General features: G+C 41.8%; 4 protein-coding genes across 5 annotated transcripts; 1 reads left to right on the forward strand and 3 right to left on the reverse strand.

The window, feature by feature from the left end:
• Nucleotides 1-17631: 17631 nt before the first annotated feature.
• Nucleotides 17632-18932, forward strand: LOC105915596 (sialidase-4-like). The gene is made up of 2 exons (XM_036140727.1): nucleotides 17632-17850; nucleotides 17933-18932. The coding sequence occupies exons 1-2, from the start codon at nucleotides 17632-17634 to the stop codon at nucleotides 18875-18877; spliced, it is 1164 nt and encodes a 387-aa protein (XP_035996620.1). The 3' UTR covers nucleotides 18878-18932.
• Nucleotides 18933-35089: 16157 nt separating this feature from the next.
• LOC105915611 (metal transporter CNNM4) lies at nucleotides 35090-77338 on the reverse strand. Of its 2 annotated transcripts, XM_021309101.2 has the most exons (8): nucleotides 75651-77338; nucleotides 61865-62008; nucleotides 60470-60604; nucleotides 58826-58995; nucleotides 53301-53397; nucleotides 42816-42905; nucleotides 38401-38576; nucleotides 35090-36434 (listed from the first exon to the last, which is right to left on the reverse strand). In XM_021309101.2, the coding sequence occupies exons 1-8, from the start codon at nucleotides 77164-77166 to the stop codon at nucleotides 35898-35900; spliced, it is 2865 nt and encodes a 954-aa protein (XP_021164776.2). In that variant the 5' UTR covers nucleotides 77167-77338; the 3' UTR covers nucleotides 35090-35897. The 2 variants fall into 2 exon arrangements, with proteins under 2 accessions (XP_021164776.2, XP_021164777.2); XM_021309102.2 differs by lacking the exon at nucleotides 42816-42905.
• A 5691-nt stretch (nucleotides 77339-83029) lies between these two features.
• sec14l7 (SEC14-like lipid binding 7) lies at nucleotides 83030-102363 on the reverse strand. Its single transcript, XM_012849771.3, has 12 exons — nucleotides 102260-102363; nucleotides 99796-99871; nucleotides 93930-93973; nucleotides 93255-93317; nucleotides 92920-93108; nucleotides 91756-91851; nucleotides 91613-91673; nucleotides 91445-91528; nucleotides 88960-89066; nucleotides 88734-88873; nucleotides 85103-85272; nucleotides 83030-83593 (listed from the first exon to the last, which is right to left on the reverse strand). The coding sequence occupies exons 1-12, from the start codon at nucleotides 102311-102313 to the stop codon at nucleotides 83484-83486; spliced, it is 1194 nt and encodes a 397-aa protein (XP_012705225.2). The 5' UTR covers nucleotides 102314-102363; the 3' UTR covers nucleotides 83030-83483.
• A 4777-nt stretch (nucleotides 102364-107140) lies between these two features.
• On the reverse strand, nucleotides 107141-139601 carry zfyve16 (zinc finger, FYVE domain containing 16). Its single transcript, XM_012849770.3, has 18 exons — nucleotides 139242-139601; nucleotides 132407-132514; nucleotides 128084-130095; nucleotides 124879-124975; nucleotides 118275-118451; nucleotides 118013-118143; nucleotides 117171-117387; nucleotides 114840-114962; nucleotides 114579-114734; nucleotides 114259-114483; nucleotides 113965-114047; nucleotides 111742-111846; nucleotides 110555-110705; nucleotides 110365-110445; nucleotides 110119-110281; nucleotides 108442-108547; nucleotides 108179-108355; nucleotides 107141-107673 (listed from the first exon to the last, which is right to left on the reverse strand). The coding sequence occupies exons 2-18, from the start codon at nucleotides 132474-132476 to the stop codon at nucleotides 107512-107514; spliced, it is 4236 nt and encodes a 1411-aa protein (XP_012705224.2). The 5' UTR covers nucleotides 132477-132514; nucleotides 139242-139601; the 3' UTR covers nucleotides 107141-107511.
• Between the last annotated feature and the right edge of the window lie 4578 nt (nucleotides 139602-144179).

The raw sequence follows: 144179 nt of genomic DNA on the forward strand, positions 1-144179 counted from the left end.
AAAACCTCAGGACGAACAGATCGGGGAACATACTTTAATCCCGGTGGGCCCGTACCAGGATCCGGATCTAATAACAGGGCCTGATTAATCCTGTCCTCTAGGTCCCAATGCAAAGCTCCAACTGTGCATGATGGAGGAAGAATTAAATCCGGTTGTTTCTCTTGTTCCACTTGAGCAAACTGACGAGAAAGCGCATCGGGTTTAACGTTTCGAGAGCCTGGTCTGTAGGTTATGGTGAGGTTGAATCGTGAGAAGAATAATGACCAACGGGCTTGCCTAGAGTTGAGTCTGCGGGCTGTCTGCAGATAGGAGAGGTTTTTGTGATCTGTCCAAATTATGATGGGCTGCTCGGATCCCTCTAGCCAGTGCCGCCACTCCTCCAAGGCTAACTTAATAGCTAATAATTCCCGATCGCCTACATCATAATTCTGTTCAGCAGGGGACAAACGACGGGAGAAAAATGCACAAGGGTGAAGTTTATTATCTGTCTCAGATTGTTGGGAGAGGACCGCTCCTACACCGGTGTTGGAAGCATCTATTTCAAGTGTGAATTGTCTGGAAGGATCAGGGTGAACTAGTATAGGAGCCTGGGAAAAACGGGATTTAAGGGTCTTAAACGCCTCATCGGCTTCAGGACTCCAGAAAAAAGGAACCTTGGTGGAGGTAAGAGCATGTAACGGGGAAGCTACTTGACTATAGTTCCTGATAAATCGCCTATAGAAATTAGCGAACCCTAGGAACCGTTGAAGCTGTTTACGTGACTCAGGAACTGGCCACTCTGTTACCGCTCTAATCTTTTCTGGGTCTGATCTTACTTGCCCCCCCTCCAAAATAAGACCGAGAAAAGAAACTGAAGTCTGGTGAAAATCGCATTTTTCGGCTTTTACAAACAGGCGATTCTCTAGCAACCGCTGGAGAACAAGCCTAACATGTTGTTTGTGTTGATCTAGGTCACGAGAGTAAATCAGGATATCGTCTAAATAGACGAACACAAAAACATTCAAAAAATCCCGCAGGACATCGTTCACTAATGCCTGAAACACTGCTGGGGCATTACACAAGCCAAAAGGCATTACTAGGTACTCAAAGTGACCTAACGGAGTCTTAAAAGCTGTCTTCCACTCATCCCCCTGTCTCACCCGAACCAAATGATAAGCGTTGCGCAAATCGAGCTTAGTGAAAACTTTGGCATTCTGGACTGGCTCAAGGGCTGATGATAATAGAGGAAGTGGGTATTTATTCTTGACCGTTATCTGGTTAAGCCCTCGATAATCAATACAGGGTCGAAGGGTTCCGTCCTTCTTTCCCACAAAAAAGAACCCAGCCCCTAATGGGGAAGAAGAAGGACGAATTAACCCCGTAGCCAAAGACTCACCAATGTACTTCTCCAACGATTGACGTTCTGACCTGGAGATGTTATAGAGTCGACTCGCCGGTAAAGGGGCCCCAGGTAACAGGTCAATCGCACAATCGTATGGGCGATGTGGGGGCAGAGAACACGCCTGAGTCTTACTAAAGACCTGCTGCAAGTCGTGGTAATCCTCAGGAACGCGAGACAGATCAATAACGTCTCCGGAATTAGTTAGGGAAGAGGAGACCACTACGGGTCGAGCAGACTGCAAGCAACGGGAATGACAAGAAGGTGACCATGACTCTAATCGGGACTCAGCCCAATTGAACTGCGGATTATGGACCCTTAACCAAGCTATACCCAAAACCACAGGTGAACGCTTAACCGGGAAGACAAAAAAAGAAAGTTGTTCTCGATGGTTGCCGGAAACTATCACCTCCAAAGGTCGTGTGCGATGAGTAATAAGGGTCAAATTTTGCCCATCCAATGACGAGACCTGGAGTGGTTCGGGTAAATGATCCACAGGTACACGAAGCTGGTCCACAACCGCTTGATCAATAAGATTAAAATCAGAACCTGAATCTACTAGAGCCGAAACATCAAAACTCTCCTGGTCAAATATCAAAGTAAGAGGTAGACAACAACGAGAACCAGATGAAACCTTAACAGTCTCCCGGGGAATAGATCCCAACTTGTCCACCGATCCCCCCGTTAAGAGCGGCGGACTCGATCTTTTGGCCGAACAGGACAATCTCTGAGGAAATGACCATCACCTCCACAATAAAGACATAAGTTCTCTGAGAATCGCTGCTGACGTTCCTTCTTGGAGAGACCCACCTGCCCCAACTGCATGGGTTCGGGAGGAGGTGTAAAGGAACGGGGTTCCCTCCTGATAGGAAAAGAAGCTGTGGAGGTGGATGGTTGCAAGGCAAGGTTGGACCTAACCCGATTTCGGCTGCGTAACCGAGAGTCCAAGCGAATAGCTAGCGCGACAAACTCCTCAAAGTCCTCTGGTTCCTCTACCTGAGCTAATTCGTCCTTTAATGACTCGTCTAGAGCCTGAAAGAAAGCTGCCTTTAACGGTCTCGGCTGCCAACCTGCAACCGCAGCAAATGTACGAAACTCCACAGAAAAATCCGAAACTCGACGACCGCGCTGTTTCAAGGTGAGGAGATGTCGAGACTGTTGTGCCGAATCCAACTCCGGTGCAAAAATTGTCTTAAATTCAGTAATGAAATCCTGAAAAGTTGTCCCAAATGACTGACAATCAGGGAATCTAGCCTCAGCCCACCTAAGAGCCCTACCCGTTAACAGGCGTAAAACGTAAGATATCCTTACCTCATCAGAGGCGAAAGTCTGGGGTGAACGGTTGAACACCAGGTTGCACTGGAAAAGAAAACCTCCGCAACTTCCGTCGTCACCGGAGAATTTGTCCGGAGAAGGTGACGCGCCCTCAAGTGATGGAGTCCAAGCCTGATTCTCCATGCTCGGAGCGTCAGAAGGCGGGGTTGCGAGACCTTGAGTGACAAGTGACGTCTTCGCGGAAGTAACTGTGTCCACTAGTAGGCTAACCTGCGCGGCTAACCTCTGAAGTTGTTCCTGAGTGGAATTCACAGCAAAACCTAACGTCTGCATCTGTTCTTGATGTGCGGCTAACTGCCGCCCGAACGTATCCGCTGGACTTTGGTGGCCGGAGCCTTCTTCTGTCATGGTTTTCAGATGACGAGCCCACATGCAGATACGAACGGGAGGCAAAACGCAGTTTTAAGTTCTTTTATTAAAGGAAAAATAAGCAGGTTTATGGACGGACTACTGGTACACGGCTGGGTCAGAACGTCAAGGCTGGAGAGACTGTAAGAGAGAGAGCACGTGAGTTCTTCATAATGAAAGCCAGAAAAACCAACTAAGAGTTGCGCTGCTTACCATTAGGCAGGGCGGACCTAACCGGGAAGAAGTAGCGTCAGGAGATCTCTATGTGACTACTCTGATGGAGATAGGTGGCTAGTGGCTGAGGGCGGCAGATGTAGCTGGTGAGGAATCCGAGATGACCTCATCGGCAGCGGTTGACAGATGGATTGACCAGAGTGAGCACAGAACCGACAGAACCCGGGAAAGGGGGATCTCAGCCCTCGCTGGGTAATTTCCAGGAAGTATGAGGGGAGCGCCAGAGCAAAATCTGAGCCGACAGGTCTGCTGGTCTGTTTCTTCGGACGAGGCGTCAAGACAGGTGAGTGCATCCAAGCACCAAAATCTGGAGCACAGAGAGGTACAAAAATTACTCAAAAAGATGAGCAACAAAAAACTCACAAGCTGGTTTCCGAGAGTTGGGACAGAGGCCACGTCGTACCACGACTGGTTAAGGCTCCGGCGTCTTCCATCTGCCAGTGCTCTGCTTAAGAAGCCAGAGGAAGCCGCCTGCAACGAGCTGCAGGTGTGGACCACGCCTCCTCAGCCAACTAGGCACACCTGCGGAGTAGAGTTAGCAGCCAACACAGAGAATCCTGACACTTTTATTTTCCATTCAAAAAAAAAGTCCAAAAAAAAGTGCCAGTGCATTCAAAAAAGTGCAAGTGCAGTCCATATATGCATGGAGGTTAAGCAGTTTAGTGTTTTACCTAGTAGCAGCAGGTGGCATTCAGGACACTCCAACAATCCAACTCCAATCCAACTCCAATCCAACTCCAATCCAACTCCAATCCAACTCATGACTGAATGAACAAGATGGCTTTTTAAAGGGGCCCCGCCCAACTAGGTAAAAACCACTTAAAACAACTAGGGGTGTACAAACATTAGTTACTTTAAAACTAATGTAAAATTCCTCCAATAAAAACCCACCAATAATTATGTAGAAATAAAACCCACTAATTAAATAGACAAAATCCTAAATTAAACACAATTGCAATAAATAATTCTCCAGCAGTTCTAAAACCAATAAACCACTCCCCCCTGCCTTCTTTGTTCTTGGTCTGGCCCGGAAGGTTTCAAATAGGTGTCTGGTCTCTGGGGAATCTTTTTGCCAGACACCTGGACACAAAAAGAAGAAGGTTAGAAAAAAAAATACATTATACCACTCTAAAACCCTTTAAAACATACCACATACACTACACACTGACACTTAAAAGATATCACCAAAATTACATTCATCATTCTTATTTCTACAGGCTGGAGCCTGGGAATGTGCAAATTAGTAAAACTTTAAAGTGCAGTGTGCCATCCAAAGTGCTATGTGCATGTTCAAGTGTTTCAGGTAAGAGCTCTCTTTTTACTTCACAGTAACGAACCGGGTCTTCGTTACATTTCCCCCTCCCTCTCCTTGAGGCGGAGCCTCAGTCCTCAGCCATCCTCGAAAGACTGTCCGCCACCACGTTAGTCTTGCCTGGCCGATACTGGACTGAAAACTCATAGGGTTGTAGAGAGAGGTACCAGCCAGAGATTCGGTTGTTGGAATCCCTCATCCGATGTAGCCACTGGAGCGCACGATGGTCTGTCTCCAGCGTGAAGTGACGTCCCAGCAGGTAGTATCTGAGCGAATCTACAGCCCACTTGACTGCCAGACACTCCTTCTCCACTGTAGGATACCTCGTCTCACGGTCCAACAGCCTCCGACTGAGAAACACAACAGGTCTCCTTTCACCCTCCTTCTCCTGGATCAGGACTGCGCCGAGTCCCACCGCAGAAGCATCCGTCTGAAGGATGAAAGGCTGACTGAAGTCTGGGCTGTGGAGAACAGGCTCTTTACATATGGCCTCCTTCAAATCCTTGAAAGCCTTCTCACACTCCTCAGTCCAGCACACTTTGTTGGAAGCTGCCTTTTTAGTCAGACTTGTGAGAACAGCACATCGGTCAGAAAATTTAGGCACAAATTTTCTGTACCACCCCACCAGACCTAAAAAGCTTCTCACCTTCCTTTTCGTAGTGGGGATTGGGAAGGCTCGAATAGCGTCCATCTTATCAACTTGTGGCTTTATCTTGCCATAGCCGATGGTGAAACCCAGGTACTGCACCTCCTGATGTGCCACTGCACATTTCCGGGGGTTGATAGTCAGCCCAGCAGCCTTAATCCTTTGCAGCACCTCTTGGAGATGGTGTAGATGCTCCTCCCACGAGTGGCTGTAAATAACAACATCATCCAGGTAGGCAGCTGAAAAGTTAGTGACGTCTCTCAGAATGTAGTCCATCAGGCGTTGAAAGGTTGCTGGGGCCCCCTGCAGACCAAATGGCATTACTCTAAACTGGTACATACCAAATGGCGTCCGGAAGGCTGTCAATTCCTTTGCTTCATGGGCCAGTGCAAGCTGCCAATAACCCTTGCTGAGGTCCAATGTCGTGATGAACGTGGCTCCTCCTACTCGCTCCAGCAAGTCATCTATGCGAGGCATTGGGTATGGATCAAAACTGGAAACACTGTTCAGGTATCTAAAGTCAATGCAAAATCGCAAAGAACCATCCTTCTTGGGCACCAACACAATTGGGCTGCACCATTCGCTACTTGAGTGTTCAATGATTCCAAGTTCAAGCATCAACAAAATCTCTTTCTTTAATACTGGGACCAACCGCTCTGGGATCCTGTAGCTCTTTTGCCGGACTGGGGCCTCCTTTTTCAGACGGATTTTATGCTGGACCAAAGAGGTAAAACCTGGGGTTTCCTGGAAAAGAGTTGGGTCAATAAGAGGCAAGATGACTTCCTGCTTAGAGGGAGAGAGATGGGAGAGGTCAATTGTAGCAGGCTCCTCCACACAAGTGGGAAAATATTTTTCTGGCACCTCTTCGTCCTTCACAGCTCGGACCAGCAGCTGCTGTTGAGGCTCATGGAACTCTTTTAAAAGATTCACATGGAAAACCTGGTGCTTCTTCACTCTCTCAGGCATGTAAAGCTCATATGTAACTTTACCCACTCGTTTGGCTACTTCATAGGGTCCATGCCATTTAGCCAACAACTTGTTATCACTAGTCGGTAACAACAATAGTACCTTTTGGCCCGGTGTGAAGACTCGGTCTCTGGCCTTCCGATCAAACCAGGTTTTCTGTTGCTGCTGCGATTCCTTCAGGTGCTCCTGCGCCAAAGCCGCCATTGCCTCCAGTCTCTCTCTCATTGTGATGACATATGAGACTATGTTGTCGTCGTCACTCTCCGTCTGCTCCCAATAGTCTTTCAACAGGTCCAGCGGTCCTCTCACTTGCCGTCCATATAGTAGTTCGAATGGAGAGAAGCCCGTCGAAGCTTGAGGGACCTCTCGGTAGGCAAACAGTACATAAGGAAGCCACTGGTCCCAGTCAGTGCCTGTAGTTGAAACAAACTTGCGCAGCATGTTTTTCAACGTCTGGTTATAGCGTTCTACCAGCCCGTCCGTTTGGGGGTGGTAAGGTGTGGTCCTGATCCCCTTCACCCCCAACAGCTGGTAGACCTGCTTAAGCATTTTGGACATGAAATTAGTACCGCAGTCTGTCAAGATTTCTTTGGCTACCCCCACTCTGGAAAAGAGCTGCAATAAACAATTAGCTACTTGTTTAGCTTTAATTGAACGCAGTGGGAAAGCTTCAGGATATCTGGTAGCATAATCACACATGACTAATATATATCTGTTCCCTGCTTTGCTTCTCTCAAGTGGACCCACTATGTCCATGCCTATTCTCTCGAATGGCGTACCAATTATTGGGAGAGGTTGCAAATGGGCTGGCTGAACTCCTTTATTTGAGGTCAACTGGCATGTTTTACATGATTTACAAAATTTTGAAACCTGCGTGTACATTCCCGGCCACACAAAACGACTGCCAATTCTGCGCAGGGTTTTCTGAAAAGCCATGTGACCTGCCCATGGGATAGAATGACCCAGTTCCATAACCTGCTGTCTAAATTGACAAGGCAAAGCCAAAGCTTCAATTTTATCATGGATTTGGTATAAAATACCATTCTTAATTATGTAGCTCATTTCATCAAGACAGTGTGGTTCACCCTTTTTAATTCCTTCCTGCTCTGTCACCTTTTTAAACCACGGTGCAAGAGACTGGTCTTGTTTTTGCAGTGCACCAATGTCTTTGGGAATATCAAAAACAAGTGGACCAAGGGGTTTTTGTAGACTGGACTCATTCTTCAGAGAACCCATGAATTTCTCCTTTCTTCTCTGACCCTTTGTCTTCCTAGCCTTTCCTGCTTGGACATCAAACTCTTCCCCCCAAAATGGAAGCTCCTCCAACATTCCCCTAGCACTCTGTGCTCTAGTGAGGACCTGCACAGATAAAGATTGAGGGTCTACAGGACAAACAGTATCTGCAGGCTGAGTACTGTATGAATCTGTCATTAATTCTAGAAGGGTAGGAACATCATTACCGAGGATCACATCAAAAGGTAAGTTTTTAGCTAGGGCTACATTCAGCAGGTAAGTCTGACCACCCACTGTCAGATAAACATCAGCTGTTGGGTAAATATGCTCATCCCCATGTATGCAAACAAGTGGTGTTTTTTCCCCAGACCACTTCTCTTTTGGGACCAAACTAGACCGGACTACAGACTGGAAACAACCGGAGTCACAAAGTGCCTCTGTTTTTCGGCCATTTACTAGCACTGGTGTGGTGCATCCTCTCCTGTCTTGTGTCAGTACCGCAACTGGCCTTGGTACTGAGAACATGGCAGAGGATTTTGACTTAAGTGCTGGACAAAACTGCTGTGTATGGCCTAAACTATCACAGTTATAGCACCTAACATCCTGCCTCTGTGTCTTATTTAAGTGTCTTTTAGCTGGTTGTGTCTGATACGGAGAAGGCTTACTATTACCCCCTAGACCAGGACCACCACCTTGATCACCCCCAAAGGACTTACTTGGCTGCCTGTTGAAGCGGGACTCCCGGCCGAAGTAAGCAGTTCTGGTTCCCTTCCGTGCCGAACAAACACATCTGCAAGACGGGCTGCTTCTTCTGCTGAGGAAGGATCGTGCTCACGAATCCAGACTTCCAGCTCCGGGTTGACCATACGGAGAAACTGCTCCAGGATAATTTTCTCACAAATTTGCTTCTTCGTAGATTTCTCTGGCTGAACCCAGCGAAAAAACAAGTCTCTGAGGCGCACATAAAGTTCTCGTGGCGTCTCATCAGGTTCATGCTTCAGAGCTCGGAAACGTCTTCGGTAAGTCTCATCATTGATCTCATACTTTTCCAGAATTGCTTCTTTCACCTTATCGTAATCATCTGAATCACGAATGTCCATCAAGATGAAAGCACTGCGTGCTTTGCCGGTCAGGAGGGGAACTAACCGGACCGCCCACTCTTCTGCTGGCCACCGACAAACTTGGGCCATGCGCTCGAATGTGGTGAGGAAATGTTCAATATCGTCTTCAGGTGACAAGGGGTGTAGCCTGGGCTCCATCTGTGGTTTGTAGCCACTGCTGTAGGCTCTGCTTGGCCCTTCCATGTCACCGTCATTTTCACCATCTGTCTCACTGTCATTTACACATGATGGCAGCACTCTTCTTTGCCTGGGCTCATCAATCTCATCAGGCCCGGTCTGAATCAATTGTACCTGCTGCTGGATGTCTTTAAACTGCTGCTGGACCATTTTCCATCGCTGCTCTTGGATCACCCCAACTTTCTCCATTTTCTTGTCACGAGCTTCTTGCTGACTCAGCATCAACTTCACAAGCTGCGTCAGCTCCTCCATCTTGTCTTTAGGAGAGCTGTTCGACGCTGCCCCCTGATGTTGAGGTGAAGGTACGGTTCCTTCATCTGGCTCTTCTCGCTTTCCTCTCGTCATCATTTTCTTTGTAGGTACTCACTGAGGCAGGATACTCCTGACACCAAATGTCGCCACTATCCCACCGTGTGGATCAGTGCAGCCAGGTTGGCACGAGCGGTGGAACAAACAAGGTTGGTACCAATGAAAAAAATTGAGAGGTCAAGCAGTTTTAATGTCCTCAGTTTCCATGTCCTTTTATTTTCCATTCAAAAAAAAAGTCCAAAAAAAAGTGCCAGTGCATTCAAAAAAGTGCAAGTGCAGTCCATATATGCATGGAGGTTAAGCAGTTTAGTGTTTTACCTAGTAGCAGCAGGTGGCATTCAGGACACTCCAACAATCCAACTCCAATCCAACTCCAATCCAACTCATGACTGAATGAACAAGATGGCTTTTTAAAGGGGCCCCGCCCAACTAGGTAAAAACCACTTAAAACAACTAGGGGTGTACAAACATTAGTTACTTTAAAACTAATGTAAAATTCCTCCAATAAAAACCCACCAATAATTATGTAGAAATAAAACCCACTAATTAAATAGACAAAATCCTAAATTAAACACAATTGCAATAAATAATTCTCCAGCAGTTCTAAAACCAATAAACCACTCCCCCCTGCCTTCTTTGTTCTTGGTCTGGCCCGGAAGGTTTCAAATAGGTGTCTGGTCTCTGGGGAATCTTTTTGCCAGACACCTGGACACAAGAAGAAGAAGGTTAGAAAAAAAAAATACATTATACCACTCTAAAACCCTTTAAAACATACCACATACACTACACACTGACACTTAAAAGATATCACCAAAATTACATTCATCATTCTTATTTCTACAGGCTGGAGCCTGGGAATGTGCAAATTAGTAAAACTTTAAAGTGCAGTGTGCCATCCAAAGTGCTATGTGCATGTTCAAGTGTTTCAGGTAAGAGCTCTCTTTTTACTTCACAGTAACGAACCGGGTCTTCGCTGAGCCATGTACGAGAGGGGAGGGGGAGTAGCAGAGTGCCGTGACGACTGGGAGACTGGTGAAGCTGCTGCAGTGGCGCGCGCACTGACTGACACTGACCATTTGTCAGTGTCAGTTTTGGGTCCCCCCTCTGTCCTGGGTCCGGGACAACTGACCCGTTTGTCCCCCCTATCGGCGGGCGTGGTTCCACATGCCATCATTCTGACAACCTCATGTAACACCAGGGTCCGTGCTCTTTCCTTCTGAGTTTCCGCTTGCTGGCTGCTCATGCACACTTCTAGTGTTTATGTATCCAGTTAGCTTAGCGGCTAGGTTAGCGGTTAGCCGTTTATTGTAGCTCTGCTGCTCTCACTGTATACTTTGAATATTGCTAAGAGTTGCAAGAAACGAACCGTGTTCATGTTTATGAGGGAAAGAGGAAGGCTTCAGTAGCCTCGTGAGACCATCCTGATCTCGCCAGCTTTCAAGGTTTCACTCGCAGATCAGTCTGGCTACTTTCTGTTAAAGAAAATTTGGAGCAGTTCACCAAACGAACGTCCAATCAGTGTTGGCTTTGAGGCGGGTTGAGGTGTGACGCAACGAGAAGCATAACAGGTAAGTCTAAAGAACATGGCGGCTTCAGCCGATGAAACTAGCGTTAGCGTGGCTATCGAGCAAGTTTTATCGGAATTACAGAGTATTTCTTCACTGAAAGTTCTCCCGACTGGTTTCGGCAAGAGCTTGTGGTTGTGTTTTCGTCGTTGCTGTTAGTACATCATATGCTTTGTTGATCTGATTGGTTTATTTGGCCCGTCAATCACCAACATAGGCAGACCTCTCAACTTTTATCAAAAGTTAAGAGTGAGATTATGCTAATTTTGGGGGCGGGGCTTGTTTGGGCGGGGCTAACAGGACCCTGGAAGAGCCGGTGGAGTCTCAACTCCATCTCATTTTTATCCCACCAGACATTGAAGTAGACAAGTATTACTTTTGTTAAAAAGAGAAAGAGACGTATTAATACCTTATTGTTCAATTAATGGATTAAAACATAAAAAACACACAATTGTTCAAATAATACTGAATAAAATTAAGTAGTTTTAAGTTATTCACCGAATTATTACACTGTTACACATTAATCTATGGGTTTGTTTATCATTGTAGATCTATAACCTGATTGGTGAATCAGGCTGAGTTTCATCAAGTCTTTATGGTCAACATTTTCCCCTCAGCAGCAACACTAAAGCACACATAGGTTCATGCTGCGTCTTTATGCACGATCCAGCTGCTGATGTCTCCCTCTTTTCAGCTCAATGCACTTCTAGACTGTTACAGTTTATAACCAGCCCGTTGCCAAAAAACGCATCCCCTGCTGTTTCATAGAAATATACACTTGTAGTTGATGTAACATTTTCTATGTGTTTACACATGTGTTCTGAACTACTAGTGTGAATTTCATGTGTGTGGGACAATTTTTAGATTAAAACATAGGGGGATGCGTTTTTTGGCAGCCCCATTGCCAAAAAACGCATCCCCTGCTATCTCAGAGGAGTTGACACTTGTATGACTGTATTCCTGTATATCCATCTGTAATTAAAGGATAAGGGTCAGCAAATGCAAATTCTGCCCTGTAAAACAATGACAGCGCAATTGTCGCTCTATGATCTGAAGCCCCATTTGGAGCTTATAAACAGGCTTTTGAAAAACTTTGATAATTTGCTGCTGTAATATTATAGATTTTTCAGAATAAAAAGCTAGCAGATGTGCAGAATCAAAACATAACAGAAATACAATTATAGAGCATTCAGTATTGTAAGAAACCCCACACTGTCTCTGGATAAATAGATTATTGTATGAGTTAAGTTGTATTCTGTTTTATGCCTCTTTCCTTGTAAGTATGAAATGTCCCATGCTCCTGAATGCACCATAGCTTTCTGATGCTCACAAATGCATCCCACTGGTATATGAACGCTGTGTCTGCACGTTTGATCTTCCGCTTAAGAAAAAGCTTTTCAGTTTCAAAACTCACGTCGGCTCTCATGGTTTATTGTTGTGTGTGAATAACAAGAGACCACAACAAATAAATCAGCCGTACCTCGGATAAAAACGTTGGATTTAATGTTGTTCATAACACCCGGACTTTTGTAAACGAATCTGCCAAATACACAGTTTTTTTCACACTAGAAGTACATTTAAACGTTTTTATATAATTAATATAAGAACAAGTCGCTCCGTTGGTCGTATTTTAATTCGTTTTCCGTCGATATTCATTTGTACAGAGCGAGGCGCGCTCCCGCGACGGGGGATGCATATCTCGGCAGGCATGCACTTTTGAGCATAACACCGGCTCACTTTCACCACTGGTTAAGACTAAAATTATTCATAACTCTGATCACGCTTCCTGCTGCTCTGTTAACACGAACTGCAGCAGGAATTACTGATGGCCACAAGTTGTGAAAGAAGCCCAAACGGCTCAGCAGAAGGCGGAGTTTTGTCGTCCACAGCCCAGATGGGCTTTGTGATTTTTATGCGTGAGAAATGCCATGTTTGCGTGTGAAATGCCATGTGTTGCGTGTGAGCGTGTGAAGTTAGTGAAATGCGTGTGTCACACGGTCAATGCGTGAGAGTTGAGAGCTATGGGAATTACTGATGGCCACAAGTTGTGAAAGAAGCCGAAACAGCTCAGCAGAAGGCGGAGTTTTGTCGTCCGCAGCCCAGATGGGCTTTGTGATATTTCTTCTACACTTAAAGACCGTGTCTATTTTGAGTTTGGGGGTTTCTGGCCACAGACATTAGAGATATAGACATTATATACTTGTAAAATCTCTATGCTTGCTGCCAACTGCTAAGCATACTTTTTCTACTGATAATTGAATTTTCCGTATGTAGTTCAGGGACTTTGCTGCCCCCAGAGGTTAGTTGTAGGAACTGAATACTGTTTTCCAGAGGTGTCAAGTAACGAAGTACAAATACTTCGTTACTGTACTTAAGTACACTTTTTAGGTATCTATACTTTACTCCATTACTTATTTATTTACTTACTTCTGACTTCTACTCATTACATTTTCACACAAGTATCTGTGCTTTCTATTCCTTACATTTTTAAAACAAACGTTACTTGTTACTCTTGGCTTCAGTTTAATATTTATAAATAGTTATTTCACATAATGTGCGCCATCCAATGCAGATCATTTGCGCCATCCACACCTAGTGAGAACTAGTGTTCTCCAGTGGAAACAAGGACTTGTGTCTGCAGACCATCTTCACAAAGTGTTTTATTAGAGAGAAATGCAAAATAAAATGCTCAGTGCCCATCCAGAACTGAACGCTTATTACCATCCAGCTCAATCATCCAGCCTACGAGGAGGAACCAAGAAGAGGACTGGGGATGAAGAAGCCAGAGAACTCTGATTCCTTATTCTTCAACGGGAGGAGTTGCCTGAAGAGACCCTAAGCGCGATTAGATTATTTTCTGCCTTGTGCCTGAATGGCCTGAAGGCTTTCTTAACTTTGCGTTCTTGATGTTTAGGACTCTTCTCATATATTGTGTTGCTGTTTGTTTAACTGCTCTGTTCCGCTGACTCACATGTTTGATTTTTTTTTTTTGTGTTATGAGATCTACACTTTAATGTTACATCATGTTGATCAATATGGTTTTATGGTAAAAAATGGAAACTGTTTGCTTCAGACACACAAGGATCTATGGTTTATGCACCTTTTGATTTGATATAGGAAGAACCAGAATCGGATCGGCTCTAAAGATCCTTTAATATTAGCTGGTAATGTTAACATTTAGATTCAATACAGGGTTTTCAGGCTCAGATTGGCCGAGATCAGATCTCCCTGGGAGGGGGGCCTTGCAGTTTTTACTACCCCTTGGGGGTAGCTTTTTCTGGTGTTCCCCTGCCCGCACTGAACCTCTCCTGCCTTTGCTCCTGGAGTTGTAAGTTTGGAGTGGTGGATTATTGTCCATCGTAGGGGTGAGTGGAGAAAGGAGTTGGAGGGTATTCAGGGTGGGGAAGAGTAGACGGATTCGACCTTGGTTACTGAACAGGTTTTAGCTTATCTAGTCTAATGTAATTTCAAAATAATGTGCGCATAGGTACATAAAACAGGCCTTACCTAATTAGATGAATCCTAAATTGTAGATAAAAGCTAAACCTTTGATCTTGTGTGTTAAAGCTCTATGAAGCATTCATGTTGATCTGTACTAAAAGTTCCAGCACTGCCCGGTTCCAACACGGGAACCCTTTGGGTCCCACTTTACGAGTTTACAGAAATGGTTCCTCTGTGCTTTGTTCACATTTCAAGTGATGGGTCATCTTGTTTTGTCTTGATGCTGATGACGCCATCATCATGAAAAAAAAAAGAGAGGAATGTTATAAGAATTATTATTCTGAAGTCACTATGGCCTCACACCACTCGGACATAGGAGGCCTGGAGACCTGATGTCTGTGTATAAGATCCACTGTTTTCTGATTGCAAGGCCAAATGTTGCAGCTGCTGAGGGATACTGATTGTTTACGATAGACTGTCTTTGTTATGTCTCAAACCAAGGCCACGGTGCAGTATTAGGGGAAGCCCGAAAAGCGAGGCAGGCAGAGACAGGGCAGACAGAGACTGCAGCGGAACCGTGGGGTGCGATTACTTTCCATCTATGTGAATCTCTGCTCTGTTTCTCAATAAAGGTGCTGGAACGTCATTACCACCGTCTTGTCATTTAGTAAAGATGGGAACTCAGTTACTATTGTTTAGAATTCCACCCAAAACTCCCATAACAGTACCCCTTATTAAAATCCAGTGCAACTATTTGCCGTTTGAAGTTACCAAACGTGTAAACAGAGCCCACCTGCACAAACCCAAGCATAAATGCAAAAATTCTATGAAGACCCATTTTCACTTCGTCACAGCACTGGAAATATGTTGAGGAAGGTGCTCTTGTCTAGTAGCAGAGAACCCAGAACACTTAATCCCTACAGTGATACATGATTGTGGTGGTATTATGCTGTGGGGATAATTTTATTTGATGGGGAAGCTGTTCAAAGCTGAAGATAGTTGAATCTAAATACAGGGCAGAAATATGAGATATGGATGTTGGCTTGGCATTTATATAAAATCCAGTATGACATTTTCTATGGGTAAAAAGAATGATTCCACAAGAGCAAACAGAAATCATGTGGAGGGGTCAGTTCCTGAACCCTTTTAAGGCTCTCAATAGGTGTCACACTGAACAAACTGGTGACAATGCAGAAAGGGACACCACATAACTTTTTCTTGCCTCCAAATGACAATCATTAACCTTCCTTTTTATCTTAATTAGAAATGGAGTGGTGGAAAAAATGATAACACAACCCCGGAGCAATAAAAACAGCAGACTATTAATAAAGAGCCCACCCTTTGAGATCTACTGTATCCCTCATGCTTTCACTGCAGTGCTGTCATATCCTGAGTTGGTGAGTTCATTTGTATTATAGTTTGCTCTGATTTTGCCAGTGTAGGATAAATTTTGTAATACGTAGCAAAGATAATTCAAATATTCAGAGTTAAAACCTTTTTTGTTGTCCACTCTGCTTCATTGTTTTCTTGCATATTGGATTTTTACCTCCATGCATTTAAAAATGATTTAGAAAAGGTTTTTATATATGGCATCATCATCAACCCTAAATGTGAGTCATTTTGGTGCCCAACAATTATGGGAGAGTATAAATAAATAAAAAACATTTTCATGTCATGTAACTTGTGAGAGGAGGATTTTTCAATTTCCTTGTTTTAGTTGCTCAGATTTTAGTTCAGGGCCGCTGATATTTTGCAGCCTCTAGTTGTTTTTGCCGATTTAAAGACATGTTTCCCCCCACACATTTCATAGCATCTTGTTCCTCAAGGTTTTATTAGAAAAAAATAAAAAAATATGATACATTGATCAGCACGTCCTTTGAAACACCAAACAGAGTGCGAATAAGCATGCAATTTGAACCTGATTCTCAGTCATGTTTGAACAGGATACCCCTAAAATCTGGTGCCAGTATTTTCTGCTATTTATTGTAATTATGATTAAAGTGCCAACAAACAATGCCATAATTCATCAGTGTTTCTATGCTATGCTATGCTATGCTATATATATATATATATATATATATATATATATATATATATATATATATATATATATATATATATATATATATATATATATATATATATATATATATAGCTCTCCAAAATGACCTTCATTTATTTATTTATGCTGAAAAATAGCGTACACTGCAATGGTTAGAACTTCAATTACACAATCAATTTTGGAGGTTTGCGAACGTGATCAATATTTGATCACAGGTATATTTGTAATGAGACGAATTTCCATATCTGGAATTCTTCCCACGGTACATTGTAAATAATGGTGTCTTTCCCTAATAGTAGCACTGTACAGACATTCCTTTCAGGAAAAAAAACATACAGAGGCTACCTCACCTCGTGACTCTCTTACCTCTGTTTTAATTTGTTATGCAACTAACAAAATAGTTCCTTTTAATCATCTATATCTATATCTCCATTTTATTACAGTGCCTTGCAAAACGACTATCACCCTTGGACTTGAAGTGCCACAAACCTTGATTAATATTTTGGGATAATTTTTTATGGACCAACAGTAGGGTGTAATTCTGAAGTGGGAAGAAAACCATACACCATTTTCAAAATTTTTTACAATCTGCTCTCAGGTCTGATGACACATGTAAAATGCTATGTGTAAAAATAGATTAACACTGCACATCACATTGAAAACTCCATTCCATCTACAAAGTGTGGTGGTCGCAGCATTCTGCACTGGCAATGCTTTTCTTTCCAGGGACAAGAAAGCTTGTCAGAGTTGATGGGAAGATGCTCACCTTCTATCAGGACAATGACCTTAAACATAAAAACAGAGATATTTTGAAGTGATGTAGCTCAAAGTATATGCAGGTGTTAGAATGGTCCAGTCAAAGTTCAGACCTGAAATCTATTTAGAAATCGACTTGAAAAAAAATGTTTACGCTCTGCATCTTCTAAATCATTCTTGCCTGTTGTCATCAATCTCTACAATGCCTCCTGCTGAGATTCAGACCCCCCCCCCCCCTTTGTAATTCTGACTCAAAATCATTGACATTTATTCATTCTTGAAGCTGGATGCAAATTGTTTAGCTTTTCATACTAAAATGTTTTACCATTACAGGAGATGAGTCCTGTCCTGTTTACCCTTATTTACTCAATTTTATGTACAAACCAAAGAAAACATTAATCCTGAGTAGGTACATGTACCATGAATACAAAGCACACAACTGACATCCACAGTGTATCGTTTTGTTTTGCTTGGTGTCTGTTTTAGCCATTTATTATATGGGTGGGTATATTTTCTTCAAATATGTGATAAGCTTCACACTTATCACCATGTCAACCTCATGCATGCCCTTTATTCCAAATAATCCCAGATAAAACTCTCTTATGGCACTGAACCGTTCTTTACCTATAATAAATACATTATCACACTTTGATATGGCCCCACTGCAATTGCAATAACGTCTCCTCCCTATAAGCTGCAGAACCATGCCTGATAAAACATTGTTTGTTTTGTCCACAGAAGAGAAATCATGGACGCTTCAAGTACTTCTGAACAGCAGGGAACAGTCTTTCTTTCCAACAAGGAGGAGGTGTACAGGATTCCTGCTCTGTGTTATGACCAAGAAAAAAGCGTTCTGCTGGCCTTTGCAGAGAAGCGGAAAACCTCAAATGATGCCAGTGCGGAGGTGCTGGTTATGAAAACAGGAACTCTGATTAAAGACGAAACCACTCATGAAATAAGTGTTAAGGTAATCGCCTGAACCTGCTGTTTTCTCACTGTATATCATCCATTTCAGCTTGGCATTTACTCTGAATAACATCCCTTTGCAGTGGTCAATGTCCAGAAACGTGGTGGAGAAGGTCCATCTTGGTGGATATCGTCCCATGAATCCATGCCCAGTCTATGAAAGAACAACCAAAACACTCTTTCTGTTTTTCATCTGTGTTGAAGGCAATGTTTCAGAACCATGGCAAAGGTTCTGGGGCATCAACAAGGCCCGTCTCTGCTACATCACAACCAGGGATGCTGGTGAGACCTGGAGCTCAGTCACCGATTTGACAATAAATTTTCCTCAAATGAAAAAGTGGGCAACGTTCGCAGTCGGACCGGGCCACGGCATCCAAACAGAGAGCGGCAGATTGATCGTTCCAGCCTATGCTTATGGGTCTCGCTCCCCCTCATGCTTCTGTATATCGTGTTTTTTTGCGGTTTCACGTGCGCTCTGCTTTTACAGCGACGATAACGGTATGACGTGGCAGTCTGGCAACATGCTGGACGACAAATCGGTTGAATGTGAAATGGCTGAGGTTTTGGATGGCAAAGGCTCCTGGTACATTTATTGCAACGCCCGGAATGAGAGAGGTTATAGAGTGGAGGCCGTCAGTGACAACAGAGGAGAAGATTTCCTCACCCTTCCATCCGCTGGGAAGCTTGTGGAAACAGGTGGAGGCTGTCAGGGGAGTGTGGTTTCCTTTCCAGATCAATCTGGCATGGCAGGTTCAAACCAGGCGCCTAGTTGGCTCCTGTACTCCCATCCCACCAGTCAGTCCAAAAGGGTGGATTTAGGGGTGTATCTGAACAAATCCCCACTGGATCCAAATGCATGGAGCCAGCCTTGGATCATTAATGAGGGTCCCAGTGGTTACTCTGACCTGGCATACCTTGATGATGGTTGGTTTGCATGCCTGATGGAGCGTGGTGAAGCGTCTGAAATTGAACAAATAGCATGCCAAGTCTTTAGCTACTATCAAGTAAGCAAATTCATTAGAAACTGACTCTCAGTTATTTTTAATTTTATGGTGACAGCATTTTAATGGGCTCCTAGAACTGCTTCATATTAAAAATTAAGAAACAAAACAACATCCATCCATTTTCTTACTCACTTTAACCCTCATGGGGTCGTGAAGGGCAGTGCCTATCTCCAGGAGTTCAATGGGCGAGAGGCGGGGTACACCCTGGACAGGTCACAAAACAACAGGTTTTGGTTAATTAAAGGAATATTGCTGAACTGCGTAAGGGAGGTTCTGTTAAAGGACTACCCCCTTAATCCTATGTCACAAGATGCTCTGTGTGAATTGTGACCAAACTTCTAGACCAGCATTCTTACATGCTAACAGAGCAAATGTTGATAGGAACATTTCCAATTATCAACTTTTACACCTGAAAGGAAACAATATAATCAAAACTATACCCGCATCTTTAAAAAGTTGGATGATAACCTGAAAAAATTGCCTCTGATTATATATATTTGCATGTTTAAGTGCTTCAACAATGGCTTTGCTTCAGAAAAGGAATGGAGGTAAAAATATTATTTAATTTAATATTAATCGAATAATTTGTTTAAAGCTCATTAATTATAGGTTAATCATGAGGATATACCGGGGCGTCTTTGACTAATGGATTGATATTGATCATAACAAGACAGAACTATGTTACTAGTTATGTCTTTAACCTACTTAACTTACCTGATCTGTTCTCGTCACTGCTGATACACCTTTTCAGCAGTCGACCTGTTTCTCAGGTAGATGCTCATAACCAATGCTTACCCTATTGGGTAAGCATTTTCCTCCATGGGCTTTTTGTTCACAAAGTGAGAGGAGCAAATGTATAGTGTTTTCAGTGGTTTTCTCAAATTTAGAAGCCTTTCATCTTGATTCCTTGTCTGTTGATGAAAAAGGATACGCTGATAGCAGCAGTAATCCTGTTTCACTATGAGTGCATGTTGAACATGCAAATGTTCAAGCCACATGTTAACCTTACCTGATTATAGGTGCACTTGCGGACAGTGCAACATAATGGGACATGCCCAAACCTGGTTGGACCGCATTCATTTGCCTCAAAAACACAGCTCATTGCACACAATATGACATTCCTCTACTACAGGCAACCATAACTGATGATAACTTCACAACTCCACACTGAGTTTTAACGAACATTATTTGACATGTATTGATCAAAAACTGTTTCTTGTCACTTTATGTTCTGAAACTGTTTTCTGAAACTCCTAAAAAAGGCATTTTAAACTCTCTTATTTAAAAGAGGAAAAGAAAGCTCTGATTTCTGAGGGTTTCCAATGCTGCTCATCTTTATGCCATCTATCAAAGTTCTTCTTGTTTTAAAAATGTGATGTAAAAGTACAATTTTCCAAGCATGATGTAAAATTCTTCAAGTCATTTTCACATCACCCTAACAGTGAAGAATAGAGTATAATAAATACATTAAAGTCAAACATATTCTGTCACATTATTCATCTATTTGTCTTTTTAATCAGTTTTCAGTTTTGTGTGGCATTGGGTCCCCTATGTATCGAAGGTTATGGACATCAATGCAACTGTCTGGGGTTCAAATCCCAATCTCAGGAACCTTCATTCATGTCTTCCTTTCTCATCCGGTCTCTTTTGGTCTGAAAACTTTGAAACTAGAACTGGCTCCTCTATATATTTCTCCACCTTGGTCCAGCTCGGAGTCAAGAATACATAAGTTATATTGTCATTGTGTGTTACCATAATGACATTTTTAGTGAGGCAGACACAACAAAACTTAATCGTCATCTTATTTTTTAATATATATATATATATATATATATATATATATATATATATATATATATATATACACATATCGTGTGAAATGTTTTGTCTGCACTGTTGCCAAGTCCACTGTTTCTGAAGTCGCTTGTAAATTGTGAGTCACGTTTTTTTTGGGATAATTTTTGAACGTGCAGTTGCTTATTTGGGCTCTAATATAAGCAACTATAAATACATGTAAAGAGACCAGGTCCCACTGCACACTACAGACAGTGAACGGGCCAGCTGATATCCATTACTCTGTGGAAAAATAAATGCCACAAAAAAAGGTGAGAGGACAAAAAACATAACTCATACTTTATCCTATAACAAGATACAGTTTGAGATATCAAAAACCTCTTGCACAAAAAGCACAAATAAGACGAGACACATATAGCAGAAGGTAAACATTTGAGACCAGTCGCGTGTAAGTTCATCAGTTTTATGAGCATCAGTTATGTGTGTCTGTTTGGATATTTCCGTGAACACTCTCCAGAGGCCATTGTCCTTGATGTTATCAGCCGGCTAACAGTTCAGAAAGAATCCACAGATGTCAGCAGGGAAGGGGGGTAGCAGGGTAGAGTTCTGAGCTCAGAGTAGTTGCTGGACTACATTTCCCTAGAAACAGGGCACTGTAGTCCTGTTTCTTTTTCTGCTTCCTCATGGTAATAGTAGCTGCGCTTTATAAACTCTTATTTTGTCTCAGTTATTACTTCTTTTTCTTGGTCACTTTCTGTTCCCTCTCACTGGGCATAGAGTATGGATGTTCCTCCATTTCAACAGAAAATGGCAAATAGACTGGCGACCTGTCCAGGGTGTACCCCACCTCTTGCCTATTGACAGCTAGGCATGAGCACCCCTCGCGACCCCACAAGGGATAGACATGTTAGAAAATGGATGAATGGATGGCAAATAAAATGATCTACGGTCATCTTTGCTTGTTTTCAACTCCTCCTGTACTAAACGCAAGTCTTCATATTGAGTCTTTGCACGTGACGTCCCACTCTTCAAAAACTTTGCCCACTCCGCCATGACGGACATCAAAACTATGGGTATCCGTGCCTGTTACTACTGTAAAGCCTGTCCAGAAACAAACAAACAAACCAGCCTAATATCACTTTTATACATTAGTTTTCGCAGTACAATGGTTATAGTGTGCTGCACGATCTGAGGCACAAACAAACAAAGATGCAAGCCAAACTTGTCATTTTATCGTTTTTGTTCAGACGTAATGCATTTCTCATCCTTCCGCTTTTAACTGTATGGTTTCCTTGAAGCAGCATAGATCCTTGCAGTAATTATGTAAATCCAATGTAGGCCTACATGACAAAAGAATAAAATTGCATTAATTAACAAGCAACTCTTACCTTCGCCATTATGAGGTATCTTGTCTGTTATGGTTAGTTTTGTACAGAACTGAAATGCAGACTCAGACTCGAGATGTAAAAATAAATAATCTTTTATTTTAACAAAAGGCACTTCCAAAAGGGAAGGAAAACAAAGGGGTGCAAGACTCTCCAGTTAACCTCCGTAGGGTTGATCACAAGGCAAGACTTTCCTGTTAACTTGCAAACTTGGACTTGGAACAGATGCAAAACTCTCCAATTAACTTGCGTGTTTAGTAGGTTGGTCACAAGGCAAGACTCTCCAGTTAACTTGTGCGTATCTTCGGCTGTGGCTTTGGCAGGCAGACAGGCAGGCAGGCAGGCAGGAAGGCAGGCAGGCAGGAAGGCAGGCAGGCAGGCAGTCTGAGTGGTCTGAGCGCCGTCCAACTTCTCCAAAACGAGGTCAAAGAGAGAGAACAAACTGGCGCCTGCTGTCTGGTTCCAGGGGTTTATATACTGCCAGGTTGATTTCAGGATTGCTAGCAGTTGCGCCACAAAACCAGGAAGGAGCCACCACTCAGCCACGCCCACTAGCACTGCTTTAGATCACAACATTGTCCCTTCTATGTGGGAGTAGCAGCTTGTCCCATTGACCCAACCAGCGACAAAAAACTGGTAAGCATCTAGACTTTTGTATGTTTTTAAGTCTGCTCCAGTGTAAGGGGAATGCTGTTCATGATATAGTGTTATAAATCATTCAGGTAAAGTCAGCAATCTGATCAAACCAACCAACATGTCCGGAGGGAGAAGGTTGGTTTCTAAGCTATTTCTAAGTTTTGTAAATATTTCTCTCTATGAGACCCAACTAGGTGTGCTACTTCCACAGACAAAGTAGCTCGACTTGAAGTAGCAGCCATGGCTACACTGGCAAAAACAACTCAAAAATAACTCAGGAAAACAATTGCAGTCGCTCTGTTCAATACTTACCCTCACTTCCGATGTCCGTCATGGTGCGCTCACATAATTAAGTGGCATAGTTGCAAAGGGTCAATAGAAGACAGACAGGGAAAAAGGGGGGATGGCTGACAAGTTTGTCCCCTTTCAGCTACTGAAATCACAAATAGTGACGTAACATGGCTTCTCCCAGTGGGTGCACCGGTATGGAGAAAGACTTGATTAAAAGACTGAAACCTAGTCAGTGAGGTTACCAAGAGTACAAAGGCAATTCCGCAGAAGCAACAGAAATTCTGCAGAAGCAGCCAAACACTGGTTGTCTTGTACACGTGATAACAATCTGATGGCAGTTCTAGACCAAAGGGGGCCAGGTGGGGCCGGTGTTTTTTCATGGGGGCACAGAACAGAGGATTGAAACAATAAAACAGGGGAATATTTAATTGATCAATATACTGAATGAGCCACAGAGCCACTTTTGGCCCTGGAACTGCAGGTTGCAGACCCCTTATCTAGCAGATGAAAAAGGAGATCCCATCTCAATACAGCTGGGGTTAAAAGTGCAACACCTTCATTTTGGAAATCATTGTTAAAGTAAAACTGTAAAGGTAAAAGTTATGGTTTCTGTGCCAGTCCATATCATCATGAGAAATTGATTTAGTATTATGTCTTTTACTCTTTAGTAGAAGAGCCATTACAGGGGCCAGGTCCAATTCTACAGGGGCACTGGCCACTGGCAAACTAACAACAAAGAACGGCAGTGGGAGAACCATGATCTGGGCTTCAATTTCTTTCGATGAAACTAGACCTTTTGCCAAGATGGATGAGGATATGAACAATTCCAACTACCTGTCATTATTCGCGCAAACCCTTTAGGCGTCTATTAGAAAACTGAAGATAAGTAGGGTTTGAGTTTTTTGTTAGAGTAGAAGGAAATTTAAGTTTTTGACGGCTTAATCAGAGTTTAGTACATTTGGCGGAGGATCTGTGTGGGCTGTGGACATGAGATGTCCTCGCAATGTAAGAGATGTGAAGAACTTTGCTGTGTAGAGTGAGCAGATATTGTCAAGTCGAAGTGTTGGATGCTGATAGACTCCTATTGAAGAAGACTAAACACTGAAATGTTATCAAAAAAGACCTGCAACAAAGGCTGTGCACTCTTAATGAGCTGGACTATACCAGCTTTTAGATATTGTTTTTTGTTCCTTCCCTCTTTTTGTTTGTTTTCAGCTGAATTGTCTAAATATCACATTGTGTGAGGAAATTGAGCTAAAGCAGAAATTCAGTCTGAAGAAACTCATTGCTTACCTCCATCAATCAGGGACTCATTCGCCTCCGACGCAAGCCAATCAGCTTTGAACTGCTCCTCCTCGAAGCCAATCAGCGTCCTTGACCTGTCTTAAAAGAACTTCAAATCCAGCTCAACTTCTACCCAGCAAGCAAGCAGTCACTGTGCGATGTCTGATCTGGACTCTGATGACTGGATTCAACCCACCTCCATCCCCTTCTCCACCATCATAGCAGCTCCATCTGGCTTTCCTATGTGCTCCTACAACCTTGTTCCTATCAGAGTGTAATTCCTCCTGGACTATTCAGAATTCGCTGTCATTTCTAAATCGGTCCGGCAGAAGACCGCCATGTTGAGCCTGGTTCTGCTAGAGGTTTCTTCCCAAAGGGGAGTTTTTCCTCTCCACAGGCGCTTCAAGCTTACTCATCATGGACAATCATGCAAACCTGTGTTTATCAAATTGGACATCTAGCTCAAACAGATCATCATATGGACTGAACAAACTTTTTCTATCTCCACTCCACCACCAGTTTCAGGCCTGGGGGATCATTCCTATTCTCATACACCTGCTTATGCATATTGAAGTATAATTCAGCGTGAATGTTTCCTGCTGAGGTCTGAGCGCCAAAGTCTTAAAATATTGTATCAATAAATTCTTCTAATTGTCTCTTCTTTCCGTGTGAGTTTTTCAGATTGAAATACCCTTGCATAGTTTATCCATAATACATTTTCACACCACAAAACCCTGGAGTTTTAACAGAGGCGTGTGAACTCCTGAGAGACACTGCATTAAGAATGCTATCTATATTAGTCTGCCATTTGCTCCTGTCAATATTGCATCCATTGGATGAAAGTTCAAACGGCTTAATGTGTGAATGAGACAATGTGGAAAAAGTCCCTCTGAACTGGAAAATATTTAATCTTCATGAGAAAGTCTAATCATCACACCGCTGCGAAAGCAAAAACAACACTGCAGGGGTTGCTGATAAGCTCGGCTCTGAAGGCGGGTCAGATCAGACCGGGAGCCCAGGCCAGAGGAATTTCAATACTTCTACCCGGCGGGTGAAGGGTGAAGAAGTGGATGGAGAAGTGTATGTGGAAACACAAGGATAAAAGAAGAAAAGTCAGCTTTGGTATGATGGTAAAGAAAAAAGGGAATTAAGAACCAGAAGATAAGGTCAACTCTGTGCAATGTTTATTGCTATGCAATGCCTTCCAACATTGGAAATAAAACTTCATCTCAGAATAAATAGATCTATGTTTTTTTTCTACATGTCTCTCAGCATGTTTTCATATACATAGTATTTACATGAATATAACCCAAACATAAATAAGGGAACTGAACACAGTGTTTCTGGGCAAAGTAACCCAATAAAAGCTGTGGTTACAGCTGGAAGCCCGTTTCACAGATCCATTGCCACAAAAAATAAATAAATATTATATTTATAATAAATACATCCTTGCTAAGGAATTTTTCACACTTCCCAGCAAACAAACTTCTGCAGCCAACCAGTGACTTCACCAGAAATCAGTGATAACTACAGCTACGTGGGACCTATGAACCATCAGGAATGTTTACCTAAAACACAGAGTAAGGCTAACGTAGTTGCATTTATTGTGCAGGTTTTACACTTCTGGTCAGAAGGATGCTAAAGAATAAAAATCGAAGGTGTTTTTCATTCAGTGGAGATCTTTCCCAGCACCAGCTTTTAAATTTAGAGGAGATTGCTGGGCAGAAATTAGTCCCCATCCACCCTCTCTGTGTTTGAAATCATGGGAATATTTTCTGGCTACAGATTTACTGGGTGGCTACAGACGCTTTTTGAAAGATACATTAGGTGAGAACAAGATTAAAACAGCGTAAGAAGGGGTGTAACAGTACACACTGTTCTGATGAGGATTAGACCAACTGAAGTTGCTGTCTCACTGTTTTTTTATTCTTGGTCTGTCTGTTGAGATTTTTAAAAGCTCTGCTATTGAGGGTCTAAATGTACGGACATTAAACACATTTAGGGAAACCTCAAGATCTATACTGCCTATGAAGTCTTTATGATACACCAATGTTATATACAGTGTGAGATACTTTTTAACTGTCACTTATTTCATACTTGATGATCACCTGACCATCTTGGGCTGACAGTTTTAGTACTTAAACTGAAACTGAGTGAATCTTCATCAACGCAGACAAAGGCTCTGTATAAAGCAGCGTCAGTTTAAGTAACGGTATTATCGGGTCATTGCTAGGACATTTGAGTAGCACTTGGTACCAGAGTTCCTGTTAAAACAAAGTGGCAGCTTGGCTTAGCAGTAGATCAGATATTCTACAATATCAGTGGCACACCATGCCATGCTGGAGCGTTATTTAGGCAACTAAAAGCTGCACATTTTACATGCCAAAGGAACATAAGACAGATATGCCATTGTGTGATGGGGTATTACTTTGGTATTGCTTCTGATGTTTTCCACTCAAATCACAGGTGTCAGAGCCAGCTTTATAGTGCTTTAGTTCTGGAAAAGGGTCTTCTGGTGCTGTTTTTAAGTACAGAGTGTTAATTGGATTACACAAAATCATTTAAACAGTCTTGGACAATGCTACAACCAGGATGTGAGCACATAGTGTTAAAAGGTTAAAATGCACGTCTCTGTAGACATTCACAGCAAAACGAGGTACACCTGCTTTACTAAGAATGCAGACTATTTGTCATAATGAAGGGGTTTCTGGAAACACCACCATAAAGACCATCTGTGGGGAAGATTACTCTACAGCTGATTGTCTGATGTTTCTTTGTATTATTGTCACAAGCATAACTGAACAAAGAAATTATGGAGCTATTGGGGGGGGGGGGGGTATCATCAAACAGGGCACCTTTGTTAACTGTTAGGTCACAAAAGTCAACCAAAGAGCATAATTTATTTTCTTGCTCTAATTCTATTAATAAAAACAAAAAAAAAAGAAGAATAGTACTTTAAACAGCCATCAGTTGAGTTAGACCTATTTCACTGCAGATAAATACGCCTTTAAGCTGTTATGACTGTGAAGGGGATCAGAAGCCTCTGAAATGGGATCAGATTTTGGTTATTGGGCCAGACAAGTACCACCTTCTTTACTTAAACTGCTGTCACCCTGTCCATCATACCGCACATGTAGGTGTTAAAAAAACACATTATTTGAGTTTAAATGCATGAAAATAAAGTTTCTTTTGTAGAACATCGTGTCCGGTCCCTTTTATTAAGTATCTTGAGTCATTCTTAAAGTACTGTGGTTGTGGAATCTACAGTATTCTACTGTCAGGATGGGGTCACCTTTTTGTTTTTTTATATCGAAGGGTTCAACTGACCATCTGGAAGTTGAAGTTCAACAAGTCCTCAATTCCCCCAATAATTATTAGAGAAATTGATCAAAAGGTAGGTCCAGCATGTGGAGTGAGGGAATCTTTATCAGTACTGACAGGGCGTCTGCATAGCATAGCATGATATTGACACTATTATCAATACCTTGGAACAAATTAGAGCAGCACTTGTGCAGAACAAATATAATCTTAGAAATGTGAGACTCGTGCTGCAGAAACTTTAAGTATGTTTAAAAAATCTGTGGCCAGACTGAAGGGTTATTTACCTAAGGCCGAGGAGAGGCACAATACTGTGATGGGCATATTGGTGAATTTAAAGAGCAAAAAAAACAAAACCAATGAGGGTAAAGCTTCTTGTGAGCATTTTAAAATTGCTCCAAGATAATGATCTTTTATGTGGAGCCTTAAATAGTGTGTTTGCTAACTGAAGCATGTACTGTTACACTCCTAAACAAAAGTCTTTAAAGTCTTCCCATTTAACTCTTTATCATATGATCAATTTGAAACCATATGTCCCCTATTATCAGGAACGTGGCCAAATAAAACAAAAAAAAGATGCCACATTTTTTCACAATATTTTCTATTACCAAAAGAATATACAAAATGTTGAAAACTTGTCAGACAGGGACGTTTTTTTCAAATTTGTATGTGAATCTAGTGTGGAATGGGAACCGGTTCCTGTTCAGGTAAGTAGGCCCAAGCAACCACAGCAGCAATTTTAAGGAACCTTGCTGTGAACATCTGCATTTGTTAAGAAACAAATATCAGAAAACTAATTTCTGCTTTCTGTTAAAACAGCCACAGTGAACCTGGAGCCTTTCAGGTACCACATATTACCAATTTGCCTGGTTAGCAATCTGGATTCTTTTCCGCGTATAGAAAAATGCTTTGGAATATTCACCGTTTCTGCAAAAAAAACTCTAAACTGTATATTTTAAAATCAATGCTAGCTTATAAAACTGTGTTTTAACAAATACACCTTTTTGTCTCTTTTCAAATAAATGTGTGTCATCAGCAAATAGTTTACCTTTGCAGTTGAATAACAGCTTTACACATTTGAAATTTAAATAAGTAGATTACAGCTCGCCGTCAAATTTCTCCTTTGACAGTCTGTACTCATGTCTTACATTTCTACTTCCGCCACATACCAGTAAACTAACCATTTTGTACCCATTTATTCATTATGTCAGTTTGTCTCTTTTGATAGTTCAGAATTTTGGAGATAAATCACTATAAAAAGCTCACATCTATTATATAATTTCATTTAATTGTATTTATTTTTTTCTTGAGGAAAAGAATTACACTCCACCATATCACTATTGATTATGGTTCTTTTCTCCTGTTGGGCCAGATAATTCCTATGAAGCATAATCAATTTTTCTCGTTCTTCAAACTCAAAATAAAATCCAAATCAGCTGCTGTAAGGGTATATAAATTATTGCACTCTAAGTGCTCTCTGAGAAAATACGTTTAAATCACCAGTTACCACAACGTCCCAAAGGCAGGTACAAACTGAGACGTTTTTGGTGCCACACGTCCTGTGGCTGACCGCTACTTTTCTTAGCCAACCAGGTAGCGTAAAAAACAACCAAAATTGCTAAAGGACACAGTGGTAAAGAGACAAAATTACCTAAACCTGTTGAATACAGGCCAGCAGCTTTAGAAACACAATCAGTGCAACACCAACACATAGTGAGGACTAAGTGGCTTCATTTTTTTCACTCCATTTGATTACAGCTAAATATTGTCCCCATACTTGTCCTCCAAGATAATGGTTGAACATTGTTTACAGACATGTTAACATGTACTTCCCACTGTTCAAAAAGAATGAGGTAAACCCTGTTCTGAAAGGTCCTGAGGCCAGGGGAGGCTTTTTTAAGGGGAGAGTTCCCACTGCGTCAAATGAATGTGAGGTAAAAGATTTGTCAACTTTTCAACCCCAGTTAGTAACTGTGCCACCGTGGCCTGCTGTTCAGGTCCAAGTCTTACTGTTTGCTCGATGGTTAACAGAGCTATGAGGTGGAGGCAGGTCTGGATCCAGCCAGCATCAGCTCCTTGCTTCCACATGCATCTATGTCATGTGTCTGAGACTAAACCAAATGTGCAAGACAGAAATTCTTGTCTGCTTGTTTTAATTTTTTAACTATTTTTTAACATTAAATCCACCTTATTAATTTGAGAAGTCTGGGAACTTGAAAATACACTAGTAATTAGTTACATTAAAGCCAATCTTGGGGTTAAAAAAAGCATCCAAAACCTGCTTATAAATAGTGTATATAATGTATTTAAAGTGATTTGGAGACCAGAGCAAACAAAAGACAAATATTGTTATATTATCTGAGATGAATAAGAGTCCTAAATGTTGTGTTGAAATGAGGCTTTAACTGTGCTTTCACATCACAACTGCTTTAATAATCTTTCCACCCCAACTCCCCCACTGACCTCTGCACCTTTAGGCTCATTTAAAACAGCAAAAATGTTCACAGATCATACCTCTTTCATGCAGTAATCAATGTATGTTCCAGTAAACCTCAGGTTCTACCTATATTGTTTTATATAATACCTTTTCAAGTACTGATTTTAAATGGAACCAAATATTTGCTGAATTTAGTTTAAATGTTTACATTTATCCAGATTCTACAACAGAATTTCTTATCTGGACCAGGTTCTGCCAAGAAGCAAGCAGAGATTGTCCGGTTGGATAAGATACTAGATTGAGCCAAAACATACTTTAGACTAAGTTTAGAAATAATCCACTCATTAAAGTCTAAAGACTTGTCCTGTATTGTCTTTGTATTCAGAGGATAGAGTTTCTGAGTTGCAAGCCAGGAAAATACACCAGAACATCGCCTAAGGTCCAAACTCTCACTCTTAAAGTAACCAAACCCAATCTTAGAATCCGCTATGGCTGCCAGGTGTATAAAATGTAGTAAGAGCTGTTAAGAAAAGCTGTTTATTAGCACTCCGGTCAGTCTAAATTAGGGGTGTCCCATTACCAGTTTTTTAGTGCTTGTGTGCACTGCCTGGTAAAGATCACTCCCGAATTCTTCATGCTTCGCTATGCATCACTGGGAACTAATCTGCTGCTTCTGGTCAAGTCTGCATCAGCATACAGCTTCTGGTGAGTCTGGCTCTGCCTGCAACTCATGGTCAAGTCTGGTTCTGTCAACATAACTTGGTTAGCCAGACTCTGTTGCTTCTGGGCCTAGTCAGCCATTCCTGCCTGTTTTCATCACCTTCTTCCTGTTAAAAAATTAACGTTTTAAAACGCAATCACTGTGTCCGGTTTGAATATCGGGTTCCCAGCGTACAGATTCATAACAATGCGGTTGCATTGCTAACAGTAGGTTGCCTAGTTACCAAACACAACAGTTAGCATATCTCCCTGGTTTTCCAAATTGCAACGGGAACACTGTTAAGTTCGAATGCAAAATCCAAGTTCTGACTTCCACGGCAATGCAGCACTTGCTTTTGGCTCCAATAAGAAACATTTAAGCGGCCTAAAGGCTCACACCAGACAAGAAGCAACCAGGCATTGGTTTGGCCAGTCGGTTTCGTCTTGTTTGGTCACCTCATGAGCACACACTCAGATGTGATTGGCCAACACTAGAAAGCTGTAACTCAGACCTAGGAGTGCTGTTGCACGATCCAACTTAGCCATGTTTCAGTTGCACGTTAGAAAACAAGCAGGCAAGCTCGAGACAGGTTTTGGTGAGAAAAACGGAGACTTTTAAAAACTCTGTTCCTTCTGGACAGGATATCCGGAGATTACTAAAACTAGTAGAAGCTCTAGACCGTCTTCTGTTGTGTTTTGATACCGATGATATCACCATCTATTGGTGCCGCATAAATATTACAGCGTTAAAGATTGTGCACATACTTTGGGAAGTGTAAATAAACAGCTCAGTTACACATTTATAACAATGTTTCTCTAAGCAAGGCAGCCATATTCAATCTTGGGGTTGGTTAGAGAAATACCATCTAAAGTGCTTATTTCAGGTGACATTGCAGTAGTTTTTTTGTTTTCTTGCTTGAAACTTAGAAACCGCAAGCCATACTAGAAACAGGTGACACCATAATATCATATTAAAAAGGTACTTTCACAACATGAACCACAAACATCACCCCCCCCCCCCCCCCTTCAAACAACAACCAGAAATTTAAATATTTGGTTTAACAAATGCATAAAAACATGACAAACCTTCACAGTTATTCTGAGGAATATTCATGAGCTGCAAAAGAACAGGGTACCATCTTTCAAGACAAAATATTGTAACAGCCGTATGACAGTATGTTCACATTAGGAGAAAAAGGAAGCAGCATTATTCAACTCCTATTGAGGAAGGGGTAGGTCCCAAAATGCCAAACTGTCACAGAAATGTTTATTTGGTGAGGAGCTTTTCGTAGGACACTGGTGAAGCAGGACACCAAACAAGTCTAGCTTATTCTGGCAAAGGTTTGGATAAATCTGTTTCTGCAGAGCAGCTAACTAAGCTATGAATGTACAGTACTCTGCACCGAAACCTGGGAGCCCAGCTAGCTTCTCCCTTATTTGGTCTTCAGGTGAGCTGTTGATCATCAACCCGCCACAACCTAGCCTAACCCAGTGGAAATTAATTTTTAAAAAAGCTCAGTGTAATTTATAACCCGGCAAATCGGTATACTGCAACAGGCCAGCGTCAGGTTTAGCCAACTCTTTGAGTTTGGACGCAGCTGAGCTCCGAGAGGGAACTAAATCTCCACCAAACTCTTCACAGTGATGGATTTTCAGTGGAGATGCTGAGTGGAAGACGTACAATAACACATCAGCTGTGTGTAAAAGCAAACAATAAACCACTTTCAAATATATAAAAAATAAAGGTTAAATCCATGAAGTAATGTTAATTTACACAAATAAATATTTGCATATAAGGAAATAATTGAAAACGTATTGCCTTCAGGGCGTAGGCCTACTGATACTGCACCACACACCACTGTTCCTGCAGGTTTCAACCCCTTTCATATCATCTCCTTTGTATTTTTTATTGCATGCTGCAGATTTCAGGGAGCCACTGTTTGCCACTTCCTGTGTGATTAAAGGAATCTAAAATACTTTTATAGTATAGATTTTGGAAACAGTCAAACATTTCCTTTTTCCAGGTTGGTACCACACCAGCCACATTTACTGCCAGTTATAACCTCTGGTAAATAACTGCAAATCCTTCAAATAAATCCATCATTAATTCAATAGCATACTGTATAACTGTTTTTTTTTTGTTTGTTTGTTTTAGAAAATGCCAGCCTTTAATTTGCTGACATTTATTCAGTGGAGAAACAAAATCAAATCCCAAACTAAGAAATAATTATTTTTAACAAAATCCTCTGTGGCTTAATTATAGGTTCCCATGCTGTCAATGCTTTGCAAATCACTCATTTCCTAAAAGAACAGTTTATTTCTGTATGAATTCACAAGCTCCTCCTTCAGAGAGGAGGATATTTCTATTCTTACTTCTAATATCTCTCTAAATCTTTCACAGGCCTGTTTTTTCTGTAGTAGTTATGGGTCCAAGATGAAAAATGGATGAAGGTGATTTCTGGTGGACCATTACTGCGATAATTTAGCCATACATTTTTTGGATCATTATCCTGCATTTTCACATTAACCTTTAGAGATTACGGGATTTTAATCAAAATCATCCTGGTATTATAAAGAGTCCATGCAGCCATACCCTCTAAAAGGTTCCCAGGGGGAAAATGGTTCCAGTTAAAGTCCCAGAAGAGTTTAGTAAATTCTGTCTGCATGGGGAGAATCATGCAGAAAAGGCCCAGCTAGAATTTTGACCCGGGGAATTTATGGCTGCAGGACAACGATGCTAACAACTGCACTCCTGTGCAATTTCCAGATGGATTAACGGCTGTATTTTTCTGGGTGAGATCACACTCCAGTAGTGGAAGGTTTTTACACATCTTTACCGGGGTTAACAATGAATGTGGCTGGCATTGTATATATTTTTACTACTGAGATGGATTTTAATAATCCCCTTGACCATGAAATATAGATTTTAATGCTGCATATTTTTTACACAAATGCATAATTTTTAAAACATTGTATTAATATATATAATTCATATGTTCAGTAAAGCTCAAAAAATAGAGTCAAAATGTGAATTTGTTTGCTATTATATAGTCTTTTTCAAGTTAAAAGCCTCTTGCTGAATGTTTTAGTTTATCTGGATGCTTTAACAGATTTAATAAAAGCAATAGTTTGAATGTTCAGGAGGTGTGTCATTTATCTGACTTTCTATGGGTTCAAACATGCAGCCTTGGTGGTGTGTTGCCCCCCCCAAAAAAAAACCCAATGTGCAGGAGCCGACAGGTACAGTGTATCTGGTCACTTTGCTGGTAGTTGAGCTGACACAGACGTTTGTTTTTGCAACTCCTTTTGAGACTTAAAACAAAATATCAGATTCAAACCACAAAATCCAGTCAAAACAGACAAGCTATGAGACGAGACCTACCTGGAATCATGCATATTGTAAAGTAAACCACCACTGTTAACCCTTTAACCTTGGAAGCTTCAATCTTTGGAACAAAGGAAAAAATTATCTAAATAGGTGCAATCTAACGGAAAAGGACTCCAACAGGGACACAGCAGCCAAGGATTCTCCCTGTGGACAGCTAAAAGGCCAGTCTGCACGGATGAAAAAAGATAAAACAAACGTCTCATGTGCAAAGGGGATTAAAGACACACACACACATATATATATATATATATATATATATATATATATATATATATATATATATATATATATATGCAACCAAAGTATAGTGGTATAGTGGAGGTAATAATGGAGTTCTAATCTCATTAGACATATTTGAAAAAAATATATATTTATATATATAATTAAAGCTATAGTGGGAAAAATAATCTCATTAGACATATTTGAAAAAAAAAATATTTATATATATATAATTAAAGCTATTATTGTAGGGAAAAACAAGCTGCCCAAAGTAACACAATTCAATAAATAAATAACTTGTTTTAACACATATATATATATGTGACCATTACAATTAAATTGTAATAAATACAGCTATTGCTATATTGATCTATGAATCATTTATTTTAAAAAACAACTACATTTTGAATCTGTTGAGTGTTAAGATACCAGGCAATTATTTTAGCAAAACATTTCTTTTGTTATGCTAAAGTTGCTGATTAAATGTTTAACCCCCCCCCCCCCCCAGTTGCTCTTCAAATAGACCCCAATGTCTGGTTATTCTTTCAATCCACTCAGCAACAACAGGCTTCTTTAAAGCAGTGTTCGCCCCCTTCCCATGAATTTAATGCCTCTAGTTGACAGATAAAATAAATGATTTATGTGCTGCAACACAAGGGACTGTAATATAACTAAATAACTTCCATACAGAAATATATATATATATATATATATATATATATATATATATATATATATATATATATATATATATATACTTTTTAAAATATGTTAAACACATTTTTAACCAGCTCTTTCACATTTAACTATGTATTTAAAAATATAGTAATTACTTTTTAATGTATGAACTTCAGAATTTAGATGATCACATATACATGTCTATTTAATCACATGTATTGAATTGTGGCATTTTGGACCACACTTCATGAAGTCATGCTCTGCCCCCTAGTGGATAAAGACAACCCCCACAAAGGCTGCAGCCCTGCAGTTGCTGACGCATAAGCTTTGTAGAAAGCATCTCTGTCACTTTAAACATTCAGCATGACGGTGCTGCGTTTCTATGTATAAACTGAAGAAAAACTATGGGTCATCAAGGACTGTAAGGAGGTGATGGTGATACTTGTAGAAAGCTAACATGGTTCACACTAAACAGCGGAGTATTGATGGAGGTGAGGATTTTTGCTATGGGGGCAGCATAAAACAGTCTCCTCCTTTCATTTCAACATCAACTAGTGTGCAACCTACAAAAATGAGCAGCTAAATCTCTCTTCCATTTACCTCCAGTGTACCCAGGCATAGGCAGACATACCATCAGCTGTGCAGATAAAACTAAATACAAACGTAGATTATTTTTGGTTCAGAAATGCATCCTCTAACGCATCTCCCCGTGCTCCCTGCTGGTTCCTGTTCCCACGCTGTACTGTGTCCTTGGTCTTTTGTCAGTGTTGGGATGGGAACATGCAAGAAGAGATGACAGAGGATAGAGATGTGCTGACCCATTTGTTGTGCCCCCTCCAAAGAATGCCGTTTAGGACAGAAACAGCCAACAGTAGTGCAAGGGACTGAACAGATAGCTCTCCAGAAGGACCAGAGTTAGATGGTGCTCTCAGTGTGAGCGTGACTGATAGTGTGAACATGTTGGGATGGCTGGGTGTAACTGGGCCGGCGGGGGCCCACGCAGTTCGGCTGCTCACTGAGCAGAGTGGTGGTCTCCCCGGGACCGCTGTCCGAGCCATCAGAGGGTGGGGAGCGCTGGGCTTTGGAGGAAAGGGATGAACCCACAGCAGGATTCAGAGCACATGGCACTTTGCCTACAGAGGAGGGAGGGGTTTGGGAGAGAGGGGTGTGGTTGCTGGGAGGGGGCGTGGCCTGGGGCAAAGCTTGGCTCGGCCTGCGGCCGGCGGAGCCGATGGTGAAGGTGGCGCGAGCGCTCTGGGGCGTGGGCTGAGTGTGGGACGATGAGTGCTTCACAGGAGGCGTGGCGAGAGCCAGCGGGGTTTTCGTCTCAGGTGGCGTCAAGGGGGGCAAAGAGATGGATACATCCAAGCGAGCGTGGCTGCCCTCCGGAGACTGCGGCGTGCTGTCCAACCTGGACGCCAGGAGAGCATTCTGGTATTGAGCACGGGTGACCTGAGGAGGACAGCAGAACACTAAGCAACAGTTTTCACCGAGCTTCTGCTCTTCCACGAGTTAATCGCCATATTTAACCTTCTATGTGACAGTATATGCAGTTACCTTTTCTCTTTGTTTGTTCAGGTACAAAATAATGTAACTGATTAACACGTTGAAGTAGTAATTAGTGTCTGTTCCTATACCGCTAAAATACAATGGCTATATATCATTCAATAACAGCTGGACCCACAGGGAACTGCTGCAGTCTAAAGTAGACTACATTAAGCTTAATAAGTGCTGACTGCACATTTGAACTGCACAAGTTGGGGAGGCCTCTGCCTGATGCTCCTCTTTTCCAAGAGTGGAAAAGTAGCATTAATGGGTCACTTTTCCCTTGTTGTCTCATATTTAAACTACTGGGAGGAGATTAGTTACGGTTAAAAGATGCCTGGATGCCTCTGAAAACAGCCGTTCTGGGGGAACTGTTTCTGTCCTTGTGGTAGGATAAAGTTACATGTTCTACTGTCTTATTTGAGTTTTTGACAATGTTACACAATCAAAGTTTGAAACTTGGTCAAAAAAAGATGTGAGATGTCCGTTTAGGAAACTCTGAGTGGTGGAGGTGCCATACTACTGAGGGGGCTTCTGACCCTGCGCCTCCTCTAACACATTATAGTTTTCTCTGTTGCTCTTGAATACTGGCTTTCTGTATTAAGAGTCCCAGCAGTGAAGCTGATGATATATAAGTGGGGTTTCCTGCCCAGGATCCCAGATGTTGTAAGGTTTAACACCTGTCTCAGGCTAGTCACCAGCATTTCTCATTCATGTAAAGTTAGACATATTTCATTTTACAACATTGTGAACCAGTTTAAAAGTTGTTTTTATCACAGATGAGTGCAGAATCTAAATCTATTCCCAAACATTTATTCTCATCATGGTTGTAACATTTGCACCCGTAACAGATACACTGGTAAATTCTGAGAAAATACATTTCTTGTAGTTCTCCCAGCATTTAAAGGTGAACGGGAACCAGTCAACCATTTTGCAATTCAATCCATTGCCAGTGATAATGTAGCCGCCACGTGTTATGGATCCTTCCCATGTGTGTAGATGACTGTGACATCAGAATACATTTGGATATCAATATCACGACCCATAGCTGGGAGGTCATTGACATATAAACTAAATAATGGCGGCCCCAGTACTGATCCTTGTGGTATCCCCACAGTGCACTGCTCCAGTTATGACACCACTTCCTTTGAGTGGACACATCAAGGGCGTCCATCTAGGTTTGATTTTAGCCAGCTAATATGATCTGCATACAGTTTATATTGGGTCAATTTAAAACATAAGTACTGCATGATTTGCCGTGTCAAAACCTTTATACAGATCTCTAAAGAGGTGCCTGCTCCATCACCTTTATCCAGGTCAGATTTCAGGGATTCCGGGAAGTAACAGTATGCTTTTTCAGTAGAATGACTGGTCTGGAAACACCTTTTTTCCTTTATTTAACCAGATGGACATATTTGGAGGGGGGACCTGGGCAGAAAGTCTGCAGCATACAAACTGCATTCTGACCTTGGGACCAATCATCAGAGGCCATTCTTGCCCAGCCTTTCGTTCCTGTTGCTGAATCATGAACAGTGAACTTGCCAGGGCCCAATGAGGCTTTCAACTTTATTTTTCATCTTATCCTAAATATTTTTAGGCCTGAGCATGATTTGTTGCTTTCTGGGATTGTTGTACTTTCACATAGTGATAAGCTAGTTTGGATAGCACAGTAATCTGCTAATTAATGCATTATTTCTATGATTATTTTATGGAACATTGCTTCTTTTGGAAAACAATATATACAAGCTTATTTGTTTGTTTGTTTTTGTTTTATTGCACCCCTTTATGTTTCGCCTGCACATTTCCATAATATATAACATGCCACGTCTGAAGTATCGCAGCAGTAGGCTGTCCATTAGGGAACCTGAGTTACCTTGACAAACTGAAGATCTGCTAGAGCTCGAACGCTGAAGTCTGGGATGTACTGGAACGGGGTTCCCGGGATCTGAGTGTTGCTTCCGCTGATAGAGCCGCTCTCCTGAGCACGCTCGGTGCAGCTCAGAGAGGCCGAGCGGTTCAGGTTGCCCGCGTGTGACGGAGAACGAAACTCTGGAGATGGACAGAAAGGAAAGGTGAGCAGCAGTGCGGCAAAAAAAAAATAAGAAGCTGAAAGGATCAAAGACAGGAGACTGCCTACTGAAAACACAATGTGAATGGATGCATAAAAAGAAACAGGGAAAAGTGTAGCACACTAATGAGACTGTGTTTGTTTTTGCAGACAGTGCAACAAACAAGCCATGCGATGAGAAAAGGTGCACAGACAGAACATCGCATGGCCGCAGCAGGACCTCTCTCATTGGCTGGTTTCACAGTTCATGGTCCAAGTGATGGAGGGGCTGTGTTCTGGTTTCAATGGTCAAGGAGGAAATGTAATGATTAGAGCTGAGTTTGAGAGCGGGAAGATTACGTCGGGAGGTTCAGGGAAACTTCGGGGGTTAAAGGAATAGTTCACCTTAATAAGAAAATATGCTGCTATACGCTGACAATAACCTCATCTTAGCCCAAACCAAAAAGGCTGTAAACCAGTGAAAACATCAGCTCTGACTCCACTTAGAGGTGTTAGGATTTACCAACAAATGGCGATTTCTACATCTAGTGGTGTACTTACTTTTGTTGCCAGTAGTTTAGACATTAATGGCTGTGCGTTGAGTTATTTAAAGAGGTTTGCAGTCAGTTATGCAAGTTGCGTGCTGACTACTTTACATTGTCTCAAGCGTCAAATCTTTGGTGTTGTCCCATTAAAAGATATAATAAAATCTTTACAAAAGTTTGATGGGTGTCCTTACAAGGGTGGACAGAGCCCTGCAAAAGTATTCATACCCTTTAACCTTTTCGCAACCACGGATGTATTTGTATTGAATGTAATGTACTTTACTGGAGTTTTGTTTGATAAACCAACACAAAGCAGTGCATAGTTGTAAATGCAACTATGCATTTACAACAAATGCAAATGCAAAGCCTTGTCCTGCGGTGGATCAGGGGAGAAATGCTGGTTTCTAATGAAAATCCACATCTTAGTGAGTTTTGTTAGTAAAAATGTTTGAAGGCCATCTATCCTTTTCTTCCCACTTGAAAGTTTTGCACTACTTTGTATTGGTCTATACAAAGTCTCGATAGGCACACTCGCGTTTGAGGTTATAATGTGACAAAATGGAAACAGGCTCACTGGATATGAATACTTTTGTCAGGAACTGTGTCCGTGAACCAGGCAGGGACTGTCAAATAATGGGCCAAATATTAAAAATGAGATTACACATGCACTATGTCTCAGTCTGGTGCTATTGAAATTAAGCACCAGACCGAGACAGCTTTGCATCTGGTCAATAAATCCAATGTTAAAAACAAGAAAAAAGAACTTTGGCTCTTTACAGGCCGAAGCAATCAAAGCTGCCTTCCTCTGGCATGTAACTAATCCAATTCTAGAGACATGGTTGCAGTATGCGCTGTTTACTCTTCAGGTCTCGCTAAAACTTAAAATGTTCCATATACCCAGTGAGACACCAGAGACAAAACCTCTCTTTAAGCTTTATAGCTGATGGTTCTCAAGATCTGGGGATGAACAGAGCCAGGACTCTGCTTTTAATACATGTCATTTAATACATTTTGCTTGTTCAACACTGCATGGCAAAGATCACAAGCACCAAAACAGTCATGCCAATGGACCGACTGCCAGAAGAAAGGACCCAGCAGCTTTGGTTACTTCACACTTCAGAGGAGAGTGACGGTGGTTCCTCATCAGGAAAGTGTTACGTACCCTAATGCAGCAAATGCTTTAGTCTGAAAAATATTCTCATTTATGAATATATATGACAGCTTATGGAGTTTCTCAAAAAGCATATCTTATATCAGTAAATGTGTCAGGAAAAGAGGGCAAATAAGCAACTTTGTTAAAGCGTGAAACTATTCAGTTAACCAGAGCTTTGCAGTCAGATTCACCACCTCCTTCTGTTGGGAAGGAGTGATGAAAAACATCTGACCGGGGATCAGTGATTAAACAAAACGTTGGGATCTTTTTTTTAGGGTTGGAAATTAGAGGGCACGTCATCTAGAGTCCCATCCAGCAAGTCGTCCTTTAAAACTCAACCAGAAGCAGGTTTTGACCGGCAACTCAGCACCTATTCACCTGTCTTCACTAAACGTGACGGCTATGATCAACTGAAAATATACTCACCGACAAAAACATGTGAAGCTCACAAAACATTTTAGAATTGTTTCCATTTTTTACTTATTTATTTTTTGTATTGTTTTTCATTTTCATCTGTATAGAAAAACAGGACTTTAGTGCTAGCATAAAGTTGTGACTTCAAGTTCCATCTTTTTGTTACCATTTACATAACCTTTTGAAAATCGCCTAGAGACGATGCCATGTTTACGAGTAGGCCCAGATCAGTTACTGGTATCAAAGCCTATCACAGTTTTTAAAAGTTAAAGTATGAGAACTCTAGAAATGCTGTCATACGGCTCATGTGGTTTGAGTGAGCAAACTCTCGTCCAACTGTGCGATATCCCTCCCTCTCCTGTTTCAGACCATTACCGTTACTTCCTGTTTACAAGACAGAAAAGCCGACAGTTTGGAAAGTCACATCACACTGTAATTAATGCAATGATTTTAAAACGTACATGTCGTTAACGTGCTAAGAGACTGTTAAGCAGCAGACGGCAGGCTAGATAACTGAGCCAATAGTCCAGTCCCCCTAAGCTGCAAATATTAGCATTACCAGACTGTTTCTGTTATAGTGTTTCTCTATAAAGAAATGAGCAACAAGAAGCAATAATACTCTGAGCAATAAGCTTGCTTACTGCTCCGTCTTCTAACTTTAGGGGCCACATTTTGCTTTAGTGTCCTAAAATGACACCGAGCTGAAATACACCTATACTTCAAAGGGAACTAAAACAATTTTTTTTTTTAATGAGCGTATTTGTCCTTGATTTGAGCAGGTAATTGCCAATGGAACAAGTATTTTGACCACTACAATAAGATAGTTAGATATGCTGCACTTGAAATAAGATGATGGAGATGAGTTTAGGGCTTGACAATAATTCAATAACAATATATATTGATCAATAGACGTATGGTTCAATATAAAAAAGAGAAAAAAAGAGAGCATGTGTTCTTTTTTTTTCTTTTTTAAAGCCTTACAGTTTTGGTAAAAAGTTGGTTAAACAAAGGGCTGTGTTTGAATTCAGAGTTCTTTATTTAAAAATAGGCCATTAAGCAACAACAAAAAATGGCCAGGGCTGCACTTAAAATATACGTTTTGAATTTTTTTATAATTATTGATATCAATCAATATGATTTCTATTTTATCAATATGCTTTTATTCTATGTCGTCCAGCCCGAGATGAGTTGCTCCTATTTTAAGTGCAAAAGTCTTTTTTCATTTGCAGGTCATTTAAACTCGCCAGTTTTGGTTACAAAAATGTGTTTAAAAACAGTTATGAGTGCAGCAAACAGCTAACTGATTTTAAACAGTGGCTGTAAATGTACTCATCTATAACATTAGACAATTAGACAAAATATTCTATAATTAAAATTATTCCAGCAATTTCTCCAAAAACACAGTGCAGTTGGAGACAACTGCCTGTCGCCCTATGACTGAATTATGTCCAAATTAGATCTAGTGCTCCTAGGCGCTAAACCATTTTTGTCAGTGAGCATAAATAGTTTAACAGGTGAAGGTTCTCAGTTTTCACAGTTTTGAAATTTCAAGACACTGAGTTCATTTTCAAACAAACTGACTTTGATTTTGGAGAGAACCAGAAATATCAAAAGTATCAGTTGGCTGTCAGTTTTCTCAGGTTTTGCTAACTCATCTTAAAGGGCCGTCTTAACTGTGACTGTTTTAGAAACATTTTTCTAATCTCCAGTCATTAAATGAAAAAAAGCATTGTTTAATAAGAAAGAGCAACCAAAAACACATTTTAGAAACAATAACTGACATGACAAACTGCTTTTCAGGGGCATGGATTAATTTTAACAACAACACTGACATCTATCTTGTGTGACTGTTTTGATTGAATCGAGTTATTTTATTGGAGGTAAAGCTCCCGTAGAGATGCTGAGAATTTTTTTTTATACCAGACTGTAAACATTTAGATTTTTTTTGTCTTTGCTTTTGCTCTGAAAGAGGTCAAATTTTAAAATGGTTTTGTATCTGTGTGAAACTAGCTGGATGAGGACTCTAAAGATGATCTGAAAAACAATATCAAAGGAAATTGTGAAGAAAAATCGTGTTCATAAAGAACCCCCCCAAACCTATCCCTCCTCCGTCCCATGCAAATGTTTACCTGGGAAACGAGAGAACAGAGAAAACCTCTTAAGAGAGAGGCGTCGTGGAGGGGGGGACGCCACTGACGGGGAGAGAGGAGGGGTAACAGCTGAGACAGGCAGAGAGAGAGAGAGAGGAAGATGCACAGAGAAAGAATTTAGACGGTTTATTCATTTGCCTGTTTAGATCTGATCTTGAAAAGACATGCGTTGACCCGCCCCTTTTCTAGAGAGAGATGCTCCAGACTTATGTTTACATCTCAGGTTTCAGGCACAACAGCTGATTTGATGAATTCACCTCATTAAATGGAAAAAAATGCTCTGAAATGCTGGAGTCTTGTAACAGTACCAAGTGAAGACCTGCCTTGTTGCAGATCAGAGGTCTACATCCACTCTCTGTCACCATGAATATCATGTTCATTAATGATTCCGTTTGTTGTTTTGGTTATGATTCCAAAATAAACTGGATGGACACCTTTAGTTTATTCAGATTTTGTTATAAATATTAGAACAAAATGTTGCTTAGCTACACCACAAACACATTCTTTTTTAGAGCTAATAACAAATAAATCTGGCTGGATATTTGACATTCCTCTAGGCTATAATGGTAAGACTCTATTTCAATTCTGGCAAAGAACTGGCTTTCAAGTTAGTTTTGAGTGGGAAAAAAATGTTAAGTGAGGTTTAGGTCAGGGCTATCCAAGAAACTAAAAAAAATCCCTTGGTCCACTTGTTTGGTCTGGACCAAAAGCTGACTTTATTTTTATTATTGTTATTTTGTTTTTTTGGTGCTGTTTGGTTTTACATTGTACTTTTTGCAAGGGAACTAGAACTTGTAACAGAGCCACGCATGAGACGATCGCTGTTCCCATTGGACAAAAATAACCAGGGTGGGATGTAGCACATACCCGGAAATGGAACCATTCTGGAAAACCTGCGTGTTATTGCAGCTGATAATCAATGTCAAGAGCAGCATATTTAACGCAGGTTTCCAGACATTGTATTTCTAGTTTTGGAACTGTGTTACAGAATGCGTCCTCCCACAGCACGCTAGCAGCACTGTTGCTAAGTAACAGGTACTACATTCACTTCTTCAGTGGCTCGTTAAGTCCAAAGAGACGTATGTTTCCTGTAGTTGGGTCGGATCGAGGCTGTCTTGCATTCACACCAGAAGCGAACTGAGGTTTAGGTCAGATGGTTGAAGCTTGCAATAAAATGGGAGTTCCTAAAATGCTCCAAAAACTGATCCGTGGCAGGAAACCAACAGTTTTGACAAAATTAAAAGTCCTTCCAAAAACAATGAAACATATCTAGCTAGCATTAGACCAGAAGTTGGCTGGTGGCTACAAAAACAATCATGTGGTCAATGTAGAACATGTTAAAGGTGAAATAATCAACAACACATGAATATACATAACACGCAGACACAAAAAGACATGATCTTTCTATTTCCATTTCTTATGTAAACAAGTTGATTGCACTGGTCAACCACATCAGTCCCTGAGGGGCGTAAGCACGCATATAGTCCTTAGCAGCTAGTCAGACAGCAGTCTACAATACTGTGCAATAAATTTAGTTACAGAATTGTGCAATTTTGCATAGATGTCTAACCAGACAGTCCTTGAAATAATTAAGTGTGCCAATATACATTTGCAAGTGTGAGACAGTATAAATGATTTGATTTACATCAGGTCAGAAACCTGTGTAACCAGTAGTGTGTTTGTAACATGTAACAGATTATGAACTGGGCTGATGGTCTGTTGAATTCCAGCAGGAGTGATAGCCCTCACAGCTTTGTGGAGAAGCTGTTTTTAAGTCTCTTTGTTTTTGATTAAATATACCTGAATCGTCTACCTGATGGGAGGGAGAGAAACAGTACATTGTCGGGTTGGGTGGGATCTGTGGCAATATGTCTGTCCCTTTTTTGGACTTGTGCAGCACAGCCACCCCTTTGCTGGCTCTCTGCAATGGGTTAAAAGCTGGAGTAATTCAATCAGATGATATCAAATGTTAATGCTTGGTTACTGTATTATTTTTGCAGAAATTAGGATTAGGGTCTAAGTTGTTAACCATATTACTATTAAACAAATGGTATTTGTGATTCATTTCTTTGGTGGTATATTTTTATATCTATGAACACAAATTACTTTGAACTACAAATAGCTGATTGATGAATGACAGTAAAATTAAATAACAAAACAAGAACACTTTAAACAAAACATCAGGATATGTAAAGGGGAAAATAAAACCAATGTAGGTATTTAGTGGAGACAGCAAGATCAGCCTTTGGGCTCCGATAGTTTGGCTTCACCGCTGTGCTTAATCTCTCTGTTGCTAGGCAGCAGACGTCACACTGAGGTAAGGGCAGGGTGAGCAGGTGAAGACTAGACTGTCCAGATTCACAGCGATCTCTTACTGTCTTTGTCTTTTCGCCGCCGACGTGGGACCCGATTTGTGTGGGCCGGGACCCCTCAATTTGGACACACCCTGTGTCTAAGTCCTGTAGATGGCATCCCACAATCCCATGTGCTGTCCTCACCCCTCATACTAAATCCTTCCTCTCTTTGACACAAAATGCTTTCTATTGTAGCTCTGTAAATGTTTTTTAACAGGATCATCCCAAGTTGTGGAACTTCAGAGCCGGCATGTCTGGGGGCACAGTGTTGAATACTGAGCTGAAGTCTTAAAAGAGCATCCTAGCATAGGTGTTGGGATGCCAGATAAGCCAGAGCTGAGTGAAGTGCTAACGATACAGCGTCCTTTTTAGAACAATCCTCCCTGTAGGCGAGCTGCAGGCTGTCCAGCAGGGATGGCATCCTTGATGTATTTCAGCAGGATCCTCTCAAAGTACTTCATGATGACAGGAGTCAGTGCAACAGGATGGCAGTAATTTAAGCAGGGGATGGTTGTTTTCGTTAGAACAGGCATAATGAGGAAGGATTTCAGGCAGTCAGGACCATGGAGAGCTGCAGGGAGAGGTTGAAGATGTCTAGAAAGACCCCTGCTAGCTGCTCAGCACACGGTTTTAGCATCCAACCTGACACCACGTCTGGACCTGCAGTCTTGTTGCTACTGATCTTCCTTAAGGTGGAGGTCACTCCACCCGCAGCTGCAGGATGGGGGTGGAGTGACCTCCACCTTAAGAACCTAACGACAAATAGGTGGAGATGTACAGCACTTCGAATCGTCTTGTTACTGAAAAGCACTATATAAATAAACTTGCCTTGCCTTGCTGTGTTTTTTTGTGGAGACAGAAGAACCATTGAAAAGGTCAACCATAGCTAATGCACTCAATTCATCAGGCCTATGTGGCAGAGGGGCCATATGAACAATGGCAGCTGACTTGAAACTTGCAGAAATACGCCTTAGAGATGGTTAGACCAGGAGAAAGTAAATTCTATCATCAGATGTAACTAAAATGTTTTGAGCCCCAACGTCCTGAAGCATGGTGATGGCAGCAGGATGCTGTGGGGGCGTTTTGTGACAGCAGCAGGTCTGCCAGTCTTCTTAAAAGCTAAGATGACAGCAACCAAATATAGAGAGATTCTTCAATAAAACCCATGCCAGGCTTCTCTGGACCTCAGACTGAAATTATTCATCTGTCACGACAACAGTGACTCGCAGCAAACTGCCAAGATAACAAAGGAGTGGCTTCAGGAGCAATCAGCGAATGTCCTTAAGTGACCCAACATGAGCCTGGACTAAAATCCAGTTGAACATCTCTGGATAGCCCTAAATTTGGCTGTCTACCATCAGAACCCATTTACCTGACTGCGGCTGAGGAATGGGAGAAGATGCCCAAAAACAGGTGTGCCAAGCTTAAAGAGAGAGAAAAGAAGACTGAGGGCTGTAAGTGCAGCCAAGGGCACGACAAAAAAATATTAAACCATGAATGTAAATCTGTTTACCCTTTATTATTGTAACATCAACATTTTTAAACATTTATTTTTTTTAAATCTGAAAACATTGCTTTATAGCTATGGAGTTGTTTGTGTCAATTTCTCTTTTGAATAAACCAGTACCTTAATGGGATTTATAGTAAGTCTGCAACGTAAAAAGAGTGGAAAACAGAGAAGGGTTGTGTAAACTATTGGGTGGGATTGTGTGTTTTGGCATTCTAAAGAAGATATGTAAGTAATACTGGTTTCATATGTAAATACGGATCTCCAATCTCTGGAACAGAGAAGCATGATGTTGAAACTGAAAATTAAATATGCTGTAGCACCAAGTAAAACTCCTCAATTTTACTATATAATCATGCTGTTATCCCAAAAAGTCTTTTGGATCTCCAGAAAACACAATCTCAGCTTCTATCTGGTTTGGATTCAATTATCCAACCACCTTTGAGCAAATTTATCTTCTCAAGATCTCAGGATTTCTCAAGATCTCAGGATTTGGGCTTTTGTTATCTAAAAAAAACCCACTGAGAACAATAAAGTAATACAAACATTTTCCATACTTCTTGTTCTTTTGTTCATACTAATCCAGAGTTTGAAATTGGTAAAATGGTCGGTTCCAGCCACCACTAGAAGCATCAGTAAAACAGGCTCGGTTGAAGCAGATAGTTCAAGACCAGGACCAGCAAAATCCTTAATGCTGCTCCCTTAAAAACACATACAATTGGCAATGGCACATGTGTCTGACACTGCAGATGAACTGCATAGAGCTGCATAATGTCCACAAGAAGAGCTAAGCAGAGAGCAAAGAGAACAACAGAAGCTGGAGGACAGCAGAAGAAGCTGACATGTAGCGCATTACAGCTGCCCATCAGATTTAGATCTGATCTGTGCTGTGATTCACATTTATTTGGGATTAAAAAACGGGATCTTCGATAACTGCAGAGCAAACTTAGAAAAGGGGGCAGTAGCACCTTTTCACACATCACTGCATCTCTATGGAGCTTTAATGGCACTAAATAACACAGATAAAACAGAAGAGAGACGCACCCTCAGTTTGGACTCAGATTTCATCAGCAGTTGCAAAGGTGAACCAGAAGGGGGAACCCTGGTGCACCAATATGTTACATTTAACTTCATCTACCAATAGTGTGGAGGTCTAAAACACAAGAAACACAGCACAGACCTTCACCATGTCTTGTGGAAGGTAACAGTCAGTGTTTAACCACAGCCTGAGGAACTGTAACTGTTCTGGATTTTCTACTCCGATGGCTCTGCTCGACAGTGAGAAAGCCCGATTCTAAATATGTCTATTTAAAACTAGACAACGAAGGCTTCAAAGCAGATGTCAGTCTGTGGAATCCTGCCACTCTGGGTCCTTGAGCAAAACCCTGAGCCCTAGATGTACCTCACAGTGGCAGCCCACTGCTCCCTTAGGTATGGGCTAAATGGAGACACATTTCATTGCAATCTACAACAGTTGCAATGAAAAAGTGATATAAAAGGGCGATGGGATGTCCCACATAGATCAATCCTCAGTAGAAACTATGAGAAATATATTTTTTATGAAGACCTGGCTTAATTTTTTAATAAAGAATGTGCCAACACCCCCCTCCCTCCCCCCCCCCCCCCCACCCCCCCTCCACCCCCCACACACACACACACCTTCTGCACACTAAAAGAAAAGGCCAAATACTCTCTATAATGGTTTATTGTATGCTATACTTAATGTTAGAACGCCTTGAATTAAATGTTGCTGTAAAGCTTTTTTAGCTGCTTTTTTAGAGCACCATGATGACTCATCCAGGAGGTCCCACAAGAACCCAGAACATCTGAAGCTCTGCAGGCCTCACTTTCCTCAGCCTAGGTCAGAGTTCATGATTAAGCAATAAGAAAGAGACTGAGAAAAAAATGACATCAATGGGTGAGTTGAGTTCCAATTCCAAAACCTCTGCTGGCCAAAATGAAAACCAAGGCCGGTCTCACATTTGCTACAAAAAATAAAATAAATCTAAAAACCAACCAACAATTAGACTTTTGGGAAAATATTCTGTTGACTGACGAGAAAAAAGGGGAACATTTTGGAAGGTGTCAAACTAACAGCATTTCAGAAAAAGAACGTCAGAGATGGTCAGGCTCTGATTTGGTGCCTCAAGACCTCTAAGTCCTATCAGAACATCCCCCAGGAAAATTCCTGAACATCCGTTTGTGAATTTAAGATCAAACACAATTGAGTTACGCAGAAGGACAGTGCTTCAAAGCACACCAGAGATAAAAAGATTAAAAAAAGAATGAATGTTTTTGGAGTGGCCTAGTCAAAGTCCAGATCTATATGAGATGTGGGTGCTGGTGCTTAAACAGGCTCTTCATGCTTAAAAATCTATTTAATGGGGTTGGATTAAAATGAGTTAGCCTAAATTCCTCCACAGTGAATGGAAGCGACATATTACCAGATATCGCAAGCGCTTGATGACAGTTGTTGGGTTTGGCTGAAGTTTACTTTTTCACATCAGGTGAGATTGGTTTAAATATATTTTTTACTTAGTGCAGGGTTCTCCCCAAAGGATGGAATAAGGGTGCAGCGCCGCTATACTGATTTTCAAATTTAGAGTGTTTCTTTCCCATTTCCCCCCGATTATTTTCCTCAAATTCATCGAAATTCCTTGGCCCACGCGTCACTCTCCACGGGTGCCATTGTTTTCCAGCAAAATCTCAGAGTATTGTCATCTCGCGATATTTTAGTGTGATACTTGCTTCTCATTGGTCGTTTCTGTGATGCATTCAAATTAAGCGCTGTTATTGGTGGAAATCTGACCGCACGCAAATCTTTAGAGCCATTTTCACGGGAGAATTTCATAACTATTCCCGATGAAGGAAATTAGACAAATCTTGACAAAACGCAAGCGCCACATGAAGCCCGATGATCAGAGGCCGATCTCTGAATTTTTTGTTGCGTCCTTGACAGTGACCAACGCCCGTGTAGCTGAGGAGCGGCCAGAAAAACGTCCCAACAGGCCGCCTTGGGAGGGGGGCGTGCTCACGCCAAACTTCACGGACAGAGCTGGTGTGACTGGTAACCCCGTATGGATGTTTGAGTAAGAATAAACAGTGCAGTAGTTTGTTAGGTTAGACCACATGAAGGTAAACAATATGCAGATGTTACCTTTCTACTAGTATTTGTACATATTGTTAGCAATAAACATTTCATTTGATCTTAAGAAGAACTTGGTGTTGGATACTTTCTTATGTATCTTAAGTTGTATATTTAGAGTGGACTGAAAGCTGAAGTTGCTGAAAATGGCCTCCATTTGTACTTGATACAGTGAAAATGCTAGAGCTTCCCCTCCGAACGTACCACCCCCTGCTGTTACGCGCTACTTTGGGTGAAATTTGACAGCCCCTCCAGTATACTCTAAATTTCTGGGGAGAACCATGCTTAGCAAATGAAGTCGCGATTAAAAAACAGCTTTGTTGTATTGCCTTGTGTTATTTTTGTCTAATATAAAATTTGTTTGCCCATTTGAAACATTTCATTGGGACTTTTTCACAGCACTGTATGTGTGAAACATTTTATTTCAGATTAAAAACAGGTTTTATGACTAGGATTCTGTTACTTGGATGAAGAGGTCCTCAGACATATGAGAACAGGACCTATATTAATTTGTTTAATTTTAAAATCATGGTAATCCTGCTCTTGCTGTCATATTTTTCAGCCAGAGGCATCAAAACACCATAAACGTCCCACGTGGGACCTCAGACATCATTGTTTCTTGACAACAATCCCTATTTTCTTTCTATTATCTTTTCTCTGGGGGCTCTACTACGGCATTAATGGAAAACCTTTAACCACCAATAAAACAAATCCTCTCAAGAGCCTGGCAGGTCATCTCAGGGGAAACAGTCAGCTAATCTGTAAACCCGCCGCCCCCATAGGAAACACACTCTGACCTCAGATGGAGAATTCTTTCAGCTAACCAAAACCAAGCTGGTGTTTGCCAAATACAGTACATGCTACCGATACAAAAGTTTCTTTACAGCTTCGTCAGAAAGATTTTACCGATAAGCACTTAAATAGATTTAAATGCTGAGATTTTATGCTCCTGTTTGCCTCTTCGTCCCATCAACAACAGGACCGGAATCTGTAAAACGGTCCATTTAGATCTCCGAGAAAAAATACCCACCGCCAATAAGTGTTTAGTCTCATGTCAATTTTGTTTGGGTCAGCTCTCAACTTGAACAAGGACACAAACTAAGTGTTTCCCTTTTTGGACTAAGCCTATTGGCTTTTCTACCACTCAGTACAAACAGATTGCTTTACTGTCAGCTCCATGACGCTGCACTTTGTGAAAGAGCATCAGCAAGTACAGAACTCAACTATACTTGTATATATGTATATTCCCCCCATGGGATTTTCCCCAAACTGACCAAACACACCCCTTATTTTCCCAACATACAGATTTGATCTGTTTTTAAAAGATACAGTTCGGTCCAGTTTTGTGCATTTTTGTGTATGTCTGTATTTTATGGCATACTAAATATTTGCCTACAGTTTCTCAGGTGCTTTATGCCTATTTAAGGATTTGATTTCTTTAATCACCCAATTTACATCTTAAAAGAAGTTAATTTCAAAGCACTATAAAAGCTTACTCCCCAGTTTTTTGGGTTTGTTTTGTGTGTAACTGAAAGTAATCTCTAGGTCACGTCTCTAAAGTATTGGCATCCCACAAGGCTGTGTAATTAGCCTTGTGAGGAATATGTTACAGCACTTAACTACATTTTTCATACTCCCTGAACTTTTTCCACATTTTGTCATGTCACAACCACAGACGTCTGTGTATTTTATGGGGATTTTAGTTGGCTTGTTGTAAACTGCAAGCACATCTTTGTTTCAGCAATGGCTGCCTTCTCTCCCCCATAAACGCCCTGCGTGTGGACTAACCTACTGACAGATTCTTCCCAGCTCAGCTGTGGCTCTCTGCAGCCCCTCCAGAGTTACCATGGGCCTCTTTTCTGGTTCTCTGATTAATGTTCTCCATTCCAGGTCTGTTGTTCCAGGTGGATGCCCATGTCAATTAGGTTTTGCACTTATGCCATGCTGTTTCCTTTTATTGAGATAACGGATTGTTCTGTGAAATGAGATGTTCAAGGCTCGTGATGTTTTTTTTAATATATATATATATATATATATATATATATATATATATATATATATATATATATATATATATATATATATATATATATAACCTAACGCTGCTTTAAACAGCTCTGTTTTGGCAGAAAAGCTACATTTATACTAAAAGTAAATTACACATAAGCAGGTTTTATTAACTAGTTAGGTACACTCCGAAGGCGACTGTTGCACAAAATTTTATTTAAGGACATCAGAGTAAATGGGAACTGTAAATAAACAAATTTATTTGTGTTCGTCTGTTCGTCTATAAAATTAAAAAAATGTGGCAAAAAACCTAAGAGTTCTGAATATTTTAATTTTAATTTTAAAAAGGCACCAGATACCAATGACTGGGTCCAACTTTGTCAAATCCAATGGCTTTAAAATTGCCCTCTGGACTATCAGAACACTGAAAGCAGTAAGTAAACTTTATTTATATAGCACCTTTCACATGATAACAACCACAAAGTGATTCACATAAAAACAACACAGAAAATAAAAGCATGAAAGCAGCGATAATAAAAACAGCACACATGCAACAGCTTACAGCATAAAACTAGTTAACAGCCAATCTAAATAAATGGGTCTTTAGCTGCTTTTTGAAAGGCAACACATCCCACAATCTTTGAGCCACAGCTCTGACGGCCTTAGTAGTAAGACATGTTCCTGTGTGGTCAAAGGTCAAAGGTCAAACGTGTCAACACCTTCAATCTCACTGTGTAAACTGACTTCACCTGGACTTGTCACATCACTGAGCAAACCGACAAATAAAAACCCTGCAGAGGTCCCTTTTTCAGGGGGCCTAGAATGTAGTATTGATGTTGGAAGCAAGTAGAAACCAAGAAATGCCTGCAGAGAATGATATAGATGGGCCAACACATGGCTGGGATCCACCATTTTAATCTGCAGTCCACCTATTACCTTGTCTTCACGAACCGGCTGTCAGCGACGGGACGTTGGTGTGAAATGTCAGAACAAAATGGTTTAAAGGCAGTTTGTGGCCCCAGGGACTAATTATTCATTTCAAGTCCCCTCTCCTCACCTCCTCTCTGCTCTCGTTCCATCAATAAAAAAATACATGAAGCAAAACACTGCACACAGAAAGTTCATAATGTGCACATTTCGGTTCTCCTAGTGTGTGCCTGCAGGGTTGTTAAAAGTTACCATGTCCCGATGCACACCTTTTATTTCATATTTTTGTGAAGTAAACAGGAACACAAGAAATGTAGCTGACAAAAAAAGCTTCTGACCTTTAACCCTCACAGGCAGGCTGAGAAATGCATCAGCGTCCTCTCAAAGACATGCCTGTGTCTGCCTGCACAGGTCTATAAGGAGTGTGTGTGTGTGTGTGTGTGTGTGTGTGTGTGTGTGTGTGTGTGTGTGTGTGTGTGTGTGTGTGTGTGTGTGTGTGTGTGTGTGTGTGTGTGTTGTCTCACCCAGCGATGATGTGCTCAGGGCCATGACTCCATAGTAGGAGAACGGGCCAGTCTCAAACTTCATGTTCTCATTTCCAGCTTCAACCTCCACCCGCCCCTGAGGAACACACACAAAGAAATATTCTTTACTGGCTTGTTGAGGCAGAGGTCTAAAGCATGTGACATCGCATTTCTCCCAGTAAAACATGTTTTTTTTTTGTTTTTTTTTAAGTGTGATCCTTCAAAACACAGTTAAACACAGATCAGGATGCGCTATGATGACAACAAAGACTCTACAGCTTGAAGGAGATGTTATTCTAGGCTCTGACGGTTCAAAACCAGCAGGAAGTAAAGCAATGAACCTCCAGAAACAGTCTAGTCTCAGGCGTCCGTTTCTGATTATTTCCAGACTAATAGCAGAGAAACAACAGATGAGCTTATTTTAAGGTATTTTTTATTGAAATAATAGATGGATTTTTTTTATTGCAGAAGACGTCTTATTCTGTTGAAATCTAAATCTAAATAAATACAAAACAACCTCATTGAGGTGACATACAGACATCTTAAGTGTTTACATCCCTGATAAAAAAAACAGGTTTTTGTGACATTAAAGAAAAATATATTTGAAACCTTTTTGCACATGGCATTTATCCCGTAACATTCAACAGAAAACAGGCTGACCTTTTGAAGAAATAAAATCATAAAAAGATGTAGGGCTGGACGATAATTCAATATCAATATATATCGATTGATAGACGTATATCGATGATAGAAAAGAAGGGTCAATAAAAAGTTCAATAGAATAACAGTTTTCCTTCCTTTTGCATTCTAGCCATGTAAATTAATATAACAGTCATTACATCCTCCCAACCAATCATAAACGCTGACCAAGGAACCAAGCTCCGCCCCCTTCAGAGAGTTCAGAGAGCACACATTTTTTTGTTTTTTTTAAACTTGTAGTTCTGGTAAAAAGTTGGTTGAATAAAGGGTTTAGTTTGAATTCAGTGTTTGTGTGTTCTGTATCTAAATATAGGTCGCTAAGCAACAGCATAAAACGGCCAGGGCAGCACTTAAAAATGTTTTGAATTTGTTGATAATTATCAATATCAATCAATATTTTCTACTTTATCGATATACTTATTTTCTATATCGTCCAGCCCTAAAAAGATGCAATAACCTAGATGCACAAGTATACCCTTACATTAATATGTAGTTAAAACACACCACTTGATTCAATTTAAGATTTAAGTCTTCTTTGGAAGCTGTCTCCACATCTTGGCGTGACAATATTTGCCCACTTCTGTCACACTGTGAGGACATTCCTCGTCCACAGTCCTATTCGGGTGTCCCAACTGAATCTGTAAGATTCAGTGCTGGACTCTGGCTAGATCAAGCTAAAACCTGTGGGTGACTATATGCAAAAGTTGCCTTTGTGCAATCAAATGAACAATAAAAATGAACTCTATTATTATGCCTAAAAGACTGGTCAAATATCCAGACTATATCTATAATTTTAGGTCAGCAAGTGGTCTCGAAAAAGAAAGATTTGATTGCTTCTTTGGTATACTGGTCTATTTAAACCTTTGACGTCAAATATTGCAGTTAAGGTAAAGATTGCTAGAATTTCTGGACAAATTACCGTATTTTTCAGACCATTATATGGCACATTAAATATTCTTCCCAAATGGGTAATATCACTCCTCCTATCTGCGTACACAGCTCTCTTCTGAAAGGGAGAGCTATCCGTCTCTGTTGGGAGGACAGAGTAGTTGGACTACACACCCTGTTTCTAACATTAGGCCAAAATAAACGTAACTTTTATACTGAAATAACTCACTAGTTTATTGTTGCTAGCATGTACTCCAGGCAAGGGCTGCCTTACATGAATGCACATCAAGTTTAGACATTACAGTCAGGCAGTCTTGTAGACAGCTCAGGGGTCCGGTCAGGTCACAGTGTACCGTAATGCTCCGAATATCCATTGAGTGGAGCAGCTTCAAAGTCGTACTTACACATGTTAACAGATTTTTTAGCACATTGTACCACAGTAAACACAACAGTAATCATATATAAGGCGCACCATCAATTTTTAAGAAAATGTAAAGATTTTACTGCGCCTTATAGTCCGTAAAATGCGGTAAACTGTCAAGCACCCCCGTCTGTCTCTGCGTTGTTTTGGCTCTCCTTTGCTTTTGCTATACAGACATGTGCCCTGATGCTGTCTTGTCTGTCTCTGTTTAGGCAACAGGCCTGTCATTGAACTTGGTCACATGACTATCTGACCTGGTTTGAACAAGCCGAACGCTTCGGGTGCTATAAAAAACTTTGCCGGGCTCAATTGTTACAATACAGCAGCTCTCACAAACAGAACATAGGTGAGGGTGTATATGGGCCTGTATTTTGACCCTGTCTGGATTAGAGAAAACATACAGTGAAGTCAAACAAGTGCAGCCACTTGTTTTCACAAATAGTTGTAGCTGAACCTTGCCTAATCCTTTCATCCTCCAGAAAAAATGCTTTGAATACATCCTAAAAGGCCCTAAATGGACATACCATTTCTGTCCCTGATGGGTTTTTGACCACAGCTGTAAGTGAAGCATTCATTTAGTTTAGAAAACAGGATCAAAACGAAAGTCAGGTATTTCACAGTTTTTCCCTTAAACTTTCCAGTAGCGTAATCCTGAACATCTAAATACATCCTTGCTTTCTGGTACTCTTATTGTTAGCAGACAGGGTGCATGAGTATGAGACTCGGTCCAGAGGCTGTTCCGTGTAAAATCCCAGGGTTGTGTCCTGTAGCATGTAACACAAACACGTTGCCATCCTATAAATAATACATCCCAGCACAGGTGCTCCGCTGCAGGGTGCAGTGTCTATTTACCTCAAACACACGAGCTACATTTGTGTCCCGCCATATTTGTGAGGTCAACTAACACAATGCATTAATTCACCTAATTAACATCAAGATGACATACCTAACCCCGAATCTCCATTTTAATCTGAGAAATCGAAGCAGAAAGCTTCTCCTCTTCCAAGACCTAAAGCTTCAGTTTGTTCTTCATAAAGATGGAAATAAATCTGCACTCACACACATCCATCTACCAGATTGGTGAAACAGGAACCAGGTGTGCTCCGGTTGCACAATCGGTGTCTGCAGTCACTTTATCCACACCTTAGGTGTCAACAACCAAGCCTTTGCACCACACTTTGAAAACCCGCACTCACAGCTCAGCAGGCACATTCAGACGATCTTCCTGGTTTATCGTTAACGCTCCTTATTGATCGGCTTTGAGTCGCCCTTCGGACAGTGATTCTCAACAGTCTTTTGTAAATCAAACCTATTCTTCCAACTCGGGGAGATTCAACTCTCCCAGCATGTTCTTCTGAACGTTTTTTATTTTCTTTTTGTTGACCTTAACCCTAAGAAACACAAGTAGCTCAAAGTAGATAGCATTACAATCTAGGCTTGGGCCAGTATAAGACTCTCGAGGTGAGACAACCTTGTGTAAAAACACGACATTCTCTTGGCATTTACTCGGAAAATTTTAAATAAAAGTATCGACAATTGATATTGCTACTAAAATCTTGACTATCAACAATATTGTTTATAAAATGTATCTATTATTTTAATGTAGAACTCTGCAAACATTTTGAATTAAAATCCAATAAAAGGCAGCAGCAGTTTTTCAGAATATCATTCCTTTCTGCTGTTCGTCTCGTTATAGAGTAAAATGAAGTGTTACAGGCTGACATTAGCTGGATAAAAAGTCGAGCTATCTGCTCAGGTAGCCAGCTGCAATCAGCTCCTTTACAGTCGTGCTGCTTGCGAACCACTGAATTTATTTAGTATGTCAGAAAAAGAGTAGAAGCCTTTCTTCAGCCAGCTGACCAGCAGTGTCAATAACCGATAAAGGGTCAGAGCAGTGGTATCCTGTGCTTCAAGAAGCCAGAGGAAACTCTGGAATCTCATTAAAAGTTAAACATAGAAAACGTTTGATGAAAAGTTTTGCAGTTCTTAAAACTTTTAAATTCCATCCTAACAATAACTGGAACAAGTCTATAACAATCTATGCAGAAATGTGGACAGTCATGCAACTACTGTTTAAAATAGAAATGTGTTTGATTATCATTTAGACAAATAATGCCCAGAACTGATCCAACAGCAACTACCTTTCTGCCTTTAAGATATAAAGATATAACCCCTCTTCCATTTTTTTTATATGTCCACCTTTTATTTAAATTTCACAAGGAGCTATTTATACTCTATTTATACCCTCAGCTATAATGTATTATAACTATGCACAAACAGTGCTGGAGAAGAATTTTTCCACTTACAGATTTTTTCTATATTTGCTTTTTGTCCCTTTTAAAAGTTTCACATTATTAAACAAATTGAAATACCAGACCAAGATTACCTCAATTTACACACAAAGGCAGTTTTCAGTGGATGATTGAATTTTTTATGGAAAAATGAAACTGTTAACCATCCTGTCCTTAGGTAAAACATGTTTCTCTTTTTATATGCCTAATAAGCTTAATAACACAGAATATCTTTCCAAAAGTCTTCAAGATGATTTTTGGCAAATATAAGACAGACCTTTGTGTTCTATTGGGTCAGTAGTGATTTACTCCCATTTTGCCTAAAGTGTTTAAGATGTTACTCTGGATACATTTGTGACCTCTTGGAGACTAATTTTGGTAAGCCGGCCACTCCTGGAAAGGTTCACTACTATTCCATGCTGTCGTCATTTCTAATAATGCAGTGCTGCCATCTCACAAGGCCAAATACACAGCCTTGTGGGATGCCACTACTTTAGACAAGTCACCTGGAGATTACTTTCCATTAGAAAAAAAACAGACTGGACTATAATCTTTCCTGGTCATTTGAAATAATTTTCTTCTGAATGTAAATTGAGTAATTAAAGAAATACAAACTTTAAGCTCAAATCCTTATGCTTTGGGACCCTTTTCAGACTGACAGATTTCAGTGAGTTCACATCATTGTTACTCATCTGTTCATACATTTTAGATCGGGGAATGTTATGTTAGATGTTTGAGCCTACTTCATGTTGTCAGACAAGGTCTGCTTCACTGATTTATTGTCTCTACAGATGTGGCAGTAACTCAGAACTGGGCGTGGCCAGTGGAGCTGAACAAAAAATGTTTAATCACAGTTAATTTATGATTTAATAAGGGGAGTAATTATATTTTCCCATAGGGGCAGAGTGGTGTGGATACCTTTTTTTCCATTATTAAATTAAATCATTGTTTGGAAACTGCAAATTGTAAGTACTCAGGTTACCATGTGGTTGATGATCTGAAACTCTTAATTGTGACAAAAAAGCAAAAATATAAAATACTTTTTCGTGGCACTGAGCATAGAGTGTGTTAACAGCAATGAAGTGGCAACATGGTATGGGTGCATCACACCTCTGGGCAGTAGAGGCACAGGATAACCTCCAGTCTATCCAGCCGATACGAGCTCCAGACCGAGCTAGGAATCAAAGCACTGTGAACATTTCTCCAGTTTGTGTTTGTGTGTTCACCTGCAGGATGAGTACAAAGTAGTCAACAGGTTTGCCCTTTTGGTAGAGGAAGTGTTGGAGCGACCGTTTGTCGCTTTCGTTAAACTTGAGCTCCTGGATGACGTCTGGGTGTCTGAGGATCCTCAGCAGGACCTTCTCTGTGATCTGGAACGGGCTGAACAAGTTCACCTCTGTCAGGATGAAAAAATAATAATAATAATATTACAACGTGAAATACCAGACACCCTACAGGTTATTAACAGTTAATTACATATTAATAAACAGAGCTGTACATGCTGCCACTGTAACTTTCATAAATAGTGTGATCTGAGGTATTTGTCAGGTTGATGACTAAGCCCATTTTAATAGCGCCTGTGTTTCCTAAAGATGAATAGATAAGTGAACCAGAACATGGAAAGTATATGACATCCACAGATAACGTCTCTGTAAGGAATAGGACAGTTTAAAACCAAAATCATAATCAATTTGTGTGTGAAAGCTCAATTTAAATTATTTTCAACTTTCTGACATAATCATTGTTTTTAAAACAATCCTAGGGATGCAAAATATGTCAGCATTAACATCGGTATTCGGCCAATGTTAGTCAATTTGTTAACATAGCTGTATCGGTCCGATAAGTAAAACTGGACCGATATTAACAACCGATGTTTATTTCCATCTAGTTTCCCCTTGTGTTTAAAGAGGGAGAGGGGGTTGGTCATGCGGGTTTTATTTTCGGTCATGTGACAGTGATGCATCCCAGCCAGGATTGTGGGCTGTTTAAATAAAGTAGAGATTTTAAAGAAGAGCAGGGTGTAAATCTAGACGATGAACCAAAAATAAGTTAAAAAATTCAGTTAGCATAGTTTTCAGTCGGTACAAAATTTGACCAAATTTGACAATCACAGAAACGTAAAAGTGTGTGCGTGTGTGCGTGTGTGTATATATATAAGCACACACACACTAATAAATATCGGTTATCGGAGATAACAGCAATATTAATATCAGATATCAATATCGGCCCCAAATTGTCATATCGGTGCATCCATAAAGAATAGTTCAGTCAAAAAATCTCATATGAACACCAAAGACATGCAACACCTTGTTGGTATTTAGTAAACCAAAAGGCTGAAACTGCATGACAAACAAACCAAGTCACCCCGTCACTGCTTCCACACCAGGTTTCCCACAATGCTCTGAGAAACTGCAACAAACCTATGAGCTATGCTCTAGGCTCTGCAGGCCTCTGGCCTGTTAAATTTCAACGTTCATTACGGCACTAACAAAGAATAAACAGGCATGGCTTGGTTGAAAGGCGCTCCATAGCAGCACAGCTTAAGTTGGCTAAATCAATTCAAAACAAACCTAAACTATAACTTTACACAGATGAAGTGTTTGGCCATAATAAAAAGAGGCCTTTTATCTGCAAACAGCTGGTGGCGGGAGGCTCATGATTTTAGCATGCCAAACATATTCTAAAACAAGCTAAAGCTTAGCTCAAACTGCTCTGTGACACGGACATGATCTAAAGGCGTAGCTGTGAATTTACATCAGAATGGTTGAAAAATAAGAAAAAAAAGATGTGCTTTGCTTTCCCAGAAAAAGAATGGCAGCCCCGCATCTGCCCTGAATCGTGACATCAACCGTCACGTCCTCGGAGCTCACCTGTGGCTAAGAAACGGTGTGCAGCCAGCATGAGCTGAGGAGTGATCTTCACTTTACTGTCGCCTTCCTGCTTGAAGGCGGAGAAGTCCGGCTTGTTCTTGTGGGGATCTACCTTCTTCTTGTTTCTGTTGTCAGCTGCAAAGAAATGGAAATATAAAGAGTGAGTAACTGAGGCAGTATAGAAAATAAGTCAATTCATTAAAAACAACAAAAAGTACTGAAATGACAAAACAACAATAAATTATTTTCCATAGGTTTGAAGTTGTAATATGGATATCAGAAAGACAGTGTGTTCGGTGTCAAAAGGACGCTTACAGTACCTTACAAAGTATTCAGCAACCTTTGGGCCCTCCCACATTTTGTCACCTAACAACCACAAGCTTCAGTATCTTTTATTGGGACTTTATATGATACACCAAAGCGGAAAATGACATATGGTTTCAAAAGCAAGTTAGAACTGGAAATCTGAAAAGTGCGGCTTGCATCTGTCTTCACACTCCTTTACTCCGCCTCTCTGAAATTTGATCTCAGTATAAATCTAGCCGTTCTGTGAAGGCGTCAGAGGTTCGGTAGAGAAAATTAGTCGCCAAGCAGCAGAAAGATGTGGAGCAGTTTAAAGCAGGGTTAGGTTATCAAACAATAACTTAAGCTTTGAAGATCTTCGGTCAATCGTCTGAAAATGGACAGAGGATGGCCAAAGTTCAAGCCCACTAAAACATGGACGCTGATCTGATACGCTAGACAGTGTTTGGACATCAAAGCGAACACACCACCTCCACTGTTAAGCATGGTGGTGGCAGCATCATGCTGTGGGGATGCTTTCCTTCAGAGGGTAAATGGATGCTGGTAAGAGTTGATGGGACAATGGATGACGATCTAGGAAGAAAACCTGTCAGAAGCAGAAAAGGACTTGAGACTGAGGTGAAGGTTAACCTTCCAGCAGGGCAACATGCAGATCTACCATGGAAGAGTTTGGACCAATGGATATTCATGTTGTGGAATGGCCCAGTCAAAGTCCTAAATCCAGCTGAGAATCTGTGGCCTGGCTTGAGAAGATCTGTTCACAGATGCTCTCTATCCAACCTGACAGAGCTTGAGCTGTTTTGCAAAAAAAGAATGAGCAAAACCTTATCTAGCTGTGCATGGTTGGTAGAGACATACCAAAAGTACTTGCTCTTGTATTTTCAGCAAAAGGTAGTTCAATAAATTCTAAAAGTTTTTCCTTCCACTTCACAATTATGCACTACATTGTGTTCTCAACACATCCCAACAAATACACAATTTTAAAGCTGGAGGTTCTATCATGACAAGATGTGAAACAATTCAAAGGGTATGGATACTTTTCCGTGGCACCGTATCTGGGCTGCAGCTGTCATCCAACAAGCTGCGACTCACTGTAGAGGTCAGACTCGTCCAGGATCTCTGACTTGATGATCTCCTCGATGACGTCCTCCAAGGTGACCAGCCCCAGCACCTCGTAGAAAGGATCGCCCTCCCCCTCGTTGTTCACCTTCTGGACGATGGCTAGGTGGGATTTACCTGCAGAGAGGGACCACAGGTTGACTCGGGGTTACAGCAAGCCACTGTCCATCAACAATCTATGCTTCAAAAGGCTCCTGTTTAAATAACATCAGGAGCCAGGAAAGTAGGACAGAGTCAGATGGGACAAAAGGGAATAAGTTTGTTTCACAGCAGGAGCTGCTTCTAAGACTTCCGTCTTCAAACAGACTTCTTCTCGATGAAAATACATTTCTTCTCTTTTTTTTTTTTTTTATAAGGTTTTCAAACAGTCGAGTTGTCGTTGGATGTGTCGGCGGATTTATCCCGGCTGCCATAAGGATGGACTGATGCCTTAATATAGCCCAGACAGGGATAAGAGCTTTGGAGAGAAAGGGTTGGAGAAGCTGCCAGAATGAGATAAAGAGGAAAGAAGTAAATACGTAAGTCCACCCTTGGCTTTGCTCTCTAAACTCCCCCCTCTACGTGTGGTTAAAAATAAAAACCAACTCGGCTTGTCCACGAGCGGTGACGCCTGCCAGCAGGAGGTAAGTAAAGAAGTCTAAGCAGGTCAACGGGACAGGAAGCCCATCTCAGCTCATAGACATCAGACACCAGCAGCTCGGGCTCGCTTGACTTCTTCTGTCACACATCTATGACCAACGAACCAATTAATCATTCTCCCCCGATGTCTCTTTAAATGCTCTTTATTTTCCTTTCACGTTTCCATCACGCCTTCTTTAAAATATCACTTCTCATCGCCGCAAAGAGTTGACTTTAGGCTCCAAAACAGATTTATGGAGTTTTAATGCACATAAAGACAATATTTGTCTGTTGTCCCGTTCTGAAAAGCTCTGTTTTTAAGTCCGATCTCTATGAAGAACTGCTGCTTAGAGGAACACTGATGCTGCAAAAGACAAGAGCCTAATCCTGAAGCCCCCCCCCCACACTCACACACACACCACCACCACCACCCTCCTCCTCCCAAGCCTTAACCAACAGGACATTTGGATGGTTTAAACCTACATTAAGACCTCTAAAGCGTGAAGAAGAAATATCTTCTATTATGTATATGAGGGCTGGATGATATGGCCAAAACTTATATCATGATATATTTCTTAATTTTGGTCAATACTATATACATACGATATGTTTATAAAACTCCTCCAATATAACATATTAGAAATGTTTTCTTTAAAAAATAAAACTACATAAAACCCGGAATGTCTGTCAGTGACAAATGTTGTAATGAAAGACTGTAATGTATATTGAAGTTTTGGAAATGTCATATCACCATTATTGAATAGTTATATTGCGATATATATTGATATTGAATTGTTGTCCACCCCTAATGTACGTTACGTGTTCATTCATCCTCAGTTTCTATTTGTTTACATAGTATTTAGTATTTAGCACATCTATTTTATAACATTGTATATTTAATTCAAACATGTAGTGGTAGTTTATTTGCATTAAATTAGGAAGTCAGACGGACTTCCTAACCGAGATAACTCCCATCTTTATAGTACGACCCGCCTTCAAGTGTTTCGAGCTCCAGGACTTGCTTTCCCAAGATTCTCAATGAATAGCAAGCTTTCACACGACAAACACTGAAATCCATGCAGACAAGTAGCCTACTGTTTGAGCCTTACAACTCATGAAAACAGGGCGCTTCAACCTTTGCTTCAAGCTTCTTAAAACAGAAAATATTGTTTAAGTTTCATCTTTTTCTCACTGACTTTTGTAAAACCACGACATTTTGGATGGTTACCAGTATCAAGGGTTTTTTAAAGGTTCTAGTTTCAAAATCCCTATTTTTTCCCAGCATGCCGTTCCTATGGTTTAAAGTCCTTTCAGCGAGATGCAAAGCAGCGTGGCAGAATGACCAGAGCGCCCCCAGGCTGACCCTTCCTAAGCAGCGGGCGGCAGGCTAACTGCCTGATCAGATGTAACTAGCTCCCCGGTTCATTTCACTGTGTTTCAGCTTTCACTACGAGAAGCAGATCACAAAAACATCTAATATTCTGTAATGCAGGCACCTCAAAACTAAACCACTAATAAATTTAGCTGCTTTTCTTTTGTGATTTTTATTTATTCTGGTTATAATCAAAATAACAGAAAATTATAACATGGATAACAATATTAGGTAGGGCTGGGTAATATATCGAAACTTTTAACAATATCAAGATTTTTTTAGAATGAGATGTGTAATGTCTATATAAGACGGGAAATGATATGTGTATGGGTGTGTGTTTCACTGGAAAAGACAAATCGGTTTTATAAGAAAGCTAAAGTGAGAATAAATCGTCTTTTAACTGCAAGAACAGCGTCTGGACATTTCCTGTTTACCATCTCACCCCAACAAATGCGTGTCAACCATAAGATTCCGGTTTAAAAACACTCCAGTGGCTTTAAGCATCAGCTTAGCCCCTACAAGATGTAAAGACTATATTGTTTATATCGAGAGCATCTATGTAGCGTCAGAATTATACTTTTATGCATTCCAGTAGGTTGTATTTCAGTCATTTCTTTTATTTATCAACAGCTGTTTGTTAAAAAATGTGCCGGTGAGACATTTGGGATAAAACTTTGATTCAGAGATGACTTTTTATCATTACTTGATGAAAAAAAAAACATATCAAGATAAATATTGTATATCGGCATTCAGCCTAATAATATTAAGATGTACATTTTGGTCCATATTGCCCAGCCCTATCATTCGAACCATAATAATAAAAAAATAAATAATTTTAATATATGATAAGTAGTAGTACTAATTGTTGCCAGTTTTTAAATAAAAACGATTACATCATACCATGTTTCTGTTTGAAATGTTTTCATCAACATTGTGGACGTTTTGCACAAGGTTATTGAATCGATTGGAGCTGCAATATAATGTGTATGTCATCACAGTTTCAATGTTACCAGTATCCATATTGGGTAGAACTGCTTGGAATGCCATAATTATTAGTTAATGATGACGTCACGTAACTTCACACTTTGCATGCCGATAAGATCTAAATCCTGCCTGGCGAGGTCTCGCTGCAGTGAGAGCCTACAGAGTTGGAAGTGCAGTCAAACAAACAGACACAGAGAGTTAAAAAAGGGAAATGTGGATTTATCACAACCTTCATCACCATCCCAATCTTCAATGACATCACAGTTGCATGATTTTCCAATGTCGTGCAGCCCTAGCATAAATACACGTGGCATGAGAGGATTGTTTAGAGGCAACAGAAAAAAGTAGGGATAACTGTGGTGTGCAGTCACATTTTGGTTCTCCCTCACACTTTGGTGGCCATTTCCTCTAAAATAGTTACAGAATATACAATATGATCATAAAGTCTTTTCCTCTTCTCCACGTTTGTTTCTGTCTTCTGGTTCGCAGCCGTTTGTAACCTTAAATGACTACAATTAAACTCCTGTCCTTCCATGAGTGGGTCTAAATGCTAACGTCAGCCTGCGTGGCTGGTCCCAGCCAGGCCTGTCAGCTCCGGCAGTCTGCCGCTGCAGCAGAGCTGTGGTCCTCGGCCGCTCGCGTGATGACTCATGCCTCAAACATCATCATCGTCATCATCATCCCGTCCCTCTGGCAGCGACACGAGGGGTCACCAACCCCGCAGCGGCTTCCGCAGCAGTTGAGGCCATGCCAAGCCTCTTTTGTTGCAACAAGTCAAAACTGCACGTGTGCTCGACTGAAGCTTTGCTGCTAAAAAAAGGGGGAGTCAGCTGTGGGTGAAAGCTGACCACCCTGACAGCTGCAGCTGGGCTAATTCTTCTGCTGAGTTTGGACAACATTGGGCGCCAGATTAAGGCCAGCGGAACCACTGCCACGACAACGCAACCACAACCTTGCGTGTTGCCAACGAGCTGCGGCCGTGACGCGGTATTTACATTGGCAAGGTGTCATCCCATCGAACAGCCCCCAGCGGCAGATTTCAGTGGTTATGGCCCGCTGAAGACGATCATCAGACAAAGCCGCAGTTCCGACTGCGGCAGCAGAATAAAAGCCTGCTGCCAGATTACGCCCGTCGGTGGCGCCGCAAATCAGAAAAACTAAACGGAACGCGGTGCTGATGAGACATTGTTAAGACGCTCCAGATTTGTTTCCTCTATATCATCAGTATCACAATCAGCCTTTATCTGCCATGACTGTGTGCACAATCAAGCAATTGGATTTTGGTCGTTGCACTCGCATCATACAGACATAAAGTTTAAATGTAAGCAGCAGTAGGTAAATCTGTGTTGTTGCTTTTTTATTATTTAGAAACTACAGCAAGACTCGTCTGCAGCAGAAGAAGCTCTTACCAGAGTTGCCCATAAACATCAGCGCTATAAGGTCTGAAACAATTAACCGCAATAATTATGATTAGTCAGTTATTTAAATTATCGTCAACTAATTTAGTAATTGAATCAAATCGTTACGGAGTCTACAGACTGTAAAATATGTCGTTGGTCCAACCCACTCAGAGCAGTAATTAAGACAGGACTGTATAAAATATACATATTATGCATTTAAGATGAAAACACCGCTTTGTCTGTAAGTGTGCTCTATCCAGAACTCCTCAAGTGGCTTAGTTCAAGCTTCGCCTGATTCAAGTTCTGTTAACCAAAGTAAAGAGATTAAACAATTAGCAAAATAATAGTTGTAGTTAGTTATACATGTTTATTGTTTTGCCCAGCAGAGACATATATAGATCTTATGTAATTTCCATGTTCTCAGCATTAAATTATTTTTTTAATATATATTTCTGCCATTTACACTGAATTCAAAGTGTACAATAAACATTTGTTTTTAGTTTAAGACCAATGTTCATTGAGGTATGTTAATTTATGAAGAGTATCTCTTTTTAGAAAATAATCGATAGATTAATCGATTGCTAAAATAATCGATAGTCGCAGACCTGTTCCTTTGCACAAATGACAGCTTAAACGGAGATGCCCTGATAAATCAGCTGGTTTCAGCCCGACAGGCCCTGACCAGTGATCTGCACTACCAGGCTGCACTAACAAAACCCTCTTCAGTGTGGAAGTTGTTACCATGTGAAAAGATGAGGCCCAGAGATGTAAGAGGCTTCTCAAAGGAGAGTGTTTTCTGTGACATGTCAACGCATGTCTGCGTTCATTCAGCCTGTGAAAGAGAGAGCCAGACTTTCAGCAGACAACAGGAAGTCTACCCTTTGACCAACCTCTCTGCAGTTCCAGCCTCTGGCATGGAGGAAGGGGTGTGGGACAAAATATATTTGTCCATGCGTCAGAATTAGTGCTGCACAAGATATTGAACTGCAACCATCTTTGCAGTAACAGTGTGTGCAATATTGCAACCACAAATAACTAGTTTACATAATAACAAAGTGACATGCGTTCACGCTCTGCTTAACCATCCTGTTGCAACAATTCTGAATTAATGAAGATCATTTGATACAAACTGGGTCTGGGCTAGTTCCTGGTGTCGAGGTGTTTCCTATTTTACAAAACAGCGTGTCCCTTTCTGAATGTTGATAATACCCTATAGATAGTTGCTTTTCCAGGGTTGTTCCAGTGAGGGGGCCAGACTGCTCTTTCTCACACATTTAGTGGAGACACGCAGGTGTTAGCTACAAGTGCATGATAAGGCGTTAACAGGATCAGGCTATGATCAGAAAAACCCAGGAGGGGTTAGTAAGTAAGCATCTTAACGTCTTTTCACAAAATACTTTAGCGATATGGCTGCAAAGAGAAGTCAGCCTTTAACCCGTCTCAGCATCTCACAAAGTCAACCGCTCAAACCAGGAAGGCCCTGCAATGATGTGTGCAATGCTTGAGACCAGTGAAGTCAATACAGATCCTCCTGGCAACTGCTCTGTAGGGCTCATGATCAGCTGAAAGGTCACTCACGACACAGGAAGAGGGGGGTTGGAGTCTACCCACCGATATTATGCCTGTGATCCTCCACAATGAGCTGTAGGGCTAATGAGGCATTGTAGAACAACAACAACGTGTTGATACAAATGATACACATACGTTAACAGCAGCAGCTCGGAACATGGGTGCAGAGAGGGAGCTACACCTTTATGGCGTCCATCTGATTTGAGAAATCCTGATGGCATACAACAACATTGCTTGTATATGAAGAAATGAATGCATGTGGCTTTAGCCCCACCTCCAGCCACCAGTGTTGTGCGCTCTGCTGCTGATAAGCATCACTGTTTGACATTAAGACTTTAAAGGAATGTGTGAGAAAAGGTATGTAACAAAACATGGATAAAAAATACAAATGATGTTTGTATTGCATTGTATGAATAATGTTTGTATATCCTTTTTTTAAGGAGAAGATAATCCAGTGGGATAAATATCTGGATCACAGATCAAGCTGAACTAATAATAAAATAAGGCCCAGCTTCTCTCTGGCTGCTCCAGATTAGCATTTATACTGGACTCAACAGAAAGACTTGCCTCTTGAAAACTGCTCGGCGTTAAATCCCTGTTCACTGCCCCACCAGGGAAAACAGGAGTGTTTTAGCTGTGACATGAATAACTGCGTAAACTACAGGGACAAAAAAGATTTATAAACATTATGATTCTAGCCCAGGTGTCTGTGCAGCTGCCTCTGCAGTCAGCAATTATGCTCAGCAGCTGCACCTGCTCCACTCTGCCACTGCCAATCAGCCTTATTCAGCTCACCTGGTCGCCTGCCATCATAATCTGGCCTTCCACAGTCAGCCAGTGCCAGACTATTGTGGGTGAATGTCCAGCAGTCGCCTTTCCCTGTCTACCAAGTTTCTGACCTGGGGTCCGTTCTTCGTACGTTGCTTAAAACATCCGAGATCAAATGACACATCCAAGATGATTTCATCCGGCTAATCATGATCCGGCTAATTGGGTTCTTCGAACACACCTGTTGTTTATGATTAGTATCACTGGATTGAGTTATCTGAGACAACTGCGCGTTCATGCGTTTGTTTAAAAGGGGAAATGTATCGATAGTAGAAACATTGATCAGCAGCGCTGCTATTGGCTGTTCAGCAAAGAACGCCCACAGTTTTTCTCCCAAGCAGAACAAGAGCTTTTAATGGAAGGTTATGCCGAATTTGAGTCATTAATTAAAACGACAGGTAACACCTCAAAATCTGTTAAAGCCAGGAGAGAGGGCCGGCAAAAAGCAGCAGACAAATTAATGCGTAAATACTGTCCATGGTAGATGTTTCTATCACTTTCTACAGTATGAATTTTTGCATTTTAATAATTTGATATTATTTGTTCTTTTATATCAGAGCCTCCACGGGACCCACTAGAACATGGGGACAAGTAAAAGTGAAATACAAGAATATTCTACAAAATGGTAGCCTTTAATTATTACACTTTATTTTAAAAAGGCACTTGTTATGTCAAGAGATCCAAATTTCAGTGTCATTCCTTAGACACGGGAAGTAAAGGACACGTGCAAACTGGGAATTTTAACAAAAAAAATCTTTATCCATAAAAAATGAAAATCTTCCTTTTCCAAGTCATCCACAGTTTACACGGTAAAACTGTATTGCTCCGTGTCTAGATAATCCATCCATAGTTTTTTCTAATACAATATACGGCTCGACAGGAAACAAGCCTTTCAAAGTAAAACTAAACTTCACAATAAAATGGCCCGAACAAATCTTCTTACTGAATATGATAAAAAAAGCAAACTATCATACAAATAACTTAAATATTTTAGATTTATGGCTCCAACATCACTTTTCCTCTTTAAAAGCCACTGTTAAATGATGTGTTTGTCTGTTTATAACAGCCACCAAGAAAATCTCTCTACAATCACACTGTCGCGCTGCGCTAAAGGATCCTGTCTATTGCGCAATACGTGATTAATTCGAAAAACTCTGCAAATTATTCTTGCACCTTCCGCAACAGGTTGCTGTCGTAAAAATAGACATGGCTACGGCAGACTTCCCTATCTCCTCCGGTTATACAGCCGTGATCTAATCTTGTTTACATGAAATAAGCCTGCTCTGGAGCAGGCTTAAGCTGGCGCACATGTTGCTATGACAACAAGTGCAGGATGTCTTTCGAAGAACCAAACGATCCAAGATCATGCCAAATCGTCAACAATGAAATCCTGCTAACTGAGTTAGCGACGTACGAAGAACGGACCCCTGGTTCTTGTATTTATTTATTTTTCTGGATTTCCCTGTTCTTGCCTTGCCAGTGTCAGCTACCCGTTTTGGCTCCAAGTTCCCTGGACATGACCTGCACAGTTCTCACGGCCACGTATTCTGTCAAGCCTTTGGGATCTGTCAGTTTCCACGCCACAGATTCTGCCCAGACCTGCCCCAGCACCCCCGTCCAGTTCCTGCTATTGAACGCCTGCTCAGGTCCTTCAGTGACTGCCTGCACCAGGCCGGCACTCTTTATTTCATTGATAAACCTTCTTATTCGCAACACCGTGTCAGGCTCTAACATTGGGTTCTCTGTAATATTACATTACAATGAAAGCAGAAGTACAGATATCAGAAAAGACGATCGCCGCCTGATGACGTCACACTAAGAAACACAGAGAGCAAAGAAGAAGCCTGTTTGGGGTTAAAAAATTAGGCCTAGTCACCTCAGTGTAAGATTTGGATGTGGAATCATTTTTTGTCACCATCGTTTTATTTTGCCTTTATGCACCCATGGTAGAGATTGATCCCTGCTTATCTGGCAATATTACTTTTTGTACTGTTATTGCTTCCATTCTGAAGTCTAAGTGAGGAACCTAAAGCAACATTTGAGGATGACCTTCCAACAGCTTCTTGATACATCGAGGTACACCCAGTCAGCACATCCAAGACGGGTATGGAAGCTGAATCTGCTAAGGTATAGATCTGGGTCTGAGAGAACCGATCATTATCGTTTCGGACTAAATTCTGAAGCGAACTGACCGATCTCAGAAAAGCAGAAGACAGTGGATGGATGGATAAAATAATTCAAGCCTTTATTTCTTGTAATTTTAATGATTATGGCTTACAGATGATGAAAACCAGGGCCTGTTTTCACAAATATTCTCAAAGTCCTCTCAAAGAGTTCCTATCTTACCCTAAAGGGTCCTACCTAGGACTCTTAGCTTAAGAGCGATTCAGGTAGCTGCTGTAAGGAGACAACAGAAATCTGATCTTAGTGAGGAGGTGGGGTTGACCCCGTTACTAGGTGTGACGCTGTCTTTTAAGAGCTGTGATTGGTTGATAGTACAAAAAGAAAGGAGAGAAATCAACCGATTAGACTGGATCAAAAAATCTGTGTCATGATGATGAAACTTAGCCTAATTAAATAATTCTCACACATCACCACAATGTTTGAACGCACCTTATTTATATCCTCATGATTATTTTGATGTGCTTGTTATGTTTAATCACTATACTGGTCATTTTATTTTTTAATCATACTGTAGTATTTTATGTTAGCATTCATTCTCAGTTCCTTAAACATTTCTCTTTAACTGTTGATATTGCTTATTTAAAAAATAAATATATTTTATAATCTAAGCACCTTTAATTTGAATTATCATTACAATCAGTGGGCTTCATGGTTAAGGAAAAAGTTAAGGTTTGGGTTCATCTTCAAGAGGCTTTTCAATTATATAATTATTTTATGAGACTGTTAGATATTTGGATTCCTATGTATAAAATTAAGCCGCATTACCAATTCCCATCGAAACAAATACAAGAGAAACAACTAAATTTGTAATGCATTTGTTTTTCTCCATTTTTGATGTGTCACAAATGTGAATGTTTAGGGTTTTAGCTGACACAGCTGAAGCTATCAGCTTTGTTAATGCTTTGTCAGCAATCTGCAGACCTGAATTTAGACTCCAGGCCATAAATACTGAGCTGAAAAAAAAAATTACATCAGAAGCTATCGTACATCAGCACCTTGATCGATGAGTTTTTCAGTCTGTTTTTATTAAGAGAAATGGTAACAACACAACTAAGATAGGTGTTTACAGTTGATTATATTGTATTTTGTCTAGCAAATTGTCAAAAGAAAAGAAAAAAAAACACTTAGTGTGTTATAAACACTTTCCTGGTTCTTCATAAATTGGAAGTTTCCTTTTTTCATAAGACTCCCCTCCAAGAGCAGCCTGTCTTCCTGAGAAGCAGAACCCAATCAGAAGTCATCTGTGTTCAATGATTTACTGCAAAGCGTTTCATTCAAAGTGTTTAATCAGCCGAAAAGGTTGAATTTATCACAGAAAAAAAGCATCTTGCCATATTTTGGCACCAGCAGAAAATGGTTCGGTAGTTTAATTTCTATGTCGCTGCATTGTGTTTTTGTAGCTTTGGAGAAGGCATATGACAGGGCGATGAGAGAGGAGCTGCGGTATGGTATGAGGAAGTCTGGAGTAGCAGAGTCTGATGATAGATTGGTGCAGGACGTGCATGAGGGCTGTAAGGCAGCGGTGAGGTGTGCTGTAGGTGTGAGAAAGATCGGCTCGGAGCCCCTTCTTGTTTGCTGTGGTGGACAGGTTAACAGATTACCTCTAGAGAAGAGCCAATCAGGCTGTTCCTGGCCAATACCGACCTTTTAGTTTCTTTTAGATATGATCTGCCAGTTTGGATTTGAGACCAAAGGGAAATAACCCATGTAAGAGCTATAATATGCTGTGGGTTCTTTGGTAGAGGTATGAGTTTTCAATACAACAGCGAATTCAGGAATTATGAGATTATCCCTCATCTATGTATCAAAGTTTGAGTTCCTAACCTCTGAGCTTTACTCAACTCAAAGAGCACATTAAGGTACCGTCTTTTCCATACTAAAAGTCGCTCAGGAATCTAAAAGTCAAAAGATGCATCATAAAGAGGGAAAAATTAAATAAAAACAGTTGCAAGTTACATTTCTTTAGAAATGTATTTCACAAAAGTCTAAAAACAGAATGATGTAATCTGGAAAGGCGATTTGTTCAATTACACAACAGCAACCACAACAACAGGCTGATTAGGTGTGTAGTTACCGTAACACATTACCTGCTATTCAGCTACATAACAAAGAACATACCTGAGAGGTTGCCTTGGCTAAATTAACATAGCAAGCCAGAAAATCCACCAAACAAGTTACTGGTAAGCAAGTCCACCAAGCTCCCCATCTCATTCCACAGCCTCTGTGTTGCTTCTGAACAATGCAAAATGCTGAATGTTCATGTAGACTTTATAAGTCGGCGGGAGAGCTTACATTTCCTGCATTTAATTTGATGCTTTTTCAGTGTTGTGACCTGCTAATCACCAATCAGACATTGACTGACTCGCTGGCCGTGTGACTGCTCCATCTGTGTTCCCCCTCAAAGAGGAGCGTGCACCCATCAGCGCCTTTGCACCACATTTGTTGCAGGAGTAAAGAAGCGGCTGCTAAGAAACGCTCTGCATTCAGTCTCCTACTGGTAAAAAGGCAACAGAACCAGTGATATATTAAAGAGTTATTTCTGTTCTTTGACTATGTATTTTGGGAAAAACTGGTTAGTTTTAAACTAAGAGCAACATACATGCTCGTGCCTGTTATGTTGCTCACATAAAACTAAGAACCACATGTGTTATTTTGTTATAACTTGTGGTGGGAACCTATGACAATGTGTTGTGGGAAAGACTGATTCTGTATTCTTATTTTGTTTGATTTGTTGTATGCTGAGTTTGCAATATTATTTTGCTTCGCACACTGCTGAGGTGCTGGGAACGGTTGATGTTTTGGGAAACATGCTTAGGGAGGCAGGGCAGCTGTGGAGGGAGAGATGGCCACTCTCACTCCACATCTGACTGTTTGTTTACAAGTATATAAAGAGGAGACTGCCCTCAGCCCGGTGAGTCTGCCGTGAGTTCGTGTGTGGAATACCGGCATCGTGAACGCTGATCTTAACCTAGGACTGAGGGCTCCCAGTTCGTGTCAATGGTAAGAGCTGATTCTGAGAATCTGTTGAGCGTCACGTTTGTTTGAAAGCTTGTTGCTTTATTGCTTGCTACTTTGCGTGTGTGAAGAGCTAATTGTTTTGATGTGCTGTATTCTGTGGGGAATAATAATAAATGTGTGCCTTATATTCTAACAGAAACAGTGTTTGAGTCCTTATTTGTGTTTGCCGATCTCTCCCAATCCTGAAATAAACATTTCATAAAACAACCAGGTCGCCACCGGAGCAGAGCTTGCTCATCTTGTGCAGCCGATGGCTGTGGGGGGCCTCTGCCTGCACAGAAGGGACCATTTCAAGCAACAGTCTTGAGGTAAGAGGAGAAAATATCACGGAACGTTAACGTTCACATTACGCAAAGCATCACCTAAGTAGCTACAGTTGTACTTTAATGAGCGGCGTGCTTAAATACCACCCTCCCATATCAGGAGTTTCAGACCAGAAATGTGATCAATCTGAATAAATAAAGAAGAAACAAAAGTCCCAGCGGGCTTCTCGTTCTGCCTGTTAACCCCAGCAGACGTTTAAATCATTCATCCATTAGTCAGTGCGCTCTGAACACATGGCTCTCTCCTGTTTCCTCCTCCTGATGCTTTTAAATCAGAACCACAGCTCGGTGCAGCCAACGTTGAGTTTCAGCGATGGGTTTTTTACCCAAGAAGGTGCTCTCTGAAAGGTGCAAAACAATAAACAAAAAAAGATCTGCTCAAGCTGCCAAAGAACAGCTGTGCGTTTGATTAAATTCCACGTGCAAAAACGGGACAAACTTACTGACGCTCAGGTAAAGAGCCTCTCTTCTCTGCGGCTCAGCCCTCGGCTTTTCTACAGGAGACTGACACGGCCATGGAAGACGACTGATCGGGGGTCCGGTGAACCATTTCCGTTTGGATTTGGCCGTACGGTCTTGGATCACTGTTCTCCTGACAGGACCCAGAGATGACATGACCCATTCACAGCTTAGTGCTACAGTCCGCTCCACTTTTATTTACTCGCCTAGTGTTTCCAAGACTTCATGACGCCAACGAGGTTCCAGAGGGCGTTGAAAACGAAACAGGCCCCACAACATCGGAGGTCCCCCAACAACGGGGGTTTTCCAACATATCCCACCTGGAGTGTTTGTTGCTGAGAAGCCCAGTCTTAGTCTGAAATGACTGAACCACTGGGATCCAGTCAAAGCCCCGGTAGAGCTAACAAAACTCCTCCTGTTTACGTTTGTGATGGTAGGAAAAGCCTTTTCCTACCCTGACAACAATCCTAAACAACAGTCATCACAGAAAACACCCAATAGTTGCTATGCACTCCGCACTGCAGTTCTCCAGCAGTGAGATGTGGAGATCATGCTAGAGCCTCGTCCAAGAGGCTGGATGAGGCTTTGAGGAAACGGGCTCAGCTTCACAAGGTAAAGCAGGTATAGCAATTCTTTTTGTAAATAGCATTTATTTGAAAGGGATTGCTGTGGATAACAGTGATTGCGCCACTGGTGATTTTAGTTTTAACCATTTCATATTCTTGTTGTTATAATATGTAATAATGTGTTTTGTTTGCCACCAAACAAGTTTACTAAAACATCTTTTTTTTAAACATTTTCCAGACTAAAATCAATCTTCTTTTTTTTTTAAACTTGATTGTGCAATGGGGTGACAACAAATGAGACCATGAGTAAATCAGTAAATGTAGGCTGGTATGGTCCTTCCAGAGTTATGTTGATCAGTGCAGATAGGATGGATGGATGGATGGATGGATGGATGGATGGATGGATGGATTGGGGGTGGGGGTCACACACACACTGACCTTTCTTGAACTCCTCCAGCATGGCGTCCAGCTTGGTGTCGTGGAACACAAAGTGCACCGGGTGGTTGTAGAACTTGGTGATGGTCTTCAGGTTGGTGCAGTCGTCCGGGTCCACGAAGGCCAGGTCCTTGACGTACAGGATGTCCACGATGTTGGACCTCTCCTCGTCGTACACGGGGATGCGCGTGTAGCCGCTCTCCATGATCTCCGACATGGTGTTGAAGTCCAGCACGGCGTCCGCCTGGATCATGAAGCAGTTGGCCAGGGGCGTCATCACGTCCTCCACCGTCTTGGTCCGGAGCTCCAGGGCTCCCTGGATCATGTTCAGCTCCTCCTTGTCCAGGTCGTTGTAGGGCTCCGTCACCCTGAGCATCCCCACCAGCTTCTCTCGGTTGTACACGGTCCCGATCTCCTGGCCCAGCAGGACGTCCAGCAGCTTGCTGACGGGAAAGGAGAGCGGGAAGGTGAGGAGCATGAAGAACTTGGTCACCATGATGGTGTTGGCGCCCACGGCCAGTCCGTGGCGGGAGCAGAGCGCCTGGGGGACGATCTCCCCGAAGATCACGATGCCAATGGTGGAGGCCACCACGGCGCCCAGGCCGGAGCCGATCAGGTCATCCAGGAGGATGGTGAGGGTGGTGTTCACCAGCACATTGCCAAGCAGCAGGGAGCACAGCAGGTAGTTCCCCTTGCTGCGGATGGGCTCGATCTTCCTCGCGTAATTCTTCTCCTTGTCGGTGCCGCAGCTCTGGACGATGCGCAGCTCCATGGGGTCCAGCGCCATGAGGCCGAGGTTCAAGCCGCTGAACATGCCGGACAGCACCAGCAGGCAGCAAATCAGGATCACCTGCAGCCACATGGGCAGCAGGGACTTCTTCTCCTCCACCACCAGCACTTTGCCATCGCTCTCCCCCAGCAACACCCACCTGGTGCCATCCTCGCTCAGCGTGCACAGGGCATACTCCTTCTGCGGCTCGCTTTTGCGCAGCGGCTTAACGTGCACGCTGAGCACCCCGGACGTGCCGCGGCTGCTCACGTTCATGTAGCTCTCCACTTTGATGTCCTTCGTGAAGTCAACACAAGTCCTGTCCGGCGTGTCCATCATGCCGCTGCCTCCCCTGGCCGCCGCCACCGCCTCCTCCTGCTCATCCTCCTCCTCCTCGTCCCCGCCGCCGCCGCCGCCGCCGCCGTCCCCAAGCTCCGTGAAGCGGATCTGCGTCCAGGCGCCCGAGTGGAGCTGCACCCCGTAAAACCGGAGCTGTACGGTGCTCTCCTCGGTCACCTGGATGACACCGTCGTCATTGGTGCTGGACGGCTTGTCGCTCCGCTCGAGCCGCATGCCGAGGACCTGGCTCCCGCCGCTGACGCGGCCGGATCCAGCCGCCGCCGCCGTCTCTGTCCGCCCGCCGACCGCGCTCCACAGGCAGATGATGACGGTGAGAACGTAACCCTGCTGCCCGCTCCATTCTGTCGCCATGTTTGTTTCTCTGCTGGGCGACCTGGGAGCTGACGTCATTTACTCATGTCCGAGCGGCTCCGCCTCCCTCCGGCCCTCCATCTCTCTCTCTCTCTCTCCCTCTTACACACACTAACACACACCCGGTAACAGCGCCAGGTATGGCTGGTAAACAAACGCTCCTCCAACTCTATCCTTCATGTGACGCACAGCTCGCAGCGCTCAGCACCAGTCTCTCTCTCTCTCTCTCTCTCTCTCTCTCTCTCTCTCTCTCTCTCTCTCTCTCTCTCTCTCTCTCTCTCTCTCTCTCTCTCTCTCTCTCTCTCTCTCTCTCCTCCGTGGACACCGAGCACTGCGGCACGCAGCAGGACGGACGCCGCCGGTTGTGCTGCGGCCAGCGGTTTGTCATTCATTTGATTTGCGAGCCAGCTGCTGTTATGTAAAAGCATCCGCACACCTCCCCTTCTCCTCCTCCAGCATCATCCCGCATCCCCCTGGCATCGAGCCCGGACCGGGATGCTGGATGCAGACACATTAAAGCACCACACTGGCGCACTCCCCTCTCCACGGTCGGAGTCCCTCTTGCGCTTACAGCACAAGTCATATTTCTGTTACATAACCGGGCTATCTCTGCGGATTTCATTGACGCAATCTAAGAAAAAAAGAAATAATAATTGAACAAAATTGTAAATAAAATTCTTACTCTATTCGATTAAAAATTATTTGTATCGATGTTAGTCTGCCCACAAAACCGTTCAGATGTTTGTCAGTTGCCTTGTTTTTAAAATTAGATCCTAATATTCACTGATCAGCTATTATGTAATATAGCCAATAAAGTGTGTTGCTGTGCTGAAGCGCCACCTGGTGGACACAGCAGCTATTGATGAACTAGTGTCAGCTCGGCATATGAACTGGAGGCAGCGATCAGATCAGACAAAACCAGAAGACGGAGAAAGACACTATTAACCCTGTTAACTTTGGGGTTAACTGTTCTGCACTTTAAGCCATCCTATATTATGACATCTGTAATAACTTTGACTCTTTTTAATTGTGTATTGTCTTGTTTTATACATGTAAATGCTGGTCTCCATTTAAGTCCTTTCCCCCCCTCATCACCCACATTTAATATCTGTCAATGTTGTTTATCCATTTTAGGCCTGTTTTATAACGATTTTAAATCATTTATTGGTAGTTGTCCCTCAATATTCCTCATGCTATTTTTAAAGGATCTTTTCAGACTTGACAATCCCAATATATTTTCCACCACAACTTTACAAATATGATGTAATTGTTCATTTGAGTGACCTTGTTCAGTGGCCGCTCCACATTTAACATCTTTTACAGAACATTTCCACCTTCCCTCCTCTGTACACAGTTTAAACCATGCTATAAGATAAGATAAGATAAGATAGTCTAGTATTGATCTCAGAATGGAGAAATTCACTCGTCACATCGGCTCATACAAGAAGGTGCAGAGTAGGGAAGGTGCATTCAGTTATATACAGTGAATCTTCATATATACAATGGATCAGAAAGAATACCAAAAAATACAAAAAAGGAAATAGGAATGGGCATATGATGTCTCATTTACATTGTTAGTGGTCTATATATATATATATATATATATATATATATATATATATATATATATATATATATATATATAAACATATCTATATACTTAAATATATACATATATCTATGCGCCTACTTACATACGCACCTACGCGTATGTATGTGCATATACATTGTATACATTTGTACATACATACATACATACATGTGGGCTGACTTATGTTCAGGTGGTGATAGCAGCAGAAGTCACTACATCAGGATTATTGCACGGGTTGTAGGACAGTGTATTAAATAGATTATTGCACCTTGGTTATTGCACATTAATTATTACAGTTATGGTCACAGTTGCAGTTACAGTGCAGCATTGTAAAATCTGATAGCAGCAGGAATAAATGACCTGCGGTAGCGCTCCTTTTTACAGACAGGATGTCTAAGTCTGTCACTAAAGGAGCTGCTCAGTTCCTCTACAGTCTGGTGCAGGGGGTGGAAGGTGTTGTCCATGATGGATGTGAACTTGGACAACACCCTCCTCTCTGCCACTTCCTCCACTGAGTCCAGAGGGCAGCCCAGGACAGAAGTGGCCTTCCTCACCAGCTTATTCAGCCTCTGTCTGTCCCGCTCTGCGCTGTCTGGGGCCCAGCAGACGACAGCGTAGAGGAGGGCTGAGTCCACCACAGAGTCATAAAAAGTTTTAAGCAGGGGCCTGCTCACTCCAAAGGACCTCAGCCTCCTCAGGAGGTGGAGCCGGCTCTGGCCCTTCTTGTATAGAGCATCGGTGTTATGAGTCCAGTCCAGTTTATTGTTAACATGAACACCCAGGTATTTGAAACTCTCCACAGTTTTTATGTCCTGCCCCTGGATGTTCACAGGTGAGTGAGGTGGGGGTCTTCTCCTGAAGTCGATCACCATCTCCTTGGTCTTACTGGTGTTTAAGCACAGATGGTTCTTCTCACACCAGTCCACAAAGTCCATGATGACCGATATCCTTGTCTCTCTCACTTTGTCTCCAAAACGGTTCTCTTGAGCTTTCGCACCAAAATGATCTTTTCTGATCAGGTCAATGTTGGTTCCTCCTGACGAAAGCCCTGTCTCTTATTCACACAGCTGGATTCCACTTGTTTCAACTAGATTTCACTCCTCTCGAGCCGCCTGCTCCTTATTTTCACTGCAGTACACAATATCATCTGCAAACTTAATATATGGAGACCACTAGTTGACCTCATCAGTAAACCTGTCTTCAATGCTGCTAACAAGAATGGGCTCAGATACTAACACCTAGTCTCCACCATCAACGGATGATGATGATGATGATGATGATGATGATGATGATGATGATGATGATGATGATGATGATGATGATGATGATGATGATGGCCAAGTACATATCACCATGGATTGACAGACAGGGTGATCATCAACCCCCTGTCAATCCAGCCACACTCCTCACCGCAGTCTTGCTCCACTTGTACATGTCATGTATTTCTCTGCCACACTTAACTTCCTCATATGGTGTGAGAAGTACTCTTTTGGCATCCTGTCATGTGACTACTCAAGATCCACAAACACATGTCTGACTTGTGTAGGTTTTATGTTCAACCATACACAGAGTCACCTCGGAAAATCTGAGCTCTGCTCTGTTAGTCCTGCTGTTTCTGAGCTTTTGACTCTGGTAAGCCTGTAATTAACCAAGCGTCTAGCTTTGTTTCTTCTTAAGTAAATCATAAAGCAGGGATCAGAATGATCGATATGTGAAACTTAGACCCTCTGCTGGCACAACATAAACGGGGATTTGTAAAGAAACTGCACTTTGGGACATTAAAACACAAATTACTTTTATTACAATATAACAACAATGTTAAACTTGATGTAATTAAATGTTCATAAATTAAGATACATTTTGGCACATCTATGACATGCACCAGTTTCTAGCCTGGTACTCTTACCATTAATCCATTTTCTATTTTAACAACTTAGATTAGAACAACCGTACAATAATAGAAGGCGTCAATCCTCCAGTGCCATCTGTCTTGTTGTGTCTCCCTCCAGCATTTCCAGCTGCTATAAAAGACAACAGCTTAACACAAAAAGATCAGTCAAGGGGTTTCACTGACAGATTACACGGCAAGGCTCCTGGCCACAGATCACGGGACCTCAAAGGTAAGAAGGAAAAGTGAGAGGAACAGGGTTCCCTGAGCCATGCTCAGAGTTAGCATAACAATGGATGGAAAAATTTATGAGAAAACACATGACAGCAAAACGATATGCTGAAGGTACAGACAACTACTACAGACAGACACAAACAGCCACAGAAGACATCAATCTATGCAAGAGGAAAATGTTGCAAAATGGTTATACACACTGGTTGTCAAACAATGTCTCAGTGGTTTTACTTTTTATTTGGTTAGTTTGTATTTTTAATTTTAAAGAGAGCCACTTCCATGACAAATATAAATCTAGGGCCCAGCAGTCTCTTATCTGCCTGTAAGTTGCAGCAGTGATTTGAGCAGCTCAACGTTCTCATCTCCTTGTACAGATGAATTGGGAATAACGTTGTAAGAAAGCGGGCCTTTTACCATAGAACAAAGAAAAGTTCATTTGATTTTCAGTGTGAAATACAGATAACCCATAACCTCCTATATCAAGGTTGTTTCTCCGCTGTCCTGAACCTTTTGAAAATGCTTACTTCAGCTGCTGTGGGAGTCCTTTTCTACAGGAAGGCAAGTCCTGTAGCAGCGTGGGCTGAAAGGCCTTTCAGCGAGGAAGAAGTCATTACACCAAAAGCAACACAATAATGAAGATTGCAGTTCGCAAATGCACACAAGGACAAAGACCTTGGTTTTTACAGACATCACTGTGAAAATCCAATTGAGTTGCTTGAGCATAATAACCTTTTGTTAAGTTTGTAGGGAAAAGGGGGAAACTTGAAAGCCTGAGAACACCTTGTTCAAACTGCGAAGTATGGGGGTGGCAGGATGTTGTGGAGATGTTTCACTCTACAGACTGCTGCTCATCATAAATGGTATCAGAACATCTCGTTACATCAGCTCGGAGGTTAGAGCTTGGATAGAAACGGGCAGACTGCCACTCTGGGTCCCTGAGCCCCGCACAGTGGCAGCCCACTGCACAGTGGCAGCCCACTGCACAGTGGCAGCCCACTGCACAGTGGCAGCCCACTGCACAGTGGCCCTGAGAGATGGGTTAAGTGCAGAGGACAGATTTCATTGGAATGTACAATGTACAAGAGTTGTTGTGATGACAAATCAAAAATGGTTAATATTATTGTGGATGTAAAAAGTTTTTAAAATGGTTAAAAGAATCCCCTATCTCAATATTCTGTTGTTGTTTTTTTTTAATGAATAATTTTGCTAATGCTAACTGACCTAAAACTGGGGGCAAAAAAAGTCTGATTTCATGTCAGACAGTTAATATCTAACTCAAATGTATAGTTCCTCCAGTTCTGGGTTTGCTCAGAGGTCTCCTGCCAGCAGAAGCCACTCCAGCAGACTCCTTTCCACATGGAGGACCACCCAATGACCACCCAATGGGGAAAGCTAATTTCTTCTTCCAACTAATTTTGTAATGCCAGAAAAGCTGAGTAACAAGATAGAAAAGCACAGGTACTACTGTCATACATATTACCATCAAACACAGTATAGTTTACCAAAGTCACATCAATGAAATGCTGGAAGCACAGCCAGATGCCCTGAGGTTGGTGACCTTGGCTACACCCAAGACTGGCCTGTAGATGGCAGTATAGACTGCAGGACAGTACAAACGCTCCTTTAGATGAGCTTGTCTTGTGGTCAGGATCTTGTAAACCTTGTACGCACTTAAAACAAAAGTAAAGGATTTATTCTGGAAAATTATAATAGTTCCTTAAAATTATAAAGCTATAGTTGGTAATCCTGTTCAGAAACACTTTTATCATACCGGGTAAAATCATCCTTCCCTCCTGAAAGTAGTAAATACATTATGTATTCACAAAAAGGAGGTTTAAATAAACCAATCTCTGTAGGAGCTGCAGGCCTGTAAAAACTCTGACCAATCACTGCTCTTCGCACCGAAGGGCAGGGATTGGTCAGAGTTTTGTTCCTGCTCTCGCTCTCCTCTGTCCCTCAAGTTCCAGGGGTATCGCCTTATCCATTGGTTGTCCCACATGCCATCATTCTGACGTGCTCACGTAACGCCAGTGTGTGTACTCATTCCATGGAACACTAACATGAAACATGAACACTAACATGAAACACTTCTAGTGTTTCATGTTAGTGTTCAGGTTTATGAGAAGAAGAGGAAGGCCTCAGTAGAAAGAAATAAGACCATAGTGGATTTGGGAGATTTTTAGCACGTGATCCCCCTGAAGAGCGGAAGAGTGAGGTAAGCCGGTCTTATTCAAAAAGGGACTTGGGGGAAACTTCTGGAAAAATCACCGACCCTAGCTTTTATTCTATCATGCTCTTGTTCGTACATGTATATTTTAATCATGACTGTGGGACGTCAGCTTGACTGCTTGTAATGACCACAAAAGTTCAACTCTGTTTTCTTCTGTTCTTTCCTTGCAACGTCACAGTTTAAATGCACTGCATTCACAGTATTGTTTCTAATGCTTGAATTAATGAGCTTTAAATTGAAGGTACCAAACAATTAGAAACCAGGACATGATGCACCGATAGAGGCTGACATTAAAGCCTCATCTCTCCAGCAGTCTTGAGGCAAGAGTGAATTTTCCTGTCAGCAGCTGGTGACGAAGATCTGATATGGCATTTTTTCAGGTGTCCCTGTTGTCACTGCAGCCTCAGGTCCCCTCAGCTGCATGGAGCCTGCATCTGTCCATCATCAGGAGGAACAACTTCAACGTTGTAGCTCACCTTCTTGGACTGGAGGAGGCTGTAGCTGTTGTCAAAACACAGCACATCTACAGGAGACAAGGGATGCAGTTAGCAGCAGCTACCAGACAACATAGAGTCACAGACATGTTTGTTGGCATCCCTGGTAAAGATGATTTGTATCTTGTGATCCATGTTGATTTGGTGATATGTGTTTTGGATCGTTATCCAGCGGAAGAGGAAAATCATTGACATTTAATTTCAAAAAGTTCATGGTGCCATGCTATTCAAAAATTCTTCCCAGAGCCTGGTGAAGAGAAAAAGCCCCACAGCATCACAAATCCTCTACCTTACCTCACGGTGGGCATGAGGCACAGTCCCACATATGTCATCCTTTGATTCACACAAAACCCAACAGGACTGTTTGTACCAGAAGATTTCCATCTAATACCCCTGTCACTCTAATTCCTATCTGCCTTTCATTTCCATGGCGTTGGAAGACATTGTGCTGTCGGAGAACAATGCCAGGCTGTCAGACAGCATGTATACTGTAAATGTGGACCTCACCTACAGAATGGACACAACTGGGAATTTGATATCGCAACAAGGACAGATTTATAAGATTAGTTAGTCTTACCCTAGACCAGAGGTTTTTAATGTAAAGGTAGGGTGGACGCTGTCGGGGAGGTGCTGCAGGGGGTCGCAAGATTTAACATGCTTCATCATCACAAATCCTCCCACCCACACACACAATTTGCTGTCATGGGTAAGGGTCCTTGCAAGACCTTTACATTCATCATGGGAGGCCCGGACTGAAACATGTTGAAGACACCTGCCCTAGACCATATAGATGCTTCACTAACCTCAAGATGCTGGATGCTAGAAACTCACAGTGAAACTGAATAGATCACACACTATCTAAATAATTTAGCTAACAGTTATCTAACCACTTGGAAATTTTATCCCTAGATGCTCAGTAAACCTTTAATATGAAAAGACGACAAATGTGGGGTCTTGGAAAAGAAACACATATAATTCACACTATCGATCCCTGTATACATTCACTATTCAGAACTTGAGCACAACAAAAGAGAATCCAAAGATGCGCCAGGACTTGCTTTTCACAGCAGCATCAAACAGGGCTAGATAGGAATCAGCGTGACAGCACCTTTAGACTCATCTTACTAAACTAAAGAGGCAGCACAAGTAGAGACTCTTGAACTCTACATGTTTAGATTTGTGATGGAGAGTAAAAAAGGCTTGTTCTTGGCATGGTGCCGAAACCGCTATATAGCATCTACTGGTTGTTATAGAGAGTAGTGGTCCAAGATGTTCCTGTTTGCTGCCACTTTCAAACAGTAAGTTGTGTGTGGTGGAAAGTGGAAAATAGAAATGTGCCACTTGGACTTGGATTTAAAGTGATTGTTTGGAGCACCCATAACTGTTCAACCGGTGAAATTACTCAAAACAGTTATTTCCTAGTGTTAGATTTTTTGTGAAGGCTTCTTTTACATCTTTACAAGGGGTGTCAGCTGTCTATGTCTAAACTGTCTTGATGAATGTTCTAAAAAACCTAAACCAAACAAGCAATTACTCACAGACTCCTGGCTCGGAGCAGGTGAGACAGTTGTCTTCAGGGACCAGGTGAGCATTGTAGCGTTCACTGGGAAGAACCTGCATCATCTCAGCAACCTTCTGACTCCTGCTGTCCTTGGTGCGCCGGTACACTCCAAACCCGATGTCTGCTCCATCGCTGGCAAACTGCCACCTGGGAGGGAATAGATCTGCAGTTTATCTTCTGGATATGATTGATTTGTTCTTGATCAACAAAACTTAAATGACAGATGTGAGCTTTTAGAACACATTCCCTTTGCGTACTAAAACAAGTGACACACTAACACGTTCAGTTCAGTTTTGTTTGTATTTCTGTTAGCGCCACGGTGTCTTGACCAATAATCACATGAACTCTCACTCCCAGATTTTCACTGTTGCAGCAATCCACAACACCCTGACTAGTGTGCATCCACTCCATCCTGCTTGCTCTCTCTCCTTCACATCTTGGTTCAGTGGGTTTTGGATGCTTGACCCAGGCTTTTATTCATGTCTCTGCCTTTTTAAAATACCTGTACATACCTGCATTCTAAATTGGTGCCCTGTGATCGACTGGTTACCTGTCCAGGGTGTACCCCACCTAACGCCCAACGACTGCTGGAAATATGCGCATAGGAGACAACAAGTGAAAAGGGGAAGGGAAATGGGTGTCGGGTTGCAGCCAGAGTGGAAGTGGAGAGAGTCCTGGCTTGATACACAGTACTCAAGCATTACCAAGGGGTAAAAAAAAAAATCCTCATTGCTGCTTTAAATACATTTTGGGTACTTGGAGTCAAGGCTGGACTATTGTAATCCTTTACTATCAGGAAGTCCACAAAATGCAGTTCAAAGTCTTTGGCTGATCCAAAACGCTGCAGCAAGAGTTCTGATGAAAATCAACAAGCGGGATCATATTTCTCCAATTTTAGCTTCCTTTCATTGTCTTCCTGTTAAATCAGGAATAGAATTTAAAATTCTTCTTCTAACGTATAAAGCCCTTAATAATCAAGCTCCATCATATATCAGAGCTCTGATTACCCCGTATGTTCCTAACAGAGCACTTCGCTCTCAGACTGCAGGTCTGCTGGTGGTTCCTAGAGTCTCTAAAAGTAGAATGGGAGGCAGATCCTTTAGCTATCAGGCTCCTCTCCTGTGGAACCAACTCCCAGTTTTGGTCCGTGAGGCAGACACCCCGTCTACTTTTAAGACTAATCTTAAAACTTTCCTTTTTGACAAAGCTTATAACTAGAGTGGCCCATGTTACCATGATCTACCTCTATAGTTATGCTGCTATAGGTTTAGGGTACTGGAGGATCTATTTTTCTCACTCTACTGATTTCTACTGTTCTCCAGTTTTGCATTGCTTATCGTCATTTCAGCTTTTAACCTTTTTGTTCTCTCTCTTTTTCTTCATAGTGGGTACACCTGGTCTGGCGTTCTGTTAACTGTGACATCATCCAGAGAAGACGGCTCACCCGCTATTACCATCTAATGTAGAACAGATTACTGGATCAATGTGTGCTTCTGTGCTTTTTTGTCTCTCTTGTTGTGTCTCTGCTCCGTCTTCTGTAACCCCCAGTCGGTGAGGCAGATGACCGTTCATACTGAGCCTGGTTCTGGTTCTGCTGGAGGTTTTTCCTTCCCGTTAATGGGGAGTTTTTCTTTCCACTGTCGCTTCATGCTTGCTCAGTATGAGGGATTGCTGCAAAGCCATGGACAATGCAGACGACTCTCCCTGTGGCTCTACGGTTCCCCAGGAGTGAATGCTGCTTGTCGGGACTTTGATGCAATCAACTGGTTTCCTTATATAGGAAATCTTTTGACCAATCTGTATAATCTGACCCAATCTGTATAATATGATTGAATTTGACTTTGTAAAGTGCCTTGAGATGACATGTTTCATGATATAAATAAAATTGAATTGAATTGAATTGAATTGGAGTCTCAAAGAGTTCAGAAAAGTTGAATGTAGTCTGTCCAGATACTGCATAGATCTTAATATTCTTTTTCAAACTGTTCAGCTTTCTTTAATTCTCTGTTACATATTTTTAACAATTATGTCTCAGTATTTGATGCGAAACTGCTAAACAAGGTCATGGCCTACCAGCTCACCAGTCTTGCAAATTCACAATTTTTATTTCTCTGAGCAAACTTGTATTTCAAGCTGAACGATGCTGACGCTACAAGTAAAGTGAAAATGTTTGGTTATTCATCAGATTGTATCCCCCAGCATACTACAAAAATGGGCAAACGGGGTGGAGTGGGTCGCTCTGCGACCTGGAGGGGGCCGGGGTATGAAGGCCCTCTTCAGATTTAAAGAGATAGCACCAAAACGAGTTGTTCTCAAACAAACCTCCAAACAATGAAAAAGAGAGGCTGTGGGGGTCAATTAAGAGGGAATTCAGACCAAAGCATCGCAGTTCCCCTTTATATAGACCAAAACTGAATGATTTAAATGTGGAAAGGAAGAACTGAAAAGCATTATATGAACCCTTTAAAGGTGCATAGCCATGTAATTTAACTTTTTTATATTTATATGTCAGTAGCTCACTCTGGTTGCATACAAAGTTTTTATGAAAGATTATCACGTTAACTTCTGAATTTAGGGGGCATCCTGATCAGATGCCCTGAGCCACCTCAACTGGCATCTTTCACTTGTGGAGAAACAGTGGCTCTACTTTGAGCTCCTCCTTATTAACAGAGTATCTCACCCTGTTTCTGAGGCTGATTCATGCTATTATCACCAATTAACATGATATTTAAACTCCTCCACTTAAGGCAGAGACTGAACACCAACCCAGAGAGGGCAGTCCACCTTTTTTCCGGTCAAGGACCATGGCCTTGGAGAGTAGCTGACTCTCATCCTTGCCACTTCACACTCAGCAAATAACCACTCCAGTGTGCACTGGAGGTAATAGCCTGAAGAATCCAACAGAACCACATCATCTGCAAAAAACAAAGATGAGGTGCCCAAACCAGACAACCTGTTGACATGACTATGGCTTGTTATCCTGTCCATGAAAACCATAAACAGGGTCGGTGACAAGGGACTGCCCTGGTGGAGTCCAATGCACAGCTCTGGTTTTGGGCATACAGGGACTGTAAAGTCCTTTAAAGCCACCCAGATATCCCATACTGCAGCACCTACACAAAATACTCTGGGAGACACAGTTGCAGCCCTTTTTCAGATCCATAAAATACACGTAGACTTGAGAGGAATGCTCACATCACCCCAGGATGAAAGCCACGTTGCTCCTCCTGGATCTGAGGTTCAACTATCAGTAAGAGCCTCCTCTCCAAGACCCCAACGCAAGATGTCCCAGGGGAGCTGAGAAGTGTGATGTCTCTATTATTGGAACACACTCTCTAGTCCCCTTTCTTAAAAATGTAAGCACCAAGTCTGCCACTCCAGCAGTGTTGTCTCGGTCTTACATGCGACATTGAAGAAGCCAAATCTCATCCACCCCTGGCACCATGCCGCCAGGGAGCTTTTTAAGTTCCTCAGCTACCTTTGCCTTAGTGATTGAATTGCATTCTCCAAATTTCTGTTTGCTGTACAATATTTGGTTGATATTGATGTATTGGACATTGTTTGTCATTGTGTGTCAATGTGACCATATTTTGAACCTGCTGTCATACCTCAGGAGGCTGCTGGGAGCAGTGATATCATACTCCAGCTGCAAGCTTGATCCACGGCTGATGGTAACGCTGCTGTCATACTGAACCTTCACAGACTCCTGCACGTAGTACGACTTGGGAACAGTACCACCGTAGTTGATCTAATGGCACAACAGGCACAACGTAAATAATTTCAGTCAGGACATCAAAGACAAACCGTACACTGGTTTGGGTTGTCTCTTCTCACCATGGTTCTGCAGCGAGGGTCTCCATCAGGGTCAGTCAAGGTTCCTCCATACACCACAGGAAGCTGGTCTGGATCGATGTGCTTGCGCAGCACTTCCTGCCAGTTACCTGCAAACAGAAAAACAGAAATACTGAAACCATTGTATGTACTGTGAAGGAGTGAGACAATTTAGACATAATTTAATGCTAATTTTGTCTTGTCATGGGAATGTAACCAATTTCATTTGCAAGGAGCTAATTAAACTCACTGAGTGGAAACATCAGTGGAGTAATGCTGTAATAGGGCAGCTGCCATAATGTCTGAACATCAGTCAAAACGGATAGAGGACACCAGACACAGAAAATGCCTCATAATTGCAATTTACACCATTGCCAGCACTTGACAAAATTTGACAGGGCTAATTTATTAAAGTGCACCCCAAACCTGGCCAATCACAGGGGGCCTCAGCAGGAGGGCCAAAAAAATACCAAACGAGGAACTGGCATGAGAAAAGTGAAGCCTGAACAAGCTGGAAACAGTAAAGACACTGCAGCACGGTAACAGGCAACCAATGGAGAACAGGAGAATGCAGCGACTGGGTGAGGAAACAGACTTTTAACCACTTGAATGGTGGATATTTGACCTGACAACAAGGTGTGATTAACTGAATAAAACAGGACAAACTTTTCATAGCAAAAAGAGGCAGACAGCAAAATTTGGTTTCCTACTTGAGTTTTGCAGGTACAAAAAAATCCCGCACATCGTTGTGAGATGCCAAAAGGATCAAAAGCGTGTGGCACATGGGAAGTGTTCAATTCAGTTTTGATTCAGTTTGGTTTTACGCCAATCCACAACAAATGTCATCTGAAGGCACTTTAACAAAAAAAACTTGATTCAATCCAATCATAGAGACAGATTCCATTTCAAGTACATGCATCTCAATTTACCCCAGTTATTAAACAACAGAGTCAAGTTTAGTTTATAATTGAAATTAGCTAAAAATCTTTCCAAGGAAATCCAGCCGATTGCAACATTGACTTGCAGCATTCACTCATCCTGGGTGAGCATCTAGTGACAGTGGGAAGTCGATTGTATTGTGAAAATCACTTTGAAAATAAACACACACACACACAAAAAGAACCACAAACAATAATTTTCACCCTTCTAGCTTTCCATAGTGCAGAAGGTTTCATACCAACAATGCATCAATCCATACTCATAAATTGGATGTTTCACACCTGTTGGTGGCCTACAATTTAAAGTTATTTACTGCTCTACACATGGTCAGCTATAAGATAATATAGTTATATGACTACAATACATCATATCTACCAGCAGGAAGTCACTTAAATGTTTAGGATATAATCAGGAGTCCTTATCTGTTATATTTCAAAGGAGTAAAGTGGTGCAAAAAGGGGATTAGAACCACCAAAATGGAATTAGGAATGGATTACAAAGTTTTAAATAACAATATACGACTAAATGTTTATGAGATATGAACTCTATAAACCTTTATCTCCATTATTGATCAAAATAATTGTAATATTTATGATGAATAATTGGTGAATGCACAAACTGACCCAAAGTTGGAAATGACAAGTAAAACATCTATCTCATATATACTGCAATTTAATTGTCTATCTACATTTTGAATAATGTGAGTTACGCTCCAGTTCCAATTATTCTGGGTCCGCTGATTCTAATGAAATAGGGCAGATTATCAGCCCTGATCAAACATAAATGAATTAATCATAGTTCTGCAAGATTATCTAATTTGTTAGAGTTACACAATAACATTTGCCCACTGTAGTAGACTACCGGTAGAATATAGGAAATCACTTTAAATTGCTGGCTGTCCAAAAACTCCCCGGGTGGGTACCATTGTATGCATGGTCAGCAACCTAACCCCAGTGGATGGCACCATTTATACCCACGAAAATGTAGAGAACGAAGCGTCCAATGCTGAAAAGGTATGAAATCGTAAAGAAGCAAAATGACCAGCAGACTTCTGAGCTCACAAGATCAGTAAAAATTTAGTTTTTCCAACATTAAACACTTGCTTCCCTCTACTGGCAGGACAAAATATTACGCCCATCCTGCCTTTTTCAGTCTGTGGAAATTCACATCTTTTCAAAGAGGACAGATGTGACAGATGTGACAGATGTCCACAGTTTAAACAGATGTTCTCCAGTGATGGATCAGCCATTGAGAGCTCTCTGATCTCCCTCTCATATTAGTCCTGCTGATCTCATCTGATTTAAAACAATAGTCAAATTAAAGATTCATACATATTAAACGATTAGGATTCGGTGGCTTTAATCAATGTTCAGTACACATATCAGCATGTAGCTTCCTTGTATTTGCTTCATAGTGATGTGCTTATTTCACAATTAGGTATTAATACCTTAAATAAAATGTATATTTTGTATTATTACTGTTTTTTGCAGAACAAGTTTATTCAACAAATCTGAGCATGAAACAGCACAATCAAGAAGAGTCCTCTTACTTCCTAAAACCACGATTTTCCGCCGTGTCTCCTCACACAGAAAGTGTTTGATCAGGTTGTAGGCCATCGGAAACATTTTGGGAGCTGCAGCAGAGTAAAGAAATTATTCAACCTCAACTAGAAAAAAAATAAAAGATTGAAAAAAAAAGAGCATATCAGGTGGCGTACCTTTAATCAGAAGCACCCTCTTCAGGCCCTCAGGATAGTTGTCTTCATACATGGTGAGGATCTACAGGACATACAGAGGGGGTTAGATGCAGATGCGGTGTATCAGAGGCTGCATGTGATGAGTGTGAGCAAGCTCAGCACACCTCCCCATAGGTCTCAACAGCAGGTTTCCAAATGTGCTTCAGTCCGAGTCCTTCGCAGTCATAAATCAGAGTTATGGACTCGATGTTCTTCCCAAGCTGGGGCAGACAGAACAGGAAATGTTAGAGACGAGACAAGGACAGGAACTCTGAGGAAAAGAGACAGGAGACGGAATGGACAGAGAGAAACATGAGCAGGGTTTAGGGGACAGGAGGACGGCTGTGGTCACATTGATGGGGAACAGCAGCAGAAGAAGAAGGAGATGGTGAAGACAAGAGTAGACAGAACAATAGGAAAATGTAGAGATGAAGGAAACAACAGGAAAAAAGTTTGAAGCAGGAAGGTAAGACAAAAATAAGGACATGTGTGGTGAAAAAGGAGAGAAATAAGCCAGCAGTCATGCCATCCTGGTGGTGGTGGTGGTGGGGGGGGGGGTGCTTGTGGGGTCACCGTTATAAATCTTCTGGCCCTCCTACTAAACCAGATGCATGATTCAAGAGAGAGGAAAGAGCTATCTTCAAGCTACACCAACATCATATCCCGACCTTCTTGTCTCAACGACATCCTACCGGTATATCGATGACATATCTAAGCTACAATAATATAGATATAGATACCTTATGGTATATTAATCATCCTATATACTATATAGCCATAGATTCTGTATATATATATATCTATTTTGTCTGCACCATCAACACCAAGTCAAAGTCCTTGTAAGTGCAAACCTACTTGGCAATAAACTTGATTCTGATTAACTCCCTTAATCCATGCCAGGTTATTGCTGGCCTGGTGTCTCCTGCAGTCAGCAGGAGACACCAGGCCAGCAATACACCAACACCAGCAATACACCAACACCAGCAATACACCAACACCAATCTCACCCTCCTACTCTTTTTGAAAATGATGTGAGTCTTATTTATGTTTCTAAATCCTGGAGGCTGTGGGCAGTAAAAAAAAGAACCCTGATTTCATGTATCGAATCAGTAGATTTCCACCCTTAGATAATTAGTGGCCCCATCGGTTCATTTTGGAAACTTTTTGGAGGCAACCCCGCATGTATAAAGAAGAGGAAACAGGACGGTGACTAGTGGAAGAGGAATAAAGGAGGTGAGAGAGGAAGAAAGAGCACAGGAGGAGACGGCAGGGGAGAACTTGCTTCAGACCTTCTCAGCCTGCCTCCGACACTCCCGCTGCAGCATCTCAATGTGCCTGATCTTCGTCTTCATGAAGTCCTGTTTGGTGGCCGACAGCAGCAAGCCTTTGGGGTCCAGAGGGCCGATCACATCGTACCAGATGGGACTCCCCTCTCGGTCGTAGCCACACATCCCGCCGGATACGTACTTCTCAATCACCTTGAGAAGAAAAATGTGAGCATCCTCAAACCGTTGTCTGAAAGGATGCCCGCTGGCAGAAATACAGCGGCGGGCATCGCACCACAGACGGCACTCACTCAGACACCTGAGAAGACAAGCCGAGGGGAGGAACCGCGACGCCTTACCTCTGGAGGCTTCCAGTCAGCTATGATGGTGTCCACTTTCATCTGCCTCCTGAACTCCACGTGCTGTAAGAAGAGATCAGAGTGTCTACAAGAACCTGGAAGTAAAACTAATGAACAATGACAGAGAAGACAGATCAAAGGAAGCCGGGTTCATCAGGATCATTTTTGGACCAGTTGGTGCTCAAAGAGAACTGCAGAGTTCCGCTTTAGATTTCACCCCTTTACAACCACAGGCTTTAACTCATGTTAATGGCTTTATGTGATAAATCAACACAGAGCACTGCATAAATAAAATCCAGTGCAACCGAATGCCTTCAGAATTCGACGATTTGGTACACAGAATGCACCTGCGTCTAAATTAGCATAATTTTAAGTTCTGCAAAGGCCTCAGTGGGTTTTAGGTATCATTAGCGAGGAACCAGAACACAGAAGCCCGCTCAGGGACAAAGTCATAAGTTCACTAATGAAGGCCAAAAGCAAAGTCTAGAAATTCTGGTTCAATTATTAACAGGGCCGCATATTATATAAGCCCCTTTGTGTACTGTTCAGGAAAAGCCAATAATGTCGATAGTAATAGACGTTACATGAACGCCACGGGTTGGAAACAGAAAAGAAGGAGAAACGTAAAGCAGTCGGACAGATGTAAAAACCCAGGCCGGGTCACAAAAGTCTCACCTTTCGGATCATGTTTTCCGCTTTCTGGACGTTGAAGTTACGAGCTGGGAGGAGAAAAGCAGAAGAGAAACAATCCATGTTAGGCCGTGAAAACCCATTAGCACAGAAAACCTCTGGTCTGGTCTGGGAAGGGCTTCTCCTTCCACACAGGCACCAGGAGGATGGAAATGAAAGTCAGAAAATTACACCTCATATGAATTATTGCTATGATTTATCTGTAAGTACAATGGAGGCAAATCTAACAGGGAAAATACAAACGATCCTTGTTACTTTAAACCCAGTTCAAGAGACTACTGACTGTATGGTCTTTCAAACAGGGCCCTTAATATTTGGATGATTTTGATTACTTGCAAACAAACGCGTGTGTGGCAGGGATTTGAACCAATGGTTGCTTCTATATGTCTGCATGCTATGATTGGCTGATCTGCACACGGCCTCTAGATAAAATCCAGAGCTGGCTTAGTTGGAGCAGAGACAAATATCAGTTTAATACACTGATGGCTGCTTTCATCCATGGGGCCCCCAACAACAAGCCAAGACAAAAACAAAAACAAAAAAACCAAAGGAGCAATGTTTACCTACTTCCTTTGTGAGTTTTGTTTAATGTGAAATAATGTGATGGAAAGTGTATTCAATTTAAGTGTCAGCAACGGAAAAAAACACAAAGGAGATAAGGTGCTGTTTTCAGAACAGCCGACTTTTGTCAAAAATTGAAAGTTGCACATGTAGTTTAATGAGCCGCTGTCTCCTGAGCTGTAACCTTTGACTTGGTTTAACACGGCCAGCTTGTTTTTAAGCGAGCAGAGGAACGATTCAAAGTCAACATCCAGTGCACACAGGGGCCTCTGGTCACAGGGTCGCTCATCGATCTCAGCCTGCGCTGGCCGTCCACCACTGGTCAAACACGCCGGCGCTTCTAGAAGCTGTTAACAGAAGCATACTGGCAGCGCCTGAGGGACTGAAATGCCGTTTTATAGGTCTGACTGCTTCTAGGAGAGTTTCAATTTCCTTCCAGGAAGAAAACAACAGGAGCTGATCTAAAAAAAGATGCTCCAAACATTTGCCTACCCATTACCAAGTGTTACCAAGTACAAAGGTTTTTGTTATTTCAAAGTTTTCCTGTTGTCTAGATTCCCTAGTGGTGCTATGCATTTCTAAACTTGCCTTAATGAGCTAAATTAAACAGAATCAAATGGCTTTGTGTAGTTCAAGAGTAGTGTCACTTCCCTCTACATCATAACTCGATTTGGAACAATACAGGAAAAACGGCAGGAGGTTCTGATCCTCCAACATGAAGCAGCATGTTAGATGAATCAGCACAAATGGTGTTGAAGCAGGCATTGCTGAAGGACGGGGTATTTAAAGCTGACAGCGAGCTACTACTGACTGCCCTGTTTATGGCGCTCATTTAAACACATCTAAACAGAACAAGCAGGCTGAGGATAAGTAAACCTGGTTCCATAGATTGGTTGGGTGTTTTCCCATCATCGCTGCCCGTCATACACACCATGCTTTTCTAGCCGAGCTGTGACAGGTGTCCTTTCAGATGACTCAGGTTGGTAATTAAGTGCAGTCGCTGCATCACTCTCTGCAATCATAGAGCCCCGCCTGTCTGTCTCTTAGGCAATAGAGATTATGCAGAACAAAGCTTAGTATCAACATGTGTGACCTCCTGCATGATTCAGACAAGAGGGAGGGAAACGGAGCAGCTATTTTCACTCTGAGGCCAACGCTGTGCAGGTGGATGCAAGGCAGGGGCGCCCACCTCCAGTCCTGGAGGGCTATTAACCTGCAACTTTCAGATGGGTCCCTCCTCCAACACACCTGGATGATATGAACGGCTTATAAATGGCAGCTGCAGAGCTGAATGATGCTGATGAGGGGATTCCCACATTTGATTCAAGTGCATTCGAGACAGGATGCGTCTAATCCTGGGGTCACCAATATGGGGTGCGCGGGCACCAGGTAGCCCACCAGGACCAAATGTGGGGCCCTCATAGCCTCGTGAGACCATCCTGATCTCACGAGCTTTCAAGGTTTCACTCGCAGATCAGTCTGGCTACTCTCCGTTAAAGAAAATTTGGAGCAGTTCACCAAACGAACATCCAATCAGCGTTGGCTTTGAGGCGGGTTGAGGTGTAACGCAACGAGAAGCGCGACAGTTCAGTCTAAAGAACATGGCGGCTTCAGCCGATGAAACTAGCGTTAGCGTGGCTATCGAGCAAGTTTTATCGGAATTACAGAGTATTTCTTTGCTGAGCTAACGAGCCTTTACCTGCAGCAGCAAGAGTAGCTTGGCTTGTGGTTGTGTTTTCGTCGTCGCTCTGTTAGTACGTCATATGCTTCGTTGATGTGATTGGTTTATTTGGCCCGTCTATCACCAACATGGGCCAATCAGCTAACCAGTATTTTCGCCCCTTCCCAAAATTACTTCAACGGAAGGTTTCCAGATGGATATGTGGAGCAAATCCATCTGGCGGAGTCAGGTTAGGGCCCTCAAGCCTGTTCAAAGAAGTAGCACAATCCTCCAGTGAGCTGCATTTAAAATGCTATTTTAGTGTTGCTCTTCCTTTTTAACCATCCTTATATTTACATAGATTTAAAAAAGCCAAAAGCATTAAAAACATATTTATATTACATAAAGTTAAGGAGATCTTGGACTCTTGTAGTTCAAAGGTCAGCACAGGTAGCCCTTCGTATGACAGTACCCATGAAGTAGCTCTGTTTCAAAAAGGTTGGTGACCCCTGGTCTAAACGTTGCAGGTCAGTAGCTTTCAAGGACTGGAGTTGGGCAGCCAGTAATATTTGGCATGATCCAGTAGGATATTCCTAATCATTATAAGCTTCTGTAAAATACAACAGTTTCAGCAGATTTGCACAGAATTTAAGGTAAACAAACATTACAGCAAGGATGATATTACCCAGAATATTTATTCATTCTTCTTTGGATTTTGGACACCTACGTAACTCAGTTCTTCCTCGTTGTCTGGGTTTAGTTAGGATCTAGCTTTATTTATGGTTAGTTTCCAGTCTCCTCCTCCCCCTCTCACTCAGCCTTCCCGTCACTCCCTCTGCAGTCAGTCACACCTGTCAGTCACTAATTAGCCAGAACTCACTTCACCTGCCAGCCTCCCTACTTAAGCCCCCCTCTGCATTCACCTACTCCTCGCCTGTCTGCCTGGTTTGCACCTTCTGACCATTTGTTTTCTGCCTTAGTGTTTTGATTTGTATCTCTGCTGGTTTCTGGATCCACCTGTCTCCCCTCTGCATCTCAGGCTGAGTTTCTGGACCGTGTTGACTCATCTGCAAGTATTCACCTGGATTAGCTGTTATCCTGCTATGGTTCTGGTCTTCAAGTATCCACCCTGTCCTGCTCCTAATCCCACTGATACTCTGGCCTCCAAGAACTCATTCCCTGCCGTGCTGAAGGGCTGAGCTCTGGTTACCTCTCTGCCGAGCTGCGGATTCATAAGTAATTTATTCGCATTTCATCATAATCTTTCATAGTTGTCAGATGAAAGTGATCAGTGAGGTGTCTGAACTGATACACCTCCCATCATAGGCTGACAAGTACAACAAACCTGACACAATTAGCCTGTTAGTTGGTGCTCAGGTAGCTAGCCTGCACTCAGCTGCTTTCCAGACATGTCTCCTTGTAGCTTGCCAGCTGTAGTTTTAACACCGCCCGTTCTTAACAAGAGTGATAGGTGGTGCTCCTTTAGTTTTTCCATCATGTCCGACATGTTTTTCTTTTTAAAAAAAAACAAACAAATACAGCCATTTCCAAACAGCCCAATTTGTCGGACTTGTAAGCAAGAGAAAAATGTTGTAGCATTCTTTCATCCAGCTGACCAGGAGTGTGCAGCAACAAATTTAGTTCGTTATAAAGTATTTTAGGTTGTAGGAATAGTATAACAAATTTTATTTTTTGTTTGCTTGGAAACTACGACTCCTTAAAACCTTGGTGTACCTTGAAACTGAAATCCAACCCATGTTTGAGCTAAGGTGACCCGTCAGTCAGATTTAAAGCAACTTTTGAAAATAACCTTAAAGATCATTTTCACCAAGCACACATTTCTATATTAAAAATGTTTTTAAGTGATCCGATATAATGTTAACTTAAATGCTGTGTTTTCATCAGCTATAAGCAGAAAATCATAACTGAGAAATAAAGGCTTGAAAACATCAGTCTGTGTGGAATTATTCAGTATCATGTTCCACTTAATGAACTGAGTTACTGAAATAAACAAACCTTTCAATAATAATCTAGTTTATTGAATGGTGTCTGTATGTTGATCATTGAGAAAATAGCTGATATGCATATAAAAGGGTTTGCCCTAAATGAAAGCTCAGCTGGTTTACATGTTGCTGTTTTTACAGAGAGAAGCTGTTGGGAAGATTGTTTATGTTGTAGAATTGCTCATGATCACGCATGACTAATGTTACTGTTAGCGTTGTTTTAAGTCTCATGGGGTTAAATGGTCAGATATGGACACATGAAACAGTGAATACAGGCGTGAAATGGAAAGAGAGGAACAACAATCTCCTTTGGTTACTTAACTTCCCCAGACCTCAGCTGGAGTTGGCTACGGTGTCATGTTGGGAACCGGTTCGGCTGTTGGCCTCTGCCTCTGTTTGGTTGTAGTCAGAAGATGCTGACCTCCTGTGTTTTCCTTTCATAAGGTGTGAGCTGTGTTAAAAAGAGGTCAGGAACAAGAGGAGGTGGAAAGGAGAGTAAATGTACCTAAAATATTAATCCCTGGATCTGTTTTTCTTATTTAGGATGTATTTGTCCTGAAGCTGCTGCTCATGTAAGTGAGTTTAACTGCAGTTGAGCGCAGGGATCCTGAATATTACCCTAATATGAAATGACTAAATATCCAGAGTATAAGGTACTCATCACGGGAGACAATATAGGTTAAGCTCAATCTTAGACTTAGACATAGACAACTTTATTTGTCGTACAGATCGAAATTTTGTTTGCATACAGCTTGCATACAGCTTGAAGCACTGACTGTGTAGAGTAATGGGAACGTTGCTAGTTTGATTCCAGCTCCTCCTGTCACATGTTGCTGAGCCTCTGGGCAAACCACTTGACTCAAAGTTGCCTACCCATCTGTGTGTCCGTGTATTGATGTGAATGGGTGAATGTGCTTCTAGTTTAAAACGCTTTGAGTGGTCAGTATAGCTGGAAAAGTGCTAAATAAATTCAGTCTATTCACCATAAGACCCCTTATTAGTTCTTAGTGTGGCATTCTCATAAATTAAGAGCATCCATCCATCCATTTTCCAAACCGCTTAATCCTTCATGGGGTCGCTGGTGCCTATCTCCAGGATTCACTGGGCGAGAGGCGGGGTACACCATGAACAGGTCAAATTAAGAGCAATTTAAATGCAAAAGGCAGCTGTGCTTACATAGAGATATTGAAAAGTATATTAACAGACTGTGTTGGACCTTGTTTTTGTGATGCACCAATCAACTCAGCCGATGGGCTATGTCAGCTGACTTACCCTCAATTGGCTGAAAAGGGTGACCAGCAGGTCCTAAATCAATTGAGCTCTGTCTCACAGAGTAAAAGGAGACAATTGAAGCTACTTTAGTTTCCATTTTTTATCAGTGTTCAGAAAGCACTAAATACACTGCAAAAACGGATCTAAAAATAAGTAAAATGTTCTTAAAGTTAGTGCATTTATCTTTGATTTAAGCAAGTAAATAAGATTATCTGCCAATGGAATGAGTATTTTGACCCCAAAAATAAGATAATTAGACATCCTGCACTTGAAATAAGATGATTGAGATTAATTGTTCCTATTTTAAGTGCAAAATTCAAAAGCAGAAGTCAAAGCAGAAGGCTGAGTGACTCACCTCGGAGCCAGCGGAGGAGGTAGTGGTCATGCTGAGCCGGCAGGCAGGGGAGGACATCCTGAATCCTTTCCCGAAACTGAAAGCGAATCCAAATCTCATTTTTTTGTCACAGTGAGTTATAGGAAAGGAAAAGCAGTTTAACTAAACCCCTGAGTGGAAACTGCCAAGGCAGCTCTGTCCTCAGAAACTAGGGTAAACATGCACAAAGGCAAGGTATCTTCTAACATGAAATAATTCCTTATTAAAGTTGAAATGTATAAACCAAAGTTACTCCAGGAGCACATCAACCACTCATCCAAGAGGTTACAAAACAACCAAGCACCACCCTTAAAGTTCTGCAGGCCTCACTTGCCTGAGTTAAGGTCGGTATTCCTGATCTGACAATGAGAAAGATGCGGGGCAACAACGGCCTCCATGAACGTAAAAATGATTTTGGGAGAACATTCTGTGAATATAAAGGTGGACGTCTTTGGAAGGTGTGCGTCATGTTGCATTAGCCGGGGAAGATTGCAGAGAAAGAACATCACACCAGCAGTTAAAGCATGGTGGTGGTGGTGTAATGGTCTGGGCTACCTTTTCTGCTTTACAGCTTGGGCAGCTTGCCCCCGTTGAGGGCAACCTTCAGTCCTGCTCTCATCCACACAGCCCTGAAGGCGGATGCCCAGCCATTACTTAGTGACTGGGGATCCACTGGGGTTTTTGCAGCATGTCCACTTTTGAAGGACTAAAAAATATCTAAATGAAGGTCTTGGAGCGGCCCAGTCCATAAAAAACTGTAACCACTTCCAGAGCATAGTCGTCTCTTTTCACCCTGTGTTGTTAATCATCTGTGGAACCGCTTATGTGATGATCCCTACAACTAGTCATTGCAGATGAATTGCCCTCTGGGGACCTAATGAAGTCAAGCCTAAAGTCTAGTCAAATTCATGACTTCAATCCAATGAAGATGCTGTAGTGTGACCCTAAACAGGCCCTTCATGCTCAGAACCCCCCCGATGTGTCTAAATTACAACAATTCTGCAAAGAGTGCATCAAACATCCCTCAGCAGAGGGTGATCGTCCCCTGCTGAAGTCTGTCCATCAGTATGTTACAACCATATGTTATAATCCATCTAATGTTAAATATGTTAAAGTCCATCGTATGTTACAGTCACTGTACTGTTATTGCCTATTTGCACGTTTCTCTCAGGAATATCTAATTGCACACTTCTGTAAACGAAGCCTCAAATTATTGCACAAAGATAACTTATTACCTAATTATTTGTGATTCATGAAGGACGGACTAACCTATGTAACATGGCTAGTATCACTAGAGAAGGGACTGATACCAAAGCCCTCGGACTCTGATACAAACTTATTTTTAAAATATTTTTTTACCTTTTCTATCTTCTTCATCTTTGCATGATTTAATGTGGAAAAAAAATCTGTACACATTGTTTATTGCATGTCGTTTGTTGTATGTACTCTAAACCGGAGTATCCTCAGAAGAACTGCACCACGGTAACACATGACGACAATAAAGAATCTTTGAATCTCAGGACGTATTAACAGATGGGAAGTTTTAAACAACGGCTTCTGCATGTAAAGATGTATAGTTGCGCAATGCATTACAATAAATGTAAAGCTTTTGAAAATACAATTATCTGTCATGCTAAATAAATACCAGCTTAACTAAAACTAAGTAGTAAAACTTCAAAAATCCGCACATTTTTAAATCCTAACTTTGTATCGCTTTTTACATTTTGATTGGCTTTAAATGAAAGCAAATGCTCACTGCCCTGTGCACTATTATTAAAATAAGCTGAAGATGATATTAGTTGAATTTGGTTACCTCATATATTTTGTGTATTACTAAATATATTCCCAGTCTTTGCCCTCTTCCATATTAAAAACAAAAAGCAGGAGTTATGAAACCAAAAAGCACCACAGATTCCTCCCAGTTAGGAGGCAATTTGACAAAGTCTGCTAATTGGGAGAAATTAGCGTGGAATGGAGGACTTTCACAGCACCGACACATTGCACTCATTCCCAACCTCACATAGATAAATAAATAAATAAATAAATGAAACCATTCTTTACAAAAAAGAAGAAGTAAGAGCTCTTGTCCTCCAAGATACCAGCAGAGCAGCGCCACACAGCCCATAATATGGGGGCACTTTGTGCTGCATGTGGGCTGAGATGAAGTTTTCAGAAAATGTCAGGTTGAAAAAAAATACATTTAATTTAAGGAATGCGGTTCTACAGTTTTCTTTCTGTTCCAAATCTGATCTGGTCTAGTTCCCATGCTAAGTCTTTACAGAGAGATCACAATCCAACTTTCACTGGTAAGAGTGTTTAAAGCTGGATCAGCTGAAATAAAGAGCTAACAGAAGCAGCTATGAGCCTCATATAAACACATGACTACAACCAACCAGCAACAAAGCCATTTCCATCAGATATTACAGAGTTGGGACTCATCTCTGACCTCAGTGAGGCTCTCAGCCTGCTTTGGGCTCAGGTCTCCGACTCGTCCACTCATGTCTCGGCTCAAGTGTCGTTCTGACAGTCTGTGAATGAGGAGGTAAATCCAGGTAGACCGGTCAAAAGGCCACGCCTCCACTCACTTTCCCTCTCTCTCTCTCTCTCACTCACTCACTCACTCACTCACACACACACACACACACACACACACACACACACACACACAAAGTAAGGTGGACTTTCACCCTGCTAAGACTGGTTACCTGGTGAAACCTTCAGACAAGCTGAAAATGGGACTGAAGTTAAACACTCATTACTCAGATGTGAATTGTTTGTTTTTTAATACATTCTCCTGATTTTGATGGAACACTCCTTGTTTAGTAGTGAGTTATCTAACCAGGGCTCAGCGAACAGGTTTTCTCTAATCATTTGTTGATCATGCTCTTCACCATTGATCAGGGTCAACAGAAGTGATTACATAAAGTACGGTTGAGTAACAAGTGTAAGCAATCTACCTCTACTTACATAATCGATAAACTGTAGTTTTGTGTTGCAAAAAAGGAAAAAAAAAGTTTTTGCTTTCCTCCAAAGCATTGTTCTTGTCAGGTTGATTTTAGGAAGGATGAACAGAGCCCTGCAAAAGGATTCCTACATCCACAAATCTAAATGCATTTTGCTGGAATCTGACGCGACAGACCAACATGAAGTACAACAGAATTATGAATTTTCTCTGTTACATTTTTTATTTTTATACAAAGAAAGGTCTGAAAAGTGTGGCATGCACTTGTATTCAAGTCCCCTGAGTGGATGCTGCTGTGTGACCAACCACCTTTCACCAAGACAACAGAAAGTCTTTGTGGGGGTCATGTCTCCTCCAGCTTTGCACATCTCAGCGTTGACATTTTCCTCATTGTTCTTCACAAAACGGCTCTGCATCAGTACGATTTCACCGAAAGCAACTTTTAAGTCAGGTCGCCGATTCTTAAATGGTTTCAGATCTAAACCCGTCTGTGGCTGTAGTTTCCTGCTCTGCCACAGTCTGAAGCTGTTTGCAGCCCAAGGGTTTCTTCCAGTAGTGCTCTGTGACCAGCTCCCTCCTCCTTGACCCGTTACTTCTCCTGCGACAGAATGCCGCTGCCACCAAGTGCCGCAGTGGAGGGTGCTTGGCTCCAAATAAAGTGCTATGTTATTTTTCCACCGCACAAAGATCCAAGTTCTCACCTGACCATCATGTTCTACGTCTTTGCTGGATAAACCATATAGCTATTGGGCTTCCTCATATTCTGCACTAGTCCTCATAGATACATTAACACAGCTGGAATATGACAATTTGTAATGCTTTTGGAAGGCACTGTATATAACAGATGTAGAAAATGATTTGTTTTAATGAAAGAAAATCCAGCATTGGTGAAAATGATTGAATGCAGAAATAATCTGGAAAGGTCTAATATGTTCCTGTGCAATGCAACAGCAGAGAAGCCTTGTATTAAGCCCCACCAGTCAGGTTTGGGTTGAAGAAAAGAGCACACTACAGACATTCTTCATAAAAGTCATTTTATTACTTAAATACACAAGCTATTCAGACCCACAGGTCCCCAAAATAAAGCTGGTGTCATGAATAAATAGATGATTTACAACAAGTCACACCTTCAAAAACAATCAGAGAGCCTAAAAGTCCTTCACGTTCTGACATAACGTAGTCATGATCCAACATGGCATCCCACCTCCCCTCACAGTCACCGTCCACACAGCCAACACAGAAAACGGACATCCTTGAACCGGAGTTCAGCAGAGAAGCCGGTGTGTACTTTGTAAGGATCAATACGTCCTCCACAACTTAAACTCTACAGGTTTGATCGCTCACGTCAGACACGTCCACACTAATGGGCTATGATGGGCATGAACCGCGCTGACTAATCAAATCAGAACATTCAACCAATAAATTCAATTATTAACTTAACTTTTCAGCAAATGAAAGTCTATATTTTGTTAACGTAGCTCCTCGAGGTTGTAGAGAGCAGAACCAGGCCCACCCGACCATGACTATAAATTCTGCTGTAGGCGCAGAAGAAATGCTGCCAGCGTTCATTCATCCTGCAGGATTCTGCATTTCTATACTTAAAAGATGGAAAATGCTGGCATGCAGGATCTTACAGGTTAGTGGTGCTGCTGATATACATCCACCTGTCGGTCCGACAGTCACACCACCTGCATAGCTGAAGATCAACACAGGCTTTACCTGCAGCTGACAGGTCGGCTGTTTTCTAAACACAACTCCTGCGGGGCTGATGATCCAGCTGCTCTGAATTACCAAAGGAAAGCCTCTCTGACCCCAGCAGTTCCAACAGAACTATGAAACAGATGGCTTACAGATCAGTAAAACGTTGATTTGAATGGATAAAAAAAAGTTACTTTTTCCCCCCTCAAAAACCAAAAAAAATGATTTCAAATGGGATTTATTGGTCACCTTCTGACACGTCTCATGCCCGCGCTAACCCAAAGCTCCAACCACCCCGCCTCTGTTTGCTGACAGTTAAACTCCAACCTGCAGAGGTCAGGGCTCCTGACGGTACACCTAAACATTCATGATGAACTCAAGCACTGGGACAACTTTGTGTCTTTCTCTCCTCAAACCAAGCACGTTAGCTGACCAAAGCATAATTCGTATTAATCTGGATTCTACTGTTTATATATCATTTATACCAAAAATATCTCTGCAATAATAAAAATGTTTATACAATATCTGCACATTTTTATACATATGGATGAACGAAGCTGCCTGAAAAGTCAGAAGTCAGCTGCAAAACACTGCTTTGTCCTAAAACTAGAAAAACTAATTAGCTGGGATGTGGAGGAGAGCACAAAGCTACTTCCTGGACACACTCATCTCTTGGCTTCTCGGAAAGAGAACCATCAGGATCTTAATGGATCCATCCAACGGCAGAGGTTTAAACAGACTGCTGTACTGCCATTGGTCGGCTTCAGTGGTCTGCTCAGACCCCACCCACCTTCCCGTCTCAGCTGAGCGGCTATTTGAAAAAGCTTTAAAGCGGATGGGACAGGCCTGATAAGGATGCATAGATGAGCGAGTCGGTTCCATACGATTAGAGACCAGTCACCCTGAAACGCGGCAAAAATCCGACCTTTTTCCAGACAGTGAACGCACCTTACCCGAGCGCTACCAAGCAACACCAACGCTCTTCGGTGGCGAAGTTGCTACTATGGTGGGTGTTTTAAAATGACCTCAGAAGAAGCGCAGAAATGTAAGTAGGTACTAGAAATGGCACCATTTGCTATGACATAAAGAGAAGGTGCGGTTCGTTTAGGCTGTGAGAAAGAGCCAGATCCTTAAGAGAAAACAGGACGGCTGAACATGCTACCGCAAAAACTCATGATTTTACTCTTTTCCACATTCAACCTCCATTTATTATGCAGTTCTCTAACGAATACCCCGACTGTGCTAACCAGCCTGTTTGCTACATGATGCAGAAGACAGCGTAAAATGTCCACTTTATCTTTGTTCTGAAATAGAAAAACTCCTCCCTCACAAAGCAACATTGCATCGTCTAGTAATTATAATAAAGTAACTGGTAATATAAATAATTAACACCCATTCCTTATATCTTCCTTTATCAAAGCCCTGAAACAGCTAGTGGAATCAGCTAAAGTCAATAAAGGCATGTCAAAGATTTTCACACCCCAGGGATCCGAAACTGGCCACAAAACGTTAATTGGTGCAGCTCTACACATGATTGGTTGCAATCAGGAGGGGGTTAAAATAGTTTTAAATGTGAGAACAGACTCAAGCCCCTCAAATCAGTTTCTGTCCTGCTGACACAGAACCTTTAAATTTTAAAGATTCAAATGTTGCAGAGGGAAGCTGTCGAAAAGACGGCTCCAATAAACTGGAAAATCTGCTTTGCTTCCTTCAAATCTCAGCTATTTGGGGGTTTCAGAAATGCTTCTCAGGCAGACTTTTGTCCTGATCGAGGCCAAACTGGAGCTTTTCCCACCAATCTACAATCTGTTGACACATTAGCTGTCTTTAGGCTACAAGAGAATAGAAAAAAAGACTATAAAATGGAAAGATGAAGATTACAAAAAATAACTACTATCACCTTTCCTCAATCATTCAAGCCAGTGGAAGTGGTTATATGAGGAATGCTGCTGAAGACGTTTAGAGACTGAACAGGCCTAACAAAAGTAAAAATGCTACACCTATAAGTACATTAATCTGACATTTTAGGCTCAGCTGCTTGTTAAGAATCCCACTGACAGGAGTAAAGAGGGAATGTTTGAATCCCGTCATTCTGGAATAATATTCTGGCCCAGTCAGGTCAGGGGTTCAGTTTGTAAATGTTTTAAACAGAATGAATGGCAATTTTTTTGGCAAAAATGGCTCGTTTTGTGTTTTCAAAACAAATGGATGAAGAGTGCAAACTGAGCCTCGAGCACAATGGGAAAAAAAAGGAAATCCATGAGCTCATCTGACTACCATCTGTTAAAATGTGTGATTTGCTTTAAACTATAGGATCGACAGGTTTTTTTTTTTTAACTTTGCAGACGGTGGTTTTAATAAAACAAATTGGAGAACGTACGGTTTGTCCTCATGTATGTTTTACCCGAACTCTGTTAAAAGTATTATTCTCCACTTTATTCTGCAGCAGATAAATTAGTGAGCCACAGTGAGGGTGCAGAGGAATAAACAGCAACACTAAAGTGTCTGAGCAGAGAACCTGAAAAATAAATACGTCTCTGAGAAAAGCTGAAAGACAAAAAGTCCAGACGTGTAGGATGTGGACACAAAGTACTTCCACGAGGCTTGCTGTGTATTTTAGCAAAATGCAATAAGAGGAAGTAGGTGACTCTTCACTGTTCCAGCATATTTTTTTTTTACATTAGCACCCGATCGCCTCTCTGCTGTCATTTGATCTAATTAGCCCGTTTCAAACTATAATGAATACATCCAGATGAGACATTTCACAGGTCTGTAGTGACATTCACCGAGGAGCTCCCAGCGGCCAGCGGAGAGCCAGGAAGGCAGAACAGAGAGGAGCGGTTTGGTTCAGGGTTGCTTTGTTTCGCTTTAGTGTTTGGCTTCAGGTAATGTAGCAGCTTTGGTGAGCATGACGACACAAATCCATCTCAAATACGTTTCCATCCTGCTCAAATCCATCCATCCTCTGAGTGTTGGACCGCCATCTGTTCAGCGCCGAGATGTTTGGTTTGTTTTTCTACTTTGAGTAGGCCATATTTTCACTGGAAAGCATGTGTGATGTAGAAGACCAACTCCATGTCCATGGCAACCTGTGGCACGCTCGCGCCGCCTCCATGGATGACGGGAATCAGCGCGCCGTCCATCTCGTTCATGTAGCGCTGAGGGAGGAGCCTGCCTCCGCATCCCGCCTGGTACTCCACCTGAGTGGGAACAGAAAGCCGCACCAGATGAACACAGCTTTCAGTTTACAACCTCAAATTCAGTACAGCACCTTGGAAAAGTCTTCACACATCTAAAGGTTGTTCAGATTTAGTCACATTACAACATCTAACATTATCGTTTATTACAGGGATTTGCATAATAGCAAAGTAGATTACATATGGAAATTACATCAATTTCAATATGTATTATTAATAAGAATCTGAAAAATGAGGCATGTATTTATATTCAGCCTCGTTAATTCAGACACCTCAAAATAGAATCCAGTGCAACCAATTGGCCTCAGAAGTTCCCCTATTAGTACTTGTGATCTGTAGATAAAAATATTTTGTCAAGGTCTGGGGTGTTTGAACCAACACTATTGTAACAGGTATCATTTGACGTTAATATAAACACTTAAGCTTCTCTAAAAAAAGACACCCTAGCATTACCTTTGAACCCTGGGAGGCTAGACAAACTAAGCTTTTCTATGCTCATGCTGCGTACCATGTCCGCCTGAGTGGAGATGCGAAGCCAGAGCGAGTTGATGCCACCTGAGGTAAGGACAGACAGGTGAGGAGCCAGAGCGCTGCAGGTTGCCAAGGCGATCTCCTTCTGAAACATGCTGCAGGACGACAACACTGACGGCAGGCTGCAGTCAGGAGACTTTAACTGGTAGAACACCTGCAGGGATCAGCTGGTGTCACTAAGGTTGTAGAGCAAGAGACCAGAGGTACAAACAGTCTGCTGGTTAAAATGGGAAAATTCACCTCCGTGCATCTGATGGAGCGGCTGTCGGACTCAAACTCTGCATCCTGCTGCATTCTCACGCTGGGGACCCCGTCCAGAGGTCTCCCATCAACCCCGCTGGTTTTACTGGAGAAGAGTGAAGCCACAAAACAACATTAAATGGTTAGGGCATTAAATAAAAGCTGCCGTTATATTTATGTCACACTCTGATTACATCAGATAGTCAAATACATGCTCAAAATTGAAAGCAGTTTGGGTAAACCGACTTAATGAATATTTTCATATTTAATCCTAGAGGTTTAATGGGAGACATGCAATGAACCGGTCGGGTTTAACCCTTACTGTGTTTCCACAAATGCTAACATTTGATGAACCAACTGGATATCAGGTTTGTTTCCTCTCCCTGGTTGAGAGTAAATAAACTAGCTTGGGTAGCAAGGTCATTCCAACAAGCCTTTGAAACACGAACAAAGTGGAAAAGATGCACCATCTTGAATTTTTCTGACCCTTGAGATAAAAATGTGTGCAAAAAGTAATAAAACTGTTGAAATCAAACAATAATGGGAATAAATGGCCGATAAGAATTAAAAAGGGTTATGTAAACAAGACAATCAGAATATGCTCAATCAGAATGAAACTGTACCCCAAGTGAGAGGAGTGGTTTATGCTGACTGATAATCTGATCGACATGCATGTAAACGCTGGCCAGGATCAAGTTATTCTGAACGTAAACGTGACGTAGTTTCGTATTGTTGAGTAGCAAACTTATCTGTGCCCCCAATGCAACCTTTCTATTTAAAACAATAAAAGCTGTTATTTATTCAGTAACGTTTCAGCCGTAATCAGAACTGGTGCAAGTCCAGCCTGGGCGCTCAGAAGACAAAACTCGTATAATACTGGTTTGTTCACTATTCTGTGTTGTTCAGCAAAGATGGAAGTAGTTCTTCTGTGGTTTTCTTTAGGAAAATTTGCTAATTGTGCATGTCAGTGGTTCTATTCTGAATAAAGCCAGATGCCTATACACACACATTATGATTGGATCAATTGACCCAATCCAGTGTTTTCTTTCTTAATCTGAATAAATTTCAATCCGATGATAAACTGTTGTGCATGTAAGCATTATTGCATGTAAACTGAGCTGGGTGATCATACAGTCATGTAGTTACCCAGTGATCAGTAAACATTTTGCAGCAACAACTCCTGCCAATACCTCAATGTCTGCAAATACCCTTACTGGTGAATGGATTATGAGAAGTATAGAGGATGGCCTATTATGGTATATGCACAGAATTCACTAAAGCTGCTGTTCCTGGTACCATGTTTCCTACACATTCCCATGTCCACTTTCCTACTTTTACACAAAATACTGAAATCAATCTTCCGCCACAACATTTATGGACAGACGGCCCGTACTCTGACAGGCACAAGACATTCTGCCAAGAGCTTTTATCTTCTGCTAGGAGTCCACAAACAGCAGATGAATCAGTTTTAAAAATTGATTTGTTCCTACTTATCAGCATTTTAAATGTCTCCAAAGCTAAACGGATTGTGTAACACGTCTCTGGTCTTCTGCCAGTGTTTTCACAGGACGTAGTCTCTTCTATATATGCCAGAATTGTGCAAATTAGCTCTGAAGGTATTTATGGGTGAAGGCAGCTACTGGCTTGTAAAGGAAACAGACGTGTATGCTCCGTTACCCGGAGTTAACAGGAGAAGTCCAGTCCACCCAGCGAACCGTGACGTTCTCTCTGACCTCTCCACCGTCATTCTTGCCACAGGGTATGTGGAAGTCTGTCTGCTCCCTCAGGGCGGCGCGTAAAGACTCCATGGTCTCTGGTGGGATCTGAACCATTAGCCCATCTGAAAAGTAAAGCATGCATAAAAGAGAAGCCCGTGTCTCCCCTCTTATTCAGACACTGATACGCTATAACTACGGCCTTTACCTTCAACGATGCTGGACTTGGCAATAAAACCCGACGAGGCTTTAAGCGCTCCATTAAACACAACAAAACTGGCTCCAGTAACTGTTAAAACCAGCAGAAAAAGTGGTAGAAAGACAGTGATACCATCATGTCATCATAGAAAACCTCACGGCCAGTTTTCCGTCATGGAACGAGTTTGCAGCACACCGACCTGTGCGAGTCATCCCTGGCTTGCTGTTGGCTTGAGTTTGATAGTTTCCCTCCTCGTTCTGAAAACACACCAGATGAGAGTCGGCCTCCTGGCTGAAGCTCGCTCCGATGCTGATGACATGCTCATTGGATGAGTTCACCACCTTCTGCATCTGTGAACGACAGGAAACCAGTTCTGTCTGCATTAGACGGCTGTACATGTTCAGCTGTTCTGTTGCTTTAAACACTGTCCGATAAATTAGGACAACAAAGAGGAATCTGAAGTCTGAGGAGGTTGATATTTACAGAAGGTTCAATGATGGGCAAACTGCAGCTTCCTGCTACGGTTCAACCTGTATCCATCTACATGACTGCAGGGTTTTGGTTTCTCCTGAGAGCAAAATACAGAGCAATAATTGGGGTCCAGTCAAATCTGGGCAACAAAGTACCTCAAATAAATCATCATGGTCTCAGTTGCAAGACGCAATCATTCTGCTAAACGTGCTCTTTAGATTTTTTATGGAAACCGCCTAATTCCACAGCAATCCCGCAAATACAGATTCTGAGTACAACACCCTAAAGCTTGACTTTGTCTAAAAAGAAGACTTCTGAATTCTTGTAGGGCTGATTGTTTAGAAAAAAAGGCAGGACTTCTGGGTAGGGAGGGAGTCTGGCTTTTTACAACTTTGCAAGTAGGGCTGTGTTAAAAAAATAAATAAAAATTATTATGAATCGATTCTCACATTAATTCCTGAAGATCAATTCATTGAGTCCAAATTAAATTTATATTTTGGTTTTATAAAGTATTTCTGAATTGAACTGAATAGAAAGGGCAGCTGTAAATATCTCTGGTGTCTCTGTTTTCTACCCTGGATCTGTTTGGGTATTCTGCCCCACTGCATGTTTGTGAAAACAATGGTCTCAATATTCAGGAAGAGGGTTTGGTCCTTACAGACGCCATTAGCTTCCATTACTTTATTAATTTGCAGTTAACTGTTAATATGATAATAGTATCAATATGTTGCATAACTACACAGTCATGAAATTCAGGTTACAGCTAAAAATGTTTTTTTAATACCAGCAATCCAGTTAGAGTTCAGACCAAATTGAAAAAGAATCGATTCTAAAGCTCGAGAATTGGAATCGAATGGATTCTTGAAATATGAATTCATATCCAGCCCAATTGCAAGCTGGGAATTCAAAGCCCACCTCGCTAAAGCTAGCCTTGGGGATCTCAATGTAGCTGTGTCCCATCTCCATGTGGATCCTCAGGCCTTCCACCACTGACAGGCTGTACTGGTAGTTCCTCAGGTCCTGGGGGAGGACAGTTCACACATCATGAGAATCTGCAAAACTGAAACGCTTTTTCATATCAGTCATCATCAAACACATACTTGAGGTTTAGATAAAAAATGCAGAGCAGGTTTTGGACGGTGCAGTTGCTGTTCAAAGCACCAAAAAATATATTGACCATTTGACAATGATTATTAGATGTATTCAGGTATTAGCGGCTCGGTTTGACTGTCACGGCAACTGGACGCTGGAAGAGCGGATTCAGTGAACAGCGTCTCGTTTTTTAACCGACTAGACATCTAAACATGGAATTAGAGATGTTTTACTTTTGTTAAGAAGTGTAAGAGGAGTGTCAACACTTTACTGATCAGTTAATGGGTTAAAACAGGAAAAAAAAAAAACACACAACAGTTCTCCCATCTTTGATTCAAAATACCAAGACTGCCTAATATGAGGAGAATCCATCCACATTTACGCTCAACATTGCACCTTTTAAACAAGTAAACGGCTCTGTGGTTGTTTCCAGATTTCTGACGAAAATACCATTTGTTCTGATTGTCACTCACCTCACCTTCCTGAGTCTATTCTGGCTGTCTGCTTTAACATTTTTGTTTCTAGATAGACCTGCATGAATGAAATGAAACAGACCCCAAATGTACAAATAATACTGAATAAAGTAATAAAGTAGTTTTAAGTTCTTGGCCGTATTATTACACTACTTTTTCAGGCAGGCCATTTAATGTTCTCTTAAAATCCAGTTTGAGATGTTAGCTTTTGAAGTTTTTATTGTTTTTTTTGTGGATCTGCATTTTATTTTACATTTAGCTGGCTTTAACTTTTTATTCAGTTTATTTATTTTTTTGCGGCTTCATTGACAGTAGACTGACAGGAAAGGGGCAGAAGAAGGGGAGAGACATGCGGCAAAGGACCGCGGGTCGGATTTGAACCCGGGTCGTCCGTGTCGAGGACTAAAGGTCTCCAAACATGGGTCGCGCTACCCGCTACGCCACAAGCATGCCCTTTTTATTCTGTTTTTAATTACTAGTTTTTATATTGGATAAATGATGTTGAGTTGAGATATATTATTAGTTTTTATAAAAGGGGGAAATATGGTTGTTTTGCAAACAGAAGTTTGCAAAACTAGCTCAACAACACAACACAATAGCTCAACAACACAACACAATCTTTTTTTCCCAAAATATTGTAGTTGATTATAAAAGGCACAATCTGAATGATCAGATTCATATCCAGAGAATGAAAACACCCCCGATTATCATTAATCTACAGGATTATCAATGTAAGCCTATAACCTAATTGATGAATGAGGCTGAGTTTCATCAAGCCTCCCTAAGATCCATCATTTTGCCCTCAGCTGCAATACTTGAAGCACACAGAGGTTTACGCTGCGTCTTTACGCATGACCCAGCTGCTGTTTTCCCTCTTTTCAGCTCCAGGCATTTCTAGCCTGTTACAGTGTATAACTGTTGTCATCACCTTTCACAGCGACAGGTTTCTCTTCTCAGCCTCCGCGATGACCAGACAAATCTCCTCTACAGCGCAGGGCGCTCTGGTGTGTAATTAGGCAAGCCAAAGGCTGAGTTTGAAGGTATTCCCCGAACATGTTTTGTTTGTGGTCGGAGTGAACGGAATAATGACTTTCTGCTTCACTTTTTGCCCACTAATTGTCTTAAAGGTGGAATCCTACAGGAAATACAGCACTTTTTATGTATTCCAACCCCAGATTTGACTAGTATAAGTGCAGTTTTTCAAGCTCTGCACCTCTCTGGTTCCTGCAAACCAAATTCTTGTGCTTAACCTCGCGAGAAATAAAATGGGTATGAAAAAGGGTCAGAATGAGCTTTATTTAAAAAAATTCTCCTGAAAATGACTAAACATGAATTTAAAAACATTTTCAGGAGGATAGTAAACATAAGACACCAGATTATGAGTACTTTAAAAGGACTTTTAGTTAGTCTTGAGCAGCATTCAGTGTAATCTGGTGAAAAAAACTCATAACATGAAAATATGAAAGAATTTTAACTGAGATTCATCTTTAGTTAGATTATGAACGTGAGTTGATTGCTTTAGTTTTCACAAGCGTACATGACGGGAGCAATCTGCCTGTGTATTGGTACTTACAGCCAGTAAATTCATAATGGTGTGTCCCGTCTCCCGATACACAGAGTCCCGAAATCGAACACTGATCAGCATCGTTGGATACACTGGAAAACATGCATACATGAGTTATTCTATAATTATTGATGAGTTTAACACATTTTTCGAACAATAAAAGGATCCTTTCCTGAATGTAACATTTGGACAAACATCTAAAATAGCAGAACCGTCCCCTGAATCTGTGTGTATACAGCAAACATGACCCTAGCTGTGCTGTAAGACTAAAATAAAAAAAAAAACCAGCAGCAAACCACACACTGTTGTATTCAGATCCGAGCCGTAGAAGCAGTCTTAGCGGGAACACTTTGGCCCAAGGGACTTCCAGTTTCTGGACCAGGAGGCCGAACAGGAAGGGCTGCGGGGGAAGCGAGAGCCCGTCCAGGGACTGACAGGTGGGAGAGAAGAACAGCATCCCCGCGTGATCTTTGCTGTCCAGGAAGCTGCTGGTGAACGTAATGTTATCCATCTCCTCCACAAACTTCCCTGCAACAGATAAAGAGGTTTCTGCCGTTTGCAGCTGTTCTTTTTTTTTTTTTTTTTGGAGGTGCTATCTGAAAGGCTCTGCGTGAGCTGGTTACCTTTCTGGGCATCCTGGTAAATGCTGAGATAAAGGGAGAAGAGGTCTCTTGGGAGCGTTTTTTCCCCTGGCAAACACTCCAGCAGAAACACCAACTCTTTCTGTCCCAGAGCCTGCAGCCCGTTAGAGCCGAAGCACCAGCACTGCCTGCTGGCGTCTGTTGGGGGCAACAACAAGTTAGAAGGCAGACCAAGATGCTCTGTTGTTTCGCAGTGAGCAACATTCATGCCAGAAACGAACCCTGAAGGTCAACCCTACTCACATGTAACCAGTTTGACGTTCACAAGCAGGTTGGCGCTCAGAACAAAGGTCAGAGGACGCGGCCCTCCTTCCTCCAACAAGTGGCGGATTTGACAGGGAGCTGGAGTCTCCTCAACCAAAACCTCTGCACACCAAACACAGGACATTGTTAAGTCTGGACTTTCCTGGAACCTGCAGCTTGAGTCCAGTTCCTCACAGCCTGACGCGCTGGAACTAACCCTCAGCGTATTTCCAAAGTGGTTCTAGTGCCCTGAATTTTCAGTGGACCACTGTGCAGGGAGACAGCTCAATTAAACAAATACCTTTTTTACCCCCCAGTATCCCAGCAAAGAGCTAAATTCATTGACTCAAAAAGAATATGCGGTGCCATTCACCGATGGGATTTCATAATATTCCTGACAACCTGAAAACACAAGAACTGAATCAGAAATGGTATTTAGAGAAGAAAGCAGGGGTTGGTGACAAAACACGGTTAGCTTGTGAAGGATGTGAAAACTGTTGACAATCTGCCAGAGCAGAGATGGTGGGATTGTCTAAGACACACTATGCATTTTAGTTCTATGTTGTTGCTCTGACGAGTCCTCCATCAGCTTCATAAGACAGAGATGAATGTTTACTAGTTTAAATTATTACTAAAATACTAGTATAGCATTTATTTATTTAGTACTGATGTTTGAAAATAAAGTTAATTAATGATGAACAAATGATGTGAGATGAATCGCAGCAAATACAAGCAGAAGGCAGGAAACGTACATCAAGCGTGTATTTTAAGTGGTTATATGTAGGACTTTCTAACAGCACAATGAAGCCTTTTGAAAATGTTTCATGTTCACAACAACATGCAGAAAGAAACTAAAAGATCTGCCCTCTGCTCCTGCTGCTCCCCAGAGTAGTCCGGGTTTTCTGTTTAACCTGCTAACAGCTCTCAAGGTCGGCTTAGATTTGTCCAACGGCCAAAACAATAACAGGACACTTTATGCCTCCATTTAAAAACATTAACACAGCAACCTATCACAATAAAAGCTCCAGCCTCTAGTAAAGCACTCTTACGCCGTGCGGTCTCCTGTTCCCTCATGAAAGCGCCTGAAGAGCCCTTAGTGCTCAGCCCATGCTGGGTGCTAAAGGCTGGGCGATATGGCTTAAAAATTAAGTCTCCAATTTTATTATACCAAATCTGATTTATTGATTTATTTCCTTCTGTTTCACAAAAAGAAATCAAAGAAATTATTTGTGTGGACTGTGTCCGGGTTGAACGACTATATTGTGACAGCATGAAATCCCGCAGAAGTTTATTGGTGAGAAACTGATAAAATGATAAAGAATATTACAACTAATAACTTTTGAAATAATAATTATTGAAAATGTTCCTACTGTTCCATACAGGTAGTGCACCTTACCAGAGGGGTGCTGTCGTTTGAGTTGGCCAGTTGCTTAACAGCGTCATGTGCAGTGTACTTATAATCTAGCAGCTCATAACAAAACCAGGAGATTGTTTTGTTCTTTAATTGGTCAAAACCGTCAGCAAGCCTGGTTCAGTAAAAACTGGCCTATTGGTTTGAAAAAGTGAATTTAAAGCCCAATGTGGACATTTTATTGAGGTATACAGTGGATATTATTTCATTCATAAACATCTGTATATATGTAAGTATGCAAAGGTATGTGTGCATGTATATATATATATATATATATATATATATATATATATATATATATATATATATATATATATATATATATATATATATATATATATATACACACAGCTGAGTCTCTAGATTTTTGCATTGACTAGGGTATGCAGATATAAGCCTTGGTTTTAGCCTACTCCTTTTTTGATAAATTATTGGTTTGTAGCGTTGTGTTTTTTTGTTTCCTTTTTTTTGCAATGTTAGAAATTTGCCAAAATAAACAGATCAAATCAATAAATCAAATCCATAAATCTAAGTCTTAAAACGTCAGGATTTCTTGCGATTTATTGGTCTGGAGGAGCCAATTGTCCACCCTCCTGATAGAAGTTGTTCTTTCAGAGACTCATAGCTGAGATTGTCAGTTTATTAATCCCAGCACCAGAACTTGTAGAAGCAAAATAATTTTTTTTTTTAAAAAAGACTGTTTTCCCTCCTATTTATACTGCTCTGGTCTAATACAACCAGTTTCAGCATTTCACTTCCTTCTAAGGATGTTAACAGAGGAGACTAATGTCATTAGCACACTGCATATCCCTAAAGCTGATCATCTCCTGCTGGGAACATGGTTCCTGCTTTTGCTAATAGTTATAATTTTATAGTTAATCAGTCTAGATTTTCAAAGTATTTGAAAGTATCACACACACCATCTCCATCGTCTTCCCCGGTGGTGATGAGCAGAGGAGGCAGCTCATCCTGATTGTCTGGCAGAAGGCTGGGAGTCCTCCTCACTGAAGAACCGATCCCAGAAAGCAACCCATAATCCCACGGTCCAGACAGCGGAGCTCGCACCACCGGCACGGCTCCAGGGGCTTCAGGGACAGATGGGTCACCACCTCCAGGGTCCAATCCAGCTGAGCCAGGCTGAAATAAGACCAAGTATACAACAAAATTTTTAAAATTTTTAACATTTAAAAGCAAGCTCAGTTCCAAAGCATTTGGTTAAACATGCTTGGCATGCCTGCATGTGGCTTTACTTCAACTTCATAAGTTTGCTTTAGGATGTGACGAATCAAGTGCTTATCAGTTCTAAGGGTTACCCTGGCTATAGGTTTAGGATTGATACTGTTTTTAAATGAAAGTAACATTTAAGCTGTATTCCTTTTATTAAAAATTCTACGTTTTAATTAGCCTGTATATGGAACAGGACAGGCTAGGTCAACACAGATGCAAACAGAAGGCAGTGAAAGTCAAGTGGAGCTATCCACACTATCAAAGTGTTTAACGTAGCTGTTTTAGACTTTCTAACCGTACGACCAATGCTTTCTGGACACGTTACTGCACTCGCGACATGCAGCGGGAAACAAGCTCAGTCCTTAGCCTCCAGAAGCTTCTAAGCTGGGTTTGTGAAAAAAATGAATAAAAGAGTGATCGTGATTCCCCTGTAAGAAAAATTGTAATCTAGTATTTTTGCAATATCTCCCACCCTTAGTGAGCACGGTTATGAAAGAGAGGAAGCGGTGGGAAGTTTTGTGGATGCTAGTCTTACTGTTTCTGGGTCTGGACTGAACTCCTGGGAGCTCCTGCGGCTCGTCACGGACAGCCTGGCTGTGTCTGCCACCTCCCCGTTGGGCAAGATGCCGTCGGCAAACCAAACACGCTTTTGCTCACGAGGACAAGCTGGACAGAAATAGAGAAACAGGAGTTTGTTCTGTGTGAATATCTTAGCGGGGGGGAAAAAAAAGGCAAAAGCCAAACTACAGACAATGAACAGAACCAAAGCGGAACCATCATACATACACTGTACATACCGTCGTTGTTTGGGTTTTTGAGGACAGAAACGGGGACCATGACGGTGGGTGGGGGGGAGTTCAGCGTCCCAGCTGCCCGAGCCTGCTGCAAAGGAGGGATGGTGCTGCAGTACTCAGACGGGACGTTAGGGTTTGGGCTCGGGCCCGTAGGACTCATCATCCGCTCCAGGGCCTGGGCTGAAACAGAGACAGGTCCTTAGTAGAGAATGCATTCAATCATTTTATTTACTCATCCCAGCAACCGTCTTGTTGTTATAAGCTTACGGGAAATCTTTCTGACGGGAAATCTTTCTGACGTAGCTGTGAATCTGGAAGGGGTTTTGGCTCAGTTATAATTTTGAAAAAAAATCTAAAATATACAACATGTTTTGAGTTATTTCACAATTTTGTGTTTGATACATGACTCTATACACATTTGATTAATAGTTTTGATGTCTTCACTGTGTACCTGTAATGCAGAAAGATATCAAAATAATGAAAAAAAAACAACGAATAACCAAGAGTCCCAACTTTTAACTGACACAAATTAAACCGGTCGATGCGGTACTTTCTGTTTTATGATAGATGGGATTCAAGCTGGTCATCAGAAAACAAGTAGACCTTTAAGATAAAGTGAAAAAAAGAGGAAAATAACATTCTGATTTTGTATTTTTGTGGAAATATTCTGAAGCAAACAGAAACGTGTAGCTGAACATTGGTCGTTTCACAAATAGGCATTTCAGTCCACCTCCGGTCCAAACCCAAACAGAAGGTTTGATGAGAAAGAAATGAGATTAGTTAGAGCTATGTGGTGCCTCCTCCTTTCAGAACCGATAATCTACTTCCTGCGTGCCTGCTTTTTGTTAAAGAAACATCGCAAGCAGACGCCTTTTCCACATCTTCCTGTCCTTGCTCTAAACATCTTTCCCATTAAGATTCAAACACGTGTTGAGACATTAACATCTGAGAGGAACCGCTAAATAGACGTTATTAGGTTCAATACTGGCTCCGCCAGGCTCAGGGTGTTCTTGCTTCCACTTTGGATGTTTTTGAGGTTATCGCCACCTTCTGGTGCAACATTGGTACCCTTTTTGTTTTAGCCATGGCCCTATCTGACGCTGATATTTCTACAAAGTAAGGAAAAATATCAGTAGTACCTACTCCATGTTCGCATGGTCAGGAGTAATCTGCCAATTTGGGTTTAGAAGCAGCGCTGGTACCAGGACCAGACCTGGCTGATACTTCGGAGCTGTAGCCCCGAAACATGCTACAAATTAAATTTTTTTATACGACTAACAACATTTACATTCTGAAGGAGGTACTTATTGTTTCTGGGATGTAAGAGCATTTCCTGCAAACTACAGTGCAAGGAAAGATATTTCAGTTTATTTGGGTCGACTGATTTTGATTCTGACACAAAGGATGAAATCCAAATTCAAGTTTTAACCATCAGATCGTTTAAAAAAAAAAAAAAAAACACATTCCGATCTGACCAGCAGAGACAACTGTTTGAATATTTTGATAATTTTAGCCACATCTCTGTCATACAAACATTAAGCAGCTACTTTGGCCTGATCAGTGGAGCACCGCACGTTTTTCCAGCTACCCAGTTACCTAAAGTCTCCACAGAGCTAGCAGATGATATATCTATAAAAGGTATTCCAAGGAAAACTCAGTGAAACCAAGATGCCACGATATGATTTCCATTAAATTCTTAAATCTGCTATTCAATATGACGCGACACCACATGCCCAACTAACACGATCATTTACACTGAAATCTACTCACAGAAAAAACCTGAATATGACTGGACCATTTTATTTCTAAGCTCTTACAAGCATCAAGTAATTAAAAATTTTCTTCTAATTGTAATGAAAAAAATATAAAAATAGATCAAATGTTCATTATAGTCTTATGAATTTCAAAATAAAGGCATATCTTAAAGGCAACAGTGAGGGTCGATACTTTAATTTTGCATCGAGGCGAATTTGAATTTATTGTCACTATACACATGTACAGTGAGCTTGTAAAATGCAAGCTCCAGTGACTGAATTGATTGTTTGATTGTAAGAAAACCAACATAAATACAATATAAAAAATATATATATATATATATGGTGATATTTGCAACATGTACCACCATAAAAATCAGTGCATATTGGAGTTTATGATATGAATTGCTTTTTGGGAGGAAGCCGTGTTTCAGTCTGTTTGTTTTAACTGTTTGTTTTAATTTAATTGTAATTGGATCGCTAATCATTTAATTGATGTGCTGTTACACCTCTAACGAGGCATCAGGAAGCTTTATCAATGATGTGGACCAACAGCCTAACAGAAACATGCAATACTGAAGCACATGTGTTGCAGCCATCCGGTCCAGTAAAGATAAAAACACACAGAAGAAAGCAGAACTTGTACTCTGGCATGGATCCCTGATAGAGGAGATAATGCAGAGATACTCCTCACATGTAGTCAAAGCACACTGTCAGACTGCAGAAACGTAGAGATCTCAGTGAACCCCATCTTACCTCGTCATTGTCTGCTCTGCTACACCTCCATCAGTCCAAATGACCACAAGTCTATTCCTCAGACTGACCTCAGACCAGCCAGCACAGCTTTTCTAAACAGTCAATTTCCAGGACTGTGCCGTTAGCATTAATAGGCTGTTAGCTTCAGGCTGCTGCTGTGTGTGCATGTGTGCCTTTAGACACTGACGTAAGACGGGAGGAAAGGAGACCGCAACAGCCTGCGCCTCGGCAGCAAATGCGAGCCATGAAAGTGGATCACCTTTTTTGTTTTTCACTCAGCCAGCGTGTGAGCGTCACATGTCTGCTGCGCTGCGCTAAGCTGGCCCTGGACCAGTCACAAGCACACATACCCATAAAAACCAAGGACAAAACGCAGAGCCCTGCCCTAATTCTCCTTCCCCTTCTCGGCGCCTCCATCCATCACCACCCTCCTCTCTGCTGCAGTCTAAACACAACAAGATGCCTTTGTACATCAGAGAAGGAGAAGCTGACACAGTTAAGCATTACCTTCGTTATAGTTCTACACTGACAAACCATCCTGTATAGAATAGCTCCAATATTAATACTTAGGAGAACTTTTAATCACGTCCTTAAAACGCAGAATCAGACAGGCAGGAATAAATGCTGCAATGCGTGATGGGAAATGCCACCAGTCAAAACACCTTTGAGAGATGAACTGATTGAGTTGGTGTGGTCGTTTCCTCACTGGTGAGAGCTCAACGCTCACGCATCAGAACGTACAAATCAAACCTTTGTTTTAAACACACTACTCCGTAGCCTGATTTAAAACTGGACCTTTTCTATTCTTTGGATAGCTTTAGAAGCCCGTGTTTAAAATGTACACAAGATTTCTGGAATATTTATTCTATACAAATGTGACGCTATGGGGGAAACTGTAGGTACTGTTCAGCCCCAACAAAAAGCTCTTAGGTCCTGATTGCTGAAAGGAACCAGAACTGACGATGCTGAACAGAAACTGTGTCAGCAGGGTTGTGCAACAGCAGGTGTGTAAGACAGAAAAGGGGAAAACCAAATGTACACCAGGAATCAGCGACGTCACACGACATCTCCGTTTAGTGCTTAAAAACACCTCAATCATTCATCATTATATTTTGTAAAACATGTGTTTCATGAGCGCATTAAAGCATAACAACTCTCCAGACATGGGCCAACCATTCCCACTACACGCTGCATTGCTGAGATTAGCATGATTGTGCTGGAGACGTGATGTGAGGATGCTGGAGACTCCTCTGTCTCTTTCCTGGTAATTTACTGATGGTTAGTTACCCAGAGACCTCCTGTAGAACAGCCTTCCCAGCACCAGCATGAAGTTAACTGGCTCTCAGGTAAAACATCTAACCACAGCCTAAAAGTCACATCTTGCTCCGGCTAAGGAAATGGAAGCATTTGAACAGTACTGACGCCAATTGGGCTTCTCTCTATATTGATCACTCAGCTTGCTGCATATTTCAATGTAGCGCCAGGTAATCATGAATGGTCTCTCCTGCTTCATACTTGCCGTCAGCTACGGAAATGAACACTGGTCAGACGCCAAATGTGAGTAAATTTTCTGTTTGGCGTGTAAATTTCAGAGGGCTAGCTGCCACATGGCGCATAAATGTTTGTGCCAAGTAAGTCATGTTTTTCAGTCATTTGGGTAGATGCTTCTTTATGTTCCTCTGCTGTCAGCTTGTATGACAACAAACGTACACAAACACTCGCACATGTGACGCGAGAACCACAGCAACTACGCCATGCCAGTTTGCTAACAACTAGCGTTTAGCTCAGGCTAATTACGTAGCAGAATTATGTGGAGATATTTAGCAGGAGTCAGTCAGACTTACTTTGGCCAGTAAAAAATTAACCTGACAAAAGCCAGCTGTATGTTGCTCCACCTAGCTCCACTCACATACATCTGGGACACCGCCGGTAGAAAGTGATTTCTCCAACCAAATTTATGGTCTGGCCAATCAGGACGCAGGGCTGGCATTTCATAGATGTGACGCAGTGGAGACGTGACCATGACGTGAGACTGTTTTGATAGCAATGGCGGCTCGTCGAGGAAGCAAGCGTTAACATTGATGCTGCTATTTCTTCCGTGTTGTCCAATCTACCTAATATTGTTTCATTAAAAGAACATCAGAGAACGCCTCTGAAGGCTTTTGTTGGTGGAAACCATGTTTTCGCCCTTCTCCCGACCGGATTTGGCAAGTTTTGTTTTCCGGGGCGCGTCCGCGTCTGCAGCGGAGGTGCAGACGCGGACGCGCCCCGGAGCGGTTAGCGCTAACTATGTTAGGAGGCCTTTAGTCCTCGACGCGGTCGGCCCGGAATCGACTCCGACCCGCGGCGCTTTGCCGCCTGTCTTCCCCCCTCTTCCTGTCAGCTCACTGTCAATAAAACGCGTGCCAATAGAGCCGCAAACACATTATTATTATTTATTTATTTATTCCTGCGTCGCTATCATCAGCGTCACGGGTTAGCTTCGGTGTGAGTGGTTGAAATAGCACGTCAATAAAGATGACAGACAAGTGGCTTATCCAATCATATGCAAGAAGTTTTGATAAGGCCCAGCCTTCAGTAAAGGCAATTCCAATGGCGGTGTCCCAGATGTATGTGAGTGGAGCTAGGCGGAGCGACATACAGCTGGCTTTTGTCAGGTTAGTAAAAAATATGCTTGGCCGGTGAATCAGGAAGTTAATTTCGGACACTACGCTCTGTGCTCTCTATGCCAGCTCTGTCCCACATAGACACCTGTGCGCTGTTAGCTGGAGCATCGTAGCTGAGGGCAGGTGCACAGAGAGCTGATGCCATCCATACGAGAAAACTTTCATTACACTTTTACTGGGAATTTCATTTTAAAAGGTTATAATAAAATGCTCAGATTAAAGGAGACAAGGCAGGAAATCATTAGATCAAAGAAATAATGTGCACTGCCAACATTAGGGCTGGGCGACATGGACCAAAAATAATACCTTGATACTTTTAGACTGAATATCCGATACGATATGTTTTTCATTTCATAAAGTAATTATAAAAAGGCCTCTCTGAATCAAAGCCTTATCCCAAATGTCTCACAGGTACATTTTTAATCACACAGCTGCAGATAAAAATGAGAAACTGCTGATAAATAACTTACTGGAATACATCAAAGGTAATTGTAATGTAACATAGACCATCTCAATATAAACAATATATATCTCTTTAAAACAAATCTTAATATTTTTAAAATCTCGATATATTGCCCAACCCTAGCCAGCATTATAGTTGTGTCATTCCCATGAAGAGTTAAAATACTCACTGGCAGTTACATGGTAATAAGCCCACTAACATTGATTCAATTAATCACAACTAAAGTCACCATAACCAGTTTAGCCACGTGCATCAGCACCAAAGCGGCATTCAGAGCACTGTCACAGCCCGAGGCCTGGATTGTAGGAATATCACATGAAGACTTCAGTTTTAGCCTGAAACACATGTCTAGAGACATAGTAGACAAAGTATGCAGGTATGTAGCTGCTCTAGTATCTCAGCAATCCACAAGACACACTGTGGACAATTTCTGACTCAGAAAATATGTCCACCTTCTGCTTCTGTTGATGCTCTAAATGTTGCGTTAAGCTTGTTGTGGTGTTTAAATCGCCACTGCCAGGTAAGCAAAACAGGAAACTGGCCGTTTCCTACTCAAAGTCCAGCTCCAAGCAGGAGAAAAGGAGCCACATTCATTCCAAGATGTCCACATCAGCATCTGTAGTGCATCACTTAACCTTGTTGTCAAAAGGAGGATAAACATCAACTCATCCTCTGAGTAACTTTAATTTACTTCACTTTTAATATTAACATCATCATTATTATTAAATCCTTCTGACTGATTGTCCACCCAAATTTAGACTAAAAATCTAAAAGTTTCTCACTGAAGACAACAGCGGTGAATTTCCTAACATGTTTTTTTTTTGCCACTTAACCAAATGAAGACCTGGGATCCTGCGTGCTAAATGCTAATCTAAGACGGGGAGCTCAATAGTTAAACAACCGACCCTCTATCCTGGGATTTGTGGCTGCAGTAAAGCGCATAAATGGACCAACAGCATGCCTCTTACCTTTGTGTATGGTCTCAAAGCAGAGGACGCACACGCGAGCCTCCTTGTCGAGGTACTTCAGCTTGCACTTTCTGTTGCAGCACCCAGTGCAGTACACCTGCCACGGAAAGAGAGCGACAATGAAGGCAACGGCGACTTGCTCCAGCAGACAGAGAAAGAATGAAAACTATTGTGAGACAATCCTGACATGTTGGTGCGGCCCCGCGCAGCAGCCGCAGCAGCAGCAGCAGCAGCAGCAGCGGCGGCAGGAGTAGCAACGACAAATCATATCGCCTGGGCTGTAAACAATAACATCCTGAGCAGTCGCTTCTATTCCTGCTTTAATCGGGGGTCCTTAAAGGGCTTAGCCGCAGCTTTAGGACGCATGGCTCAGCGGAGATCTGAAGAGGAGCTGGAAAAAGAACCGCTGACTCATGCTCTTTGCCATAGGGCTATTTTTAGCTCCGGGATGTAATCTTCCGTTTTAACCATTCCTGGGGCACAGACGCCAGAAACAAACGATTCACCTTGCATGCTTTAACAGCAGTACATTAGGTCTTCTTTAGGCAATCCTGCAATGTTCCCCCTTAGAGGCAGCATGAATATAAAAACCAATGGATGAATAAATGAATAAGGCGACTGATCATAACTATTAAAATATATATATATATAGATATATAGATAATATATATGATAGATATATTATATATATATAAAAAATAGATATATATATAGATTCATATATCCAAAAACATATATATATATAACCAAAATTCTATAATGCCTCTATAAAACACCAATATATATATATATCTATAAACAAAATCTCTATACTCTATATATATCATCATATATACTCTCTTTCTATATACTCTCCATATCTATCTCTCTACTATATATCTATCTAATATATATTATATATGGTGCTTCATAAAGTATTCTTTTTTTTGGCGCCACTGTCATGGATGTGAGTGCGAGTCGAGTGACATGTTTTTATATTTTCTTGTTTTTAAACAATCGTTTTATAGACTCTGCCATTTTAACCAACATGCTTTTAACACCTTTGTTCGATGACGTGGCGCCAACTTCTTGCAACTTAATGTTGGTAAAACAAAAGAGCTAATTATTGATTTCAGAAAGAAAAAAAAGAAACTTTCACTCTAGTGGTCTTCAAAGGTCAAACTGCTGAAATTGTTGAAACATACAAATATTGTACCTTGACAGTAAATGAAACTGGAAAAAGAACAGTGATGCTGTTGTTAAAAAGGCTCAGACCAGATTGGGGTGTTTTTCTCTTAGAGAGCGGAGGTCCTTTGACATGAGCAGGAGACTCCTGAATGGGTTTTATCAGGGGAATGGGGCCAGCGTGTTGTTTTATGCTGCACTGTGTTGGGGCAGGAGCATCACTGTTGAGGACAAACACAGACTGAACAAACTGACCATTAGGGCCGGCTCAGTGGCTGAATTAAATCTCGACTCAGTGGATATTATCATGGACAAAAAGATGATAAGTAAACTTAAGACTGTTCTGTCTCTCAAGGACCACCCTCTCCAGTGTCTTTAATGAACTCAGGAGCTCTTTTAGTGGGCCAATAGTAATGCCTCGTAGTTCAACTGAACACTTCAGAAACTCTCATCTCTGCTGCAGTGTGCTTTTATAATGAGCACTTTGTATGATCTAACTCTTAATGATATAGACACTGAAGTTATAATATAATGATGTGGCACTTATTGTGGTCTATAGCTGGGTTCAGTGTGCTAACATCAACATGCTTTTATCTTAAAAGAGGACATATGCAAAATCCACTTTTTTAGCCCTTAAATACATTTTGTTGTGGACTAAGGTGAAGTGCCTCCTTCAGTTTTAAAGAAACAGCACCAAAATGAGTTGCTCTCAGATGTGCCTCAGAACAGGGATAAAAGACGGGCTCAGGAGCAACAATAATGAGAAATTGAGACCAAAGCATTATATAAACCATAAGTGAATGATTTAAATGGGAATAGGAAGGCATTAAATAGCATATTTCTTAGTTTACACCTGTATTGTAGCTCTGGCCGTATGTCTAGGGTTGTTGCCGTGCTGGAAGGTGAACCTCTGAGCCAGTTTCCAGTCTCTTGCAGCCTCTACCAGGGATTCCTTCCAGGACTACCATGTATTTAGCTCCACCCCCTCCCCCCTTACAGAAAAGTGTAACGTGACTTGTCCAAAGCTTGGGATAATATTTTACACCCTAACCCCGCCTCAGACCTCTCCTCAGGTAGCAAACCTGTCTGCTGGGTTTCTGGGTCTCAATGTTTTTTGTTCACCAACGTCCTGGAACAAACTTCAGGGCCCTTTGCAGGATTCATAACTAAGACACTGAGATTAAATCACTGCCTTTTCTAATCAGCCAAGCCAATTTTTTTTACAAGACAATTTTAGAACAGCGGGCGGGCACTGACCAAAGAGCTGAACAAAAGAAATGGATGATTTAAACAAACGAATAAATAAAGACATTCAAATTTAGAACAAGATAAATAAAACCCACTGGTTGCTGCAATGTCTTCAATTCAAGGAGACTCCCCTCTTACTATAAAGCTTCCTGATGGCGATCGCTGCAGGCAATTTGCATTAGAGGAACGGTGACTAAATACATAGGCACACCACACTTTTCAGATTTTTATAAAAACACCCTCTTCCTTTCACGTCACAATGATGTGCTACTTTGTGCTGGTCTACCGCATAAAAACACAACAATAAAGCCCGCAGCATGTGGTTGTAATAGGATACACACAGACAGCTAACTGGTGACTTGGAATGGATTTAACAGTAACTGCACCACCTTAAAGTTGTGCCGCCATAATCTAAAAGAGAAAGGCAGACAGTAAACGCTTTAAGAGAGAAATGAAGCACAACAACAGATTTAGACAACCCCTCATTGCCTTATATGTTTCAGCTTAGGCTCACGTGGCCTTCAGCTCATCTGTCCAGCTGACCTGAGCAGTGCGTGTAGCTGATCATGAAAGCTTAGAGGTCAGTGTGTGACTGGACGTTAGTTTACCATCTAAAGTTGCTACCGTCTGCTGGCGAGGACCAAATCAGAACCTGAAAGAACATCTCTGGTCGTGAGCTTAATCTGCTGCTCATTCAGCGGGACAGCAGCGCCTGTCATGACCAACGCCAACGCGTAACAAGCATCGAGCAGGATCTGATGGCATGAAGGACGGTGGCGGACTGCAGACCTACCTTCCCGCATGCTCGACAGTGATGCCGCCTCTTGGTGAAGGTGAATCTCTGGTTGCATTTCATACAGTTAGGAGCTTCGGCGTCCGGCACCCACGCAGGCTGCCTGCTCCCCAGCTCCTCCGGGCCGTCCCTCCTCCCGTGTGCTGGCCTGGCCCCGCCTGCCGGCTCCTCCCCAGGGTACGGAGGCGGCTCTGAGAGCTCATCCAACCCTACGGAGAAATCTCTGTGATCCTGAGGGGTGTTGTCAAAGTTGGGGTCCCTGAATTTGGAGCGCTCCCCTGTAGGACTTGGGCTCTCCTCGTCCTCTGGTGTTGGAGGTGCACTAAGCTCCGGCGCTTCCTCTCCGGCTGGTGGAGGTCTGGCAGTTTGGCTGTGAGGCTGTTTTGGTCTGGCACCTCCATAGGAGTGATCAGAGCTACTGTTGTGCTGGGCCGGGGAAGCGCTGCTGGTTAGAGAGTAGCTGACCCTGGAGGGGTCTTCTTGGCATGGAGTAAGAGAGTCTGGTAATACTGATGGAGGAGCAGCAGGATCGGAGCTGCCCTCTGGAGATACAGCAGCGGCTCTGGAGCTTTCAGGAGAGGACGGTCCCTCTGGGCTGCCCTGTCCGTCTTGACCACAGCTTTGTGGTTCTTGGCCTTCTTCAGAAACTTGGGCGAATTGTGAGAGGCACTCTGGTTGGCTATCATCTCCAGCGCTGCAGCAAAAAGCGGCCCCTGCACCCTGCTCTGCTTCAGCGTGCGTCTGCAGGAAGGCGTCCAACTCTTCGTCGGTGACCAGCAGCTCAGCCTGGTCGCTCTCGGGTAGATATTCAAAACCAAACTCAGGAGGGTGGACTGGACTGGGCTCTGAACCATCCCAGGTGGACGGCTCAGCAGGCGTGGTCGCTGCAGCAGCAGCAGCAGATTCAAAAGGAATGTTCTGGCCCTCTGGAGACAGCCTGCCCTCTGAAACCTGCTCCAGATCAGAGGCCTTTTCAGAACAGGGCCCGTCCTCCCTGATGGAGTCCCTGGCATCGTCCTCCGTCTCCAGAGCTGACGGCGTGGCCGTCTCTGCGTTCTCAGACACCTCTGCAGCATCACAACGCTCCGCAGCTGCCCCTGAATCATCTTCTGAGGCGCCTGAGTTCACCAGAGCGCCACACATCGACACAGCTATCGGCAGGCATGACAAGCTGACGGCTTCACTGGAGGATTCATACTTCAGCTCCTCAGCGGACTCGGCTCCACCTTCAGACACAGCCTGCTCCTCATTTAACGGCGTCCCTTGCTTATTGCTTTCTGCAGGATGGGTCTGACGGCGGTCCACCGGCTGCTCTGAGGAGAAGACCTCTTCCTCTTCCTTCTCCTTCTTGTCTCCGTCAGCTGACTCCGTGGCCCTGGCTGGCAGCGACCCATCTGCAGGATCTGAGCTCTTCTCCACTGCTGCAGGAAAAATGATGTCCAGCAGACTGAGGGAAGCGCAGTAACCGCCGCCCTGCTGATGAGGGTTTAGCCTCAGCAGCTCGTCTGTCGCTGCACAGTTCTGCTCCTCCAGGACACTGTTGAAGTTGAGCTCTGTTCTGCTCTCTGTGACCACGGGGCTGTCAAAGTCCACCAGCAGCGCCTCCTCCTCCTCCTCCACCATTTGCTGCTCGGTCACATCCAGCTGCCTAAAAGCATCGTGGCTGTTGGTCCGGACCAGGATGGCTGAGCTGGCATCATTTACAAGGTCGCACACTGGCTTCAGAGTTCTGTCCGGGCACGGGGGCGCTGAGCTCTGAGGCGGCCTGCGGTCCACAGAAGACAGAAGGTCAACGCCGGTCAGGGGCTGACCTCTGACCTCGCCACCATCGGTACTGTGGGGGTGGCCACTGGGGCCATCTGAACAACTTCTTGCAGAGGCATAATGAAGAGAATTGAGGTCTGGGAGGCTTGGTGGGGCACTGGGGAGCTCTGAGGAGGAGCCCTGGGGGCCCAGCGAGGAGAACGGGTACACGGGGGGCTTCAGGAAAACAGGCCTGCAGTCAAGATCCTCTGCAAGCCAAAAAAAAACAAAAGTTCAGAGCTGCATCTAAAATAAACGGATGATTTCATAAAAAAAAGGTCTAATCATTTATGTGGCACATTTCTGTGGCGATTATTACTGAATGTGTTTCATGGCTCAGCCAATCACAATATTAAATTTCAAACCAACAACAAAGACCAACACGATTACATAAAATCTCAATTTTGATTTAAAAAAAACATGAGCTCTCTTACGCCATTCATGACCAGTCAATGAATATAGTTTAAAGAACTTTATTTAATAACAAGAAGCTCTTATCAACAGCTGTAGAACAGTTTTAAAGCAGCTGTTTTACAAGCTCATGACAGCTACATTAGAAACTTGTTACATCATCAAATTGAACCTCTGCAATAAGAAAAGGCAGAAACTTTCTCATAGCACTGCATATGAACAAAAAGAGTTTATCACGATCGGGATTCAGGCAACCTTTTTCAGTTCAGAACGTCAAACCCCAGACTGAAATTTCTAGAATTTCCCAAGAAATCTTTGGTAAAAAATGATTTATCTGACTGACTATTATAACCTACATGTTTCCCAAATCCTGAAACCACATGATGCTGAATACAGCGTGTGACTGGGCAGCGCAGAGAAGGGACACCAGTTTGCAGCTCATTAAAAAGATCTGTTGAATCAACCTTAAAACTTCAGCCATCTTTAGTCCCTATGAACAGAACAACTGATAAAGGACTGTTACAAATAAATACAATAAAATAAAAATGACTGTAAGCTAAGCATTCATTTAGGGCATCTGTGTTCCCAACTGTTCCAGCTTTAAATCAGTTTCCTGGATCGACACTCCTAGCTGGTGGTTCCTATAGAAGTTCAGATTTCCTTTCATCTAAATGGCTGCTTACTTGCCCACGTCTTAATGTCCTTTTTAGGACAATGACAATACTGTCATTTTGTAATTGGACAAGCACACTAAGCAAAAATTAAATTGTTGTTTTTATCTGTATTAGAAAAAAAACATTTATTTTTGCTTCAGTGCCAAAACTGGTATTGCGTATTGCTCTTGGTATTGATTCCATTAGGCACCCTGGATGGTAACTGGGGTTCTTTGGTCCTTCCTTGGTGGTGTTGGGTTGACGATGTTGAGGACTTTCTCTTGAGTAACGCATACAGCGATTGAGCAGTCCCTGACAAGTTCTGATGGCAACATATGAATCCAAGATTTGCCAACTGTCTGTGGTGATTTAACTTTTAGAGTCATCACAATGTCTAGGTCTTGGGTACCAACCTGAACTTCATCTGCACTAACCAAGTGCAAACGTTGGTCTTGGACAACTCATGCTACGTCCTAACCAAACAGCATCAAGAAGGCGTCCAACACCTCAAATTGGCTGCTTGTGCACATAAAAGTCCGACACGCAGTCTAGAACTTCAACGCTCTGACCAAGAGGCTCCTGTTGGGAGGAACTACTCTGTTCTTTTCCTCGGCCGGACTCTTTGTAAGATTACGGATTAAATCAAGAAAGTGGCTTGGCTTTATTTAGTGAATAATATAAAGCCAAGCCACTCTATCTGCGCCGTGTCTGAATTCAGCACATATTTCAGAGGCCTTTTCAGTTTGGTGAGTTTCGCCACTTAATGTAGGAGCTGCGTGCTGACGAGGGTCACTTTCAGCGCTATTTACGTCTCACCCGAGCCCAGTTTGCCAACCTGCTGACCGGCATCAGAACCCGCATCTCCCGCCAGGACATCAACTACAGGTGCCCCATTTGAGCTGAAGAGTGTCTGTCCATCTGTCTCTGGTTAGTGGCCATCTTGATGTTAACATTTATCAGTCATCTGAAGTAAAAATTATTTTCCTGTCAGAAAATCTCCCACTACGTCACATAGTAAGTCTCTCTGATTGGTTGACGCCCCGCATCCAGCTGCAAAAGTTCAGACTTTCCAGCTGTTGCGTTGGCCGCTCCAGAGGCGCTTAATGCGCATCAAACCAAATTTGCAGCACGAAACATGCAAAAAGCTTCAAAACGTGCAGCGCTAGTTGCACATGATGTGCCGCAGGACCTCTGGAAGCCCCCCGAGGCGCGTCCACCATAGACTGCATGTAAATCTGATGCCCTTGATGCTCAAAAGGTGTTTGGTCTGAACGCAACATCACACTTTCCAGGATGCAGCTTCACACCTTGACCCTGTAATGCCCCATGTGCTCTTTGAAAGCTTCTGAGAAGCAGAGAATATCAAGCAGGTATGGCATTCCGTAATAATCTCTCAGGGTGGCCATTGATCTCCTCCATACCTATTGTAGTCTAGCTAGTGGAGGTGTGATCTTACCTGGATTGAGCTCAAAGTCATCAAGAACTTTGTCCAGATCACAAACAGCTGCCTTGAAGAAGCTGTCCATTCTGGGCTACAAGAGAAAGCCCTCGATCGCTCCAATACCTGTTTAAGAAAAGCAGAATTTATTACTGAACAAAGACAGCTTCACGCCCTTTTTGTTAGCCCTACATGGTTGCTCTTTGGGTAGAAGGGTGGAAAGCTCCTCAAGGACTGAGTTGAGAAAATGATCCGCTGTAATACAGCTGAAGCATTTTGCTACAGCCCAACTAAACACCCCGAGGATGAGAAATAAACACGAGTTTATGACGTCAGCTTAGGAGGAATTATGTGAAGATGACTCACCTGTGTTGGCAAACACCCTACTTAGCAATTATATGAAGCCATTGTCAGCTTTATAGTAATAAAATGAAAAATAACTTTTAGCTTGGACTGACTGCAGATAAACCCTCAGGAAATGTGTGTTAACATGTTTTAACTATGGGTTCCTACAGGAATTTTCTGCACAACTTCCCAAAATCTAGAACCGGTCCCCCTGGCACTGACCGGCTCCTCCTCCAGCCAGAGCGCCGCTCAGATCTAGGGCCACAGAGCTCCGCCTACCACAACACCGGAGTCCAGAAGGCAATTAAAAGCAGTGAGATCAGACTAAAAGCAGAGAAATCAGACTAAGTCAGCGTGCACCTCAGATTAGAGCTGAGGGGTTAAGGTCTAACAGCCAAGCTACTCCACACAGGATGGAAATGTGTAGGTACTCCTGACTCTCAGAAAGAAAGAGAGCTTTGGTTCAGGGTTCAAGAAAAGAACATCATTTAGCAGGACCATTTACAGAGGAAGGTTTCTACAGGCTTTGTGGTGATTGGTTCCTGGTTCCGGCAGTCCTGACGCACCTTTATACTAAAGGTTTCTGGTCAAAACTGTGACCTTTGTGTTCACGTGGTTTTATTGTGTTGTTATACACGTTTAAAGTTTAGCCAATGATTAAAGTTTTTGTCCTTGCGTCGCCGATCAGAAGGCCTGACAGCAACGTGACCAGATCTAAACGCTGCTGCATGAAATAAGTCCTCCTCCCATTCTCACAGATCCAGCCGCGCTCCTCGTGTTGCCAGATCAAAGCACATTTCCATGTCTGACATTAGACTCTAGTTGGGTTGCATGCTTTTATTATGATTATTATTTTACACGTTTAGATTTTTTACAAAAAGCTCAACCAGTGCATAACCAGCATCAACCAACAAGTTTCCCAACAAACAGACCCGACTTCTTCCCATCCTAAATGTTAACCCCTTCTTTAATACTTCATTTTTTTCTCCCCGAAAATACATTTAATATTTGCAAAGCTTTCACAGCCAAAAAAGTCAAATAAATGAGCAGATCATCGGGAAGAAGTAACAGAATTATGAAGTTTAAACCTGGAATGAATTCTAAGGACAGATTTTTGTGGCCGATAAAAATAACAGTGAGTCAGGAAAAGGAAAAAAGCCTCAGATCTGTTCTAGAAATAGAAATCCTCTGAAGAAGTGAAGCGCGGCTTAATACAAAGCTACGTTGGTGTTACAGTCGTCCGGCTGAGGTTGAACGCTTTCATTGGAAACGAGGTTGAGAACTAGATTTCAAATGAAACACATGGAAGTCATTTAAAGATGTGATCTGAAAGCAGCAATAAAACCTGCTTCGTCCACACAGGTTTCTGTTCCCAGCTGAGTCACTAGTTACTAAGGCAGGTTGGCCATCAGGAGAAAAGGGGAGTGGAGTTTAGGATTAATTGGGTCATAATATATTATATCAAAACTTTTATTCTTTTTTTAAAATGAAATAAATAAATTATACATTTTTAATCTCAAAAGAAAACTTGAGTTTTGAATCATGTGACAGAAAACAAGGCAGGCCTAAAATACCAAATTTGGTTGGTTCAAATTTTTGCCAAATTTATTCAAACGCAGCTGAGTTTTCTGAGTTGTTAAAGAAGGCCATCCTTTACTCATGTGTGTCTGTGGAGAGGAGGCTCTGTAACGAGTAAAAGAAGGCGAGGAACCGTCTGTCTTCTCTGGGATCTCTTTTTCATGAGCACAGGAAGTTCTTGATAGGTGACGTCCAGTGATACTCCTACTTCCATTAACAACAAACTGATTAAAAAGGCGGCTAAAACCATTTGGACAGAACACAGAGAGGGAGAGTAGGCCACTGGAAGGAATGCGCTCCAATGTGGAGAACCTATTCCACCCCTCTGCTGTATGTCACCCTACAGGCTAGAGCTTGGCAATATGGCTTAAAAATTAAATCTACGATTTTATCATACCAAATCCCATGAAATCCATTTTCCCCTCCTTTTACATTTCACAAAAATAAATTATTTTAAAAACATGCTTTTATGTGAAGCGTTTTGTCTGGGTGTTGACCTGAATTCAAAGTACAACTAACAAAAAGCTGTGAAACATGCTGGTAAAACAAGATGGCGGCCCTGCTGTTGTAAACAATGAAAGTCGAACTAAATGTCTGCTGCTGGTTTTACACAATTACCAAAGAGCAGGCTTCACTTCAACTTAGCTTTAAAAAAGTAAATGAATAACAAAGTGTCTTGTCCTATGATAAAAAAAATGTTTTCCTCTTTTCAATAGAATTTCCTAAACATATACTCAGCATTGCAAGCTACGCTCTTCAGGGATCTCAAATAAGCGCATTGGCTAAATAAAATCCTGGTTTTCAAAAAAATAAATCTTAATAAGCTGTAATTTTGAATGAATCTGTTAAATCTATTTAGCGCCCAGCCCTACTACACACACAGCAGAGCTTTTGCTCCAGTGGGCTGATTAAGCCTTGTTGTCACAAAGGAGGTTAAAAAAATATCATTTAAACAACAGCTCATCTCTGCAACAGGTGGTCAAGCCACTGCACTTTATATAGCACACATACTATCATAAACTGGGAGTTACACACTGTTAGTACAAAAAAACAAAAAGGTCTAGTAATCTTGTGTAAAAGTGCCACCGTTTCACGACACCCACACAGTTTAAAAATAAAATGCATTACATGATCTAATTGGTTTTATTTAAAAAAACAGAGGCAACCACGAATCTGATGATTTACCACATTAATCTTTGATTTTCACACCTAGACTGTGCTGAGAATACTGATGACGTAGAAAGCTAAATTACAAAATAAACTCCGGCCAAATTTAAGGGTCGCTTTCAAGGCGTAAAATTGTTCACCATATTACCTCATTTGGCTGCATTTTCTAGAGAAACGCAAGAATAGCAAGGTGCTCAGTTGACTGCTGAGCAGAGATGCTGCTCATGGAGATTTTTTAAGCAGTGTTGCCATAATAGGAGCAAAGGTTGCGTTATGTTTAACGCATGTAGGTTCTGCACAGAAAAGAGATGTGCTGAACCTACGTCTGCAGCGTTCATGCTCCGTGTTGCTTTTCCTCTGAAGTAGCACTTTTCTCCTAGACTCTAGAGGGCAGCGTTGTGCTCCTTCGCCAAGCATATGACACCCACTGATCACTGGATTGCTGACTGGCCGCCATCTTTCTACTCCCTACTCTCACAGAATCACAACGTAAACATGCCGACATGTGCAGCATTTGACTTCGACAACAAGCAGTTTTCTGGCTGTGGGAAAACGTTTCACTGGTAATTTTACAGCCAGTGGACGTACTAACACTATCAAGTACTGAGAAAGTCATGTGCTGAAATATTTTGCATGTTTATATATATATATATATATATATATATATATATATATATATATATATATATATATATATATATATATATGGTTGATTGCAGATTTCCACACAGTGATGCTGCACGGATGAACAATGGGTGCAGAATGTGAGAAGGGTGCAATGGGTGCAAGTATGTTCATAAATACTTGTATGTATAGTATATGCAAATTCTCAACTACAACCGCAACTCTGCATATTATTACATCATTGAAGATATTTTTGCTATTTTGTTTACTGTTACTTGCAATATTATTATTATTATTATTATTATGCAGAAATGTGTGTGCATACACACGCTGTGTATGTAATGTATAGATATACATGTACACTTGAGTGTGTATTTGGCAAATTTATGCGATTTTTCCAGTGTAGAAACTGAAGCTCTGTGGAGTACTTAAATTGGTTCATTAATTTAGGTCTATTGTAAATCTATGTCAGATTTAGAGGCTAATGCACGGACACAGCATAAAAGTATATGGCATTTGACATTTTAAAAGTCTTAAGCCCCCCTGAACATGAGAAAATCATCGTTGTTCGATCCTGTAGCACATATTCCCTAGTTACTGGAGCAAAATAGGGAGTACCAATATGGCGGCTGGTGGCTTTACAGCGACGTGTACTCCAACGGCCAATCAGCAATCCAGTGATTAAATAGAGATCAGCGATGACACCCCACTACACGTAGAAGTAGAAAACAGTTGTTTCCAGTGTTGCCAGATTAGATGGTTTTCCGCCCAATTGGCCGGTTTTCATTTTTATCTTGCGGGTATAATTAGCTTTAGGCGGATGGACATGACTTGGCCGTATTTGGAGTCAGTTCTGTGGTTTTTGAGTTAACCTATTAACGTCATCATTTCATCATTAGTCAATGGTTCATAGGAGTTATGGGGGAAATTTGACTCAACCATGTACTGACCGTGTGACACACGCATTTCCTCGCCTGCACACGTACACATGGCACTCCTCACACATAAAAATAACAAAGCCTATCTGGGCCGTGGATGAGCCGTTCACAGCTCTGTCCACTCAGAGCTCTGTCCATACCCCGCCTTCTGCGGAGCCGCTTCGGCTTCTTTCACAGCTTGTAGCCATCAGTGATTCCTGTTGCAGATTGTGTTAACAGAGGAGCAGGAAGAGTGAATCAGAGCTATAAATAATTTTGCTCTTAAAATCATTGGTACATTTGGGGTCTGTTTCATTTGATCCATTCATACGGGTCTATCTAGAAACAAAATGTTTTACGAGAATAAAGCAGACAGCTGGGATGGACTCAGCAAAGTGGGAGTTTTTGTTGCAACAGACAGAATTTCTGGCGATGAGTGACAATCCGAGCGAATTGTATTTCCATCAGAAATCAGGACACGACCGCGGAGCCGTTTACTTGTTGAGAAGGTGCAATACTGAGCATAAATGTTGTGAAAGGAGTTTAAACAGATGTGATTTTCCTCATTTTAGGCAGTCTCTGTATTGAAACAATCACGGGAGAACAGTTCTGTGTTTTTTTCTGTTTTAACCCGCTAACTGAACAATAAAGTGTCGACACTCCTCTTTCACTTTTTAACAAACATAAAACATCCTACTTCCATGTCCAGTCGGTTAAAAATGAGACCGAGTTAACTGGACCCGCTCCTCCTGCGTCGCTCCTGATGCAGGGAGGACAAATACCAGGTGACAACTTTACCATTACAGCGAATCCCAAAGAGTAAAATCTGTCTTCCTTGCAAGGGATCAAAGAGTGCAGCGACTTTGTTTTAGTCGGCGGGCCGGCGCTGAGCTGCAACAGGCGACGGGGAAGAAGCATGGCGCTACGCTATGTTACATACAGCCGGAGAAATCCCTGGTCACTGCAGCAATTCCTCTAGCATCTCATTAACTTAGAACTTATTAGAATAGTATGGTGTTTTGAAACCGCAGCTTTTCTTAATCATGTTTGTCACATTGTTATTGTCCTCAGTTTTGGGTAAAGAAGCCCAGAACTAAGTTGTTGGGTTTTTTTGTGTTCTCCCTTTTCATCTAGATTTAACATTGCACAAAATTCCTTATTCTGTGTCGAACAATGCAGGTACTGTCTCCGAGGACGCTTCTTTCGCTGATCTGCTAAAAGGTCTGGACCCTGAAACCGCGCACGCTTGTCATTTGTAACCAGTGGAAGCTGCCGTATTCACTTTAGCACCAAGTGTGAACCTATAGGGTGGATCCATTGTGTGGATCACACAGAGATCTGTAAGTCGCTGATTATTGATGGAGCAGTGTTAGTCACATCACCCCCATGGGCCTAGCTTTTGGTGACATACAGGTATAATAATAATACTAGGTACTATTTGACAAAGGGACTATCAGGACCCTATATATTTCTCCATTATTTTAACAGTAACTTTATCATTATTATTATTTACATGGAACTGACTTCAATAGCTGTGCTTTTAATAAAGCTATGCGTTTTGGGGGGTGGTCGTGGGGGGGGGGGGGGGGGGGGCTGTTAAAAAGAATTAGGTAAACCAACATGTCAAATAGGTATAATTTATGAAACCTGGAAAAGATCGTGCTACAGAAAGGCAGATGCCTGTCAAGCTAACTAAAACGCGTTTCCCGCTGTGTTTCCTAATATGTTATCTTTTTTTCCTTTCTCTTCTTCTTGTCATTCGTGGATCGTATAGTGTGAAGTTGCCACAGCACACAGGCGTTCCAGGTTTTAAAAGGCGACTGGCAGCGCTGAATACCACGCGTCTCAACATCCATGGGGACCAAATGTAACCGCTTTGGACGTTTCTCGGCTTTTAAAGCACATAAAGCCCAAAAGCCCGTTTGTCTGTTAGCTTCAATCCCAAACTTCGGGGTTCCCTTTAAAACAACAGTGGCCATGCTAACTGTCAAAACTGTCCACTGTAGGTCCAGCAGACAGTGTTAAATGTCTACTTTAACGCAGTCTTCCACTAACTGCTTGCCCTAAACGAAAGTCGTCGATAAGCTAGCTGCTGTTATAGGAACGGCGTACTTTATGCGGCTGTAGCTACAGTTAGCTTGTCTGTAGTTAAAGAAGGTGCTAGCATGCTAATGCTGCTAACTCCCAGTGGATTAACCTTGTTTGTTGGGGGTTTTTCTTACCTGGACGGGTTTACTCCATGCCCCCCAACAGCTCCGGTTTAAAACGGGAGAAAACGGTGCCACAGTCGGCGTGCCATTCTCTAAACACGGCGCAGAACTTCTCAGGGCAGCTAACTGTTGGATTAGTTTCACATGAGAGGTGTAAATTCTTCACTCAGGCGGCCATCTTGAACAGAGTGTCGGCTCTGAGGTCACAGGATCCAGTCGGCTTCAGGGAAAGAGCTGCTCCTCCGTCGGATGGATTCATCTTAGAACGACCTGCCTAAAACACTCTGGGTTGTTATACACTGGCTTGATGATATATAAAAAGTCAACGAAAGAAACGCGAAAACGCTCCAAGATGAGGATAAAAAGGGGCTGGTCCGAAACAGGTTGGGATGACAGAATGAGTTTCCATGGTGATAGAACACAAAAAACAGCCATTAGGTTGAATCAGAGTCACGTACCAATCAATAGATAGCATATATATATATATATATATATATATATATATATATATATATATATATATATATATTTAATTTAATTTAATTTACAGAATACATATCAAATCCTTATGGCTGTCAATCCAATTAATTGTCCCATGAAGTAGCAATTAAGTCTATCAGGCAGTGACCTTGATCATTTGGATAACAATTGAACAATAATAGAGGTTTTTGTGTTTGCACACCTGAAGAAAATATCAGTTGTCATATAGGATTGTAAATGACATTATGAATAAAAACATTTATATTCATCCATCCATCCAGCCATGGGTATTAGTTGCATCAAATAACGGAGGGTACAGATCACAGAGATATAGACCTGGTCCCTCTGCTGCTGTGAAGAGAGCACAGCAGTGTGTGCACTTTCTGTGTTGGACGAGAGGACCAAACCTCCCCCCTTCCATCCTCACCACTCACTAAAGAGGGACAATAGAGTGCATACTGACCAGCTGCATCGCTGTCTGGTGTGAGGCCTGCAGTGCCTCAGACTGGAAATATATAGAGAGAGTGGTGAGGACCACAGAAAGACTCATCGGGACAGTGCTTCCCTCCATTCATGACGCTGCTCACAGACGCTGCACGACAAGGGCTCAGACAAATATGAAAGACCCCTTCCACCCCCACCATGGACTGTTCACCCTGGTGCCCTCTCACAAAAGGTTCAACAGCTTCAAATGCAGAATAACCAGATTCCACAACAGCTTCGTTCCACACTTGATAAGTCTGCTAAACATCCAATAACCCCCTCCCTCCCCCCACATACAAAACTACTCACTTTACATGATCTCTGTGAACCTACATAGTAACATTACCATTATGCTATGGTCCATTTATTGTTGCAATACATCCTGCTGCTACATAGACTTGCTCAACTCATATGATCTTACACATAACTTTTTTGTACATTTATCATGTTTCCCTTTTGTCTTCTGTTTTTTTTACTCAGACCCTTGCAACAAAGTTTTGCTCAAATGTACATTGTGTGTGTGCAGTGGAATTGCAATAAAGTCTGTCTATGCAAAGTGTCCCATCAGAAAAATGCACATGCTGGGCCAGTGTTAAAGAGTCTTAAACGAGGCATACAATGGAAATCAGAACTTTTCTTTGACAAGATTCCATTTTATCAGGTGAAAACACATTTGGCACAGTTTTGGCACATTTGGCTAAATTATGCCCAAATCACATCTCCGCCTGGCCAACTGCCCACTAAAACCTTTATGGAACAAATATACTCTGGCTGATTAACTCCAAATGTGCTACAGTTATAGTCCAGATGTGTATCTGTAAAATCTGGGGCTTCTCCTGCGTTTTTAAAAGGGTTTTCTTGGTGTTTTGTAATGTTTATTTAGAAGTGTGGTTAAAAACAAAAAATATATTTTTTTAATGTATTCACTCACCAATAAATCAGGCAGAGTAACAGCTGCAGTTCCTCATAACTGTGGAGCTGTATTTGATTGTTGTGTGTGCTCTTAAAAACCGCCTTAACAGGTTTAAGACTATTAGGAGCCGGACTGATGAGTTAAAGCAGATGTTAGAGGCCTGCATTGGCTGCACAAATTGTAGTGTTTTGAAGCTTCAGCCAACGATATGGACGAACTTGTCAAAAAATTTGCCATCGTACATCAGTTTTTGTGAGGACATGTGTGCAAACCATGACCTTTTGCACACACAGCAACAATAAACCATGGTTCCACTCATATTTGAGGAAGCTGCATCAGACCCAAGAATAGGCTCACAGCAGCGAGGAGCCGACCCTCAAGCAGGCCAGAAACAAACTTGCCAAGGAGATCAGGGCAGCCAGAGATGCTACAGCGAGAAGCTAAAAGACAGCCTCTCAGCACACAACCCTACAGCAGATTTGAGGAGCCTGAAATAAACAGTAAGTACAGCTCCTCGGTTTTACACTGTGCAGTTTTGTTTCGACCAGCCCCGTTTCCTCTGTAAAGAAGTCTGCAAGAAATGGTAAACAAAAAATAAATTCATCCATTTTCTAACACATCCATCCCTTGTGGGGTCACAAGGTGTGCTGGTGCCTATCTCCAGCTGTCAATGAGCGAGAGGCGGGGTACACCCTGGACAGGTCACCAGTCTATCGCAGAGACAAACAACCATTCTCGCACACACTCACACCTAAGAGGCCAATTAACCTAACAGTCATGTTTTTTGGACTGTGGAAGGAAGTCAGAGTACCCAGAGAGAACCCACACATGCACAGGGAGAACATGCAAACTCCATGCAGAAAGACTAAGTTCAACGGTAGGACTTGAACCCAGGACCTTGTAGCTGCAAAGGCAAAAGCGCTACCCATTACAACACTATGCAACCCCCTCCCCCCAAAAAATCAGTCATTATAAATAAAAACAGAAATAAAAGAAATTGTAAAATTGTATATGCAAGATTGTCTTGAATATTTTTCAATGATAAAATAATCCACCAGGTTAAATATCTGGATCACAGATCATCTTAAACTAATAATTAAATAAGGTGTGTGTGTGTGTGTGTGTGTGTGAGAGAGAGAGTGCGTGCGTGCGTGCGTGCGTGCGTGTCTGCGTGCGTGTTTGAGGACTAAAGCTTGACAATAGACAAACATTATGGCCATTGTGAGGGCATTTTGGAAGGTCCTCACAATGCAAATTGGGCTAATGCTTAGGTTTAGGGCTAAGGTGTGGATTGGGTTTAGGTTAGGGTTAGGTATGTACCTGTGTGCCCTAAACGTTAGGTTCAGGGTTAGTGCATAGAAAACAATAGAAAATTAATGGAAGTACAAGACTGTTTTGAACTCAGACCCGGGAGTGTTCAAAGAGGATGCTGATCTGGAGGAATACACATCATCTGTGCTGTCCTACATTCACTTTTGGCACTGATGCTGTCCTTCCCACGAAGACATTTAGAATGTTTCCTAACTAGACTGCCACTTTGGGTCCCTGAGCAAGACCCTTAGCCCCAGATTGCTCCCCGGGTGCTGTGATAGCTGCCCACTGCTCCCTAAGGGATGGGTTAAACGCAGAAGACAAATTTCATTGGAATGTACAATTGCAATGACAAATAAATTTCTTCTTCATATATATATATATATATATATATATATATATATATATATATATATATATATATATATATATATATATATATATATATATATATATGTAAAATTAACATCCTCCACAAGGTGACTGGACTTAGTCTAAGAAGTAGGACAAGGATTTTGGGCAAGCTTAAAGTGGAGTCACTTCTCTTCTTCAGAAGGAGTCAGTTCAGTTGGCTCAGGAATCTATTTGGATGCCTCATGAGCACATTCCTTTGATGGTTTCCTGGCCCGTCCCACTTTAGGATATCCCCTTTATTACATATAATAATGACAAATCTATTCAAAGCAAAGAGAGTTGAAGACCAGCTCCCCTACATAATGTTGTTTGAGACAGGGTAAACGCAGACCTCCAAAAGTCAACCTATGCTGTTAATAGTGTGAAATCTCTGAAATCTCTTTATTTTCCAATCACGCTTGCAATAAACTCACTGACTAAATAAATAAAAATAAAGATTATGGGTTTGAACACATTTAGGACATTTTTATTATTATTTACTTCTGTGTGACAGTCTTTAGGTAAGCCAGCATTTCTTGAATAATTTTACTATCAACATTTTCTCTGTTGCTTTTATTCTGTTTTTACAATTTATTAGTTATGCACATTCTCTGGCCGATCATTTCAATCAACCTAATTAGCTTCTTCAGGGAAATCTATTGCCAGATGAATTTACTGTATTTGAGGGATCTCTTGGCCTTTTTCAACAACTAACTCAAAGAAGCGAGGGCTTCCTACTTTTCTAACCTGCTTTCTAAGCACAAAGGTAAACCTAAGTTAATATGATTAGGTCACGTTATTGTTCCTTCTCCACCTACTGTTATTATTCAAATACAAATTCTGGTCCAATCTTAAATCTCACTTTATTACTGATTTAACTCCCTTAGCTCCTTTCTCTTTCTACGTTGTCTTTCTTTCTCTTTTCCAATTTCTTTGTGTATAAGTTATTTTATATGCTTTACTTTCTCCCATTCAGAATCATGCATGTACACTGAAGCTCCTTGTATATTTTCTGCAATTGTACGTGTAACAGCCATTTGTGCTATTATCACTTCCCATTTATTTTAGATTATATACTTTGTCAATGAAATAAATCATATTTCTTTAACTGAGGACAGACAAAAAAAATCATTTATTTTCCCTATGTTGACAAAGCCAGAAACGTGAGAGGTTAAAGCTCTCCTAACACCTATAAAAAATAAAGAAAATCATTAAAAACCCATGCTCACCTTGTATATTTCAAGAAAACTTGGGTTGAAAGTGATGTAATTTATAAAATATTCAGTTTTCGGTTTGCTGTGTTTTGTGTGTGTTTAAATATGTCTTTTTAAGTTTCAATTTCCACTGTACTGGTCTCATGTTTCTTTCGC

This window comes from Fundulus heteroclitus, chromosome 8, assembly GCF_011125445.2.
Source record: "Fundulus heteroclitus isolate FHET01 chromosome 8, MU-UCD_Fhet_4.1, whole genome shotgun sequence".
NCBI classification, from domain to species: Eukaryota; Metazoa; Chordata; class Actinopteri; order Cyprinodontiformes; family Fundulidae; genus Fundulus; species Fundulus heteroclitus.

What these genes read in the sequence shown, in the direction of transcription:
- LOC105915596 (XM_036140727.1), top strand. Translation starts at nt 17,632, where the DNA reads ATGGACGCTTCAAGTACTTCTGAACAGCAGGGAACAGTCTTTCTTTCC. An exon ending in CTCATGAAATAAGTGTTAAG is followed by an intron (nt 17,851 to 17,932) that starts GTAATCGCCTGA and finishes ATCCCTTTGCAG; the next exon opens with TGGTCAATGTCCAGAAACGT.
- LOC105915611 (XM_021309101.2), bottom strand. Translation starts at nt 77,166, where the DNA reads ATGACGTCAGCTCCCAGGTCGCCCAGCAGAGAAACAAACATGGCGACA. An exon ending in GCTGGAGGAGTTCAAGAAAG is followed by an intron (nt 62,009 to 75,650) that starts GTCAGTGTGTGT and finishes CCCTCTCTGCAG; the next exon opens with GTAAATCCCACCTAGCCATC. An exon ending in CCTGAGCACATCATCGCTGG is followed by an intron (nt 42,906 to 53,300) that starts GTGAGACAACAC and finishes TGCCTGTCTCAG; the next exon opens with CTGTTACCCCTCCTCTCTCC.
- sec14l7 (XM_012849771.3), bottom strand. Translation starts at nt 102,313, where the DNA reads ATGAGTGGACGAGTCGGAGACCTGAGCCCAAAGCAGGCTGAGAGCCTC. An exon ending in GAAAATCGTGGTTTTAGGAA is followed by an intron (nt 89,067 to 91,444) that starts GTAAGAGGACTC and finishes TTCTGTTTGCAG; the next exon opens with GTAACTGGCAGGAAGTGCTG. An exon ending in ACCCTCGCTGCAGAACCATG is followed by an intron (nt 88,874 to 88,959) that starts GTGAGAAGAGAC and finishes TTGTGCCATTAG; the next exon opens with ATCAACTACGGTGGTACTGT.
- zfyve16 (XM_012849770.3), bottom strand. Translation starts at nt 132,476, where the DNA reads ATGGACAGCTTCTTCAAGGCAGCTGTTTGTGATCTGGACAAAGTTCTT. An exon ending in CAAAAACCCAAACAACGACG is followed by an intron (nt 118,144 to 118,274) that starts GTATGTACAGTG and finishes ATTTCTGTCCAG; the next exon opens with CTTGTCCTCGTGAGCAAAAG. An exon ending in GCTCCATCAGATGCACGGAG is followed by an intron (nt 108,356 to 108,441) that starts GTGAATTTTCCC and finishes TGATCCCTGCAG; the next exon opens with GTGTTCTACCAGTTAAAGTC.